Raw genomic sequence first — 144,179 nt, forward strand, 5'->3', positions numbered from 1 at the left:
GCCGGTTCCTGGCCTTGGCCTTGTTCGGCTAAGAGAATGTCATCTCAGCACGACAAACTTTTCAGACGGAGAAAACTGTTGCCATCATGGACTCACTCTGGCTCCAAGCAGATTTTAGCAAGCACGGAAAATTTCACTAGGCCCAAAACCTTTTTCATTAACTATTGTATAAACAAACACAAGAAAATAATTAATGCGAGTAATATAATTTGTTCTGTTGCCACCCTCCATTGCTAATAATTAACCCATTAGTCAAAGTTACCTAGCAGAAGCAAACAAATAAAGCAGCATTTTATATCTACCATTCTTCTTATTATCCAGCAAGGTTCTTTATGCACCTATAGAGAATAGAGTGACACCACATAGACAGGGAAGCAAAATAAGCACATGCCATTTATTCTAAACAGCTGCAGTTAATTTTTGACATGACAAATAAACACGATTAATTTATTATTTTTCACAAACAAGGAAATGCAACATAATGCAAGTTTATGAGCACACATGTTAGTATCCCGCGTTTTTCATGTGTAGATGCAACTTAAACTAGGTTGAATTAATACATACACAGCACAATCTGTTAATCTTATTATTTATTTATAGAAGTGTGACTTTGCGAGTTGAAATGAAAAACATTTCTGAATCTCGCTCCATCAACAGTACCAGACTGCACACAGGCTCTGCACTGGCAGGCCTTAGAAAAATTTAACAAGGCTGCTTCTGTGGGTGGCACAACCAGTGCTGCAAGCCCACCAGCAGCATTTGGATTTACAAGCCGTGGGCGTACTCAGTGCACTGTACTAGTGTCTGACCAGTAAACTAAACACGCCAATCATGGAATCACTAATTCATACATTAATTTACAATAGGGAGAGCATATGCACTTTAGCACTGATCAGCAGTGGTAAAGTGCCCAGAGTCATAAAACCAGCAAAAACAGATCAGACAAAATACAGGAGGAAGGCAAAAAGTTCAGGGATCACCCTGCAAATAGGGCCAAGTCCAACATTCCCAGTCCGGCCATGATCATGATTCTGGCGGTGATCATGATGCTGTTTCCAGTGCTTAATTTGTAAAAAATATAAGTGCCAGGGCTCTTGTCAGGAGGCCACTGCAGCTTGCACCACACATTGCCCCTGTCATGCTGCCAACAACACAGAGCTACTTAATCATCACCCTCAACAAGTGTGACAATTCAGACTTTCCAGGCCCCCATGGCTATAAGAATGGTTTGCGCTTCAAGTAATAGTCATTTTTAATGTATATTAAATTAAAAATTAACTTTTCTTGTGGTCATCTTTAAATTAGCCAGACAGCGCCACTTTGTGGCAGACTTTCACAAGCACCGGTGTTGACAGTTAAGCACAGTTTCCTAGCACCGGAAACTACTGGCTCGAATTAAGAACTTGCTGTTTCCCCCTAATTCAGTTAGGCTCAAAAGTAATGAATATACATTTTGGTACAATGCACAGAATCCAATGTCTTTAGAGACAGTTGATACTGTTTGAACAAATTGCATGAAATTAAATATTCTGATTAACACATGGTACACAGACCAAAGTCGTTCTGTACATCCGTTTGAGTGGGTAATGACCCGAAAGGAATTCCTCCTGATACTTGTGCATTAGTTGATGGCTTAATGGAATTCGAACACATTGCACTGGCTGAAAGGGGACAATTGCTGTACTCCTAGCTAGCAGATCACAGGCCGTACATACAATAGGCCCATATGCCACAAAGGATTGACTCCTACACCATGGACAGATGGGTTATGATCTTCACATGCTGTTGCAGCATCCTCCTCCTAATTCAGTCACGTGACGTTCTCAAGGTGGGCAAAAGGCAAAGGACCAGCTCCTGCCTCCAGCATAACATAGGAGGACACTATAAAGTTAGTTACTCTGAACAAGATTTTGATAGAGGGGGCCAAGCTGTTCTGAACGAGTTTTGGAGACGTATGCCACATTGGAAATCTCACAGAATGCCAGGCAGAGGTACGACAGCAAGTGGGCTGACCTCTTGCATTGTAGAATATAGGTGGAGGGATGATAAAGCTGGTGGCTTTTGGCGTATATGTGTGGACGTTTGCTGGACATTCTCTCCGGGACTAATGTCACCCCAAAGACTTTTAGGAAGTGAATCTACTGTGGTGCTTTGGGGTGGGCCTACTGAACTGATAGCTGGAGGAGTTGGCATTGTGGACTCCTATTGCTGTTGTGAGCATTCTGTCTGTGGAGAAGGGCCCAATGCAGGGAAGCATCCTGCCTGGATACAGATGCATCTGCATAGGAGTTGTGCAGGACTGGAGTAATCATTAACGTTGAGTAGGACCTGGGGCTTAGGGAAAGGAGCAGGTGTTGCCTGTGGCTGTAGTGTGCTCACATGTTCATGACCCAGGGGCTTGTGTACAAGCCCATTGCGCAGCTGGGGCATCACTTTTTTGATGCACAGGCAGAACAGTGTGCCTGCCCATATTTATAAGGCCACATAAAGTCACCCTGCATGACTTTTCATTGCCTTGTTAATATGGGCCCCTTTCATCCATTACTCTACGTGAAATAGGCATTCCATGGGCGTTGCAGTGGGTGTTACCATGCAGTATCCATGGAACCTGACACATTCCCACATTTACAAAGCATCATAAACCTGGGAATACATCAGAATCCTATGCACGAGGAGAAATACTTTTATTTCTCATCATTTTTTGCTCTTTCTTTGTATACTACATTCTGCACCACAAACAGAAGGAGCAAAACGCCATTAATGAATCTTTTTGTGCAGAAAGGTGTTTGTCCCTGCACAAAAATAATCATCCCTGCAATGCAGGCACTCTTACACAGTGTCTGCATTGGTGTACAGCTGCTGTTTATGTGCTGGCGCAGGGGAGAAGGTCTTGTAGATACAGCTCATTCCTGCTCTTTTATTTTGTTGCACAGCAGTGCAGCAGGAAGGCTTGCGGTGCTGCAGTGCATCAAAATATAGTAAATGAGGACCTTAGTGTTCCCTACTGGTAGTTTGAGTGGGGTCCAGTGAGCAACATGCTGCAAACTGTGTATAAATCCATACAGCAGTTGCTGAGATATCTCAAGTTGGAGCTGCCACTTGGGAGTGGCTTTTGTTGTTACATACCGTTATCCTGCAGCATGGGAGAGAGTCAAAGGGCCATATTTACAATAGAAGTGAGGGAACGTGGTGTTAGCCTTCTTGGCTTAACGTTGCGCTCGCCACTTCTGAAACGCTGGGCTGCACCATATTTACAGCAATATGGTGCAGCCCTACGTTGCCCCCTGTGCTAAATTTAATAGCCTAGCGCCAACGCAGTCACCCTTTCACCACAGTGCAAGGGTGTCTGCATTGCAGGGGACAATTGTTTATGTGCAGGAGGGGGTCCCCTTCCTGCACATAAACAATCTTTAAATGGCTTTTTGTAACTTCTATGTGTGCTGCGTAATGCAGCACACATAGAAGTTGCAATGCGTCATTTTTGTCATGATTGTTTATGTGCAGGATGGTACACCTTCCTGCACATGAGCAATCATTAATAGCGCTTTGCTGTTTCCATCTGTCCTGCACAATGCAGCACAGATGGAAACAGCTAAAACGAGGAAAAATGTAACATTTCTCCTCGTTGCGCCAGGGTAGGTCCAGGATTTCCCTGGTCTTAATTTTGGCACTGCCCCATATTTACACCACCCTTGTAAATATGGGGCAGCATCAAAATCAATGGGTGTTGTGGCAGAATGCCCATGGCAACACCCATTGCCCATCCCTTTCACGCTGAGGATTTCGTGTAAGGGTGCATTATTTACAATGCTCCTTAAGTGGCTTAACGCTGCCTTGTAAATAAGGTGAAGCCCCTACCGTCACCACAACATTGTGAAAAGGGACGTTGTGGTGGTGATAGGGCTTTGTAAATATGCCCAAAGTGTGATCAGCTGTGCAGTGGGAAATATTCCTTTGATGTTCCAGCACTAATAGAACAGTAATAACATTCACAGGTTTTATAGATATGACCAGATAAAGTATTGTTCTCAAATTGTCTCAGCGGCTCAGGAGTGTGGTGCACAGGACTTGGAGTGTGATCTTTGTGTTCTCAATCTCCTCCATCCTCATGGATCAGCCAGGGTACGCTCTGCAATGATTTGGATGCCAGGCTGCAGATGGCATCAAAGATGCTCTCCAAGGTGGCACATGGGAAAGCAGAGGAGGCTAGGGAAAGGAACTGGATTCTTGTTTTGTGAACACCACCATCACAGAGCCACCCTGATTTGAGTGCAGCTATTCTGCCTTTCATTGCATATGTGTGACTAGGTCAACTCAGCTCACAGGCTCAAAGAAAAAGAATTAGGGGCCATATTATTAAGAAAGGGCGATACATTGTCGCCGCTTTTATCAACATAAAAGCTTAAAGCCCTTTTCTGTTCCAGCCAATGAAGTCACACCTCCTCTTTCAAGGAGTGAGGAAGAGCAAGGAATGCCGGCAGGGTGATAAAATGCGCAATGTGAAAGAGATTCTTGAATTTAGGCAGGAAGGTTACCTGAGACAGCAGCACCAGTTTATCCAGAATAATTATGGTGTAGGGTCAGTGCCTAAAGTTCACTCATGCAATTTACTGAAGTGATCGCAATGAGGAAGACAGCGTTTAGAGTCAGAGGACAATAGGAGCATTTACTCATCTGCTCCAAGGATGGTACACTTGAGAAAAGTCAAGACCAAGTTACGGTTCCACTGTTGCATCACGAACAGTTTGGGAGGGAACATGTGTGTCAAACATTTAATACACTGCGTCACACTAGTTGATTTAACCAAAGATTGTTGGGACAGGAGAAAGACGGTCTACAGGAGTCCTATCACCCATTCCATACAGAATGCATCCCCTAGCAAATGTCTCAAGCATATAAAACCTACAGCACTGCGCACTCTTAAAGGTGGTGAAAACAAATAGCTAGACTCCCCCACTGTTAGAAGACAAGCTGCACCACCTCCAGATGCGGAATTGCATTGTAATGTGCCAAATGGCACCAGCTAAGCCTGTCTGCCGTGGCTTTTAAGGTTCCTGCCAGGTGGTTTGTGATCAGGGAAATGCTCTGCTACTCCAGCCATCTCCAGAGGCATGGAGCTGTCTGGCACAAGACCCAGGACCCATCTGCCCTGCTTGTTGCAGTACTACATGGCGGTGGTTTTATCCAAAAGAACATGCACCAGCCTCATTTTGCTGGATGGTAGGACAGCCTTCAACACTATATGAAAGGTCTGCAACCCCAACAGATTGATATGGATCAGGACTTCCACTGGAGACCAGAGTCCTCTGATCTCCACCTCCCAAGATAATCTCCCTAGCTTAGTAGTTATGCACCCATCACCACCATCAGCTTTGAGTGGGGAGGGCAGAGGTGTCCAGCTGCTGAACAAATTGCATTCAGCCACCAATGTAGATCATGATCCGTCTCCTCATCCACCAGATTTCCTTGGTGGTAGACAAACTGGAACTTCCAATTCCATTGCACAGCCTGCATGTACCAACTGGTGCAGACGACCAAGGAGATTCATGAGGCTATGAAAACTCAGAATTGTTCTCATCGATATTCAGGACTGATAATGAAACACGAGGGTCATAACGCTAATGCCCTGGACAGGCTAACACAGAGCGAAGGCCTTGAATTTCACTGTGTCCAGGAAAGCAAAGTCAGGTGTGAATTCAAGTTGTTGCTTGTGAACTCTAACAATGTCAAGAGAGTTGTCATTGTCTGAAGGTGGTCTATGACTGTGTTGAGCCCACCTTTAACACACAGTCACCATGGTAAGGGAAAACTAGAATCCCCAACCTTTAAAGATGTACGGCAACCATCACCATCACTGTCGTGGACACCTGGGGGGCACTGGTGAGGTCAAAGGAGAGCACTGCAAACTGAAAATCCTCCTGACCAAATTTAAACACAGGGAATGCCAGGCATATCAAAATACACGTCCAGCAGGACCAAGGACACCATCCAATCTCCAATGTCCTTCCGCAGGAAGGTAGTCAGAAGTCAAAGATCCAATATGGACCGGAGGCCACCATCATTTTTCAGCACAGAGAAATAACGTGTACCAATCCTCTCCTCTTTAATTTTCCAGGAACTCTCTCTATAGCGCCTTTGGAGAGCAACACTCCCACCTCCTCCAGGAGAATGGAGAGGTGCTCCTCTGAAAGTTGATTGGGTGAAAGTTGAAGATGTGACAGAGCAAACAGCAGGGTAGGGCATAACCATGCTGGACAATCTGTATGACCAGTCTGTCAGTCATAATGGATCGCCATCCTGGGAGGAAATCCTGGATCCTGCTCCCACAGAATCGGTGTGTGCCGCTAAGGGCAAAATAAAGCACCTTAAAGGTTTTTGCCACAGGGAAGGTAGAATGGAACAAGTGATGTCCCTGCTGGCATCCATGATTTCTGCCAGACCCCATACTCAAAAGAACTGAGGTGACTTCTGCATTGGTTGGGGTGATTGATGCTATCTGTACACCAGCCTCCTGGATTGATGATGGGAACAGATGATGGAAATGCTTCATGGTGGGGTTAGCCGTCTCAAGGCAAATGCTGTGGCTCTACTATCCTTAAAACGCTTGTGGGCACAATCAGCTATTTTGTCAAAAAAATGTGAGCCATCAAACAGCATATCTATCAGAAAGGCTTGCACATCAAAGGCTCGTGGAATGCATCCTCACATGGCGGCAGAATACAACACTGGTGCTGACTGCCATCTTCAAGTAGCCAGCAGTATCCAGGCCAGCATGAATCACGTACTAGGACACCTCCTGTTCATCATGAATAGTTTGAGCGTTGCTGAAGAAACTTTCCAGATCCAGGGGCAGATTTACAAGCCCCTCGCTACACTTTTTCACTGCCTTTGTGTCACTTTTGTGATGCAGCAGCAGAGTAAAAATTGCAGCCAATTTACAACGTGACGCATCTAGGGAGATGCGTCACGTTATAAAACCCTGCATCACATCATACCTGCGTCAGGTAGAATGTATGCAGGGTGGGCGTTCCCACACAGGAAAGCCTTGTAAAAGTGACACAGTGAAATCTACAAGATATTGTAAATATGGCGTATCCATGGTGGCGCAAGGGTTTCGCAGGCTGGCACAAGGAAACGGATGCATCTCTACAGATCCATCAGTTTCTTGAATATCTGCCCCCCAGTTGGGCGCCTAGGGAGCATTCTAAGGTGCGGACTTTGCAGTTAGACGTATTCATCAGAATTATTTAATTTTTTGTGATTTTAAATAGCACTTAAAAAGCCAGAGAGCCTCAGAAAGCTTTACAGAGAGAAAGAATGTCAAACGTATTTCCATGTTTCACTGCTATGCTTTTAAACTGCAGCCTAGCTAGAGTACTATGGCAGCCATGTACTTTGGTTTATTTATTTAAAAAATTTATAAAGTGCAGCGTCTACCCGTGGGTGTCTTGGCGCTATGACTCAGCTAGCGATCTCTGTTTGAGCATTTGTCTACCTTAAGAAGTGTTGTCCTGAGCAGTTATTGGTCAAATAGCCAGGTTTTTACCAATTTCCTAAAATGAAGTAGCGAGGGTGCAGATTTTATTTCGTTTGGAAGAGTGTTCCAAAGTTTGGCTGCCGAGTTGGTGAAACATCTGTCGCCCCATGTGACCGTCCTGGTACGCGGCACTATCAGTAGATACCTCTGTTCAGATCGTAAAGATCTTTTCGGTAGATAGTGGACAAGTTTCTGTTTGAGAAACGCTGGGCCCTGACCATTAAGAGCTTTGAAGGTGAGGCACAGGGTTTTGAATCTAATGCGATTTCTCACCGTTAACCAGTGGTGGTTCCTGATTGCTAGTTTGGTGGACTGAAATCTAGGAATGCCGGATAGTAGCCTTGCGGCAGCATTTTGAATAAGCTGCAGTTTGGCCACCACCCGTGCCTGTGCATTTACAAATAATCCGTTGCAGTAATCAAGCGATGAGAGTACTAAGGAGCTCACCACAGTTTTCCTTGTACTCTCAGGAAGATAGGGCAGGATTTTTCTGATGATCTTAAGCTTATAAAAGGCAGACGAGGCTACCTGATTGGCATGGCTAGAGAAATTGAGTTTATCATCGAAAATAATTCCTAGGTTCCTGACCTTCTGCACAGGATCTGGAGGAGCTCCAAGTGGAGTCGGCCACCAAGTGGTGGACCACTGTGGCGATAATTTTCCAAAAATCATTACCTCAGTTTTATCTGAGTTGAGACGTAAACAGTTCTCAGCCATCCATTCCTTAATGGCCACCATGCCTTCCTGGAACCTGGCGGCTACTTCCTCGCCATCGTTCTTAATTGCGATCACCAGTTGGGTGTCGTCGGCGTATGAGGTAAGGCTCATCCGGTAGTTCTTAATTACCCTAGCTAAGTCCGACACGTAGATGTTAAAAAGTGTCGGACTTAGGGATGAGCCTTGCGGAACGCCACATGGGAGGGCGAGCTCAGTGGATTGAAAAGCGCCCAGGGTCACTGCTTGCGTTCTGTTAGACAGAAACGACGCCAGAAGCTCCTTGGCTCTTGAGTGTATGCCCATTTCTTCGACACGGTCAATCAGGATGGAATGATTGACCGTGTCGAAGGCTGCCGAGAGATCCAGCAGGACCAGTATAGCTGTTCCTCCTTGGTCTCTGATGATCCTGATGTCATCGGCCGCTTTTATAAGAGCAGTCTCAGTTCCATGTAGTTTCCGAAAGCCAAACTGAGACTCGTCCAGGAGGTTGTTATGTTCGATGTATTCAGCTAGTTGAATACAATTATATTTATAACTGATATAAAAACACACTGCTGCCCACAGATGACATTTATCTTCCATTCCATTGGTGCATTTTCGGTTCCATCTACTGTAGCTTTCCAGGAAAGCTAAAAATTCCAAAAGGGTGAAACCAATTTTAACAATACCATTTTAGGGGAAGAGAGCACAGTGCACTGTTGCACTGACTAGTAGTGCCACAGGGCACAGAGTCCTAATACCAGCAACGGTTCAGAGACTGGCAAGAGTAGAGGTGGCAATGCAGGAAACGGGACTTTGCAACAGCCATCACCAGCAAAAGGTACTATATTACAAGTTCAGTTCCGTGCATCACCTCTTTAATACCAGGTTTATGGTAGTGACCAAATTTTGCAATCCTTAATAATCCACCACGTACCGATACACGAAAAAATGGCAAATGATTTGTCACTGGGTGCTTGAAGGGAAAATATAACTCCCTCATCTGTACTAGGGACAGATGCTAATGCTTTGCATTGTGCTTAAGAACTGTTTGGGGTATCTATCCAGATGGACGCAAGCAGTGGCGTTGCCAAACCCCCGTTTCAGCAGCGAGTGGGGATTGTCACTGGGCCCGTGGCCTGGTGAAACATGGCTCTAAAACGTAAATTAGCTTCATTTTTGGATTCTGCAGGCAAAGCCTCCTATTAACGCTAAGTGAGCCAAGTTCATTTATGGAGACTCAAGAAGAAATTAAGGCAAACGGAGACAGCTGTAAATAGAGTAAAAAGGCGTAAGAAAGGTAAGAAAGAAAAAAATAATCTGATTAAAGAAAGGAAAATTGTAAACCGGAAAAGGGTACAGGGGAACAGGTAGAGAAAAAAAGGTGAAAGTGAGAAAATGCAAAAGGACGCATTGAAACATGGAAAGAAGGAAGGGTGAAAGGTACACAGGAAAAGTAAAAAGAAAGGAACAAAATGTAAAAAGAACAGAGGCAGAAAGGGGATCAGGAGGGATGTATACATTATTGGAAGAATGGCTAGAAGGAACAATGAAACAATATATGAAACAATGGATGGAATGGCCAGCGAATGGATGGAATGGTGAAAGGCTGACTGAAAGAGTGAAGAGATCAAAAGGTGAAAGAGCATGCAAGAAAGGAGGGTGATTTATGGGATGTGGGATCAACTTATAGATGGGTGGACGTAAGGGTGAATGGAACAATTCTAGAATGGGTCGGACTTATCTCTCTACGTCATTAGAGGTCTAGATGTAAGTGGGGCATATTTTCCTTTTCTGGTTACTCCCTTGGACGCAAACAGTGAATGCTGGTTAGACGATTTCTTAAATTGCTTCTTCATGTAGAATGTATTTCTGAAAAAACGTGTTGATTGGTTACTTGACAAGCAGATGCAGTTTATAGAACCCACTAATTTTCAGTTGTACATTTTGCCGTCTGGTTTGGCTCATAAGCGTTTTGAATTTTGTTCTTGTTTGCATCAACTTCGGCCAGAAAGTAAGACGAATTTGAATGTGTATTATCTGGAAACCCTTTCTGGTGTTTCATCATGATCATTTAGGTCTTCAAATCCATTCCCCTTTTTGATAGATAATTATTTGATTTTCACAAGACCAAGAAGGTCCTCCTTTCCACTGTTTGAATTTCTCTGAGTAGGCTGAGATGGTTTTGCATAATCTGGATGGGAGGAGAAGTATTGTAATTTATTTGACCGCTTAACATCTTTCAGTAACTCAGACAAGAGGTGTGTCACCAATTCAGGCAAAGGTGACTTACAACCGTCATGATTCAAAGTTTGTCTCATGTTTTGTAATGCCATTTAATCTCTGGGCTTCATCTACCAAGCTATTCACGCACATGCAGATGATGGAGATGATCTGCAAATAAACCAAAGTCACTAAGGGGCATATTACCAAGCAATAGCGATTATTATCGCTATTGCTTGGTTAGAGACAAAAATTTACCGCTAAGCTGCGGCGATTTTTATCGCAGATAATCCTTGGTATTACCAAGGTTTATCGCAAATGCGATAAAAAACGGCCGCAATGCATGAATATCGCTGAAAAGTCAGCGATATTCATGCATTACCGAGCTAATGCTCTTAGCCATGTTATCCACCTCCCATTGGATAACATGGCTAAGAACTGCTCAGGGCAGGTGTTAGCTTTTGGAGATATTCGCGCTTAGCGCGAATATCTCCAAAAGTTGGTAATAGGAGATAGCGATGTTAGCAACTGTTTCCAGTCGCTAACATCTTGGCACGCCCACTTTGCATGTCATTAGTGATAAATATCACTGGCATGCAAAGTGGGGCCCAAGATGGTCGCTATCTCCTACTAGCTGTCGCTAACTGGTGTTAGCGACAGCTAGGTAATAGGGAGATAATTTTATCTCAGCTTTCTTGGCTTTTAAAGCCAAAAAAGCGGAGATAAACCCCCTTGATAATATGCCCCTATATTCATTGCTGGGCTGAATAGACCGAGGCTGCATTAAGAGTAGTGGGAGGAGATTTCCTTGCACCTGAATAGGCCTGGTCTGCCTTACACAATGCTATCTCCACCCACCGCCAGGAAGCTAGGACTGAGAAGACACAACTGGTTTGGACTATGCACAGACACACTCTGCCACAAGAGAACAAAGGGAAATGTGGTATAAGTATTGGTGCCCAGACCCCAGATCTTTAGAATTCTTTTGGATCAAGCAACCTGCCAAGAAGAAGATGTGGAGAAGCTGTGAGGAGGAATTGCCACATTGTTGTGTGCTTTGCTGTGTTGGCCTGAAGTGGCGGCTGCTTCTGTCTTGGGCAGGGAAAGGACTGGACTGAACTTTCTGCAGCTTCTTTGTTTGAGTTTCTCCAAGGGCTTGAGGTAGAGCTTGCTGCCTGTTCAAGAAGTCTCAGAAATAGCAAGGACTTCACCTTCCACTGGGTACTGCCTCTGGGACAGTGTGTCTCAGTTGCCAAGGGGGGAAACTTCGACCCGACAACGTCACCAAGACCGCCGGCAGTTCCGTGACCTGAAGGCAACGCAGAGGGCACAGCTGCACTAGCCCTGCAACCCTGATCTCACCAATGATGACCACCGCCGCAACCAAGCCGCTGCTTGCACTGCAACCTGTGGGCACCGTACTCCGCACCGTGTCGCTTCACTCCTCCACCCTGGTCTCATCAACAACGCCGTTGTCAGCTGACATTGCCCTCGGGGTTTGCATCGTGGTCTGGGGGCACCACTCATAAGGTACACGAAGCACCGCCCCGTCCTACACCAAAACGGCGGCCCACTGACGCCAACCCCATCGACAGCCGATCTTCGACAGACATCACTGCTGGCACTGTGACCATCAGCAGCACGACGAGCACCGCGACGAGCACCGCTCCGCTTCGCACCGCAGCCCTGGTCTCACCGGCGCCGCTGGACAACCCCTACCGAGCTTGCACCTGCACCTAGATCTGAGGGCATCGCACGCAGCCCCGCTCTGCTTGACAATGCAGCCTCCACGACTGCCGCCACCGGCCTACACTGCCATGATCTGCCGGGATAAAAATTACTGTTTACAAGTCTTCTGACACCGATGCCGGTCCGCACCTATGCGGTCGACTGAAATTGTTGGGTTTGGCTGTCTTCAGCACAGTGGTAGCATCAGACAGAGCTACTGCCTTCAAGGAACTGCGGGGCATGTTATCAACAAATAGTGATAATTATCACTAAATGAGCTTAGCGCATTATTTTTTTATTGCCGCGCATCGCCGTATGTTATTGCTGAGATAATGTGCTATTAGCAACGTTTATCTCTAAAGCGATAAAATATCCGGTAATAGCGGCTCAATTCGTGAATATCTCTGGAAATCCAGCGATATTCAGGCATTATCGCTAATGGGGACTTAACCTGAATATCCACCTCCCATTGGATATACAGGTTAAGTCCTGGTCTGAGCAGGCGTTAGTTTCTAGCGATATTCGCGCTTAGCCTAATTTTTTTTATCACTTTGCCTGCCTAGCTAATAGGCGATAGCTGTGTTAGCGACTGCTTTCAGTCGCTAACAGGTTGAGTACGCCCACTTTGCAAGTCATTAGCGATAAATATCGCTGACATTCAAAGCGGGCCCCAAACCTGTAGCTATCGCCTATAAGCTGTCGCTAACTGCTGTTAGCGACAGCTTGCTAATAGGGCGATAAAAATATCACAGCTTTAGCGGCAAAAAGTCCCGCTAAAGCGGCGATATGGCCCTTGATAATATGCCCCTGCATTTTTAAGGTTATTCTTGCAAAGTACACATTTTGACTATTAAATGTTTGATTTTTATCGTTTTGGTCTTGTTTTACACAGATGAATATTGGATACTGTTATAAACTGGTGTGGTGTCCTTTTGTAGTGTTCTTACTGTGTTACTGTATGTTATGTGCAAATGCTTTACACACTGCCTCTGAGATAAGCCTGACTGCTCATGGCAAGCTACCAAGGGGGTGAGCAGGGGTTATTTCAGTAGTGTAACTCCCTTATTCTGACGAAGAAGGGTCCCACTTGCACAACCTGCCAACTAGTTCTAACAAATGCCTTTTGAAAACACTAAGAACTGTTTATCAGTTTGTGCGAAAATGTCTAGGGCCACATTTACTAAAGTTTTGGGCAGGCACTCGGATGACACAACCCAATTCAGCACTTCATACATGGGCCTTTGCAATTATAAGTAAATTGATGCCTACTTTTTTGCCCTGTTGCATGAGTCAATGTGGGCTTTAGTTTGGCCAGCGGATGATAAAAATGTTCTTTGGTTGACCCCTGTTAAAGGAATTACTATTTGCTGCCTCTCCCCGTCTGTTTGAATGTGCAGCTCGGATAAATCGGAGGTCCTCTTCTTTGGCTGTCCTCCTGATCCTGGCTGGAAGTCCTGGTAGCCGGCAACCATGTTTCCACCTGCCACAGATACTGCAGTTGCTAAGAATCTCGGAGTAAAGATGGACAATGGTCTTACTTCTAAACCGCAGATTCTGAGCCTGGTGGGTCAGTGCTTTGGCCTCTTAATAATGATAAGAAAAATTCCTCCCACTTCTATCTATTGCCCATAGGAGGACGATTGTGCAAGCTTTGATTGGATCCAGGTTGGATTAGGCGAATGTGCTATTTCTCGGCCTCCCTGACTATCTTCTATCTCGCTTGCAGGTGGTGCCGAATTATGCGGCGCGGACAATTTTCGGTCTTAACCGGAGATCCCACGCCGCGGGGCTTCTGAAATCTCTTCACTGGCTGCCCATACAAAAACGCATCGCTTTTAAGACCCTTACAATTGCGTTCAAGGCCTTGCATGGCAAGGGTGCCCGCTATTTAAGACACAGGATCAGTTTTCACCATCCGGCCAGAGCCTTGCGCTCAGCTTCACTGTCGCTGGCTACGATCCCGGCTATCAGGCGTGCTAGCATTGGAGGTCGCTCCTTTAGATACCTTGCGCCCAAGGCTTGGAATGCTTTGCCACTGTCACTAAGGAAGATCGACAACTTGCTGTCTTTTAGAAGAGCTCAAAACCTGGCTGTTTTGTCAATAAAGTCCATCCGGTTCCTGGTTCTGTGCCTTGTTGGGTCTGATAGCGCCGGGACACTCTGCTTGAGTAGCTGAGCGCTTTACAAGACCCCGGTTAACTAACTAACTAACTAACTTAGTTGGTAGGTAGGTGAAAGTAAAAATATTTACCTAGTGCCACTTACACTCTCAAGTCCTGCACCCCTCTTCCACCAGCTTACCCACAGCTCCCTGCTCTATGGCCTAAACATGGCTTTAATTGCACAAATGTAGAGAACAAGAGGTGGCAGTGGGCATGAGTCATAAAAAGGGCAGCCTTTCTAAGCTTTCTTTGCTTGAGCATTGACCTATTTATAATGGGAAGGTACTTTATCTGGGACTTCTTTCCATTCGCCATACTCGCCATAGGGCCAAGGTAGCAGCTGTAGCTTTACAGTTCCACACTTCTCTTAAAGTAATCTCGAAGGCTTCAGCAAGGTCCATTCACAATGTGCAAGGGGCTGCCAAGAGTTTACTTTTATGCGTCCCCAAAAATCCTCCAGTACTTTTAGATGAAAGGTCATCTCATCAGTTAAAAGGTATGGCCGGCGGACTAGGAGTACAGATCCAACCAGGTTTTGTATTGTATTCTTTAAGCCGTTAGGAAAGAGAACTACAGCATCATTGTATACAATTAATGGCAGCTCTAGACATAAAACATTATTGATCAAATAATACGTTGGTTTCCATTACATAAAGCAGAATTTGATATAAAATGTCAGACAGCATTCAGTCTATCCACTTTCTGACCTTCTCGGAACATCTCAGGTGATGCTGCATCTTTGCTCTACTCTCAAGCTTGGTACAATTCTCACTGTTTGCAATTTCTTTATTCATTTATTTCAAACTGGACCCCGAGTCCAGATTTTCTAAGAGCTTGCTTTGCCTTTGCTGCGCACAAGGTGACACAAGCCCTTAAGTAAGAATTACTATGCCACACAGAGCCACCTTGCACGGCTCTACATGGGGGCAGATTTATGTCGGACTTGCGGCACTTTTGTGCCGCTGTTGCGTCACTTCTGTGGCATAGCGGCGGCGTAAACCCTGCTTCACATTGCGACATACTTACATCGTGATGCATCTATGGAGATGCGTCACGATGTAAGGCCCTGCGCCACATGAAACCTGCGTCAGGTTTCATGTGGGCGTTTCCACGCAGGGGGGGGCGTTCCGTCGCAGGAACGCCCCTGAAAAGTGACTCCGTGAAATCTACAAGATTTCACTGAGTCACTTTCCCAACGCAGATGCGTCAAAACCCTGCGCCTGCTTGAAGCAGGCGTAAGGCTTGACGCACCACGTTAGAGATAGGGCAAGTTGGAATAGTGCTGGAGTTGCGTGCCACACGCAACACAACTTCAGCACTGCGCCAAATTCACGCCCTAGATGCGACACGCATCTGTTCATTCCTGCGCCATGGTGCACCGCATTGTAAATGCGGTGCATCATGGGTGGCGCAAGGATGAACTTCCGAGCCGTATCTTTCCTGGCGCATCTCTGCTGATTTGCAGAGATGCGTCAGGCAACATAAATCTGCCCCATGGTTTAGAAAATCTGGAGTAACTCAAGGCAGCAACTTGCCCTGCCTAGCATTACTCTGTGCTGGGAAGGCATTCCATGGGTGGAGGGTGGGTGTTCTCAAGCACCTTCTCACGGTTTTCGGCGCATACCCAGATTTACTAACACCAGTAATCCTGGGAATAAAATGCTACGCCTTCCCAGGTGAAGCGTAACAAAGAGAAATATGTTTATTTTTCCTCGTTTTTTCCTCTTTCTACCTGCAATGGAATGTGCAGCACACATAGAAAGACGAAAAAGCCTTAAGAGGATTGCTGTTTAATAGGAAGGTGCCCCTTCCTGCGCAAAAACAATCCTGGCTGTAACACAGGTACCCTTGCACCATGACGCAAGGGTGCATGCGATGGCGTTAGGCTGCACTCAGTGTGGCAGCACAGGGAGGATCCAGCCGTTTCCCTGTCACTCAACGCAGCGCAGCAAGTTGCATTGCGTTGCGTGACTTGTTAGTAAGTCTGCCCCTTAGTAACATGTACATGCAAATGGTCAGCAGTTTATACATGAAAAGATATATTCTGTAGTTTCTCTTGAGGTCATGCCCTATATTGTCATGTAATGCAGGTCAAGCAGATACCATCAGCTGATATATGATGGATTAGTGCCACACGTGACCTTCAGGAATGGCATTGTACTTCTTCACCCTCTGGTGCTCCACGCAGTTAATTCATTATTTATACACAGTGGATGAAAGGCTGGAAATTCTGGCTCATTGCACATGGACAAATGCCCATTTGGGAGGACAGAATTCTCTCTTGCAAACAAGAACAGAACAAATACCATCACTTTTTGGTAAAAGTAGTGCTCGATTCATAGCACAACAAGATGATAAAATGCACCTGCTGCCCTGTCCTAATTACAACGCAGTGCCAAATGACACAGATCAGGCGAGACAAAATGAATAATGTGATGAAGTATATCGGTTTCATAAGCATTTAATATTACCTTATATAACTCATCACCTAAAAGTACAGTCTGCATTTGCAGCACCTCGGTGTGTGCTGAGGTCATATGTCCCCCGGAAGTGAACTGTCCTCATGTACAAGGCAAAGAGGCAGGTTCATTTGACACGTGAATCATTGACAACACTTTACAAAGTCTTGCATGAACCGGAAACATTGGAAGTCTAACCCTGCCTCTCTCATCAGCAGTTTATTCCTAGCAGGGCACGAGTTCGGTTCCCAGTTTCTTCTTTTGGTTTCCACTGAGGAGAATGTACTCCATGTTCATGAGAGCTTTACCAATGTCGGTGTCCATTCTGCTGCCAATAATTTGGTTTGTCGTGTTGGGAACTTTGTCCGAAAACACTGGGATATACTCTGGTAACTGCTCTTGTTCCTTTTCATTGCCCTGCAAGAAACACATACAAAATATCAAAGTTATTTTTTCTAATAAATATTTGTTTAGTTGAAAAGAAAATATTTAGCATCTTTAATGCAATCTACAGAAAATATTCTTTAGTGGTGTTTTCTTTTAGGTGAAAGCAGTGGCAATGTTATTTCAATACTCTAGGCTCATAATAAGTCTTTCCTTTATTTTTACTCCATATCAACAATGCAAATTCCAGCACGTCAGGGTTACCAGTGAATCAATCAATCAACTAACAATATTGGAACATATCACAGAGAAACCATCTCCTTGATCTCGCAGCTCTGACTGATTACGTGATCCGTTCTATCGTCCAAACAAAATTACAGGTAGTTATCCAGTCATAATAATGCAAAATCCAAAATTCTTGCATTGCAGACTGACGCCCTCATTAAATTCGATATTGAAAAGAGCGTTGTACCCTAGCTGGGATTACAAATAGTGTGAAATTTCCACTTTTTTCCTAACACAACTTTTATTAGGTCAAATGGGAAAAAGCCAGTAGCAGATTTACCAGAAACTGATGCATCTGCACAGATGCATCAGTTTCCCTGCGCCTCCAGTCGAAACCCTTGCACCACCATGGATGCAATGTATTTTCAATATGGCCACCATGCCGCAAGGATCGACAGATACGTCAGAAATTCTGACGCATCTGTTGGCGCAAAAGTCACGCATTGTTGGAGTTGTGTCGCAAGCAGGATGCAACTCCAGCAATGCATGAGGAGGCCTATTCCCAATACACTGTGTCACTCCTTACGCCTGCTCCAAGCAGGCGTAGGGTTTTGAGGCAGTGGCGTCCTAGAAGGGGCACAGTGAAATCTTGTAGATTTCACTGCGTCACTTCTACGAGGCTCTCCTGCGTGGGAACGCCCACCCTGCATACATTATACCTGACGCAAGTATAATGTGGTGCAGGGATTTGCAAGGTGGCACATCTCCCTAGATGATCTGTGGAAGCCTGAATGGGAAGATGATACTACCCTGGTAAATACCACTTCCTCTAATATCCGTTTTTACCAGGTGCAGTCTTACGACCCAAAGTACTGGGCAATAGTAATGAGTGTCTCGCTTTGTAAGGCTTCTCAGGGGGTTGGGGTAAGTATGGGAAGGATGCTTTACAATTTCCTGTAAATGGCCACAAAATAATCTCTGCTTGTTTAGGATTCATAGGGGGATATTCTCAAGAACGGGGGCTATCTAAAATTAATTCAACACAAATTTCAACATCACAGGAATATTACGCCGTGTCAACTAAGTATTCACAACATGGTGGTACCATGCAATAGTCTCACAATAACGCGTCAAATGACCGCGATAAAACCAAAGTGATGCTGCAAAAATGCCAAACACGAACGGCAAAAAGGCTGCAATGAGGCCAATCGCGATACAAAAATCTGCGAAAACCAGCGACGGGCCTGCAATTCACACACGTCAGGCAGGAAAAATCACCATAAAAGTAGAAAAAAACCAGACAAACAAATGCCGAACAACAGCGAAGAACAATGGATGTGGCCGGTGCAAGTACGGAGGACAACCAGGACACCACAAGCCCCCCGGAGGCCCAGCCAGGGACCTCTGGGTCAGGTAAGGCCAAGGAGAAGAAGAGTAGGAAAACAGGATCCTGATAACAGAGGTGGTAGAACATCATTAACAACTGTTCGTCACCTCCACTGTGTCATTGGCAACCAAAAATGGACTATGGCAGTCCATCGTGGACAAGGTGAATGCAGTGGGAGTGCTGAAGAGGACAATGGAAGAGGTCAACAGACGCTGAAATGATGTCAAGTGCAAAACCAATGCTGAAACTCGCCAACAACCGGAAGGCAGTAATGCAGACTGGAGGTGTGAGTCCTGCGCCAAAGGAGGAGCCGGACGATATGGAGAAAATGGTGTCCACAGTCAGTAGGGAGATGGTGGCAGGAGTTAGGGCACCGGACACTGCTCAACATGACCAGACACAACAGCACCAGGGTGAGTAACAACCAGGGACTGGGGGGACGGGGGAGATGGTCAAAATGGCACACATGTACAATTGAGCTGAGCAAAACCATGCCCCAGCCCTCAACTCCCACCAAGAGACCAATGTACCCAAGTATGCAACATCTCAGCACTGCATAAGCACAGAAGTCCAAGACACATTGCATGAAATAGAGAAGTGGCAGCAAAATCAGAGCTGCAGGGGCGACTCCCGCGAAATGCAGCACACACACATAACATGCAGAGCACATCAGCACTGACAACAATGTGGTACAAACCGCAACAGAATACAGGACAAAGCTGGTGCCGCTTGTGTGTAGAAACTGGCCAATCATATTTGGCATTGCAGGGAAATGTGAGTTGACAATGTACAAGTACAAACACACATTTGTTATGTTGTCGAAATGTCCACTGACCCCCATCAAATAGATAGCCCCTCCCAAACAGCCACAATGTACACAGTCATGCAGTTTGTATGAAAACATGTACAATGCGATAACATACATGTGAACACAATGTTAAACTGTATCTCCCCTTCACATTGCAGAGGGAGAATCAACACCTCCTGAAGAGCAGCCCGAACCTCTCTTCTCTGATGATGAAGAGGACCACCACAGCTACGACTGCGATGCCCTCCAACAGCCTGTGGAGAGCCTCCGCACCCCACCTCCAGGAGCAGGGCAGCCCAGCTGCTACGAGGAGACCCCACCCCCTGCACAGTCTCTAACGGACACCCACAGTCCGCTCCATGCTCTCCAACAAACCATGGCTGACATTGTTGGAGCCCTTACTCAGAGAATAGAACAACTGTCCAGTCAGAGTGGTTCTAGCGATGTCACACAGAACCCCGCTTATTTAAACCTCGTCGAATATATACCTCCAAATCAAGATGTAGTGCTTACGTTTCTTTTATTCTTATACTTTTGATCATAAAAAACACATAATCAATCTAAATAAAATTTCATTTCAAACCAACAATACAATGCATCAATAAAATACAGCACTAAAATTCATCAATTGCACATAATCCACATGCTCATGTAGATTACACGAAAATTAAAAACATTGGCGAAACAATACACTAAATTTAAAAAAAGGTACGCAATCAGGCACAGAATATTTTAAAAAAGGAAACCCTCTAAGCACAGTTATACTTAAACTGTTGCACACAATGATCCACCATTTAATGGTAAAAAAAAGAGCTGGTAGTGTTATTACTCCTATCCCAGACCTTCATATGGTTGGGTTCAAACAAGTAGCGTTGACGCGTTTCAGTGGTATGAGTTTCAAATTTCTCAACCACCTTCCACAGGACTCACGATCAGGGATTTACTCCTCCTCTGGGTAAATTTCTTTTCACAGTTAAAATCTTATAGTGATGCTTATGGTAGGGCTCTTGACTAGCCTCTATGTTGATGGTGCCATCTTGTTTGATTGGCGTGAAAAAGTTGTTCGAAATTATATATATATAAAACTATTAATATTAAACACAAGGATCTTCAGGCTGTTACGTCCTTAATGAATATCTCCTCATTATGTTGTCCTAATTCTTATTGTCCACTTGGGAACATTGCCATCTAGTATTCCAAAGACAATGGAAATATGACGTGTCTTCCAAAATTAAATATTGACGTAGAAGGAGTATGTTTAAAAGATTGACAATTCCTTCCCTGTAATTAGGATCTCAACAGTATCGCATTCACCATTCACTGCCCTTCTGGTCAAATGTTAGTGATACCTGGTGACGGGAAAATACGGCGTCTTAACAGCCGTAGAAAGAACTGCTGCCACAAGGCCTGGCACTGATGCATGCTGCTGCTACCACTACATCCACATCTCCGGCCCCTGAAGTGTCAGTGCCACACAGTGCTGGAGAATGGCCAGCACCACCCACACGTGAGGCACATGAAACAGCAGTGGACAAAGATGCAGATGATTTTGCCTTAGTGGTAAGAAGGACGCAGTAGCATTCATCTCTGCCACATGGCCTGTTTCTGCTTGGTTCTGCCCGCTGCATCATCATCTTCCACTGTCCCCTGATGCACTCTGCAACACTCACCTTGGACCTCGACATGGACTGCTTTATTCTGTTTGATCGCCAATGACACAGCAATCAGACTGCGGACTAAACTCTTGCTCTTCCTTTGGACTTGTCATTCCCTGAAGGACTCTGGCTGGCCTTCCACGGGCCACCATTGTAATGTGGGATTTGCATGGCCCTGTACTGCTCTAGATGCAACACTCCACTGACTGTGCATTAAACATTCCTAATCACACAGATGTGTCATGTCTATGGTCTTTCAAGTGTGGAAGTATGGCTGAATGTAGGCTCAGTGAATTCCTCTTACGTCCATGTGGCTCATGTCGTTGAACTTGGGTCACAGGGTGACACATTGCCGAATGCGGTCCGGGTGGTGCAGACACAACAACAGGGACACACGCATTAGTTATTTCCTTGTCCAGCCCAGTATGGAACCACACCCAGAGCCCCGGGGTGATTGTTCAGACCCTTACGCTGGACTGGCATACGCCAGGCCAGCCCACCCCGCTTACCCTCACAGGGGGGGACAACTACGCTACATGTGCCAGGCCTTTCCTGTAGTGATCTGCCGGTCACAGATCTAGTTGTCAGCAATCCACAGCCACTGGCTCAGGGCTGGTGTACACCCACACCACCCCGATCTAGCACACGCGTCACAGGACATGTGACCCTGCCAATAAAAAGGGCTGGGCTCACATGCTCGATGCCATTTCCACTCCCTATCAGGGTGTATTCGTGTGGTGCTCATGTAGACCTGAGGGCCTCGGGCCCTGCAACATCACATTCCCCCAACCCGGAGGTGACATTATGTTGCCGCACCACGATACTCAATCATACAGGGTCCATGACTTGCGGGGCACAGACTTCGTGGCACCGGATACACTGCGGCTGGCACAGGCACACCACCACGGGGCGTCGCCTCCCGGATCACAGAGTTAGTGGCACCTCAAGGGCTGAGCAGATGTGCAGCCTGAGATGATGCCGGGTGCACTGGTATGTCCTCTGCCATGGCGAAATCAAGACTCAGAATCAAATGTGAGAACTGGTGGCCCGCGGAGTGGGGCTGCATGATGTGGAGGGTGTTAGGTCCGCGGGCCCCGGGCTTGGAGCTTGCACCCGCACATGGTGGGCCCTCATTGCGACATGCCGGTGGCGGAAGGTGAGCAGTGAGGCCTGGGTGCGCAGGGGCCGGCATGCACCGCTGGGCGGTGGGAGGGGATGAGGTGCAGCTGACTTGGTGCTCAGGGGCGGACAGGTGATGATGTTGTGTGCAATTGTATGTACTTTGCCATTCTTGTATCTGGACTCTGTTTCAGATGAGGGATCTGTTTCAGATGAGGGACCTGGTGAACTGCACTACATACTGGCACAAGGTTAGAAACACATTGGGGGCAGCAGGTGAGCAGTGAGGCCTGGTTGCTCTGTGTCGGCTCTCTCTCTCCCTGTCCCTCTCTTCTTTTCTCTGTGTCTCTTTTTCCCTCTCTTTCCGTCTTCTTCTCTCTCTCTGTATCTCTCTCTCTCTCCTTCACTGTTTCTCTGTCCTTTGATGGCCGCATGATACACCTTCTCATCTATATTTTTGTCTTTCAGGCTGTGTCCTACAGATTTTCCAGAGGAGAGCCGCCATGAGTCTTCATTGATGTTCTTTTGCCTTATTTTGAATACATTTTTTCTGGTACTTCGAAGGTGAATGTGTAATGTTCCTTTTTGTGAAGACACATGCATGTTACAAGTGATTGTGCGAATTGAGAATTTTTGTACATGTTTTCGTGGAGTTGATGCGACATGTCTTTGCCCGGAGGGGGGAGGTCCGTGCGGGTGGGGGAGGGCGGAGGGGGGTTCCAGGGGGTCGTGGCGGTGGGTGTTGTGGCCCTGTTGGGGCTCCCAGCAGCATGATCAGTGGCTCCATGGCATCTGTTTCCCTTCAGGTGTGGCTCTGGGCTGGGCTCCCTCTTCGTGGTGCAGGCTGTTGTCTGCCTTTACACCAGGTCAGAGCTGGTGTTGATTTCCTGCTGCTAACGCGCCTTATCGCCTATTTTGTGATCTTATTGCTGATATGGTTCGTCATTGAGAATGTTGCGGCTTTTGGCATGGGAATGCCTATTCTGCATCTCATTAGCGATAGTTGCAGGGACATCTGTGGGGATGTGCCTTGCGGCTGCTATCGCAGGCAAACTGGTGATATGGGCTGTTAGCACTAGCTTGTGAATGGGGCGATAAATGTATCGCCACTTTGGCTGCGATAAAGTGGCGTTAACTCTGCGATAAGTCCTTGAGAATATGCCGCATAGAATGTAAAAAGTATTTCTGTACACATTCTTTCTAGATAAGGAGAATGTAAAAAGATTTCTTTACATATTTTGTCTAGATATGAATAATAGATTTTTTATTGATGCCAGTGTTATGGTTTAGAAGCTCATTAATGCTACCTGATAGTTCTGAATCTGTGACTTGTTTTTGATATGATTTAAATTGGGGGCCGTTCCACAGTTGGAATAATAAAGAAAATGATAAACAAAACAAGGTTGCCTTGACAACACTGATGTCAAGTGGCCCAGGGAACCTTGTTCTGTGCAATACCACGAGCACCTTCAGCAACAGGAGATGATTTTACGAGAAACAAATATCCACAAATATGCATTCATTTACTTCCTGAACTCAGAACAGTTTAAAAGCAAGTTAGTTACAAGATGGCTGCTCTTTCCGGCCATGAATAGAATCTAATGAGTCCAAGTCCAGGACATTTATTCTGGCTTCCTAGCGGATGTGTGCTGCATGTAAGAAAGTGTGGATTCAATCTGTCCTTCCCAAAGAGAATTATTGGTTGTGATTATGAGACGCCAAGCTTTTGATGGCCAGTGACTGGGATGAGAGGTTGATGATGGCAGTGTCAGGGCACTTGGTCAGGCAGTTTCCTCTGGCAGCGTTACACATAGAATTATCCTCACTCATCTCCAAGACATTGGTATCCAACGGGTAGCTTTCAAGTGGACTGAGCTATTCTTATAGTCAAGAGCACAGTTCACTTTTACTCTGACTGTCATCACGTAATATGTGCCTCTTCCTTTTAATAAATCACATTTACTTTGTTCCATTGACCAAGGTTATTCAGGGTCTCTTCAAACTGTTTTATAATTATGACACCACCACCCAATTACTAGTACAGACCTTCCAACACATCTTCTAAATCAATGTTCGCTAAAGGCTTCCATCAGATCTACAACCGGATGAGCCTGCACAACCGGAGGATAAACGAACCAAGGGCCTTATTTATAAAGACCTTGCAACACTTTTTTGCCACCATAGCGTCACTTTTTCGTGGCACAGCGGCGGTGTAAATAATGTGCCACGTTGCGCCATATTTACAAAGTGACGCATCTAGGCAGGTGCATCACCTTGTAAAGCCCTACACCACATTATACCTGCGTCAGGTATAATGTATGCAGGGTGGGTGTTCCCATGGAAAAAAAGGTGGAAGTGTTGCAGTGAAATTTATTAGTTTTCACTGCGACACTTCTAGGACTGCACTGCTTCAAAACCTTATGCCTGCCTCATAGGAGGCGTAAGGGTCACGTTGTGCTATGTGACTAGGCCAACCCCTTGCATTGCTGGAGTTGCGTTATGCTTGCGACACAACTCCAGCAATGCGTGACTTTTGCGCCGACAGATACGTCAGGATTCCTTACGTAGCTGTCATTTCTTGCGACATGGAACGCCATACATTAAATATGGCCCATTCATCGTGTCGCAAGGAGAGCGCAGTGAAAACGGTTGCATCGCTGTTTTGTCGCAGCGATGTGTCCGTTTTCATAAATGAGGCCCCACAGGCGGATGATCGGTAATCAGGACGTCTGCTAAGGCTTGGCTTGACACATCTGACGGTGCTTTTTCAAGCTAAACATTTCATGGAAACTCTGCTCATGGTAGTTTTAAGTTAAGATTTTTTTCCATGCAGGGCAGCTAAAACAAGGGGCCTCATTTATGAGGCCCTGCGTCACTTTTACGCTGCTGGTGCGTCACTTTTTGTGACGCACCAGCAGCGTAAAACATGTGCCTTGTTGCACCATATTTACAAAGTGACGCATCTAGGTAGATGCGTCACTTTGTAAACCCCTGCGCTACATTATACCTACGCCAGGTATAATGATGCAGGGGGGGCGTTCTGACGCAGGAAAGGGTCATAGGAGTGACGCAGTGAAATCTATAAGATTTCACTGCGCCACTTCTAGGACACAAATGCGTCAATTTCCTATGCCTGCCTCACCGCAGGCGTAAGACTGATGCAGGTCCTTTCACATGGGACTTGCCACATGTGAAAGGACACATTGCTGGAGTTGCGTCACTTTTGTGACACATTCCAGCAATGCATCATTTTTGTGCCATATAGATACGTCAGAAATACTGACGTATCTGTAACTCCTTGTGCCATGATGCGTCATACTGTAAATATGACGCATCATTGGTGTCGCAAGGAGAGCGCAGTGAAAAGTGACGCATCGCTGTTTTCACGCAGCGATGCGTCACTTTTCATAAATGAGGCCCAAGGTCTTTCCACTGCTGTCATTTCTCCACAATGACCATGAAATAATAGATTATGGGGCATTTTACAAGGAGCTTTTTTCTGATGCAGCAACGGCGCTTCATTGCTCCACAATGCTCCATATTTACAAACTGATGCATTGGGCCCAATGCATCAGTTTGTATAGGCCAGTGTCACATTATAGCTGCACCAGGTATAATGTATGCAGGGTAGGCATTCCCACGTTAAAAACCAAGTAGGACTGATGCAGTGAAATGTACAACATTTCACTACGTCACTCTATGCATCTCTGCATCAAAATTGCTCTGCCTTCTCAAATCAGGCATAAGAATTGACGCAGAGCTTTTAACATGGGAGGGGGTCTGAGTTCTGAAGCATAGCTGGAATTGCGTCAGTCTTAGGACCAACTTAAGCAATGCGTCAATCTAGTGCCAAAAGAATAGTCCGAATTTCTGACGGATCTGTGAATCCTTGCTCCATGGAGCATTGTATTTTAAACACAGAGGGGCAGATTTATGAAGGCCTTGCGCCACGTTTACGCCGCTGTTGCGTCACGCAAGGCGGCGTAAACGTGGCGCATTCCTACGAACGATTTACAACGTGACGCAGCTAGGCAGATGCGTCACGTTGTAAAGCCCTGCACCGCTTGTGGGCGTTCCGGCGCAGGGTGGGCGTTCCGGGGCAGGTGCGCCTCGCAAAAGTGGCTGAGTGAAATCTATAAGATTTCACTCAGTCACTTTCAGGCCAATGCTGCGTCAAAAGCCTGCGCCTGCTTGAAGCAGGCGTAGGTCTTGATGCAGCATTGGTCAGATAGGGCTCCCCCGAGCCTTGCTGGAGCTGCGTCGCGCGCTTGCGACACAACTCCAGCAATGCGCCGCCTTTACGGCACAGATGCGTCACGCATCTGTGCCGTTTTTGCCCCATGGTGCGCCGCATTGTAAATGCGGCGCACCATGGGTGGCGGAGCTGTGGCGCACTGTGGCGCACATTAACTGGCGCATCCCTGGGGATGCGCCAGTTAACATAAATCTGCCCAAGAGCATCCATGATGTTGTTAGAGCATTTGCGGCAGGTGCAAGAAATCTGAGGCATTAATGCTGATGGTCAGTTCTTGTAAATATGCACCTTGGTTTCACGCATGATTTAGGTAAATGGGGTATATCCTGACCTTCCAAACAGCTGCATCATGATATTCACAATCTAAAAATTGTGGCAAGACTTGTGGTTGGACTAGTGTGTTACAGTAATGCAATCTCGACTCTCAGAAAATTGCAAGGCTGCATTTCGCAAATGAGGCAGAGCCTAAGGTGCTCTGTTTTAAATCAGGACAACTACTGGATGTGTCCAGATGATATACATGAGATGATTCAGCGCTACTCTCCTCCATGCTCATCAGCATACTTTACAGCCTGTAAACCTGTGTTCCCTAAAACCAAAAGGAGCATGATATGCAACTGTGCCTTTTAAGCCTATGCAGTTATATAACAACTGGGCCCTTGTGCTGAAAGACTTCGAGGACTGCCTGATGTTACAGAAAAGCTTAACAACTATCCTTTTCCATAGTCTGCTGCAACTTGTTTATTGTATTGTCTTTTCAGGAAGGCCAGCATTAATATACCACAGAAGTGATCAAAGTCTAGATTTAAAAGAATGGAATAACATAATATATAATGATGAGGTAAGATTCGAAACTGGAAAATAAGGATTCTCTAAAAAAAAATGTTAATGTGTAAAATCGAAAGGGTGACAAACATGGCGAGTGAATTAACAATGTCCAGGACATACACAGGGGATCAGTAGCACCATGTCACCTAAGGTAAAGCTGGATACCATGCTTGTTTTTTTTTATCTCTATTAATACTGGCTGCCTAGAGATTTACAACCCCATAATTGTCAGCCTCAAGTTTCGAGGGACACCCTCAATCCTGATATTTCTGCCAAAAATACTTTGCATACAATGATTTTTAGGCTCAAATTAACAATGCTAAAATTGAAGTTAGAAGTTAAAGAATGTTAGATGCTCTTAACTAAAAATTCAGGACTGTGACAATGTGTCTCAAATCACACGGGGGCAGAATGTGAGTATAGTAAATATTAACTCAGGGGAACAATGTCATAGATTGTCTAAATAGTTGTACAATGTAGTTGGATTACGTTTCTTTGTCTTGAAAATCGAGATTACAAATATTGGTTTTCATTTGCTATTACAGACTAACCGGAGAGCACTGACAAATGCACCCTTGGTCTGTTTTTCTATCCAACACCAATTTGCATTAAGGAACTCGCAGTATTCAAGCTGTAATTAGAACATGGACATAAAGGTCCTAGCATACAAACTGTGGTTGACTAAAAGCTCAGACAAGCTGAAAGAGTTCGACAACATGGGGCTATTGTGAACTGTACTGCATTGACCATAATCGATTTTGCACCAGGTTTTGCAGAAGGCAGGCAGATGTGGCTGTTACACAGTGAGTAAAGAAAATGAGGTTAAAGATAATATATACTTCCTTATTGATCATACATGGAGTATCTGATTTTTGGTCTTGACAGACAGGCCCTATTCGTGGCACACTGTGGATCACTCACCAGACTGTGCAGATGCTACAGTAGCCGGAGTGTCTTGATAAGTGGGGCATGATCCTAGGGAGACCGTAGACAAGATTTCCATGTTGGCTGGAGTCCCACACACTTTGACCCTTCCACTCCTTCCTTACAATAAAGCATTTGTGGCAGTTCTCTTCTGCACGCAGTCTGGAGCAGCAGTCGAGAACAAGCCAGTGTGCAAGCCTGATGGGCATTGGCTTTCTCCCTGTTCTCTTGGTCTTGTGATGGAAGAGGTTGCTCAGTCTTGAGTTTCCAGATCCATTGGACTCACAGAATCTGGGGTAATAAAACTGACCTAACAGTGTTTCAAACATGTACTTTGTAAAATGAGTGGGATGGTATTGGGTACTGGAGGTAGTGCGATCGAAAGGTGGGGTTGGATTGACAATAATAGGGCATAGGGAAAGCGCACGTTGGTCTAAGGGCTCTAACTCTTGTTCTCCTCCTAGCCATACCCTGCCTGGTTCAATACTTCTTTATGGCTCTACAGCTTCAAGCCGAGTCCTGGTACATAGAAGAGGAATCAAGGAGACCCTGTGGAAACCCAGTTGAACAAATACAGAAAGACAAAAGGTGGAGACTACCCAATGTTTCCTGTTAATCTTTTATTTGGGACTCCACTGTAGTGTTTGTGTCTCCTGGTTATGAACCATTCACCGACTTACCCCAAGTAGTGTCCCCTTGCTTTTTGTTTACCACCTTTGACTTACTAATGAGTTATATATTCCATTACACACAATGGCCCTTATTACGATGTCGGGCGGAATCACTTCTATGATTTCACCATCATATTGAATTTATACTATTTCCACCTTAAGGTGCCTGCCACAAGGTACAGGGATCATGGTGCCCACTCGGCCTCGAACCGGAGGCCGTGCACCCAAGAGGGCCCAGCTGGGGGCCACCAAAGACGCTTTCCGACATGGTTTCCATGTTGGACAGACCGGCATGGAAACCATGACGGAAACTGTCATTGTAATCTCAAAGGCCAGCCTTTGAGATTACTTGACGCATTCCCACTGGCGGACGGCCTCTACGAGCCTGTTGGATGCCAGCCGGAATGACCGGTTGGATTTCTTTATAACCGTCTCCATCAAAATGAGGCAGGCAGAAAGGAATCCAACCGGCCCATTACGCTGCGGCTCGGAAGGCATCGACCATCGATCGGTTGGAGACTTCCGAGCCCCATCGTAATCGGCCCCAATGTGCTTTATGATCACTTCTGGGTTTTTTATTCTAGGACATTTTGTTGGCTATAAAGATTGTCCACATCTATGATTTCACCATCATGTTGACTTTATACTATTTCCATCTTGTGTATGTAAGGCAGAACAAAAATGGCTTGTTACACTTACTCTGGGAATAATTAAGAAAATGGAAGACAGTACAGAACGTTGACACAACACATGCAAAGAATACACTTTCACAAGGATGAAATCCTCTATGAGCCAACTTTACGCTTCATAATCTTGTCCCCTTGGTTTCCCTTCCCAAAGCATAGTGAAACATATCATTATATAATGCCCTTTTCATTATCCACCCTTTGAGCAGGACCAATGACACCATACTTAATCTTATTTACGTGTGGATTTGAACTTATATGTACTCAATCCCTAATTTGACATCTTCCTGTAAAGGCACAGAGTTGCTCAATGCAAATATCAACCTTGAGGTAATTTCCTTAAGTATCACAGTCTCGTGCTCAGTGAGTTTGCCCTTGATTACCTCTGGTGTAAAATACCACAAAGACATTCTCTAGCATTGCCCAACAGAGTGATCATTACATGCTCTTCTTAGAAGCTTCCCTTACTTCTGTAGTCTGGGGAGAGCTGCTGCATCATAATGCATGGATCAAAGCCCCAACTAATACCAGGTGCTGTTATATCTGAGGCTCTGGAGAAGGGTAATGACTGCTTGGAATTGAGCATGGGGAAACGGTGACAATCTGCTGCATAGTGTGGAACCACAGAAACCATAAGGTCATGAAATGGTACAATAATGTGTCTAGAATGAAAAGGGGGACTGGCTGACTTCAGACTGTATATGAGATTCTACACAGCTTTTGAGTTCATTTAGTTCAACAAGATGTTCTTCCTGGAGCCACTATTTATTTGCCATAATTTATTTTGGAGTTGTATATTGTGCTGCGTGTGACCTCAAAGACTCTCCAGAGAAATGTACATTTAAAAAAAAGTTCAGGATGGTAGAACAGCTGGAGTTTATTAGTCTACAGGACATGACCTCTATCAAATATTAAAAACTGGAATCTCAATTATTTTGTCTACTCAAGTAAAACATTATTCTGAATAGCTTAGGAGGTTCCTGAAACACAGATATGTGGGGCTACTCTGAGGAGAGGACCAGAGAGTTGGGCCTTGATCTCTGATGGATCGTTCTCCATGTTTCTTTCTCTTCAAATTGTATTGATTGAGCTCTTACATCATAGCAGACTGGAGATTCCAGGTTCAGATGGTGTCCAGGGGGAGGAGGGCCATTATGTGCCATAAAGTGTAGTTTAAAGTTAATTTTCTCTTCTCCGGGGAGCTAGTGAAGCGTATTCCATGCCTAATGTTTTAATCCAGAGGTTTATACACAATCTTGTGTCTTGTTTTTTCAAAATTCCTTCTTAAAATCCCTCATATAACTCATAGCAGTGGCCCATCTTGCCAGTTATACATGATGGAGCAAGGGTATAATATTCTGAAGCATGCATAGCTACAGATTTGATTTGGGTGGGAAAAACACTTTGATTTAAACTACAATGACTAGGTTTTTAACATTTGTCATTGTACAGGGAGGACTTCCCAGGTTTGGAGGTCATTTGATAGGGATGGCGATCTGATCTATTCTGTCAAAACTCAATGATTTTAGTCTTTGCTCTATTTAAATATGGAAATTGTTTCTTGAATTCAGTCGTATATGTATATACAGCACGTTGGGACTTTATTCCAGCCTTTCTTGGACTCCTCCAGTCGGTTGTGTATCTAGGTGGGGTTGACATACATTTGAAAGTCTACTTCAAACCATTCTAGGGCCTGGGCTAGGGACGCTAGAATAATTTTGACAGTAATTCTGAGTCTTGAGGAACCTTATGTAACACTTTAAGCAAGTGGTGTTGCAGACTAGATGCATACTTTTTGGCAGCAATCACTGAGGAAAAAGAAGGTGCTTTGTAGGGTCCTCCCGATGATCCATACCCATTGCTGAGGCCTCTTGTTACTATCATATAGTATATTGTATCATATGCGGCAGAGATAAAGAACGATCAGACACCAATGCTATAAGAAATTCCTCTCTAACATTGGCAAGTGTGGTTTCACTGCCTCATAAGTGTTTGAATCCTGACTGGTGATTGTGTAGATGGTAGCTCAGGGGGACCAAATCCAGAAGAATGATGACTAGAAGGAACAGGACCTGAAAGAGGACCAAGACTGAAAAGTACAGGGGCACACAGATCTAGAGGATCAGGAACGAGCTTAGCAGGGAACCAGACCAGGAGGGCTGGTTCAGGGTCAGGACCAGAAGTGGATGTTGAGTAGGAGAAAAAAGACAAGGAGGCTAAGGAATTCAGTAAGGACCATGGGGAGGTTTGAAGTGGTAGTAGGAGACCCAAGAAGCAGACAAGAATGATGAGGCGGGTCAAGACCATGAGTAGGATGATCAAGTGAAAGAGGAAGAATAGGAGAAGTAACAGGACTATTAGGTGATGACCAGGGATAGTTCCGGACCAGGAGGAGGACGACGACCAAGGCCGAGAAGCAGAGGGCAATGAGACAGTCCAGGAGGAGGGGATAACATGAGAAGCAGTTAGGAGGAGGAGGACCAGGAGCCTGAGTAGAAGGACCAAGAGGAGGTGAAATATGAGGAAGAGAAAACAAAGGAACAAGAAAGTAATGGGGAGGAGCTGGTGAAGGACCAGTAGGGGCAGCAGCATCAGAGGCAGTGTGGGATCAGAAAACAGTGAAGGAACAGGATGCTGAGGGGTAGAAACACAACCAGAAGCAGGAGGACTAGGAGAAGGACTTGAAGAAGAGGACCAGGGAAAAGACCAGAAAGATGGGGAACATTACCTAAACCAAGGGCACCAGGATGCCCAGGACCACATAAGCCAGGACAGGAGAGTCAGGACCAGAAGGATCAAGAGACCAGCATAAGCTTGGCCATGGGGACTAAGACCAGGGGTATGATGAACCAGAAGGATCAAGAGCAAGGCAAGAAGGAAAAGAAACCCGCACCGGATCAGGACCTCAAGAAGGACCACGATCAGAAGAGTCAGAACAGGGAAGACTAGGACCAAGAAAGACATGGATATGTTCCAGAACCACAAGGAGGACTAGGGTGAGTGCCAGAAAGAGGAACAGGAACATGAGGATAAGAGGGAGTATCGTGATGAGGAGAAGGATGAGAACTAGGGGAACAGGACCAGGGCCCAGGGTAAGTACCAGAGAAAGTGGAGAACGAGGACCAGGTCCAGGAAAAAGATGGCTATGGTCCCAGGGAATGAATAGGACCAGGAGGAGCTTCAGGAGGACAACTAAGAAGAGAAGAGGGGGCAGACCACAAGTAGGAAGAAGAGGAGGAGGACAGGGTTAGAAAGAGGAGAATGATCAGGTGTCGAAGGACAAGGACGGTGATGATGATGAGGAGAAGGTGAAAGGTCTGGAGGGGGAGAATGACAAGGAGGAGGATGGGGAGGAGAGGAAGAAAAAGAGGTGGAACAGGACACCAACCAGGACAAGGAGGCCGTTGTGATTCAAGTTCACTTTTTTATGGTTAGGCACTTAATTACAGAGACTACATGAAATGAAATGATTATTACTATATAGGGACCGCTATTTTTTCAGCATGTATAAAGCAGTGCTTAACCCCCTAAATGATCGAAAAATGCTGTCAGTATGTGACGACATTAAGTAAAACAGAACAGCCCAATCATCAAATGTTTTTGCCTTCTTGTGTCTGGAGAGCAATGTGTCAAAAACAACATATAGTCTAACTGTCAATAGTTCCATTGCCCACTTCTCATGTATTTGCCCCTCATCACTACATTCACTTCCTGATACACCCAGTTTATTGGATCCCAGGGTAAACATTTTTCCATTTTCAGATCTACCATGAAGGGATATGTAGGTAAGCTGTATGGACAACATATCTGTCCACCTTTGGTGTAGGTGATAAGACTGCTTGGCATCCTGATAAGACATTCATTGGTAAGGAACCCCTACCTCCCTCATTTGGATATTTGCATTTGACGTGTAAGAGTCTAGGAACAAACAATGAATCAATACAAAACAAAATCCCTTGTCCGATATCAACCAAACATGAATGTGATAATGTAAAAAGATCTCTGCAGTTCAGTTGTTCTAAACCATCACCACAGTGCACTGCATTACTTGAACTGCAAGTAGGCTCAAGCTTTGTCTTCAGTTTTATTAGCGATTCTGCTGTTTGTCTTACCAGTGCGTCATAGGCCTTCAGAAAACCCCAATGCTCCTCCCTGAGAAAAGAGAATTCAATGAACAGTTAATCCTTTTTAGGTAATTTAAAAGAAAATTGCTTTACAATCGACAAATGTATGTTATAACTTGATAAGTATTGCATTTTGCAATTTTTTTATTAGATATTATACTTCATTATAGGAATCCCATTTTAAGCAGGAACAATGATTTGAAGCACAGCACAGGTTTCACGTGTCTTTTTAAAGCAACATGAAAGAGGTGAGAAGGCAGAGGAGGAGTTAGTTATTTAGGGGCCTTCATTGGATGTGTGTGTGGGGGGCGGGGGGGCTGGTGGCAACCACTACTACTGCTTTTGTTACAGGGGGCTGATATTGCAGCACTGCAGCAAAACCAGGCACCGGAAAGCAAAAACAGCCCCCAACCGGTCCAAAACTGGCCCTACCCTTCCGGCCCACTTGGAAAAATGTCTGGTGCCTGCTATGGCCATTACGACCCTTTGGTGAAGGAAACATTGGGTGTGTTCCTATTTGTTTAAAAGGACCCTCACTCACTAATGTCATGTGACTTACACATTACACAACAGTGGCATGCTTCATCCTCAGATTCCTCAAGAGACCTTGGGGCACATTTCCAAACAAATGTTGGAGTGCGGTGCTATGCCAAATTTAGCAACGCCGCGCTCTGACATTTTAAAATGCAGGGGTGCACCGTATTGACAAGAATATGGCGCACCGGTGTGTTTCCCCTAGCGCTGGCACAAAAAAAGCTGTCTAGCGCCAGCGCAGGCACCCCGCCGCCATGTTGTAATGGCTGCACTGCAGGGGCGATTCCTGCACATAAACAATCAATAATAGCGATATGCTCTTTCTATGCGTGCTGCAGAATGCAGCACACATAAAAAGAGCAAAAAACTAAGAGAAATAATAATTTCTTCTCGTATCGCCATCTTAAGACCAGGCATTCCATGGTGTTAATTTTTGGCACTGCCCCAGCCTTGTACATCTGGGGCAGTTACAAAAAGCAATGGGTGTTGTGGTGTAACGCCCACTTTAAAACCCAATGCACGCCCCTTTGCCGCAGAGGACTTTGGCAGAAAGGAGCATATTTAAAATGTGGCATTACGCCACGTTAAGTGGCTTAGCGTCACCTTGCAAATATGGGAAATGCCGCAAAGCCAACAAAGCATCACAAAAAGTGACGCTCTGTAGAGATAGGGGCTTGTAAATATGCCCCCTTGTGATTCTGAGTGACCTCTACGCCATATAATAGCAGAGCTCTTTGTTCGTATTGATGAGGGATCTCTGCCTGCAGGTATCTCTTGTATTAAGAATTTTTACTGGGGGAACCTCTGGCAAGATAAATAACATAAATGTTGATGTAAATGGCGTTGAAATGGATTCAGACATCGGAAAGGTCTACATGTTTCAGACATAAATGTTCGCTAGTAAGGTCAAATGGCTTTATTCAGGACCAGTGTATTATGAGGATCCCTAACTGTGTTACGTCTGGGACTGAACATTACTTGTGCAATCAAATTCTGTGTATGTGCATGCTAATCATGTTTTTTATTGTGCATGCCTTAAGATTAAAAGCAATGATAAGGAACTTCCTCAAAGGTGTATCTGCAAAAATAAGAGAGATTCAATTAATAAATACTATTTAATACATTGTGTATTTGTGGTCACTCATGATAAGCACTACAGTCATTTTTGTAAGTGAAAACCACATAGTTATCCATGCAGTGGCTTGTTTGCTAGTACTGTAAGCTTTAACATGAAAAAGGGACCCCCAAAGTGCTTTTGTATTCGGGTGAGAACAACAAACAGCAGTGAACAAATAGGGCCTCCAAAGGGCTTTTGTATTCAGGTGAGAACAACAAACAGCAGTGAACAAAATGTGTTTGCATGCAACTGTCCAACTGTACTTTTATGTTGGGTCTCTAGTTCCTCATAGAGGATTAGAGGTGGGCGGACCCTATTGTCACACTCTGAAAGAGAGAACGCATAAATAATAGAAGCTGTAGGGTTACCAAAATCAATTATGTACCAGTAAGAGCCTTCTTCCTCCTCCAGACTTACTTCTTCAAGAAACCTTGCCAGCTGAGAACCTACATTGTGTACTCTCTGAACTACTTAAGTGTCTTCCGGGTCTCATTGCATGACTGTTAGTCTTAGGAACTAATGTCCAGAGTCATTCTCGCCATTATGTGACAATAGAGCTGAATGTTGGAAATTGTACTTCAAGAGTCCTAATCTCATAGTAATGTGAATGTCATGAACCCATATCCTTCCTGCTTGTTAAGTGTCATTTTTTAAACCATTCAAAACAGCATAATGTTCAATTATTTCAGGGCCAAAAGAATCTTATTGAGGGGTGTTCGTCCCTGTTGCGCAACTCACTGCTATGACGGGCCAATACGATATTACGTGTAGATGCACTAAGGTATAACAAGGAGCCCACATAGAGTTCACTGGTTGCTATAAATGTTGCTCCAAGGGATATGATCATTCAAGCCTTCTTTATGAGTTGATAACCTGTAAATCCATCGTTGTTCGTTTTCTGAATAGCACTCTGAAGGGATTTTTTATATTGCTGTCCAGTTTTTCATTAACTACCCATTTCAATGCATTTATGGTGAGCCTCTTTGCTATTAAATAATCTGGAATTTTTGTGGTTGTCCTTTTACACTTTATATTGCTACAATATTCATGTATCCAGGTCTTTACCATTCTTCCAGTCATTCCAATGTAACGAAGGCCACACGGGCAGGTGATCATGCATACAACCTGCATGAAACTACAATTATTATGTTTTTACTGATAGTCCACGTAGTAGTGAGCTCTAAATCTAGGCCCATATTTATCAAGCTTTCATTCAATGCAACACAACGCAGCAAGCCACCTTGCTGTGCTGTGTGAAAGAGAAAGGCCAGGAATGCACCGTATTTACTATTATACTACGCATTCCTGTCCTTTCCTAGCGCTGGCGCACCTTTGGCTGCCCTTGCGTCAAGTTTCAAGGGTCCTTGCAATGTAAGCAGGATTGTTTTTGTGCAGGAAGGGACACCTGCCTGCACAAATACAATCCTGAGAGGCATCTTCCTCTTCCTACGTGTGCTGCAGAATGCAGCACACGTAGAAAGAGGAAAAAACAAGGAGAAATAAAGATATTCCACCGCATTAAACCTCACCTGGAGAGGTTAGCTTTTTGACGCATTCCCCGGTCTACCACTAAAGTAAATCTGTGACTGAGCCAAAAGACATGGATGGATGCGTGGGGATACCCACGCTCCACCACTAATGTGTTACTCAGATCAAATAACAAGACTACTGCACTTGGGTCTGAGAAACAAAACTTCATACTCTCTAGTCTAGCACCAGTAGAAGGAGCAGGAGTTATGAGAGTCCTTGAGTAGCTAGGCGCTCATGGGGGCTGGAGGTGGCTGTAAAACTATGTTATGATGGTGGTAAGGCACAGGATACTCAAGGTACCGTCTGCTACAGGGGACAGAAGGAGCACAAGACCGTGTATTTGGTGTTTTCTAAGGAAGGGGATAATAAACTGAATCAAGTGGAAATGCAGTGAGGTAAACACTCAGAGGCTGCTGCATGTTTGATTTGTCGGGGAGGAATGGATCTATGGCTTCATTGAGGATCCTTCGCCCCCTACAAAAGTAAAAGCACATTCTTAAAACAGTGCAAATATATGCATTCTGACTATGTGCAGCATCACTGAGAACGGATGCTGCAGAAAGTGCAAGTATCTGTTGTACTGGCCAAGTAGAGATTCTGAAATTACTGCACTGCACCCATTACACGTGGAAGTTATTTCTACCTAATGTAGAACAGCTCTTTTGTCTCCAGGGCTGCGACAGAACAAACTTCCTACTCTAGACTTGAAGTTCTTAAGGGGAAATTAAAGCAGGTACTCAGTTATAGGATGGAGAAGAGTAAGAACAACCAGGTTACCTTCGCCAATGGAAACAACAAACCAGGATACTTCTGCCTGGGAGACAGAAGAAACCAATGGTTAAACTGCTTAGTACATCCTTTAATGATTACCTCACCGTCATAATCAGAGGTGCATATTATTGATTATAGAAACAGAAATATGTTTGTATCTAGCTCTTTAAACATTGGAAGATTAAACATGTACACGGATCTCACAGCACATGGAGCATTGATGACCTATATTTTCTAAAAACAAACTTAATGAAATGTTTTAAACCAAATATGCCACTTAACTTTTTCATCAAGATCCCCAGTAACTGTTGGAAATGGACATCTTTTGTGTGGTGTACCCCCAGATTTTTGCCTTGACTGTTTTGCTGGCTGTAGAACTGTGTGCACTTTAGCCCTGCTAACCAGTGGTATAGTGCCTGTGCACCCGCTTTCAACATGATGAAATTGGCATATCTGTAATTGGTATAAATAGCTTTCCCATAAGTTGGTTGTATAGGATACCAAAGTGTACTCAGGGCCTGTAAGTTAAACGTAACCTTCCAACATGTCAACAGATCAAGAGAGATTTGCTTTAATAATGTGAATTGCGTTTGATATAGGAAGCTTTGTGATGGGGTCTCTTGAATTTTTCTACCCACAGTAACTCCTTCTACGGATTCTACGAACCATGTGAAATTAAGTCCATTGGAGGTTTTTTTAAGTGAGACTTTTGTTCTAATTTTCTTGTTACATAAAACAATAAAGATATTGAAATGAAATAAATTTCACCAGTAGACCTCAGCACCCTTTGTGTCATCCTCCACAGTGACAGTGTAAACATGACTGCAGGCCTGCCATGCGCAGTCTGGCTGTGGCAGGTTTAATAATACTGGATTTTGTAAAGCGCAACAGCTACCTCGCGAGGAGGTGTCCCGGCGCTAGTAGAACACAGATGACCCGGTGCTAATGACGGAAAAGCTAACGGGGTTGGATAAAGAGCCAAGTTTTCAGCAGTGTCTTAAAACAGGGTTCAGAAGGAGCCTGTTGAATTTCTTGTGGCAGAGTATTCCACAGAGCGGAGACGTTAGCCGAGAAGGTCCGACCGCCTAGTCGGGCCTTTTTCGTGCGTGGGACTGCCAATTGAACACGGCAATTGGACCGCAATGCACGGGTTTGGGAGTATCTGGGGAGGCGGTTTTTCAAGTATTCTGGACAGGAGCCATGCAGAGATCTGAACGCCAACGTCAGTGCTTTAAACTTTATTCTGCTGGCAACTGGCAGCCAGTGCAGGGATCGAAGATGTGGAGAGATTGACTGCTTGAGTGGAATTCGCAGTAGCAGTCTCGCAGCCGCATTTTGAACTACCTGAAGCTTTTGTGTCAGGTATTTTGGTAGGCCTAGGTAGAGTCCGTTGGCATAATCCAGCCTTGAGGTAACAGTAGCATGGATAACCGTTTTTCGGCAGCTTTCTGGAAGGAGTCTGAGGATTTTTCGGAGATTTCTCAGTTTACTCATGCAACAGCCGGCAACTTGTTGGATATGGGAGGTAAAGGACATGCTATCATCCCATCTCACTCCAAGATTTTTTGCCGTGTGACTAGGTGAGGGGGCAGGGCCCATCTCCATCGGCCACCAAAGTTCTGACGCAGGAAGGGGGCCCTTGCCAAAAAAGATAACTTCGGTCTTATTGGCATTGAGTCTTAATTTATTTGCATTCATCCAATGTGCTACATCTTGGAGACAGCCTTTGAAGTTTGAAAAGGACTCTTGCGTGATCTCGGAATACGGAAATACCAACTGGGTGTCGTCGGCATACGAAATTGCCTTGACACCCCAGTTGGCAATTAGCGTAAAGAGAGGAGCAAGGTAGACGTTGAACAAAAGGGGGCTTAGGGCCGACCCTTGCGGGACTCCACAGCCAAGGGTCTTGGGTGCCGAAGAGATCGTCCCAAGTGCCACCTTCTGAGTTCTCTGGGATAGATAAGAATGTATCCAACCCAGCGCCTTATCCTGGATCCCTATCTCGGCCAGCCGGCTGAGTAGTCTGGCGTGGTCCACCGTATCGAAGGCGGCCGACAGATCCAGGAGTACCAGCATTGCTGAGTTCCCTGCATCCATCGACCACCTTACTGACTCGGCTACCTCAATAAGCGCTGTTTCAGTGCTAAAGCCGGGGCGGAAGCCAGACTGTGTTTCATGTAGGATTTTATTTACTTCTACAAATTTACTCAGTTGGCGTTGTATGACTTTCTCCAACATTTTTCCCGGGACAGCTAATAGGGATATTGGGCGGAGATTAGTAAGATCTTCTGGATCCCCATTAGGCTTTTTCTTAAAGGGCAGGAGGGTAGCATGTTTCCATACATCCGGAAATATGCCCGAAACAATGGAGGAGTTCCAGATATGTTGGAGTGTAGGGGCTACGGAGTCGGCTATAGAGCTCCATAATTTTGCAGGGCAAGGGTCGTCGGGTGAACCAGATTTGCATCGGACGAGTTCTTGCCTTACTTCACTCAGGGGGATATTCAGGAACTGGGTGAAAGTCTCACCTAGCTCGCCATTACTCGCGAGGTCCTGTTTCACTGTTTTTATTACTGGTCCGAAAGAGTCATAGACCTTTTTAATTTTTTGGTCGAAGAACTCGGAAATTTGCTCACATAGCATAACTGTTGGAGCAACCTCCCTCTCGATGCACTTTGGTTTAAAAAACGACTGTACTACTTTGAAGATCTGTTTACTAGCCTGTTCTGCCTGTAGAATCGAGTCTGCGTAAAAGCGTTTTTTACTTTTTCTAATAGCTTTCCGTAGATTTTTAGAGGCTTCCTTATACCTAGTTCTTTCCTCCAGGCCATAACTTGCTCTCCAGAGTCTCTCCAGCTTTTTACAAGCAGCTTTCTCTTTTCTAAGTTCCTGCGAGAACCAGGGTGCTGAGGGAGAGTCTCTTTTTGATAGTGCTCGGGAGGCTGGCGCAATGGAGGAGACCATCTTTCCAACCCACTCGTTGAGGAGTTGAGCATCAATATTGACATTGTTTGTCAGAGATGGGGTGGTTTGTGCCAAGACAGGGCCCATAGTCTCGGGGGTCAGCTTTTTCCATTGCCTTTTTAAGAAGTAACATTTGCTGGACGCAGAAATGTCATGCACCAAGTTCATTGTAAATGGGACAAGTGAGTGGTCTGACCAAGTCAGGGGGAGAGGTACCTCGGGCAGCACATTTTTGATGTTAGAGAAGATGAGATCAATAGTATGGCCCCCCGTATGTGTAGGGCCCTCATTGATCAGTCTAAGACTGGCCGTGCTTAAGGTAGCTCTGAGTTGCTCTGCCATGGCACAGTCGGGTTTATCCATATGGATGTTGAAGTCACCCACCACAATGAAATGGGGGTGAAGGAGCGAGCTCTGAACAATCGTGTCCAGTAGGGTGATTAGGTTGGGATCTACGCCGCCCGGAGGGCGATATATCACCAATCCTGCTAGTGAAAGCTGAGGGCTCGCCTGAAAGCAGAAGTGAAGGCCTTCAATTCCTTGAATAGTTGTGGGGGCTGAGGAAGTTAGTATTAAGTGCTCTTTAAAAATAAGGGCTACGCCACCGCCTCTTTTTGTCCCAGAGCGGTTGGCGAGGCAAATTTTAAATCCCAAAGGGACTGCCAGTGCAATGGAGGTCAAGTTATCTTCCTTAATCCATGTTTCTGTTAAAAACAGGATATCCCATTCCTGTTCTTCAAGTAAAAGCCAGACATCATCAGCATGTTTGGCTAGGGATCTACAATTCAGTAAGCCAGCTCTAAGGCCTATCTGAGGTGGGGATTTGGGATTAGGAGGCCTCACAGGGTCTTCGTTGCCAAAAACTATCTCACAATTGCTGCATATCTGAGATGGGGCGAAAGTCAGAGGGTCTGTAGAGTGCGGGCAGCATTTGGATGGGGGAGCAAGAGCCTTTAGGTCCTCACCTGACCACACTAGCCTTCCACCTTGTGATCCACAGCCAGCAGCATGTCTGGCCCCGGCCGCGGTCTGGTCGCGGACAGGCGCAGACGGGCTTGCCTTAGGCGCGCCTTCGGCGCGCAAACGGCGCCCCCGCTGCGCCCGTCCGCTGCGCTTCCGGTGGAAACACATGGTAAATAGTGGCGGAGGGAGGGGCGTGGCCTGTCAGGTGGAGGGCGTGGCCTGCGTGTCCCAGGGCAGGGCGTCCACACGAGAAAGTATCCCGTGGCAGAGGGGGATCGAGGTAGGAATGTTGTAAATCACAGTATTATCACACTCGAAATGGTAAAAATAAAGTCTAAAATCACTTCAAATTACACAGTTTTACACAATTTTAAAAATGCTAACTCGACTCTCCCGGCTTTCCGCCTCAGGAGGTCAAAATGTTCTGCCTCGCGCTTGGTTTGGCGCGCTATTTGAACGTTCGTCGAAAAAGGGGCGTGGCCTGTCAGGTGGAGGGCGTGGCCTGCGTGTCCCAGGGCAGGGCGTCCACACGAGAAAGTATCCCGTGGCAGAGGGGGATCGAGGTAGGAATGTTGTAAATCACAGTATTATCACACTCGAAATGGTAAAAATAAAGTCTAAATTCACTTCAAATTACACAGTTTTACACAATTTTAAAAACGCTAACTCGACTCTCCCGGCTTTCCGCCTCAGGAGGTCAAAATGTTCTGCCTCGCGCTTGGTTTGGCGCGCTATTTGAACGTTCGTCGAAAAAGGGGCGTGGCCTGTCAGGTGGAGGGCGTGGCCTGCGTGTCCCAGGGCAGGGCGTCCACACGAGAAAGTATCCCGTGGCAGAGGGGGATCGAGGTAGGAATGTTGTAAATCACAGTATTATCACACTCAAAATGGTAAAAATAAAGTCTAAAATCACTTCAATTTACACAGTTTTACACAATTTTAAAAACGCTAACTCGACTCTCCCGGCTTTCCGCCTCAGGAGGTCAAAATGTTCTGCCTCGCGCTTGGTTTGGCGCGCTATTTGAACGTTCGTCGAAAAAGGGGCGTGGCCTGTCAGGTGGAGGGCGTGGCCTGCGTGTCCCAGGGCAGGGCGTCCACACGAGAAAGTATCCCGTGGCAGAGGGGGATCGAGGTAGGAATGTTGTAAATCACAGTATTATCACACTCGAAATGGTAAAAATAAAGTCTAAAATCACTTCAAATTACACAGTTTTACACAATTTTAAAAACGCTAACTCGACTCTCCCGGCTTTCCGCCTCAGGAGGTAAAAATGTTCTGCCTCGCACTTGGTTTGGCGCGCTATTTGAACGTTCGTCGAAAAAGGGGCGTGGCCTGTCAGGTGGAGGGCGTGGCCTGCGTGTCCCAGGGCAGGGCGTCTACACGAGAAAGTATCCCGTGGCAGAGGGGGATCGAGGTAGGAATGTTGTAAATCACAGTATTATCACACTCGAAATGGTAAAAATAAAGTCTAAAATCACTTCAAATTACACAGTTTTACACAATTTTAAAAACGCTAACTCGACTCTCCCGGCTTTCCGCCTCAGGAGGTCAAAATGTTCTGCCTCGCGCTTGGTTTGGCGCGCTATTTGAACGTTCGTCGAAAAAGGGGCGTGGCCTGTCAGGTGGAGGGCGTGGCCTGCGTGTCCCAGGGCAGGGCGTCCACACGAGAAAGTATCCCGTGGCAGAGGGGGATCGAGGTAGGAATGTTGTAAATCACAGTATTATCACACTCGAAATGGTAAAAATAAAGTCTAAAATCACTTCAAATTACACAGTTTTACACAATTTTAAAAACGCTAACTCGACTCTCCCGGCTTTCCGCCTCAGGAGGTCAAAATGTTTAGACTGCAAATGTTACCTGATAACATAACCCATTTTGACAGCCCTAAATCATATTTTTAAATATTAATAAATCACCCCTAAGTGGGCTTTATTGCCCATAAGGCAGGGTGCATAGTATTTAAAAGTAGAATAAGTAGATGTTTAATGTTAAACATATCCTTATGGTGAGAAGGCCCTAAAAGCTGTTTTCACTGTAAACGGGTTGGCTGTTCTATCGGAAAACATCGGAAAGCAATATTACATTTATTATTGTTTCCTTTGGGTAGGCAACAGCTGCAATTTTCATTTTTTGTACTTTTTGAAATATTTATTACAAGCCCAATTCACTGTTAAAGTTGGATTAGTAATAACTATTTTAGAAAGTGTACTTTTAGAAAGTTACCTGTTCTCAGCCTAAAGCCTCTAGATAATTATTTGCATACACTTCAACTGACATCCAGAAAATGAAGCTGAAGCTGAGACAATGCCTTTTGGTTTGGGAAGGTGTTCTGGTCCACTGGCAGGATAACTATCTCTGCTGTGCACAAGAACTTAATAAACTTCTAAGAAGCCAACCCTGTCACAGGCAGATATAGCTAACACCTGGAACTGCTTTCTGCTTTGTTCCTCTAATCAGCCAGGCACCAATTCCAGTGGGACAGGAGATGCCCCCAGAACCATTTGTGAGTGACCATAGAGAAGGAGTTGTTCATTTCCCTGGTCACATCTCTAGGGTGGGCAGTGGAGCTCTGCACAGGGGAAGAAAGGTTCTGTCATCTTGGTTTTAGGTAGAGCAATGTACTGTGGTAGTGTTTACACTACAGCACCCAGGAAATGTTAAAAACATGGGTACAGTTACCCCTGTGAACTTCTTCCCTGTTGGTTAGGGAGTGGCTAGGAGTTTCCCCCACGCACAGGCTGGTGCCACGGATAAATGCGGCACCCACATTACTCTCCTCATAGCACTTTCTGGACCTGTGAAAGAACAGAAGAAGTCTGGACCTGCTGTCTGTGACATGAGAAGAGCCCTCAAGACTGGATGTGCTCTCCATGTTGTACCCAGGACAAGGAAGTGGACACCAAGGGTCATAAGGCTGACCTCATGTGTAAGCCACAGGAATATAAAAAGCTATAAAGCTATAAATGGCCTTTTCTGCAACTGCCCAGCTGCCCAGTTTCTACTTGACCTGCCCTGGATGTTGCAGCTGGTCTCTGATGGAGTGAGTCTTGACTCTTGACTCTAAATGTTGTCCCCAAGGACCTGGGCCCTTGACTGGTGTCAAAGTATACTCCTCCTAACTTTTCCTGAAACCTGGGACTTAGAAACGTTTTGGCTACAAAATATGGTGCGTTGCGAATGGGCCAAAGATTCAGGTTGCTCCTGCTCTGAGCTTTTTGTTCACAGTAGCAAATCTAATTCAGCTAGATCTTGCGGAGAAGGTATCTAGCCTCGTGGAGCCCTCTTCGGCTACAGCCGAGACCCGCAAGAAGAACCAGAGTTCCAAAAAAGAAAGTATGTCCACAGGTCGAAATCTTTACTGGGCAAAGGCCAGAACAGTATCTGGCAGTACACAATCAAAGCTTTCCCACGAAAAGTCACAGCTTCACCGAGACTTTGTCCAATGGCTATCCAACAATGGTGAGCCCTCTTCAGCCTCAGATTGCTGACTTGCCCCTCTGAGTATGTCTGACTTCCATTTCAGAGACTGTCTGGCAGATGCATCGAGGTAGGCTTTTGCAATTCCTTAATTGCGATTTTTATGGAATCGCAATTAAGGAATTGCAAAAGCCTACGCATGTATAAAAATAGCGATTCCTAAACAATCCTTAATTGCGACTTGCAAATTGAGAGTAACAATTAAGGAATAACCTCCCATTCAGTCCTATGGGCCTATAGTACCAGTAGGTACTCGCAAATTGCTCATGCAATTTTAAGGGTGCCAAAATGACACCCTGTTGCACCCATGAAATTGTGATGTGCTCCCATGTTGCGCACACACATGCCCCGAGGGCATGTGTGTGTGTATCCTAAAACTTTAAAAAATGCATTTTAGTGCATTTTTAAAAGTTTTTGCAAATTACAGACATCTGTCTGTAATTTGCGGTCCCAAATAGCAAAATCGCTATTTGAAAGTGCATCTAGCATTGCATTTAAGGAATCGCAAATTGTGATTCCTTAAATGCAATCGCAATTTAGGAATTTGCAAATAATTGCGAATTCTTAAATTGCGCATAGGAAACACTTTCATGCATCTCCAAAGGCCAATTTGTGATCGCAAACGGACGATGTTTGCGAATCGCACCGTTTGCGATCGCAAAAACCTTTAATGCATGTGCCCCTAAGTCCAAAAGTAAAACTTCTGACCGGGTCAAATTGTTTTTCTAAACCCAACCAGTACTGCATTGTAGTTGGCCTTAACTAGCATCTAGGTAATGGTCAAGCACAACCAGATGACCACAGTTGGCACTTAATACTTATGTGCTATTTTCACATTTAAACTTTAAAAATTGATAACGGTTTCCCTTATTGGATTTTTGTCGTAATTTTATTTATTAAAATCAGGGTCCCTGGAATTATACGATTCCACAGTTTTTTTTAACATTATTAATTTGCCAAATGGATCAAAAGTTATAAAAACCTGGCAACGTGGGTTCATGCGCAGTGGCTGGCCCTCTGCAAAGGGTTAACTGGTCATTTTTCGGTTGCTTTTTTCTGAAATGTTTTTGTGAAAAATGTGCAGAATTATGCCGCATAATTTGCCTTTTCTTGCCACATAATTTAGTCAACCCTACCTCATTATCGCAGTGGTCCTGATTAAAATGTACTCTCTTTTTCTAAATTGGCTTGGGATTTTTGTTATGTTGTGTTTTGACTTAATAAATGTTTTAATACTTTACACATTGCCTCTAAATTAAGGATGGCTGCTCGGTGCCTGAGCTCAGGTTAATTTTGTGAATTTAAGGTTTCATCCTGTCAAAGGGGTTGTGGTAAATTACTTGTGGTGGTTTCTCAAACCCCTCAGTTAATGCCCCAATTTCCTACATTTTCCACGAGCAAAACAAAAATGGGCCTAGTAGGGAAAACAGAGGGGGCAGTTCACAAAACCATTTAGGAGAATGCAAAGTAGTGCTACAGGAGTAACGTTACACACTGCTGCCTGCCTTTGTGAATCAGCCCTGAAACATCCAACTTCCTATTGGTAGAATTGCAAAGAAGGGACATTCCTTGCTATTTGTACAAGAATATGACCCTAATAATCCCATATTAAATATTTGGGCCCAAATAACAAAAGCAAGCCAGAGTACTTAAAAGAGTACTGCAGGAGAACTATTATGTACTCCTACATGAATATTTGAATTAGCCCCAAACGTGGGCATCTACTCTTGAAAGCTCTAATAGTTCTTGACTACCTTTCACATTTTCAACGTAAGGTCTTCCTTGCAAGTTAATACCATGCATGAAGATCTGTCAGAGTGTTGTGTCGTACTTTCAGCCCATAAAAAAGAGGGTGCTGACCATGAACAAAATCCTAGTGTTGAGAGCAGCGTGTGCCGATTGGATTGTATGAATAATTGTGTTTTATATAACTACTTAGGGATCTATTACGATTCGTCTGGAATTCAGGGACAGATTCTGAAGGGGGAAGCAAAATTGTGGGCATGGGGAAGGAAGCAAAGAGAAAAGTGAAGCGGGGCAAAGCAAACGCATGTGTGAATGCGCAACGGGGATCTGGGGGAAAGGTACACAGGTGAGAAAGCAATCAGGGGGAGAAGCACACAAAGGGGAGTCCATCACAGAGGGAGGCAGAGATGCAACACAAGCACAGCGGGGGGAGCAGTGCACAAGGGAGACAGCTGGAAAACACATGCACTCATGGAGTGCTTAAAAAGAAAGAAAAAAGTGGTGACGGTAACATGAGCAGTGGCAGGACGCAAATAATGTGTCAGTGGTCCAGGGGAGGGACAAATGCATAAAGTAGGACGTAAAGTCCACTAATGCCAATAAATAAGCAAGCAAATGAGAGTGAAAATGAAGCCAACCATGGTGAGCAACCTGGGGGCTTTGAGGCCACTGTAAGGTGACAATATCTCTTGTAACAGACAGCACTGTCTAATTAGTGAAACCTAAAAATGATAGGCAAGGAGATGGATTGAGCAGATGTGCATGTCCCCTCACCTTATACCTGTCAATATGCATAGTTTGGGTTGGTGATTTTAATTGCTCATTATGTCAACATAGTATGCATAAAATATGTTGGATTGTAGATACCGCAGATCATCCTTTGTCTCACCTTAAGCATACCCCACAGTGTGAAGCATTAAATACTATTATTGTAGTAAATGATTTATGCATGATTGATACTTTGTTCAGTACTTCTTCTGCCCAGTTTACAACCTATCAGGGTGGTGGTAGAGCTAGCACAATTGATTTTATGCTAACTTCTAATAAGTATGCATGCCTCGTAGATAGCTTTATGGTAGAACCAAACCCTGCTAGCGATCATAATCCCCTTACTGCTTCCATGCATGTCATCGCACAGAAGGGCAGGGGTAATGCTTACCAGTTAAAACACAATCGCAATCAGGGGGTTAGGTTAAAGTGGAGTACAACAAATCCCGCTAAATTTGAGGAGATCATTATAAAAAACAAATTTAAGTAAAATCATGACGTGCTTAGCATATGACTCCCATCCAGATGCTACAATCCAATGTTTTGAATCTATTTGTGAAGACGTGGCTAAAACAATGAGGAGGCGGGATTTACCAGAAACAAGATGGTTCAATGCTGAATGCTCAAAAGCATGTTAAGACCTAAAGAAAGCTTTGCACGCAGTCCCCAGCGATAGGGCTCTGATCAAGACTGTTAAGACAGACCTATAGAAGCACTATTAGGCGTAGAAAGGATGAGCTGAGAAGACAGGCCTGGGAAGACCTAGAGAGAGCTAGCGCTCTCAAGGACTCCAAGAGTTTCTGGGAGGTCAAAAATCGCCCTCTCTTCTACAACAACACCAGGAGTATGGATTCTACTATAACGGGGGAAGCCTGGGAGTCTCACTTTCTGAGTATAATTAACCCAAAAGGTGTCTCTTCACAAAAGCAAAGGGATGAAATAGCCATTAATTTACATACGGCCTGTCAACTAATTTCATCCCTGTCCCTCAATGAGGTTGAGGACGCCCTATTAAAGGGCATCTCCACGAAAGCCCCAGGACCAGATGAGGTGCCCTTGGACTTATTCAAAAGCCATCCTCAACTATGGGGCCCCCTGATGCTAAATGTTATTAAAGCGGTCATAGTGGGCCGTATCCCATTATCATGGAGAAGTGCAGTGGTAGTCCAGATTTTTAAAAAAGGTAACAGGAATGACCCCACATGCTATAGGCCGATCTCTTTAATTGACGCCACGTGCACGGTAATGGGGAGGGTAATCCTTGCACGTTTGGAGTCATGGGCCAATGCCTCTGGACTTATATTGAATACCCAATATGGCTTCAGACAGGGGATGGGAACAAATGAACAGTACCTCAACTTGTCCATGATCATGGGAAAGTACATGAAGGCCAGGAGGGGGTCGATCTACCTGGCCTTCATGGACTTGTCCAGTGCTTTTGACACAGTGAGCTGTGGGAAGCTGTGGACACTGATGGAAAATATGGGTTTTGAAGAACACCTCATTACCCTGTTGCGTCGGCTACATGTGTCTACTACTGTAGCCATTCGCTTTGGCCCTGGAGGAGAGAAGACTAGGCCAATTGCTTCTACCGAGGGGGTACACCAGGGATGAATTCTGGCCCCCTTTTTATTTCTAACACATACCAATGGATCAGAATCATTCCTGTTAGAACAGCAACTGGACTTCCCAAGCATAGTAGGTAAACAGGTTCCATTGCTGTCTTATGCAGACGATACAGTGTTGATGTCCTTAACGGCCAATAGCCTCCAAAAGTGTTTAAACGCATTTACTGAATTTATGATGGAATTGGATTTAAAGGTAAATTTTAGTAAATCATTTATTATGGTATGCGGTCCCAATTCGACAAAAACAAGGACATTTACTGTAAAGGAAAAAACTATTGATAAGGTGCCAAATTTTACCTACTTGGGGAATGTTTTTAATAATAAACTAAATTGGGATAATCTAATTGTGGCTAGGAGTCAATATACTAGCAGAATAATAGAGGGGCTTTTTCGCTTTGCTGGTAAACTCGAACATAAGCCTGTAGCAGAAATGTTAACATTATATAAATCGAAATGTCTGTCAGTAGCCACCTTTGGCGCAGGAGTATGGGGCTACCATAAAAGTTCCCAGATCCAGATTCTAGAGAACACATTTTTAAAAAGGTTACTGATGACTCTTAGCTGTTCTTCAACATTTTTTTGTCATTCTGAAGTGGGTCTGGATTATGTAAAATATAGGATAAACATTCCCCCATTGATTCTATGGAGGAAAATCTGGATCTCAGAGGACTTATTGTTTTCAAGAAGTATTCTAAGAGATTGTAGAAATCTTGATAATGCAATGTCAATCCCTTGGCTGCGTTATATCAAAGATACCTTTTATAAAATTGGCTTGGAAAATTACTATGATAATCCTGAGGGAATCCAACAAAACATGAAACAGATTATAAAAAAGCTTTTCGTACTGTAATATGTATGTCTAACCCGAATCATGGATTACTAGATTGTATGTTTCCAAGCGAGCCGCAATTTTACTTGTCTTTTACTGTGCATGTTCAATCACGTTTCCTAATGACCAGATTCTGTCTCTGGACATTACACTTTCTTGTGGCTGTCCCCAGTCGGGCAGGTTGGTGAGACAGACTAACCCCTGTCCTTGTAATAATTTAGCCCGACAGAGCACAATGCACTTTATGTTGTTTTGCACACTTTACAGGGGCAAGTTTTACCAAGCCCATTTTAAAGGAAATCCGTCCCTGCTCCTATCAGGAGGGTTATAATTGCTTGCGGTCATTATCTACTGCAGTCATCTGCATTGCTGTGCTCAACTTCATTAGAACTGCACTTTTAATCAGGAAACGTTATGAATCGTAAAATGAACTTACATTTTTAGTGATTTTAGGGGTTTTTAATATCTTATATAAATATGTTGTAGAACGGTAGGCGGCTTCCTTCAAACTCTTAGAATCTGTGCTGGGATACGATGATCTGGGAGAAGAAAATAGGTGTACCGCATATTTAATATTTGCACAACATTGTTTTGAAATGCATATTACATCATGTTTATTTAAAATGTTTTTAATGTATGAATATAAACTTCAGTGATTTTAGGGGTTTTTAATATCTTGCATCAATATGTCGTAAAACGTTAGTAGGTTTTTCTTGAAACTTCTAGATTCAGTGCTGGGATAATATGACCTAGAAATAGGAAATAGATGTACTGTATATTTAATTTTTGCCCAAAATGTCCCTATGTATATTTTGTCTTGCTTTTTTTAGTGTATGTATGCAAACTTTTCTGATTCAACTTAATCTAATAGTTATTTGAACCTGAACCTGAATATAGAAAGAAGAAAATGTGTACATTTATGGCTTGGATTGATTTCGGATTGAAGTCCTGAGAGTATGTCAATCCCTGAAATGCATACATCTATAAAATCATGGGTGTAAGTCTAGACTTGAGCACTTATGTTTTTTAAGAATCTAACCCTGTGTGATTAGAAGAAACCAATGTAAATTCTTCTACATTACAAAGTAAGAAAACAACCTTTTTGTATTCTTAATACTTTTCCTGTTTAATTCATCCCAGAAATCATTTGAATGCAAATATGTAAATCAATTATTTACGCATGCTGCTCGTTTAACCAGTGTAAGGCTTGCAGAATGGCTCAAGGAAAGGAATGCTTACTGCTGAAACATGATATGATTTGCATTTCACAAGCTGAACTCCTGGCATGCTAGTGCAGTCCTTCATTCTTCCGACGTCTGTCATTTCTGTACATTATATTGGGTAATAATAACACATGTTGATTATAGTGATTTGAAATGTGTTATGAAGCACTAGCAAAAAGTATCCGGTAACAAAAGCACCTGTTATTTATATTACGTTTAAACGTGTGTTATGAAGCACTATAGAAAAAATAATGTAACACTAACAGTCCAACCAGGGCACAAGTCAGGGTGAATGTAGGTTCACGGCGTCCATCATCTCCTCTGTTTTTAGAAGAACACCGCCACGCTTAGCCTGATGTCGAGGCAGGTCCAGAGATGATTGTGGTGTCACCTTTTGGCCCGCCACCACGTCAGCTCGCCTTTTAAACCGTGTACAGTATCCCAAGCACTTGAAACGTGATCACAGGGTGTTTTCAACTCTCCGTCCTACATGGCAGTGTCCTTTGTCTTAGGGAATGGTCCAGCAGGATGTTATTTTTAGATCTCCTAACAGTGCAGTTAACCGTTATAAAGCTTAATACGGCCTGAATGCAGAATTAAAAGCAGGCGTTTAACACAAAAATAAATAAATATCTAAGGGAGGACACCTTTTATTTACTCTGACAACCAGTACAAAAACGGAATTCCCACGTTCCACATTGTTGTCATTTCCAGCCATTTATAGGGTAATTAACATTGATAGAGGGAAGTCATGCATGCCACTTACAAAAAGTAAAACTTAAAAAAAAATAGATTTTCACAGTTTTGTACAAGTGCATGGATTTGTTGTTTTTGTAAAGTGCACATGCAGTCAGGTGTTCACTTCGCAATAGTAGTAATAATTTATTACGTTAGAATAATGAAAAAACGTACATAAAAGGATGTAAACAGTTATCACTGCCAAAAGGGCATGTTGATTAAGATTTCACTCAACCTAAATTAAGCAAGCCAATAAAATCCATGATTCTGTTCTACAATCTAATATTAACATATTACAATTATTATTTGCAAACCAGTCACCCTAAAATAAAACAATCAGAAAACAAGCCTCGTGCACCATGTCACTTTTTAAATGTATCACAAATAATTGACATTAACTTCATGTATCACCCCCGATATCGACGTCATTATTTTTAAATGTTCATGACATCACTGAGGAACAATACCCTCACACTTATGGCCGTGGGTGGTGGCTGACCTTCTCATGCACACATACAAAAAGCCCTACACAACACAGGACCAGAACACCTGAACAGCTGCATCCACTTTCACCAATGCACCAGACACCTACGCTTTGCCTCACTCTCACTCCCACGTATTCCCCGCACCCGGAAAAGCATACCCAGAGGTTGCTCATTCTAGTATGGCACCCAAGACATTGAATGACATCCCACAACACATCAGAGCCTCCACCTCCCTTCTTGAGTTCCACAAGAAGCTGAAGACATGGCTCTTGTATAAGCACCTTGGGTACCTCACACCTACACACCTGCACAAGCGCCTGAATACCATTTTGGGTGATTAGTGCGCTATACAAATCAATAAATCAATATAACATAACTGTTGGACCTGTCAGCCTTAGGGTGGTCTTCCCCTACCTTTTTGCCCTTTTGCCTCCCATTTTTACCTTACCTTTTGTTGGACTTAGGACTCTGGGCGCCTCACCACTGCTAAACAGTGCTGAGGTGCAGGTGCTCTTCCCTAAAACCTTGTGAGGCTGGCATATCTGCCACAATCCACTGCTACCACAGTAAGGCTTAATCCTCCATAGGCTAACATTGGGAACTTCCCCTTAAGGGATAACTTCTGACAGGGACCTAATAAGTCTGTCATGTTTGGTTTTGTTGGACTCGGGGCGGTGAGCCCTTTCCAATGATATATAGGGTTTGGGCATTACTACGCTAGGGATCCCACTTTTATAAAGGGGACCTTTTCCTGCCTACACTTAGATTAGGCTCTGCAGACTCCCCCCTCTGCATACTGATAGCCTGCCTGGGTTGGGAGGTGGGAGTGGTGATTCACACCTTCTTCCCTTGGATGAGCTGTGATGGGCTGTCCACTGTAGCTTTAACGGCCTGTCTCTCGTCACTTTGACAGCTAGGTCAGAGAAGGCAGGGAACATACCAGAACTCCCTGGACTCTTCCAGAAGCCCCTGCCCCCAGACCGTTCCAGAGACTTCGTAAAAGGTGGGCTCGCACACCGCTCCTTCCACCACTTTCTAGCCCCTGGACTGTAGAATATATAAGGGAGGGTCCTGGCCTCACATTCTTGTTACACTGCTGGACCTGAAAGAATCCCTGCTGGAGTGAGGACTGCTGCGCAAGAGGATTGCCACTGGGAAGGAGGCTGACTGCTCCAAGGAACTGCTGCCCCACAACCTGCTGAGCTGCCCTACTGTCTGCTGATCCTGTCCTGCATGGGAGACTGCAACATCACCACCAGAGTGTCTCCACAACATCCCTAAGGAACTACTTTTCTTTGAACCACATTTTAAAGAGTCTTCAACCTTTTAAAGATTGCCTTTTTGGGACTGCACCCTTTTTAAGCTAAAGGAAACTACCTGTCTTTGGACCACAGCGTTTTAAAGACTGCCCTTTGGAACAGCAACAACACTCTCAAGATTTGACCTGCAACGCTGTGCCTGACCTCAGCACTGCTTGCCCCGTGATCCTCCCGAGGGCTCTGTGATTGCCTGATTGAAACTGGCCCTGAGGTCACCGCCACTGGGATCGGAGCGCGCTGTGTAGCGCTGAGAAGCGAAGCGCTGTGTGGCAGGAGGCTCTGTTGTTGCCCCGGACTTGGAGGCACTGTTAAGCGCTGTGCTAAAGGAGCGCTGTGTGGCCGTGACCCCCACCCGTGCAGCACCTGCTGGGCCCGAGGCCCCAGGGGGAGAGGAGCCTCGCACCCGCGCCCGCAACCACCATCCCAGGTAAGGCCTCAGTGCAACCAGGCTGCTGCGAGGGGGCGGGGTGCGGGTTGGCCGGGTACCTGGAGTGTGAGCTTTGTGCTTGGCTGGGAACCGTCCTTCACTGACCGGCCTACGGGAGCATAATTACTTGGTAATTGACACTGGGGCATTTTTTAGCATTACCAGCAGCGCCTGGGCAGCCGCACTTCCTACGCTGGGAGCATCATTTCTATGAGAGGCACACTTATTACGCTACAAGGGAACTTTGGCCTAAGAACCTTCCCCCAGTGAATTTTGACCATAAGAACCTACCTCAAGTGAACTTTTGCCATCCAAGGACACTGTGAGAAAGACATTACCAGCAGTAGCCCTTGGCACACATGAGCTTTTGGTGATTTGATCAGGCCTGGGAACTGGAGTCATTCTTATTGGTTATTGATCTTGCTTGGAAACTGGAATCCTTTTTATTATTGATCAGGCCTGGGAACTGGATTCATTCTTATTGATTATTGATCTTGCTTGGAAACTGGAATCCTTTTTATTATTGATCTTGCCTGGAGCTGGATTTACCTGCTTTTGGTTCTCGCATAATTTTTAGATAAAGAAATTCTTATTCTTATACAAAACTGGCGTGGTGTTCCTTTTGAGAGTGTTTTTACTGTGTCATCGCCGTTGTGTGTTGCACACATACTTTACACATTGCCTCTGAAGTTACGCCTTTGCTGATCTGCGCCAAGCTACCAGGTTGGAAGCGGTGGTCCCTACTTGGACTAGGGTGCATACCCCTGCCAACTAGAGACCCCGGTTCTAACAATAACAAGCTGTTGACTATGCAGTGCGTGACCTACATTCCAGTTCTGGGTTCCCGTTGTGTGACCCTGGATAAATTCCTATTTGCACCTCATTTCCTTTATCCCATCCATGGCATGGAATAAACTATAAGTGACTGGAGTCCATAAGAGTCTGAGCAATGACTGATTTTCAAGGTGTCGATTTTCAAGGTGTCCTCATGGTGTAAATGTACACACAGTGCACTTAAACAAAATATTTCATAGCGCCTGCGGCTATACCAAAAATCTGTTGTGGTTCGGTTGTTGCATGGGAAATTCCAAGTCTAAGTGCTGGTATTAAGGGCTAGATGAAAAGGGTACATTTAGAGGATCTCTGTGCAAAATTAATTTAATTTATTAAACTTATAAAGGGCTTCCAGCAGGAGTTTAGCAATAAATAAAGTATACAGTATGGAAGTCAAAATTACAGCCAAACAGTGGTCTATTTATGAGGAGGAAAAGAGCTATGAATACAAAGCAAATACATGAGTCTTCAAAGGTACCCTGAATGAAGCCAGATTGTTGTTTTTTGTATAGCGCTAATATTACACTTCGGCCATTTCTAAGTTCTCCGAATAACAGATACTACTGTCACCCACTTTATATTAATCAAACTACCCATCTTGGAAGGGTAAGTCTAAACCTGCCTTGTCCTGATTCTAATTCAACCTCCAGGACACTGCACTTGTCAGCAGCGAGTGGGAGTCCAAAGTTTAGAAGCAAGAACACTCTTAATCAATATCTGAAATCATTAATTTTGTATGGATTTGTACATCACGTTGTTACATTCGGTCATTATTTGAGACTTTTTAAATAATTATATATGTGTAAATACATGGTTTATGCTTTAAATGTCGCTTCCCTTATTGTCTGAAATATTCACTGCTTTGCATCAGACAAGCTTAAGTATATAAATGTTTGATTTAGATGTGAATATGCACATGGTATACACACTTTTAAATATTTATATATGTAGCACAGACTGCACCTCAGCTTTGATAATAAACCTTGCTCTGAGGATTGTCTAGGAAAACTGTGTGGAGGCTCCTTCCTCCTGCTGTGTTTGCCGCCGTTGGATCCGTGGGACGGAGCATTGCACCTACGCCTTGCCGGACCCGCTGTGCGGGTCCCGCTGCGTCTCTTGTCTCTGTGGGGCGTTTAGCGAAGGGAGCCGAACATTGCTGTGCCTCTTGAACCGGCAGGGCTGCGAGCAGCTTAGCAGGGACTCAATTGCCCAGGAGTCCCTGCGTGTCACACCTGCGGCCGCTCTCCCTGCCGGCAACGCCCCCCGCCCTGAATAAAGCTGCCTGGTTGGTGCAGACTGCGGGAAACCTTGCTCTGAGGATTGTCTAGGAGAACTGTGTGGAGGCTCCTTCCTCCTGCTGTGTTTGCCGCCGTTGGATCCGTGGGACGGAGCATTGCACCTACGGCTTGCCGGACCCGCTGCGCGGGTCCCGCTGCGTCTCTTGTCTCTGTGGGGCATTTAGCGAAGGGAGCCGAACATTGCTGTGCCTCTTGAACCGGCAGGGCTGCGAGCAGCTTAGCAGGGACTCAATTGCCCAGGAGTCCCTGCGTGTCACACCTGCGGCCGCTCTCCCTGCCGGCAACGCCCCCCGCCCTAGCCCTATTTCACTGTCTGGCGAAACCGCAGCGCGGTAGCGCGCGGGAGCGCCCGGGGCGAAGACCGGGCAAAGAGCGGGCCGTTTGAGGCCGTTCGAGCCCGGGAGAGACTGGACTGGGCCATACCCTTTGGTCCTAATTTTGCTCCTTAGCTTCACTGGTTGTTGGCCCGCTCTACACAAAGCACTATGTCTACCCGTGAGTATAGGAGTAGGGCAGCGAAGGACACGCTAAAAAATGGAACACTAGACAATATCATTACCAGGACCAATAATGCAATAGATATGGAAATTAATAAAATGCAGCGTAGGGTTTCTAATGAACTAGACACAGCGAGAAGGCTATCTCATGAACTGGCCATGGCTAAAAAAAAATCCTCCCTAGGGCATTTTGCCTTTGTTAAAACACCTGACCGCACAATCGGCTTAACTCCCACATTGATTGCGACACAAGCCGATATTCATCAGCCATTAGCAACTATGCCACATACACCTAAGGTGGAGTCTCTACAAGAAATTCCAGCTATTCTAAGTCGCTCATTGGGCGGGGAGGTTGGGTCGGATATAACATGTGAGGGGGCCCTTATGAATAAGGTACCAACTGTGAAATCTAGGGGAAAGACTGGGGGGATTCTGTGTACCCCACATAAGGGCCCAAATCACAAAAGAAAACGCAATCATACCTCTGCCTATTCAAGGAAAAAGGCAAAGGTAGCAAAGGCCCAATTACTTACTCATGATTTTCCCCAGAAACCCCACAAACCCCCTTTAATGAGAAACACGTGTCCCTCTGATCTAGAAATAGAATCCAGCCCTGCAAAACTGGTGGGTAAAAGCGACCTAGATAACCTTGTAATAGAAAGTGAGAACTGTGGGGTTCCACTTTGTACTATAAAAGGGAAAGATGTGGAATTTCTGACAATTGTGTGGGGAACACTAAAAAAACTTTTAACCCCCCTTGAAGCTAGGTTAATACGAATAGAAACTCAGTTGCTTGAGATTGAAAAAAGTATCCTCAATGTTGCCACCCTTAGTATATCTGATAACAAACTAACTTGCCGATCGGCTATTACTAATAGCCTACCACCACTATCTGTCGCCACAGCATTACCTGTTGCCTCCCTCTCAGAAGCATTGAAAGCTAAACCTATCCCAAAACCCCGGTACAAGGGTGTCACATGCACTTCTGTTAACAGGTTAGCAGTGGATGTAAAACAGCAGGTGGTTCCTGCTGTTCCAGCTCCGACAGTCGCAACTACACAGAGGGTCATTGAGCATAATAACCCCCACCTTACAACACAGAGAGTAAAAACTAACACAAATCACTATAGGGGTTATGTTGATCGTCCCCCTGATGTAGGGCCATATGTAGTTGTGCTAACAGGGGTGCCGGAATTGTTATATCATCACCAGGAAGACTATGGGTCACTAAAAAATAAAGTAACACACTGGCTCAATGTTAACAGGCCAATACCCAACCACCTGAGTAGTAAAATCCTCATGGTGCGTCGGGTACCCTGGATAGGCACTTCGCATAAGTATATTAACGGCGATTGTGTAATTATTTCATTTGAAAATCCGAATACTGCACACTATATTCACACCTGGGATAACAACAATGCAAATTCGCTTATAGCTTCCAGACCCCTAACCTATTTCTACCCTCCACGCTTACATCATAATACAGGAGGGAATTGGAGCAGGATCCCGGAGAGAAAAGGTGTGCAGGGTGGGTGCCACAATCACTGGCCAAATACACATGGCGGGTGGACAGAAGTTCCTGTCTACAATAGGTTTGGGTGCCTTGAGGAAGTAGACTGACTCTTCCATAGGTCTACTAACACACAGCCACTAGTAGACTCAGCCAGTTGCCCTATCTATTCTCTGGGCCGACCTGCTTTTTCTTCCCCATATTCCCAATTTGGAGATTGTAATCAAACTACAGATGAGTTCAGGTACAAAGATGACCTTGCTTCTGATCACTCTGTGGGTATTACAACCACTTCAACTTCTCCAATTATTGGGTTACATAATGCTAAAAACATTTATACAGACAAAGCTAAATTAGACCATAGCATTGAGGACAATCCCCTTGTAGAGGTGACGTCTGTAATAATCTCAACGGTAAAGGAAGGCACGTCTTCCTATATCCAAGGTCAGCCAAGGGCAAGCAGGCCTACTCCGGTAACTAGCGACACTGATAAGATGGTGACCCCAGGTTTACTTTCCATACTCTCTTGGAACATCACAGGGTTGGCCAACAAAATAGACTCCCCCGAGTGGAAGAAATTAATAGAAGGATATGACATATGCCTGTTTCAAGAAACATGGGCCAGGCAAAAACAGTCTCACATAGGATATGCCTCCTTTGAAACACTGGCAAATTGGGGTGGGAAGGGACGACCATCTGGGGGTCTTCTGATCTGGGTGGCTTCTTATCTTGGATGTAGGGTAACATTGCGCGAAACCAATTCAGCGGACTTGCAGTGCGTTGTTTTGGAATGGGCACACGGTGCAAGTATAGCACTGATTAACGTATATTCAAGGCCAGTAGGGATAGCAGGCACCTCGAGAACAATTGAGGACTTAGCATTGTTCCTCGATTCTGCCAGCCTATGCTCCACACTTATAGTGGGGGGAGATTTTAACACCCAATATGAGCCTCTCCCGGATCATCTAGTGGGTGTTACAAGTGAAGAGGACGATCTCTGGGAGATCCCCACCTTGGTGGCCTCCCCCGTAAAGGCTTGGTCACCTATCGCCACACAAATAACCTCTCTAACGCTTTGCCACTCGCTGAGGGCTTGCAATGGCCGCATTGGAGGAGATATTCCATCAAAATACACCTTCAACAGACCGGGTTGCGAGTCACGAATAGACTACATCATGGTCTCAACGAAGGACTGGGATAAAGTGAAGGACTTTAGGATAGTCGCTAGGAATGACAGCGACCACAATGCTCTCTCACTGAGACTTGCGGTCCAGGGAATATCTATGGGTATGGCAGAAGAAAACTCAGTACCCTTAGCTGCCTTGGTCCTAAGTAGTAATAGGCGTAAAATTAAATGGTTGAAACTCTTAGAGAACCCAATTAATATCCAAAGGCTGCATGTACCAGTGGTCCTCACGCTAGAAAAGGTCGAGGCCCTTACCCCACAGCTAGTTATTCCTACTGAATCTTTTGCTCTAGAAGGAGCCGAAGTACTCAATACCATCCAAACCACCCTTGCTGAGTTATCTGTGCTTGGGGATATCCACTCTGAGCTATGCTCCAACCTGGTAGAGGTATTGAACCCGGTGGCTAGGAGGAAGAAATTCAAGAAGAAAAGAGCCTCGTGGTTCAATGCATCTTGCAGGAGAGCAAAGGCTGCTCTATTAGAGTCACTTAAAATAAGGGATAGTCCAAGTATGATCAGGGAAAAACGGCTAGCTTATAAGTCTATTTTACGTATTGCTAAAATAGAGTGGGATGAGGAAAATTGGTCTGAAATGACAGCTGCCCTTACGATCCGAGATAGTCGAAAATTCTGGCAAATTTTTAAGTACGGATCAGCTGAACCCCTAGCTGCAGTTGAAGCGAATATAGCACCCACCATTTGGGAGGATCACTTTAAAAAATTGTATAGAAAACATAACCTGGACCAATTGGTGACTCCACCGGAACTTACAATGGACCAACATACTAAAAGTATAGCTCCTATGGATGGATTCACTCTGGAAGAAGTTACCATGGCGATCTCGGGGCTGGCGCCTGAAAAAGCGCCAGGCCTGGACAGGATTCCAGGTGACCTATACAAACACGAAGCTAAAATTTGGGCCCCGTATCTTAGGGTGCTGTTCAATGCATTTCTGAATGGCAAGACGATCCCCCCCACTTGGCTGGGGGCAGAGATAGTCCCTATTTTCAAAAAGGGTTCTCCTCTGCTCCCGGTCAATTATAGGCCAATAAGCCTGATAGACGTTTCACAAAAGCTATTCGCCAGGCTTTTGCTGGATCGTCTGTTGGAATGGACGATGGAACACGACATACTGAGTCCCCTCCAAGCAGGCTTTAGAGAGAAGGTTTCAACGATAGATCAGGTCTTCCGTCTCGCCCTTATCCATTGGAAAACGGTACCGTTGGGGGGTGGCAGCCTCTACACTGTATTCGTGGACCTGCGGGCAGCTTTCGACCTGGTCCCACGCAAAAAACTTTGGGAAGTGTTGGCCAAAATGGGGGTCCCTAAGGGACTGCTGGAGATGATTATTCATCTCCATACTGCCAACTTTGCACAGGTAAGGGGTGGCAAGGAGGGTGCCCTCTCGAATAGGTTCCCCGTTGACAGGGGGGTAAGGCAGGGCTGTGTGCTTGCACCGACCCTGTTTTGCCTCTATGTCAATGGGGTTATCCCTCATCTGAATGGGGTGGCCAACTCTGACGCTCCCAAGCTGGCGGGAACTAGAGTGCCGGCGATCATGTTCGCCGATGACACTCTATTGTTATCAAAGTCTATGATGGGTATCCAGCGGGTACTCGATGGTTTTGTGGGTTTTTGTGGGGAATATGGTCTAGAAATTAACACCCTAAAGACCAAATTTATGGTATTTAATCCCCCCCCTAAACTCTGTTCTACCCCCAAGATTGAACAAAACAAACTGGAACGGGTGAGAACTTGCGAGTACCTAGGAATTATCCTAAATGAAAGAATGACCTGGTGTACCCACCAAGAGAAAGCGCTTCTTAAACTGATTCAGTATTCGGGTGGTACCATGAAGCTCATGTGCGATAATAAGTCATCTATTCGGCCTGTTGGCCCACCTTTACAGATTTATAGGGCACAGGCAAGGGGGGCTGCCATGTATGGGTGTGAGCTTTGGGGCCATGCAGTCTCTCAGGATTTGTTGAAAGAGGAGAACAAGTTTATTCGGAGGATTGTAGCCCTTCCCCCTAGTACGCCTCTTGTCCCCCTAAGGCTAGATCTTGGAATACGACCCCTCGATGAGGAACTGGCTTTCCGACCGCTGTCATACTGGCGTAGGTTATGGTCAGTCCCGGAACTGATCAGCTATAGACAAGGTCTCCAGGAGGTGCTTGCAATGCCCAATGCGGGGGAAATTAAATGGCTGAAATTTATTAAAACTGAGTTGGAAGGTTTGGGTCTTCTGAAACTGTGGTCTGACCCCCTATCCAATTGTCCACTTTTCCCCAAAAAGACATTGGCAAAGGTATATCAGGATAGCAAACTGACGGCACTGTACCGCCGCCAAAACCATGGGACACTAACAGAGGGATTTCTACGCATTAAGGATATTTATAGCTTCGAGCCAGCGTTAGATAATTTATATCCCTCCTTGCTTAGGAAACTCTACTTACAATGGAGACATGGGTCTCTCCCACTCCGTGCATTTACAAGTAAGTGGAGTGAAAATGCAAATAGTGTATGTCCAGCATGCAAATTGGCCGATGAGTCTGAGCTGCATATAATCTTTTTCTGTCCAGTGTATCATGAGATACGTAAGAAATGGATTGTCCCTTTATGTAGGAACCTGGGATTTGTGGAGTGTTTGGCCGCTTTTAGAGTTCTTAAAACAGACCTGTCGGACCACATTGTATTTACAGTAGCTAAGTACCTAGGTGCTGTGTGGCTTTTGAGGAGAAAATGTATCAAGGCTGTTCAGTGACCACAATATATCGTAATGTGATGAAATTCCATGTAATGGACTGTATGAATTTGTAAAGTACAATTTTATTTTAACTGTTTTAATGAAATTTATAATGTCTTTTATGGTGAAAAATTTCTACCGAAACAAAGAAATAAAGAAAGAAGATAATAAAATGTGCTTGTTCTTTTTTGCTTGAGAACTATCAGGGTGCGTGTGACATCACTTCCCTCCGATGTCTCTACGTGACGTGCTCTATGCTAATTGGTGTCTCTACTGATTTCTTTAGGACTTATGGGGCATAAATCCTAAAGAAATTAGTAGGGACACTAATTATCATAGCGCACGTCACATGTCAAGCTGAGAGATGTTCATACTTCCAATGCCTATGTGGCTCGCGCCAGTGAAGAGATGAGGCAATACCGCTCGCTTTGTGCCCATGTTAACTGCACAGTTGCATCACACAGCAGGAATGTGTTAACTTAATAAAAGTTAGACAGGTGCACAGAAGATGGAGGCGGTACTCACCAGCGCCGGCCGGCCCTCCGCTCGGCCTTCACGAACTCCTTCCAGGTGTGGTCCTGCCGCACCTGGTCCTCCCGGCGCGCGGCCTCGTCCTTCTGCAGCGGGGCCCGGGGCCCTCTCTGCTGGCTCTGGGACGCCCCCTCACGGCCGCGGGTCAGCGAGCTGAAAGAAGCATAAGAGGCTGAGTCCAGCTTGGGCTTCAGGGTCTGGTCGGGCAGGCGGTACCCGGCCGAGGTGGCCCTCCGCGCGCCGTCCGGTCTGCTCATCATGCTGACGGGGGCTCCTATGCGCGCGCTGCACCCCCTCCCCGGCCCTTGCACTCCCCGGACGCGCCAAACGTCCGGGGCCTGTTTGCTTATTCTAACGGATTTTTAAATGACACTTTGCTCAAACTCTCTCAGTGTAAACCATGTGTGCTGCCAATGTCCCCGTGCCCCTCCTTGTGACTGCGCACTTCCCGCCGCCCCCAGCTGCCAGGCATGGCCGGGCCCTCCGAGGAGGGTGCAGAGCTCGCCCGCCAGCGATGAGTTCATGTTCAGATTTGTTTCCACTCCCTGCAGCTGGCCGCGGCGGCACAATGGAGGCAGGGCCCGGGCTCCCCTCGGAGTGTGTTTACAGTCTCCATTGGAGACCGGGCCTGCTGTCGCCGCGCGGCCTCATGAATATTGAGGAGAGAGACACCGGAAGAGAGGCAGAGGGCTGCTATTTACGGATCCCAGGCGGGGGCAGGCCCTGCGCTCCAAGCCAATTTGCCTTCCAGGAACTAAGGTGCAAAAAGCCCTGGGGGCTGTGTCAGAGTCGCAACCTCTCGTGTAGAGGCAGCGTTGAATAGCCTTTAAGCACACATTCGTTTTGCATTTATTCCAAACTCAATGAAAAATAATCACACTGGCCCTTTTGAAAATTGAGATTCTGTTTCAGACCATTCATGCCCATTGGGGTGGGGGGATACAAGGAGGAGCAGCGAGGAAAGGAGGCAAATGTTAGCTCCGAGGGGACAATGTAGACTACCATTTTATTTATGGAAAGCCCATCTAAAGGCAGAAATAAATTATGATGCATTTCTGTCAAGATTTCAGGTCTATTTCGGGCCAGGTTTTCTATTTGCATTATTGTAAATACTTGTATGCACAACTTAAAATATACCCAACGCCATAAGAACTCTTCATACCCGTGGGGGCAGCTTAAGGCATAGGGCTAAACAGCGGCCCAACAACGTCTTCCCACACTCTACCCCTATGTTTGCCTAAAACCGTGGTCAGCCCACCACCCATGTCACGCTGCTCTAAACTCCTGATTTGGAAGGACCACAGGACCCAAAATAACAAAACCCAAACCCAAGATATGAGGGGGGCACTGGGAACAGGCATCTATGAGAATCAGGGACAAGGGATAGCATTTTACCAATGGGGTAGCGGGGTCACAAGACGCTCAGAATATCAACTATTAGCCTAGATATAGTTACTGACCAAACATAAGGTCCTAAGATCTCCAGTCAATTTGACCCTAAGGCATTGCCAGGATTTAGAACCAGCATGGTATAGTCACTTGCTATAGAACAAATAATCTCTAGAAGAATGCCAAACCAGCAATCCACAAGGGGTCTGTAAAAATCAAACTTGTGTCAGGTGGGTGACCGCTGATTTGGGTACGGTTGAGGGGTGCAAGACCTGAACCCATGCTAGGAACCATCAGGCACAGACATCCTACTGCACGCTCACGCAGATTGGGCAGGCAAGTTCAGAAGGACTCACCCCTGCTTATGGCACACTTCTCTGGGATAAACATCACCCACCAAACAATTATCACCAAAAGTTCAGGAAGGAAATCTTCCAAAGCATCAGGACGTTAAGTGATTGGCAAAGTCTGTCCTTTGCAAATGCCCAGTGAGGCAAGATGATTTGATGCCTTGAATGTTTAATGGGACTACTGGACACCAGGTACCAGAATACAAGGAAAACTGGCTATAGCAAAGCAAAGCAAATTGATGCAGCTTACATTTTCAGTTAGTTTTAAGTCACACATATATACTGGCTTTGCCTAATTAACCAGGCTTGTTAAAGTTCAACAGCGGCCGGGTGGCAGGAGTGGGCAAACCCCTGGGACACTGAGTCTCATCAGCAGCTAACAGCTGAACTCGGATAGCTGTGGATGTTTGGTATGCCATAATGCCATTCTTTTAATGGAAACATTAGATCCCTTGGCATCAATAACAATTATTTTGGCGTAAAGTGAACCATTGTGTCTGGCAGTGAAAAACATACAACCAACAGGACTGTGTCTTGTTTGTATATGATGCATGTGTGACAAACATTGTACAACTGAGTGTACGTTCAGAGGTAAAGTAGTCCTTCATGCATGATTCCCAGAAGGCGGAACCATACACCCGAAAGTCAGCAGCATGTGGTGAGAGATGTAAATTCATTTGGGCTGGTTTAAGATGTGATTGAAACTGTGTCAAACAATGGATTAATGGGGCTATGTCAAACAAGCCAATGATTGAACAAGAGAGACCCAAATCTCAAAGTATGCAAACAATAGGCCAGGCAGACTGTATCAGAGGCTAGCCAGAACTAAAAACCAGACCTGGATGTGCTACACAAAAAACTGAAAAAGGTAACAACTCTATAAATTGCTTAAAAAGTTTAAGAGCAGCCTCTAAACAAGTACGACAGGTAGCACATCTAGCAACAGCGGAAGACTAACATTTGTGTTTTAAAAAATAGCAATGTTAAAAAACACAAGTCTTTGTTTTTTCACAATCCAAATTATAACAAGCATTGGCAATGCAAGTAGGCCTGACTAATAACTTAAAGTTTCTCTTCAGTCACTGATGATTTTACAAATTTGCTAAGTCATCATGCATTCCCCTGTCGTTTGTCCGGGTACTCATCCACCCACTGACTCATTCTAACATTTACCTACTTACCTATCCATCATAAAATAGACACACCAACTCCCACAAGCATATGGAAGATACATAAAAAAATATCACTAGAAAAAAGAAAAACATACCTCCACCTAAACGTGGTGGGAATATGTCCATTTATCCACCAACTGATGCATTCTAGCATTTACCTACTTACCCAGGCTCAATAAAATAGGCACACAACCTCCCACAAGAATATAGAAGATAAATAAAAAGAATTAAACTAGAAAAATGAAAAACCTTGTTTTACAGTTCCATTGTAGCTGCACTATGTATGAGCAACATGTTGGTCATTTTGGAGTGATAAAAACAATGATACTTTATGCACAATGCAATTTCAAGGTAGCTACTCTGTAGACATCATATTCGGAAGCTCTCTTCGAACGTTAATGCAAATAGCGCATCACTGTTGTATTAAACCAAGGTGGCTAACATAATGCTTTGGAACATGGTGGCCATCGTAGAACAGCAAAACAATGATACACTATGAACAATACAATTAATTCCAAGATGTTTTCCATTTTAGAAATAGTACTCTCTTAATATGAATAAAATGTACCTATTCTTATTGCCTAAAACAGATGGGTTTTAATTGACAAGGGTTGTCATACAGCAGTTTTAACTCTCTGAAATGACGACTAAAGCAGATTCATTTACAACCCTGTTTACGATGTGAAAGACTGAAACCAAATTGTCTTTTCACAAGATGCGGTGTAATGCAATTCTGCCCGAAAGCTAATATTTGCCCATCTGTCCATAGGTTTTTCATGAAATTTAAAGTCGGACAGATACCTTATGTAGACAATTTGTGGATTAAAAGAGATGGAATTCAATACCATCCCAGTTGTCAATACTGTGGTGCTATGATACAGGGCTTGAATCATGTTTTGTGTTTTTTCTCCTAGTTTGAGGTATTCGCAGATACAATTCATTAGACCTATCTTTTAAAATAACCAGAAGAAACAAACACTTGAAGCACTTTGTCTGCCGTTAAACCTTCCTACGGTGAATATGTTATCCTTGATATATATTTTTGGCTCGTTTCTTAAGCTGTAAGCCTTTATTTGATAATGTAGTTTTTACCATTTTATTAGTTTTTTTGTGATATTGTGGTTATTGACTACTATTTGATGAACGGTATTTTAATGTAAAATATTTTATTGTATTAATATATGTTCTTTCTTTTTTTATCTTGTTGAATTGTGGTTTTGTAATGTTTCAGTGTAACCACTCCTGATATAAAAAATAATGAATAAATACATAAATAGTGACCACACAGGATGCAGAACATTGCAGATGAAATGATGGGCAAGCAACCAGTCCCATAAGATTGTCTAGGGAGCTGCAGGCCACTTAAAAACGAAGAAATGACAAAAACCAATAGTTCACTCCTTCAGGACATTTTGGCTTTGCCAACTGCTTTTGGCAGAGCTTTATAGGATTGGGATTCTGTGCCACCCTGTCAAAATTTAAAAAATGAATTAAAATAGACAATGGTGGTTGCATCATTCCACTGACGTGTACATGAGTCAGAATGATCCTGGTGCAATTTACTTTATTGTTTTATTTACAGATCCAAGATGGTGGATGCCATTTGGATCAGTAAATACAAGCATAAAATTGTTTTTTTTAAGATTAAGTAAAAAAAAAAAGCACCACAGGTGTTGGGTGCGCAAGAGGGAGGTAACAGAGGGTCGGGTGGGTGGATGAAGAGAAAAAGCAGAACACGGAGAGCGGGGAAGCTCTCCTGAGAGAGGACACCACGAGCACAGGGTGGGGGGAGAGAAACACATGTGAGGGAGAGCAGTGCAGGGGGAGAGAAGGACCCAGACGAAAGAGAGTAACACAGAATGGGAGAGGGGAGAGGAGCACACAAAGGATACATCTGGAAATTACATACACTTGTGATGGGATGCTTACGCAAAACAACCAAAAGAGAGCAGCATGGGATGGGGACAAAAGGTACATGGATGAAAGAGAACAGCATGGAGTGGGACAAGGAGGGAGGAGATCCTGAGGGAGACAGCTGGAAAACACAAACGCTCTTGTAGAGTACTTAAGCAAAAAGTAGTTATCTAAAACTAAGCAGTGGGTGGGCACAAGTAACGGGGCTAGGCTCCAAGAGAGAAATAAACACAACATGGACAAGGAAAGACATCAAATAAGAATCAACCAAATGAGAGTGACAATAATGGCAACCAATGGTAAGCAACGGACGGGCATTACATGTAAGATCTGATAAGCTGACAATAGGTCTTTTGCAACCTGACAGCTTACAATGTCAAGCAGGCTCAACTTTAAAAGGAGAACAAAATAAATAAAAACGGCCCCAAAAAGTAAAAAAATGGAAAACTAAAGGACTGACCACCAGCCTAGACAACGAAGCTCACTTATTTTCAGGCGGGTGTGCACATAAGATAGGGGCAAATGCCAGCACCCACAGGGCAATTGAGCCAACGGCTGAAATAGGCAAACCAATTTCCTGCGCATGGAAGCATAATGAGAATGACATTTGAACAGGCAGAAGGAAGCTGTCCCAAAGACCCTATATATATGTATGTAGAGATTTTTTTTGCAAGGTCCTGACAGACACCACCCCACGTAAGACGGTCTAGCAATGATCACCATAGCACTAACCTATCTACCCCCCCAAAGGACTTATCTGACATGGTAACCAACACCAAAACCTTTACTAGCTGAGGTTATCTGTGAAATTCCATGAAACAAAATACCAGCCTACACCCTTCAGCACAATGTAATAACAATCTACCCTTAAAGGCCTGTTGGATTTAATAAATCACTGAGGCCCACCCTGTTCAATGCATATATGGCCACTCTGGCCACCAGAGTCAGAGTCCACTGCATGAACTTAATTTCATATGCTGGCAACACTCAGCTCATACTCTCCCTCTCCGCTGACCCCGCTAACACCAAAAATAATTTCCACAAATGCATGACCAGCGTCGCAATCTGGATGCAGAACAACTGCTTCAAGCTAAACTTTGACAAAAAGGAGGTACTCTTTTTTGGGAAGAATACCAACTCCTGGATCAACACCAGGTGGTCAGCAGACTTGGGCCCCACCCCCACACCAGCAGACCACACCAGGAACCTCAGCATCATACTTGACAGCAGACTCACAATGAAAAACCAAATCAATGCAGTCTCCTTAGCATGTTTTTCTCATGCTCTGGAAAATCTTTAAGTGGATCCCCATCAGCACCGTCATCCAGGCCCTCATTACCAGTTGCCTAGACAACAGCAATGCTCTCTACATTGGAGTCACCACCCAGTTACTAATCAGACTGCAGACCATCCAGAACTAATCAGCCAGGCTCATCCTCGACCTACCTAAGTGAGCCCACAACACCCCCACTCCAAAACCTTCACTGGTTCCCCAAACATAAAAAGTGTCAGTTCAAAATGCTGACCCATGCCCACAAAGCCTTACACAATCAAGGACCAGCCTACCTAAACCACAGAGTGAACCTCCACACAAACGTCAGACATCTGTGCTCCGCCCCCGTCTCACGCACCCACAACCCGTGCTTCCGAAGAAGCAGAAGCAGCGGCTGATCTTTGTCGTAGTTGGCCTGGAACAACGTCCCCCTCCACCTCCGGACCTCTACCACCCTGCAGGAATTGAGACATGGACTAAAGACCTGGCTGTTTGACTAATAGCGACCAGCAGCAACAACCGCCCCAGTGCCTAGATACCCTTGTGGGTGATAAGCAGCTCTTTACAAATCGTGATTGATTGATTGATAAATGTATTTCACAATAAGTAAGTCAGTACAATTGCCTTCATCCTAAATTTTTGTAATAAACAGTTCAGAACTGTTGCATCTGACATAACTTTTCACAATGAACTAAATCAAGCCAAGAGCATTCTTCATTGGTTTATCACCATAAGACACAGAGGCCTCATGAATTGCACATAAGAAAATGAACTTACTACGGGACACATCATTTACAACGCATTTGATACATCGCATGCCATTACAACGTGCAAGTCGTTACAACTACGCATTGTTACATCACACGCCATTACAACGCAAGTCATTACAACGACTTGCTGTATGGGACAGAAGGTGTTGGATTTGTTGGATTTTTCCAACTGGATTTGGAATAGTAAATTATACTACTCCTAAGTCCAGCGCGCCCCCTACAGCAAGTCATTGTAACAACTTGCTCATGCATATATACAAAACCTTGCACAACATCTGCCCCTTCTACCTCAACAATCCCATTATCTTCAACATCCCTACCTGACAACTCAGCTCATCCAGACTCCTTCTCACACATTCCCTGCATACACAGAACCAGGAGGCATATGTAGGTAATTTCTATTTTGCGATTCTCAAATAGCGATTCTTATGGAATCGCTATTTGAGAATAGCAAAATGGAATGTAGGTAATAATTCGCAATTTTTTTTGCAAATCTCTAACATTCCTTATTTGCGATTAGCAAATTGCGAATCGTAATTAAGGAATGAGTGTCCCATACCATTCATTCCTATGGGCCTAAAGGCCCATAGGAATGAACGGGGATACATTTTCAAATTGCGATTTTCTGTGAGAAAATCGCAATTTGAGAATCGCAATTTCAAGGGTGCCAGAGTGTCCAAAGGACACCTGTTGCATCCCTGGAATGTGCCTGTAAGTACATGTGGCACACAGCCATGATGTCTGTGCGCCACATGGCACTTTGAATTTTAAAAAAAATGCATTTTTAAAAAAAAACTCTTTATTATATAAAAAGAAAACAAACAATCAAGGCAAAAAGAGCATTACAATACAGGCGCTTTTTCTGAGCGGGAAGGAAAAGGCAATAGCATCACAGTGCAAATCAATCAACAAAAATCAGAGGGGGGGCATATTCGGGGGAAAAAGACTAAAGATTTTAAAACATATGTATTAGAACAAATCATGGAACGTCAGGATCAGGGAGAATGTAAACATCTGGGACATCAGGAAGGGGTGGCGTGCATATATCTCCTCTGTAGGAGTTCCATTGATTCCAAATTTTATCCCATTTTTGGGGCCTACCTCGTGCCACATACACCGTCTTCTCTCAAAACATACACCGATCCATATTTTCCTTCCACACCGAGACCGTCGGCGGGCGGGGAGCGCCCCACAACTGTGCAACGTCTCGTTTAGCAATCATGTTGGCCAGGGTCGCCCATCGCGTCTGAGCCACGTCATAGTCATTCAGTTCCCACACATTCAGTAGACACCGCCTAGCTTCCGGTTGTATCTCGACTCCCGTGACCTCTTTCATGACCGCATGCACTCTATTCCAAAATGCAGCAACATCCGGACATTCCCAAATGATGTGAAGGAAAGTAGCAAGCCTAACCCCGACAAAACCGAGCTGGTGTTGACGGGAGACTCCTCCAGTCCCTGGTCCTCTTTCTTTTGGCCTTCTTCCCTGGGTCCCCCTCCCACTCCTTCTTTTTCGGTTAAAACCCTAGGGATTTAACTCAATGCGCACCTCTCACTGCACTCTCAGATCAGTTCAGTTGTTTCTTCGTGTTTCCTCACTCTTCGCACTATCCGTAAGGTGTCCCGTTTATTTATTTTTTTCTTTCTGTGCCCTCAAACTTATTCTGTCTGCGATGGTGATCTCCGGCTAGGACTATGGCAACGCCTTGTATAACGGTGTCCCCGCCTACCATCTTCGGAGACTCCAACTAGTGCAGAATCAGGCAGCCCGACTTGTCTACAATCTGTCCAAGTCCTATCATGTGACCCCGCTGCTCAAAGCTCTGCACTGGTTGCCTATCCGGGAGCACGCCTTGTTTAAGATGGGTTGTATCACCTTCCAGGCAAGGGCAGGGACAGCCCCTCACTTTATCTCCTCTGAGATCAAGGCATACTGTCCTAGCAGAGAGTTGCGTTCCTCTTCACAATCTCTTCTGGTTGTCCCTCGTTTCAAGAAGAAGAGGTTAGGTGGCGCAAAATTCTCTACCCTTGCGCCTACCTTCTGGAATGCCCTTCCTCTCTCCCTTAGATTTTCCACCCATTACTTAGAATTCCGCAAATCCTTAAAAACATTTTTGTTCGCCCAAGCTTTCCCAGGTTAGTTGGCCGGTTCTTCTCTTCCCCTTGGTTTTATGTCCCAGCGCCAAGAAACCGCGTGGTGTATGTGCGCTTAATAAATATTTTAATTTCAATTTCAATTTCAAGCCGACCACAAGCACGGATACATAACCCATCAACAGAATAACCCATTCGAATCAGTCGCGGGCCGGTAACACACACGGTGCAAGATCTTAAGTTGGACTAGTCGAAGACGGGCCGGTATCGCGACCTCCTTGGGTGAGGAAATCGCGGATTGCCAGTCCTCATCATCTAATAGTAAACCGTCTCTGGTCCAGACCTCCCTTAAGTGCGTTAACAGGTCAGACCGATCATTAATTAATTTCTTATAAATCAAAGAAATCGTGCTATCGGGCACATATCCGTCAAGTATCCGATCCTCTAACGGGGAAGATTCCGGAATAACGGTCCCAATGGGGAAAACAGAGCCCAACGCGTGACGAACCTGTAAATAGCGAAAAAATTCCCGATCACTCAATTCATATTCCGCCTTCAAGACCTCAAAAGTCTTAATCCTATCTTTAACCCAGAGATCACCCACTTTACTGATGCCAATCATATCCCATTTCCCAAAGCCTTTCGTCCTCCATAAACTACCCAGCTTGCAAGAATCGTACAAGGGGGTCGCCCGGGTCAGTCTCCCGCTCCACCCCATTGCCGCATTCGCACAATTCCACACCTGCACGGCAATCTTGGTAGGACCAGTAAGCGTCCGAATTGCAGATCTAGAGTATAGCGCCCTATTATAGTTCCCTCCCGGTAAAAGCCACCTATCCATCTCAAATGCAGGATCTAAACCCGGACCATACATACCGTGATTGATTGCACTCAATTGAGAGGCCCAATAGAAACGCCTGATATCTGGAAGAGCAATACCGCCGTCATACCAGGGAAGAGTACGTTTAGGGAGGGCGATACGGGCACGCCCATCCCAAATCAGCTGTCTTTGTAGACTCTCCACTTCCCGAAAGTATTTTGTAGGAATTGCGTCAAATGTATTCTGGAGTGCGTATAAAAACCGCGGTAGAGACATCATCTTGAAAAGGGTTGCTCGCCCGAGGGGGACAGAGGAAGGCCGCGACAGCCCACCACATCAGAACGCAACCGTTGCAGCGGAGGGAGTAAGTTACGTTCATATCTAGCTACGGGGTCCAAAGTGATAAAAATTCCTAAATATTTGAAACCCTTCTGTGTAACCTGTATTGGACAACCGCGCGGCAATGCAGGGGCGCCACCCGCGAGTACGTATATACAAGACTTGGACCAATTGATCACAAGGCCAGAATTGCGTCCAAATGAAATCAACACATCAAACAGCACGTTTAACGACTTTTGGGGCGAAGTGAGGTACAACAGAATATCGTCCGCATAGAGCGATATGCGATCTTCAAACTCAGGGGTCCACTGTATACCTCTCATCGATGGTTCCCAGCGCAACCATGCAGCCAGAGGCTCCAGGGCGAGTGCAAAGAGGAGTGGGGACAACGAACAGCCTTGCCGAGTACCCCTTCCCAGAGCGAAGGGACTGGATACTCGACCATTGACCACTACCTGTGCCAACGGAGCCTCATAGAGAAGTTTCACCCAGCTAATAAAGCCAGGACCAAGCCGAATTTCGCCAGAGCTGCCCACAAATACGACCATTCCACAGTGTCGAAAGCCATCGTGGCGTCAAGAGAGACCAAGATGGCCGATTCCAGAAGATATGGGGCTCTCGCTAGAGCGCCGTGTAGGCGTCTCAAATTCAGTGCTGTATTACGGCGCGGGATGAATCCAGATTGGTCCGGATGAATCAAGTCACTAATCACTTTGATAAGACGGTTAGCTAGTACCTTAGCAAGGATCTTTGGCTCCGCATTCAGAAGCGAAATGGGTCTGTAGGACGTACAACAAGCCCTTGGCTTTCCCTCTTTGTGAATCACTACTATCGATGCAAGACGCTGATCGTAAGGGAGGGAGCCAGTATCTCTTGATTCCATGAACATACCGCGGAGATATGGTGCAATCATGTCCGGACGCAACTTGTATAACTCAATAGGGAGACCATTGGGACCCATAGCCTTCCCCTAACGAAGAGAACGTATAGCAGTAGCTATCTCATCCACTGAAAGTGGCGCTTCCAGCAACTCCCTGTCTGAGTCCGATAGGCACGGCAGTGAAATATCTCTCAACAACTGGTGAGAGTCTTCTTCGGGTCTAACAGAAACTGGAGAATAAACCTCACGAAAATGATCAACGGAACATTCAACTATCTCGACAGGGTCAGTCACACGCATTCCATCAGGCCTCTCAATCACCGGAACCACATGACTCTCTCTCTCTTTTTTGTCCAACCAGGCAATCAACTTCCCAGCCTTGTCCCCCACATCATACAGCCGTCCTTGTCGCTCCCTACTCATGAGTTTAGCGGCATCAGTCACCAAGGCCCTATAATCAGACTGTTTGAGACCGAGGACATGAAGTTTGTCTCGGGTGATCCCCGACTCCAACTCTCTTTCCAGTTCAGTAATATCAGCCTCAAGTCGGACCACCGCCTCATTCCTGCTCTTTTTAGTACCAGCAATCAATGATAAGGCATGTCCACGAAGGACCGTCTTAAACGCTTCCCATAATGAGACAGAAGAAGACACCGATCCCTCATTCTCAAGAAAGTAGTGATCAAGGGACTGGACAAGTTCAGCACGGGTCTTAGGGTTCTGAAGATACCAGGGGTTAATCGAAGCCACTCGACCCCCAGTGCCCGGATTAATGTCCATATGGAGCCATACGGGAGAGTGATCCCAAATCCCCCTAGCTAAGTGTTTCATCTCCTTTATCAATGAGGCCTGTGCTGCCGGCATCAAAACATAGTCCAACCTGGACAGGCTACCATGGCACCCGAGTGGAAGGTAAACTGTGTCCGACCAGGGTGCATCACCCTCCAACAATCAATCAAGCCCAGAGTTTCCAGGAATCCACTCAACCATGATTGGGACCTTGCGAGATCTCGGGGGGGATGGCGGTCCTCCACCCCAGAAACAACAGAATTGAAGTCTCCGCCCATGATCAGCATACAGTCAGGAAGTCCCAGCACCACCCTCCCCAAATCAGAAAAGGTCGAGGACTGTAGACCAGGGGGGATGTAGACAGAAAGCAGCTTGATGGTCCTCCCCTCCCACCTACCAGTGAGGGCAGCGTAACGTCCTCTATCATCACACATTACATTGTCAACCTCCAGGGGAAGGGAGTTCCGAACAAGAATACCCACCCCCCTGGAACCGGAGGTGAAACCAGCATGGGCAGCAACGTGGTATCCCGCCTATTCATAGCATGACAAGTGTTCCCAATCAGATGTGTTTCCTGCAATAACACTACATCAGGGGAGAAATGTTTCAAGTATTGCAACACAACACCCCGTTTTATCCTGTCCCGCAATCCATTAACATTCCAACATAGAAGTCTCAACCCTCTACCCCCCATATTCGAAATGGTAGCAGAGCCCTCCCAACCCGCAGCGCAGCACCCAAATCAAATCGTAAATCAATACGTTGCCTTGAAAAAGAACCAAAACACACCCCAAACACTTCCCCCCTCCCCCCCACAAACCCAGGAAGCAAACACCCCCCATCCTGCACACCTGCATTAGACTCAAAAGCCACCCCAACTTGCAGTGTGCCTGTCGCCCTAACATAAAACTAATCTACAAGAAGAAACCCAGAGGAGGAAAGAGTCCCACCCCGCCACCTCAGGGTACACACAGAAGTCTTAGAAATGCGGGAGACGTCTAACCACAGTGACATATCATAAACAGTGTCAGTAACTCTGGAGCTACAGCTCATTCCTGATCAGGTTGGCCACCCTCAGCTCCGCCAGAATGTTCCGTGCGATCTCGTCGCTTAGGCAAGGAATCAAGCCAGTCACTCACTCTGTCAGGGCGATCAAAAAAAAATGTCCGGTCCTCATATTCAATCCGTAGTCGGGTCGGGAAAAGCATCGCATATTTCAGTCCCATGTCCCTCAGTCTCCGCTTCACTCCTTGGAACTCCATCCTCTGTTTCTGAACAGATTGTGTGAAGTCCGGGTAGAAGCTCACGGTGGTATTCTCAAATTTCACCGGGCCACCCGTTCGCGATGCCTGCAGGATAGCGTCTCTGTCCCTGAAATAGAAGATTCTAGCAATAATTGGGCGTGGTGGAGTACCGGTTTTAGGCTGACCACCCGGAACTCTATGCGCACGTTCCACGGCAAAGAATTTGCTGAGGCCTTTAGGAGCAAGATGCGTGAGGATGAGGTCTTCAACAAGGAGATCCGTGGAAGAGGCCGTGGAATTTTCCGACACACCAATGATGCGTTCGTTATTGCGTCGCGCCCGGCTTTCAAAATCCTCAAGTCGACGATTAAAGAGGTCATTAGAGGTCCGGAGATTACGCACCTCCGTTTGGAGGTCAGCAACATCCGTAGTGAGGCTGGAAGTCTTTAAGTCCAAAGATTTTACCTTTTCGTTGGTCTTTGATAAATCCATTCTGATAATATTGACGTCGATGGCCACTGTGTCTAGCTTGAGGGCGATGGCCTCATACTGTTGGTCCATAGAAGTCTTCATACCAGTGATGGCGCCCATGACATCTTGCAATGTAAGATCAGCCAACATGGCGGGGTCCTCGGTCACTTCACCCCGATTCCTATTCGCCCCTCCGGGTGACACCTTAGGCTGGGTGTAGCGGTCCATGACGTTCGTTTGAACGGAACCACGTCGGAGAGGGGTCTTGGTCTTGCGTTTCTCGCTGTCCGGTTTGCCCGCCATGTCGGGCGGCAAGCTCCCAGGAAGCGCCCTGGACCTGGTGAAAATGATTTGTGCGTTTTCCACCAATATTATCGATAGTAAGCTAGCGGGCACACGGCGTAGACCGCAGACACGCCGCCTTGGGCTATTGCGACAGGATAGAGATGCGAGAGGGTGAAGATCCAAAAACGAAACTGAAAGTGAACTCGGGGCAGCAACCAAGACTCCACCGCCGTTGTTGTTGAATTACAGCCTGGGCACTCAGATCACCCGAGGCCCGGAGATGTCCATGGGGCAGGCCTCAAAAGTTCAGAGTATCATAAGTTCGGTTCCCGGAGTCCAAATCGAGTTCTGAAAACAGCTCGTATGTCAGCTGGGCTGCGTCTTCAAAAGCCCGTCGATGTTGGCAGGATAATATTCAGGATAAAGGCTGGAGGTGGCAAGGGTCTCGGGAGCCCTGGGCTCACGCGGCCATCTTAGATGCACGTGTAGCTCCTCCAAAAAATGCATTTTTGAAGGAAATCGCAAAATGCCATCTACTTGAAGTAGGTGGCATTTTGCGATTCCTTATGTCAAAATCGCAATTTTTAAGGCACCCCTACATAGCATTTAAGGAGTCGCAAAATTGCGATTCCTTAAATGCTATAAGCAAAATAAGGAATCACAATTTTTGCGATTCCTTATTTTTCTAAGTGCCACCTACATACCAAAGGGGCGTTTGCGATTCACAAACGCCAAAATTCGGCGAATTTCGGTGTTTGCAATTCGCAAACGCCTACCTACATATGCCCCCAGGTACTGTGGGTGTGCCTTCTCTTTCATCGCTCCCATGATGTTTGTTTCCAGTTCAGGGAAGACCTGGCTTGTCAGTTTGGGCTGGACTGTTCCCATGAGGCACAGGGTCAAGACTGATTTGCATATGGCTGTGCCTGAACTGGGGTGGCGAAGTGAACTAAAGAATGATGATGGATTCAACCCAGATCTGTGACTAGGGATGAGTATCTGAAAAGTTTCAGCGCTCCGTCCATCATCTCCTTGTGTTTGCTATGTTTGCCCTGAGTTGGCAGGTTATGCCCAGACGTGGGTCCCTTGCTCACTTTGCCACTGGATTCAAGCTAGCTTGGCTGTGAGGGCTGTTAGCCCGAAACCGGTCCTAGGATGCTTGTTTCCGGTCCAGGGAAAACATGGCTTGGCAGTTCGGGCTGGACTGTTCCCATGAGGCACAGGGTAAAGACTGATTTGCATATAGTTGTGTCTGAACTGGGGAAGGGAAGTGAGCTAAGGAATGATGATGGATTCAACCCAGATCTGTGACTAGGGGTGAGTGTCTGAAAAGTTTCAGCTCTCCGTTCATCATCTCCTTGTGTTTGCTGTGTTCGCCCTAAGTTAGCAGGGTATGCCCAGACGTGCGTCACTTGCTCACTTTGCCACTAGATTCAAGCTAGAATGGCTGATGAAGGGTGTTACCCAGAAACCGGTCCCAAGATGCTTGTTTCCAGTTCAGGGAAGACCTGGCTTGGCAGTTTGGGCTTCACTATTACCATGAGGCACAGGGTCAAGACTGATTTTAATATAGCTGGGTCTGAACTGAGTTGGCGAAGTGAGCTAAAGAATGATGATGGATTCAACTCAGATCTGTGACAATGAAAGGTTATTTATTATGCCCAACTGATTCAGAGGCATTCTGAGAATTGTTTTAGGTGGTTATATTCATAACTTGGACATTTCTTTCCTGTGCCCAAATCATTTTAACAGTCTTGGATACTTTGGTTTGAAGTACAACATTTTGCGGGTACTATTGCTGGAGTTAGATGTGTTTTGTAAGATGTTATTGCATCTCTCCCTTATATACGGTTCAGTGAGTACACATTTATTGTTTTATGGAATTTATCGTAAGTGATGCGATAAGAGAGCCATTACAATGCTTAAATGGCTTCACTTTCGAAGATTATAGCAGAGTTCTGTGAATAAAAGGCATGTATATTTGTAAATATATATATATTCACTGAAAAAACCATAGGTTATAGACCATATATAGTTAGGAATTAGCATTTACAAAACCTTGAAAATTCACTGAAAAAACCATAGGTTATAGACCATATATAGTTAGGAATTAGCATTTAAAAAACCTTATTTTACTCACACAAAACCATTGAAATTCCATATATAGTTAGTTGCACTAACTATATATCGCGCACCCGCAATCCACTGCTGATGATGTCACATATTACATCATTCATGACATGGTCAGTGACATCACTGATGACATCACTGATGACATCTCAAATGACATCACTGATGACATCACTGATGACATCATCCAGTGACTGTGTGTTTCTGTAAAGTTTAAATATGTTTTACATATTGAAGAATGAGTAGATGTATAAGTGTCTGGACGAAGGATTTAGTAGGTGCATGACTGAATGTATGAGTGAGTGATTAAATGTGTCTCACTGAGTGCATGGGTTAGTGACTAAACTGTCTTAATTTGTGCATCATTATGTCTGTTGTTCTGTAAACTGCTGCATGTGTTGATCAGTAGCTATATGATTAACTATATGGGTTATTGATTGATTGTCCAAGTATTTGTATGGGAGACTGAGTGTGTGTGTGGCTGGCTGGGAGGTGTGTGACTCTGTGCAGATCAATGTGTACTTGTATCAATGATTGTATAAGAAAGTAAGTATGTGTTAGTATATGTTTGAAAATGTAAGGTGCTCTATGTTTAACTGTATAGACAAGAAAATGGAAGTGTGATTGATTCTTTACAGGACTGACTAGGTGTGTGAGTAACTCCATGGATGAGTGGCAGAGTGTGAGTGTCTGTATAGGTGTATGAGTGCATATGATAGTGTTGTAAAGATGAGTGATTGTATGTATGAATGATTGTATGGGTGAATGAGTGAATGTGTGTGTAGACGTAGGAATCAGTGAGTACGTATGTAGTAACTAGTATTGGTGCGTCAATGGTTTCAAAAATTATACTCTGTATTTAACACTGGGTGAAACAGAGGTTATATTAAAATGTGAGGAGATGCATTGTATTGTCACATGAATGATATCATCAGTGATGTGGTCATTGATGTCAAATGAGATGTCATCAGTGATGTCATCAGTGATGTCATTTGAGATGTCATCAGTGATGTCACTGACCATGTCATGAATGATGTAATATGTGACATCATCAGCAGTGGATTGCGGGTGCGCGATATATAGTTAGTGCAACTAACTATATATGGAATTTCAATGGTTTTGTGTGAGTAAAATAAGGTTTTTTAAATGCTAATTCCTAACTATATATGGTCTATAACCTATGTTTTTTTCAGTGAATTTTCAAGGTTTTGTAAATGCTAATTCCTAACTATATATGGTCTATAACCTATGGTTTTTTCAGTGAATTTCAATGGTTTTTTAATAGCAAATATCATAAGCTGTCGAATGTCAAGTACGTGGTAAGTGAAAACATTTTCGTGTTTATGCACACTGATCTGCTTTGAATGGTGCCCCCCCCCCTCATTTCTATTAGGAGTACTCTCTCTTTGCACATAGTGAAGGGTAGTTAACGCAGGCCTTTGCCCCCGTTGTAATACGTCGTGCCTGCTTCTCTCTCCATTTGATTGATTGTTATCCAAGTATTTACTGTTTTAGAATTGGTTCTCTTTGGTTCATTCTCTATTTACAAACAAACACAGAGTCGCAATACTCTGTTTAGTCTTTGCAGATAACGAAAAATCGTGTAAAAAAAAAAGAAAAGGAATCGAGCAAAATCAGTAGGCCACTAATGGGATCTCTTTTTGACCTCGCTAAAATAGAAACATTAGGAACAACCCCTCATGACAAATACAAAACTAGTGAGATGAACTGAACTCCACACAATGATGGCTGCAAAACAGCTCGGCTCCGCCACCCACCCCGCCCAAAATAACGATAAAGAGCGGCTGCCATGATTGGTTGCGGAATGGCCACGACGGAGCTACGAAATGGTGCTGCTCTCATGCTAACCCCAGCTTCAGTCTGAAACATCCAGAAACACTGTAGACTACCAATTCGATCAGTTCCGGTAGCGCCCCAATGTAACCCGGTAGAGAAGAACTAGCCCTCCCCTCTTTGACTGATGGTTCTTGTTGCCTGTCCCTTCTGTTGTCATTTAACAGAACTATTTAGCCTGCTGAAAGGGGTTGTGTTCCGACCGCTGGTTGGTGGAGACATTTTGACTATATTCTGGACCTGCGTTGTCGCGTAATGCGTCATATGACGCGCCGCGTTAGCGCATCCGGAAGTCATCCGGGGCGCGCAGCGCGTAACGTAAGCATAACAAGTCATGTGACTTGTTAATAAAACTTTTCATTGGTTCATTTTACTTTTCTTATTTTAATGATGAAAGGCTTGGTCATATGACCTAAAAATTACGCTTTTTATTACTTCCGAACATTATTTTTTCTTAAATATATGTTATAATGTTCCAGGCTAATGTACTTTCCCGGAAAATTTACAACTGTCCTGCAAGTAAAATATATTCTTTTTTCGAGAAAAAGAGCGTTTCTTCGTCCCATGACGGAGCCGTTGAGCAAAAGAGGGTCGACCTGCTGTCTTAGTCGCCGATACGCCTGAATATGAGATTCTTATCGATCACTTTATGTTGCAGGAGTAGAAAACACAACAGCCCTTGACCATTTATCTTTACTGCGTTCCTTCGTATTATACCTTTTACCCTTCATGTAATTGATCTGCTTTATTTCACTTGCCTTTTAATGATTCTAAAACAGTGACTATTATTAAAAACTTTACCAATGTATATACTACTACCATGTTTTCTTTTAAAAACGTTTATTGTGAAAATTTCATTATACAAATACGAGCCTATAACCACGTGGGCCGGCCACGGAGCAAACTGTAATCGTATATGATGAGTAGACATTTACACTGTAGAGGAACGTAACGGGCGGGCCATTAGGTTGCAAGAACTAAGGTGTCTAACAGTTACGGAATCGGTGGACGTACATTTTATAATTAAAATACGACAGGGTCAGTTACAATAAAATTATCTAGATATACATTTGCGGGCAAGTACCATGGGTGACGTTAATTCGAACTTTCAATAGTACAGTAATCAATAACACATCAGAACTTAATATCAATAGGGATGTCGAAATATTCAATCAATTCTCGTCCCCGCCCGCCATGTGCTTCAAAACTGCATACGTATCTCGTGATTTCAAGGTTCTGCAACCAGTACACAACAAGGAGTTACGAGTCCCATTTATTCCGGCGCCATTTTGGGCGAGGACGGGCAGGTCCAGGATATAGTCAAAATGTCTCTACCAACCATCGACTATGATGATGTTCATATGCTGTATTTATTAGAGTAACACTCATCTGTCCACATGAAATTAATTTGCCACAATCTAAACATGTCATTTTAATCTTTCCAAAGTTCTTCTAAATATTTGGGACCGTTTCCCTTGCCTCTGATGCTGTCAGTGCCACTTCTTTGATGAATGTACTACCAGGTCAGGGGTTCTCCTCCAAATCTCTCTTTTATGCAGCACTATAATTAATTGGTGCCACCTCTCCATATGACGATGCATGGTATAGTTACCATAACTATATTTTTTTTCGGTTCCTCTGGAGAGTTCATCGTGGCAGATGAAGCGTGTAACGTACCGGGCATTTACCTTTTTTTGCATGTACAGGAAAGGAAAAAAAAATCGAGCGTCCGAGTTCTAAGGTGTCCCAGGGCCATTTTAGTGGACCAGGCCCAAATCCAAAGAACAGGCCGCCATTTTGAGAGTCCTGTTGCAGCCGCCTGTCGCTGTAGCATCAAGAGCAGCCGAAACTCAGCTGAATGGCAACTGAAACGGTAAAGGGGCGCCCCACTACAGCAGACGAGCCTCCACCTAGGAAGGCCCGTTCACGCCGCCTCCCCCCCCCCCTTCGGGCACCCCACGCCGTTATTCGGAGCAGTATTGTAGGATGGCCACACCAGTGCAGCAACTTGCTAGACACCACCTCGGTGGTAACCGAATCTCAGCGCCTTGTGGTGTCTTCTATTCAGAAAACATTGTTGTGCTGCCTTCGACCTATTCGCCGCAAGTGCGCAGGCAACTCAGCTGCATAGCTTGCTAGACACCACCTCGGTGCTAACCGAATCTCAGCGCCTTGTGGTGTCTTCTATTCCAAAAATATTCTTGCGCTACCTTTGCCCCATTCACACATCGGTCCGCTACTGACGCCATCTCACAGGCTAATGGGGCGCCCCACGCCGAGTTTCAGCATTGTAGGATGACCACACCAGTACAGCAACTTGCTAGACATCACCTCGGTGCCATCCGGATCTCGGCGCCCCACTGCAGATGAAGTGCCTCTCAACTATGAAACCACCACGGTGACATCCGGATCTTGGCGCCTTGTGCTGGTTCCGGCCTATTCACACATCGGTCCGCTACTGACGCCATCTCACAGGCTAATGGGGCGCCCCACGCCGAGTTTCAGCATTGTAGGATGACCACACCAGTACAGCAACTTGCTAGACATCACCTCGGTGCCATCCGGATCTTGGCATCTCAACGCCTAGTGGTATCTTCCATACAGAAAATATTGTTGCGCTGCCTTTGGCCCCATTCGCACATCGGTCCGCAACTGACACCATCTCACAGGCCAACAGGGCGCCCCACGCCGACTTTTACCATTGTAGGATGGCCACACCAGTACCACAACTTGCTAGACACCACCTCGGTGCCATCCGAATCTTGGCATCTCAGCGCCTTGTGGTGTCTTCTAGTCAGAAAATATTGTTGCGCTGCCTTTGGCCCCATTCGCACATCGGTCCGCTACTGACGCCATCTCACAGGCCAACGGGGCGCCCCACGCCGACTTTCAACATTGTAGGATGGCCTCACCAGTGTGGCAACTTACTAGACACCACCTCGGTGCCATCCGGATCTTGGCGCGTTGTGCTGCCTTCGGCCTATTCGCACATCGGTCCGCTACTGACGCAAACTCACAGGCCAACGGGGCGCCCCACGCCGACTTTCAGCATTGTAGGATGGCCACACCAGTGCTGCAACTTGCTAGACACCACCTCGGTGCCATCCGGATCTTGGCATCTCAGCGCCTTGTGGTGTCTTCTATTCAGAAAACATTGTTGCGCTGCCTTTGGCCCCATTCGCACATCGTTCCGCTACTGACGCCATCTCACAGGCCAACGGGGCACCCCACGCCGACTTTCAACATTGTAGGATGGCCACACCAGTGCACCTTACTAGACACCACCTCGGTGCCATCCGGATCTTGGCGCGTTGTGCTGCCTTCGGCCTATTCGCACATCGGTCCGCTACTGACGCGAACTCACAGGCCAACAGGGCGCCCCACGCCGACTTTCAGCATTGTAGGATGGCCACACCAGTGCTGCAACTTGCTGGACACCACCTCGGTGCCATCCGGATCTTGGCGCGTTGTGTTGCCTTCGGCCTATTCGCACATCGGTCCGCTACTGACGCCGCCTCACGTGCCAACGTATTTTCTCCGCATTTTATACCCTATGCCGCATAACAGGTCATGTGACTTGTTTATAAAACTTTTCATTGGTTCATTTTACTTTTGGTTTCCTAATGATGGAAGGCTTGATCATATGACCTAAAAACAACACTTTTCATTGGATGAAAACTTTTTTTTTTTCCCAAACGATGAAAGCCCCACCTTGTTTCTGGATGTTTCAGACTGAAGCTGGCGTCACCATGAAAGCACCACCATCTCGTGGCTCCGTCGTAGTCATTCCGCGAGCAATCATGGCAGCCGCTCCCCACCAGAAGCCTACAGGAGTCGGGGGCCCCCAAAACTTTTGATGAATCCTCAAGGCGGAGGGGACGCTTTCGAGAATGGGGTCCAAGACCTAGCAGACAAGCGTCCGATTTCCAAGGTGTCCCAGGGCCATTTCAGTGGCCCAGGCCCAAAAAGGAAACAGCCTGCTGCCATTTTGAGAGTCCTGTGACAGCCGCCTATCGCTGCACCGCAAGAGTGGGCGCAACTCAGCTGAATTGCGGCTTTTGACACAGTGGACCAAAAGCGGACGGAATGGCAACTGAAACGGTAAAGGGGCGCCCCACTACAACAGACGAGACTCCACCTGGAGAGGCCCGTTCACGCCGCCTCCCCCGGGGCGCCCCACGCCGTTATTCGGAGCAGCATTGTAGGATACCAAAACCAGTGCGGCAACTTACTGGACATCACCTTGGTGCCATCGTTCTGCTGCCTTGGAACTATTCGCACAACAGTTTGCTACTGATGACCCACCCCCCGCGACGCCCCACGCCAGAAATCTGGACGTTGTGCTGCGTTGGGACTATTCGCACAGCCGACCGCTACTTCGTTGTTTTTCCCTAAAAATGTTTATATGTTATTACTGTTTTTGTTTTCTTGTATATATTTATAAGTTATTAAAGTTTTATAATCTTACTACTTTGTTGGAGTGCTATATATTTTTAATGTGACACATAATTGTAAAAACTTTGATGTACAAAGAGTCATCCCTGGAATCTTCCGCTTCAGGCTCGGTCCCCTCCCCAATCACAATACAGGATGGTTTTCAGATAATAGGAACGCGTCTGCTGTGACGGATCTCATCGAGTGTGGGCCTTGATCTACTATAACTCCTTTGAAGAGGGGTGATTCTTTACAGCTGGGGCCATAAACTACATCTGCAGGGCTAGCTGATACCCTAGGACCGGCCTGGACAATCGGACACAGAGGAAAAGGAGTGTCAGAGGGTGCGGTAGTGAATAGGGCGAAAGGGAGGTGTCGGGCGAGCACAGGGTGTGATTCTCAGGGAAGAGCAGCGCAGATGGGGGGTGGTTTATTACCCATGCATAAGACAGAGAGCGGGGGTGACCACTGCCTGTGGGAGATGCTTGCGAGGGTGGGGAGCCATGCTAAGGATCGACAGCGTGCACAGAGTGGGTCTGGTCAAGGCATCTAAAATGACTGCCGTGCACGACAAAAGTGTGGCATTTGAAAAAAGGCAAGATGGCGCAGACAATGTTTTTCAACACTTCCTGATTTCCTTCGAATCGAACGTTAACAGACGTTGGGGCATATTACCAAAGTTAAGCAATATTTATCCCTAACGATGCTTAGCAACGATTTTTTTACCGCTAAGCATCGTCAGAAATTATCGCAGATAAACCTTGCTATTATCAAGGTTTATCGCAAATACGATAAAAAACGACCGCAATGCATTAATATCGCTGAAAACTCAGCGATATTCATGCATTACTGAGCTAATGCTCTTAGCCATGTTATCCACCTCCCATTGGATAACATGGCTAAGAACTGCTCAGGGCAGGTGTTAGTTTTTGGAGATATTCGCGCTTATCGCGAATATTTCCAAAAGTTGATAATAGGAGATAGCGATGTTAGCAACTGTTTCCAGTCGCTAACATCTTGGCATGCCCACTTTGCATGTCATTAGTGATAAATATCACTCACATGCAAAGTGGAGCCCAAGATGGTCGCTATCTCCTACTAGCCGTCGCTAACTGGTGTTAGCAACAGCTAGGTAATACAGATATAATTTTATCTCCGCGAAGCGGAGCGCTGTTACAGATATATATCTTGTTTTTGAACGTTAATTTCTCAAAATCCACTGAAGCACATATATTGAGACCTAGCAAAGGCACATCGAGCTACCAGTCCCTACAATTTTGCCAAGTTTCGTGCAAATCCATTCAGCCGTTCGATTATTATTATTATTATTTTTTTTGCCCCGCGGGGCCCTTTTAAAACCTCCACATCAAACCTAAGAGGTCAAGGAGGATCTACTATGCCCCCTTATGGTCATTTGCCCCTTCGCTTTGGCCTCCTCTTGTCTCTCGATCCTACCGAGAGACAAGATGGCGGCCGCTACGGACTGCTGGCAATCTTTACAGACGCCGGAGAACCAATCAGCTTCGCAAACCTCCGTTACGCGAAGCGGAGCGCTGTTACAGATATATATCTTTTTTTGAACGTTAATTTCTCAAAATCCACTGGAGCACATATATTAAAACCTAGCAAAGGCACATCGGGCTACCAGTCCCTAATATTTTACCAAGTTTCGTGCAAATCCATTCAGCCGTTCGATTATTATTATTATTTATTTTTTTTTGCCCCGCGGGGCCCTTTTAAAACCTCCACATCAAACCTAGGGGGTCAGCGAGGATCTACTATGCCCCCTTATGGTCATTTGCCCCTTCGCTTTGGCCTCCTCTTGTCTCTCGATCCTACCGAGAGACAAGATGGCGGCCGCTACGGACTGTTTGGAATGTTCACAGACGCCGGAGAACCAATCAGCTTCGCTTCACAAAGCTCCGTACCGCGAAAAGTCCGCGAACCGGAGCGCTGCCCGGTCCGCTGTTACAGATATATATCTTTTTTTGAACGCTAATTTCTCAAAATCCACTGGAGCACATATATTGAGACCTAGCAAAGGCACATCGGGCTACCAGTCCCTACAATTTTGCCAAGTTTCGTGCAAATCCATTCAGCCGTTCGGGCTAAAAGTGAGGCCAACCGCCCTATGGAAAACTCAATGTTAAAAACACGTTTTGGGACCCCCCTTTTTTCTCGGCCCCCCCTTGACGAACCCCTCCCCCAATTTTCAAGGGCTGCTCAGAAACAAAATGTGCCATTTTCCTGAAAATTTCAGCCAATTCCGTCCACAAACGCCAAAGTTATTAGACTTAGAATTTTCAAAAATCCCATAGAGAAAAAATCCTAACTATATATACCTACTGGCGACCGCCAGTAGGTAATATATATATATATATATATATATATATATATATATATATATATATATATATATATATATATATATATATATATATATATATATATATATATATATATATATCCCCTACTTCACCATGGGAAAATGTGTTTACTAACTCATAAAATAACTTCACCAGCAGTTCACCGCTCAGGGTGCAAACATATAAAATGGAAATAAATATATAAAACGATCTTCGATGAATAGCAGGTAATGTTTGCCCAGCTTTTACTGTAATAACTGAAAATCTGAAATCCATTTGCACACTGCTTTGTATAACTGCACCCATCTAATTAAGTATGCAGGTCTCAGATACCATATCTCAGGCTTAGGTCCATAATCTCAATGCTGTAATCTGTGGCACTACTAACAGCATACAGTTATCTCTTAAGTACACTAAACACTTGCGAATATTAAATAATAATAGAAAGCCATTTAATGTTATGTTTGACAGCCTGAATGTGTGAGTAATGTTCTCTCAGTACTTGGAAAGAATTATTGGTATACACAGCTCTGTGCAGCATATTAATAGCTGTTTTTAAACCACGAGAGGGTTCTCTTGTGTGCGATTTTGTACATTTGGAACATTTTTATTGATTCATTTTCTTACAGTTGTACGTACCTAAGTGAGTCAAAATGAACAGGAATTGGCAGATTCCATGAGTGGCCGGCAAGGCTCGCGGGTGGGGGGTAAGGAGGGGTGGCTCGTGGGATGCTTAAAAAATAATAATATTAAAATAAAACTGACCTTGCCGCCGGTGCCGGTTCTTGCGTTTTCTTTCCTGCTGCCTGTGTCTGACTCCAGGTCGGAACAGGAAGCAGAAAGTCAGGTAGTAGGCATGTTCTCCATGCAGGCTGTAATGCAGCCTGAATGGAGATCAGGGGAGTGCGCATGCCAGTTTTGGGCAGCCTGAGAGTGCCGACCTAACAGTCATTGTACACTGGAGTGTCTACCACTCCTCCCCTGCAGCTCTGCCCCACCCCCTCATGCACTGCCGCAGCAGCAGGAAAAAATACAATGATAATAACATTCTGTTATTATCATTTTATCTTTTTCCTTTCTTTGCTGCTCCTGGCAGTGCAGCGACGTACCTCTGCCTTAGCTGAGGAACCACCACTGCTGGATTCTTAAGGATTGCCTTTTGTACCGTGCATGCATGCAGACGCAGAACATACAGAAATGTGTGCACACAAACTTACAAACAGTCAAACAGAGCAGACCAAGAGGTAGGGACAACACACACACGCATGCACGCACGTACACAAACACAAAAGGAAGGGGTCTCTGTCATGACAGACTAAAGTGATTTGTCATAAAATGTCAGTTGACAGACTCCCCCACTTGTGGCACAGTGTGAAAGGCCTGCACCTAACGGTTATTAATTGGCTGCACCAGCCATTAGTCGTGGCCTGGATACTGATACAGTTTTCATCAATGTTAAAAAATGGGCCAGGGGTGATCGCTATTTCCAGGGAAGTCAAGTTCTCTGTTGATGAGAAACCTGGTGATGAAGATTATATACCTCTGGAGACTGAATCAGCCAAACTGAGGGACATATTTACAAATCCCTTGCGCCACAGGAGCATCACTTTTTTGGTGTTCTAGTGGCGCACAGTGCAGGCCCATATCTACAAGGCCACGTAAAGCCACCCTGCGTGGCTTTTCATGGCCCTGTAGATAAGGTACAAAACAATAACTCGTAGTGGAGGGTCCGAGGGAATGTTTAACGACCAAACAGGTGAACACCCCCTGTAGATAAGGTGTCATCAAGCCAGTTTCACATTTATAGACTTATCCACTAAGCCCATATGTCTGAGCTTTGTCTAGAGAAAGGTTTTTGTGTTGGACACAAAGATCTGCAGTGTGTATAGTTTTGAAAGGTGTTGCATCACATGATTGCCGACATTTACTAATAGTCATAGAAGCGAGGACAGGCAGTGAATGGGCCTGGATATTCATCGCTCCACCTACCCAGGTGAGCAGGTATGATGCACCCTGGTGGGTTGTGGGAGAAGCTATCAAAACGTCCTTGCAGGACTGACACCCCTTTTATGAAATCGAACCAGGACAGAGCAGGGCAGCTATATGTTTTATGAGCTAGAGGCAGAACTTTCTTCCTTCTATGGACAATATTTTTGTAAACCATTTTAGGACACTATTGTAAATTTCCCGATTCATGCCCTTATATAGGTATAAATCACTATATCCTTATAGAGGCATAGAAATCATAACCATATTTAGGCATAGCTCATGCAGTCCAAATACGGAAGGGCTACTTCCACTAGTTCCGAAAATCTACAACGATTTCTTGGAAAACTCGGCTTCAGAAGCTAGGGACTTTCCCTTGCTCGAGAACTGACTTGTCCAAGAACTCATAGAGTTTTCAAAGAACTGAGACTCTTTGATGACGTTATTATGTCCACCTTTACGTCAAACTCTGCAACTTCAAGGTATAAATATGCCCACACTTGCCTCAGCAAACACACAGGGGTTTGGAGCAGTTCGACTATCTACTTGCCCGACGCATCCTGCTACAGCAAGTGCCGAAAGAAGCCGACCTTACAGCAGTCGCACTGAGAGAGACGCTGTCTTTTCTCCTGCCGAGAAATCCAGCTCCAGTGTTTCCAAGCTACCCTTGCGGGTTGTTTGGAAATCGAGTCCCGAGACTGACCTTCTCCATTCTAAACTAAGGTACGGAGCTGATTACACCCTAAGAGAAATCTTGGACAGATTCTTGGCAAAAGAATACTACATTTATGCTACACTTCACTTACTTCTTCCCTCGTACTAAGCTTAGGTTAGGTACACCGGGGTAGGCTTATTTTAGAAGCACCAGTTGAGTACTTTTAGCCTCTGTTATTTATGTATGTATTTATCTATGGTTTAGGAACCATACAATGCTCTTACAGTATTATTTTATTCTACTTTTTATACTGTATGCGTTATATTATACAACCAGTTTTACGATTGTAGCAGTTCATTTCTTATGCTTGAGAAAGAAGACTATTCAATAAATCCTTTTATTGAAAACGCCCGTCTATCTATTTATCTGCAACTCTGGTGAAACGAAGCATGCATGATTGACTGAGTGAAATATATATCTATTGTTTCCACGACTCTGAAGATCAGTTTTATCTTGGGGAGACAAAGTTGTCATGTTTATGCGGTTGTCAGAAACTAATCCCTTCTTGTGAATTCGAGAAAGTTTCTAGTGACCTCTGAGCTAGCTGGCACTCACAATTAAGTCTAATACATTCGATAGAGACCTAGTCGACCTCAGTCCTACGTCTAAACTATAGGATATATTATTCCAATGCGCAGAGCCTATTGGGTATATAGGAACTACACTACATGGCGCCCAATGTTTGGTAAGGCACTAATTTAACGCTAGATACTAAGAGTAACTCAGTCGTGCTTTTCACAGAGACACCTTTTTTCCCGTAAAAACTCCAATAGACGTCTATCCTAATCCTATGTATTAGTTTTTTGGTTTTGTTCAACGTTGAAGGATACAGTGTTCCAAAATATTGTGCACCTTATCTTTATTTCCTTGAAACTTGCTCTGCAAAAACTTTCATTAAACAATGTCGAATAACGACAACAACGCAACCGGTGGAGCTGCAGCAGCCCAACCGGGTTTAGACGTTACAGGGTTTAATGAAGACGACGTGGATTCCATAATCATCCCGGAAAACGTAAGAAAAGCCATAGCTATAAAGCTTATAGAAAATGGCTTATAACCGAGAGGTGGTACGGTTAAATTCGTCATAGAGGCACATGAATATCGGCAGACAGAGGTATTCTAATCATGGATTGTCTTTCCACAAGCAAATCCAACAACACATGTGTTCCACTTCTACAAGATGGAGGAACATCCAGTGGAATACATTCCTTTTGAGGATGTTGAAATTCCACTAAATTACCAAGAGCATCAGCTCTGGTTTAAAGGCACCTTACAACATCAAAATCACATTACCAGGCTCGGTCCACTAGGTAGACCAGGAGCAACAAGTCCGGTACTAGCCAGCTATACACCACATCCTAACATTGAAAGAATGTCAGATGTAGAACTATTAGCTCAGCTAAAACAATTAATTAAAATACATAGCCAATATGTCATGCGGACCTTAACGGTCCAACTTGCAATTAGAATTCCACCTCACACCCCTCATCAGGAGAACACAAACAAAATCACACCACCGACTATACAATCAGTCATTGGTAAATTGCTCGCAAAAAGGGAACAAATTCCATTCTGGTTAGCCCAGAAAATTACTCAAATAGTGGCAGTATTTCCCGATAGTACACCTCATGAAAAACACAGGATTCTAACAATCTGTTTACCAATGGGGATTGCACCACACGTGGAGGATTGTGACACGTGGGGTACAGTCTTTGCTTCAATATACACAAAAACACATGGTGTCCCATCTATGGCGGTAATACCAGACGTTCTGAGACAGATTCAAAATGAATACGGTCCAGAACCGGCTTTGAATCTTGGTATGAAATTACTGAAAGACTTCAAACAGGTCTCGGCTATCTTATTAGCTAACATTAAAGGTGAAGCAGCATCAGTGGCAATCCACCAAAAATTAAAAGTACTTGATATTACTGAGCAACTGTATGAACTTGCCAGAATTATTGAAAAATCCTATGAAGAACTAGGTAGAGATAGTTTGGGAGGGAAACCTGTAAAGCCTGAACAAGTTTTTATCAAAAATAATCTAACTACTCCTAAAAAGAAATGGGAAAATAGTAGACAGTCACTTCCTAAAGCGAAGCACTCTCAATCCAGAGGTAGATCTCCTCAAAAGGAGCACTCTGAAAAGAGGTATAACCTTAGAAATAGGAATAATTTAAGAAAACCTGATAGATATCAAGATACTGATACACGATCCTCTCGTACCTTTCTGACTTCCTCGCAGAAATCCGAAAGAAGAGGACGATCAGAACACAAAGAACGCGTGAAGTTCAAAGACGATCAACACGTTCCAAAATATAAGAAAACTCAATTCTCCAAAAAGAAGGTAGCAAGTATTAAAATCAGACATGCAGAGGATCTTGAGGACACAACTCAAGAACGGGGACTGGGCCCAGACAATGCTGGACAGAGCAGCAGAGGTCACCATAGCTCGCAGGATCCTGAAAGATCATCTGGAGACAGTGGATCTGAATGAATGCATTCAGGTTGAAACTGCTGACACCAGGGTTAGTGTACCCCATAAGTTATATGAAGTAGCACTCCGGATAGAGGGGACATAACTAGAAAAATAAAAGCACTCTTTTGGGAAAAATTATCTAAGGGTTATGACATCCTTCTGGCTGAAAAAGATTGGCCACCTGAATTTGTCAGGGAGTGCCCACATGGCGAAGAAATAATTATGCCAGACTTCTCTAATCATATTCCTATTCATAAAAAATATACCTATGCCAGGAAATGGGCTGTGGCCCAGGCTCCAACATTATATAAAAATCATGTGGGATGGGATGAGGACTCTTCTCACCATAAAATTAAGTTAAAAAATCAAACTGCTGCTCAGAGGCAGTATACAGTAAAGCAGGAAGCTAAAAAGCAAGTCAGGGAGATCTTAGATCAACTTGAGTACCAAGAGGTGATTGAAACATGCACCTCGTCAATGAACAATCCTTTGTTTCCTGTCTCCAAACCAGACAATACATATCATCTAGTTTTGGACTACAGACATTTAAACTCGTGTTGCAAAACTTTTGCAGTACAAAATGCACATAGTGCAGCACTAATGAATAACATAGTTCGCAAAAAGTATAAAACTACATTAAATATTTCAAACGGTTTCTTCTGTCAAAACATTGCACCAGAAAGCAGGTATTTGACCGCTTCCTCAATAATGGGGACACAACGTAAATGTTGCCGTCTCCCTCAAGGATTCAAGAATATTCCAGGGTTATTTTCAGCTAGAGTAACAGAGTTATTACAAATGTATGATGATGAGGCACTATCTTAAGTCGATGACATCTATCTTACAGACGATGACTTGGATGTGCACTTGAAAAGAGTGAACACCATAATACTTGGGTTCGCTTCTGAATGGTATAAATTCAACTTTAAAAATCAAGAATTGCCCACTTCAACGTCCTATTTTTGGGATACAAACTTTCAAGTGAAGGCAAAAGCCTAGCAGCAAAGTTTTTAGAAAAATGTGTGCTGCTCCAACCTCCAAAAACGCTGAAAAACTTACAGTCAATTCTAGGATTCCTAATCTTCTTAAGAACTTACATTTTGAATTACGCAGAAAGGGTTAAACCTCTCTACGAACTAATCAAACCTGATTTCAAACCAACTAATTGGACTCAAAAACACACAGAAATTTTGCGTTTAGTACAAACAGACATGTTGGCAACAAAACATATACAAACACACGATAATGTACGCAACCTTGTAATCCGAATCATCGCAGGGAGATGCAGATTCACATACCTAACCTTTAATGAAGGTGAAAAGGTACCAATAGCTTACAAATCACACTGGTACACACAAGCTGAAATGAAAGTCACTTCAACAGAAAAAATTCTGACAGCGGTTCAAACTGCGGTAGCAAAGGAGAGAGCCCTCGCACAGAGTAAACGCATTAAAGTTGTTACACCTGTACCTGCCTTAGAGGCAGTGACAAAGGCTAGCATTCCAAGATGGATACAATGGGTTAATTCTCTTGCTGCAACAGACGTTGAATACGTTTTTGACCCTTACTTGAAGACACAAGAATTTCTCCAATACGAACAAGAATGTCCTTTGCCTACTGAAATTCTACCTCTAGAACATTATGGCTGTGTAATATATACATACGGATCAGCACAGCCCGCGATTAGGGGTAAACAAGCTTATAGTGCAGCGTGCACGATTGTTAAAGGTCACTGGCACGATGGTAAATTCAAACCTATGGTCACAAAAACTCAATCTCTCGGAGACTGTACAGCTCCGCGAGCTGAACTCTAAGCTTTCAAAATGGCGCTTGAAAATACCAATAACGAATTCCCCACACTCATAGTGTGCAATTCGTATTACTGCGTCCAGTCTTACAATGAATGTCTGCAGAACTGGGTTCAAAATGGTTTTAAAGACGCAAAAGGTGGCACAATCAAGCATAAAATGCTTTGGGAACAGGTAGTTCTTTTTCAGAAAGAACTACAAAAGACTCACGTGATCCATACACTGAGTCATCAGCATGATGGCATTCACGTTGAAGGAAATTCATTGGCTGATGAAGCCGCGAAGGCAGCTATGCAAACGGCTTCCATAGTTGCAATCAATCCTTCAAAAACAACAATAGACTGTGAAACCATGCTTGCTGTCAATGCCACGAGCAAAGGCAGCGGAGTTGCTTAGCATGGCTGCTACATTTGTTTATTTTCAGTGAGAAAGTATATAGTACTTATCAGAGGCATGCTTTTATTTAAATGGTTTTAAAGCAATACTTTGCTGCTGGGAAGCCATGCACTTAAAGGGAAAGTGTCAGCTCGTCTTAGCGGGGCTTGTTTTCTTATAGTAACCCAGTATCAGCTATACTCAGGGCCACTGGGATTATTCAGCCGGAGAGGGCCAGATTATGCAGCATGAAAAGGAAAATTATGCGGCATAATGCAGCACATTTTGTAGTAGTCTTACTTTATTATTTCGTAATTTTTAAACTTGGCAACACTGTCTGGGCATTGGTTACACCTCATTAGTACCAGTTTAATACCCAAATATAGAAATAAGTGACAGAAAAGTGACCAGTCCAGCTTTGGAAAGGGCCTTACACTGCGTGGAAACATGTGTTGCTTCATTTTTAGTAAATTATTTTCTTATAATCTGCCAATTATGCAGCAGATGATGTCTTGAGTGGCAAATGCAACAAATCTATAATCATGCAGAAATTGCAGCTGCCACACAATCACATAATTCAAGAGGCCCTGGCCATACTTAGCAAGTCTGCCATTCTTTCATGAAGCAGTATTGGCATGGATTTGATTCCTTGTTATGCCAACTTCAAAACTTCATTATGGAAAAATACAGCACATTTCCTTTATTTTCGACCCATCCATGTTAATTAAACACACACAATTATTAATTTTAAATTCTTACAAACTCGCCACAACAATATTTCAAGAAACAACTCAGCTTGAGCTTCAATGAAAGAGGCTGAAATTCTCTGTGAATGTTTATATAACCCAAATCATAATTTTGTATGTTCTTTAGTATAGTCCCCATATGAAACATTTAGGATTTGGTATGATGGAGTGTCTGGCACAGACATGACTGTGTGCCTGAATTAAAAAAAAAATTAAAGGGAATGTGCAAACTCAGGTTACTTGTATCTGCACTAGAGAGAGTGCAGCAGTGATGGACACAGTGGTGTTTTAAAACACTGGGGTTGACCAAGCCTCCTCTCAAAGGGTGCTTTTCAAAGGGAACACTAGATATGCACTGCTTGGTAGATGGTGCACAGTTGGTGCGCCTCACAAGAGCAGCTTTGTTCATGCGTTCACATTCATTTATTTATTGGTGTGCAAAGGAAAAGTCTTTCTCTCATTAGCATAAGACAACACCCACGCGTAAATGAGGAAAAGTCTGTAATAAGACGGGTGATCTATGTGAGAGTGGTATGATGCTTGCATTTCATATGGTGACCTCCATTACATTAAGGGGCAAATTTAAAAGAAACTGATGGAGCGCAGAGCTGCAGCAAATTTTGCAGCGCCTCGTTCTACCATTTCCAAAACTCAGGGATGAGCCATATTTAGAACAATACGGCACACCCCTGTTTTTTCTATAGCGCTAAAATAGCTTCCTAGCTCCAACGCAAAGGAGTTTGATCCTCGGGACTCCATGTGGACTGAAGGCAGGTTTCCGGCGGGCCGCAAAACTTTGAGAAAATGCTCATATAAAAGGCCCCCCCACGGAATCCTTGGGGTGCAACTTCATTTAGTTACACAGGTTTCTTACACAGAAGGCTGTAAGTACGCCGAAACATAAGTACACGGTCTGGCATCTAGCTGAGTCTGGGACGGGTGCGCCTTAGCGTGCGCATACCTCTCGACTCATCACACGTTGGTCCTGACAACAACCTAATAATTTATCTAAAGGTTGAAACATGTTAACCATATTCACACAACACTGATACTTTCTGGTCGTACTACGCCAGTATAAGTATCCCACTTGTTTTTTCACCGTGTCACATGCCTCTAGAATAAAATTGGCAAGGAGTACATGTTGAACACTTTTTTAAAATCACTTCTTCTCTAAATCACACCTTTCACAACTCATTAAAAAAAATCAGCTCTGCTGCAGTTGCAGGCGTCGGAGCACACCTGAGTGGCACTCGGTCACTCAGGTGGACCCCGATGATGAAGCATGTCACCAACCAGGTTGGTGAGTGAGGGGTTTATATAAAAGAAAGAGTTCTTTCTTTATCTGCATCTTTCTCCTTCCTGGTTTGATCACTAGGACACTGTGTCCTGGGGATACTCCTCTCCAGTGCTTAATTTGTAAAATATGAAGTGCAGGTGCTCAAATTCTTTTTTAGGAGGCCCCACCCACTTCCTATGGCTCCACCCACTTCCTCCATTGGCTCTACCCACTTACTCGATCGCTTGACCCAGATCCTCAACTGGCACTGGTGAAAGCCAGATGTAATAGTGTGAAATAATCTATCCTGCAACCCTAGGTAGGTGGTAGCTGGTGTTCCCCACAGAACTGAAGGTGGGATAGTGATGCGAGTGCGCCACTGCTTTAATAATAGGGTTAATCTTAAGTGGTTTTGATAGGCACCCTAGAACAAACGTGGATAGAGGAACTCCTGCTTTGACTGAGGCGCAGTGTGCTGTGAGGGAGGGAGGGCTGCGTGAGTTGCTTTCAGCGCTGGAAAGGCAGACAGACAATCCAGTTGCTCAGCCCCTCTGTACATGCTCAAACCCTGTGACACATACTAGGGGTAGTCAGATAACACTTGGAACAGCATTACATTTTAGAAAATACATATGCTAACATGGTCTAATAGTGACGTTTAGTGTTATTTCTGTTTTGGTACCTGCTTGTATACGTTTATAGTTGTCTTTTTTAGATTATTGCACTCTGAGGCAGGCCACGAGTAGCATGTGGTGGCGATATCTATAAAACACCACATAACACATTATTGGATAACTGCTTTTAACACTATGCTGAGGCCTCGTGAAGGCAAAGTGAAAATGAACTATGAGGAACTCAAGTTGTAGAGCTGAGATCCCTCGCTTCAGCGGCTGCATTGCTTTGCTGGAAAGCATCCCACCTTGGGTTTGCAGTTTTTTTTTTTACATATTCACAAACTCGACCTGAAGGCATTGGAGCGCTACATGAGCACCAGATACATTACAAGCAGGAGAGGTTATGTTTTTTGTAGGCCCAGGGAAATTAAGAGATTTGCCCAGAATCACAGGGTGTTCACTTCACTTCGGTTTATTTATGCAATGCTTAATACCTGCATTTATCTCTGCCTGTCGCCCTGCCTCATCATCTAGTATGCGTGACGGTGACACGATTCCTTACATCATGAGATATAATCTTATGAAGTTCCAATACATCATGTATTGTTACGAATATAATATCTTTATTTACTTCCTGCTTTTTAATTATTCTGAGGCCTGCTGTACGGCACACTGTTTGCTACGTGTGCCTAATGCTGCAGCTGCACACCATGCTGGGGTGGGCAAAAACAAAGTGGGGACACTGATCACATTGATCGACTCAGGACACTTGACTGTTTAACTCCAGGAGAGACAGGCTACTAATTATTTGCAATCAGCCATTGGTTAGGCACTAGCGCTACAGCTATATCTGAATGCATGTGGGATAATTCTGTATTATAAATACACAGGAACACGTGTATTTTTTTAAAGAAGAATCAAGCTTGGAGGTAATGCAAATTATCCCAGCTACATGAAAAATGAAGAATGCAGCGCAGGAGTGTGAAGCTAGAAGAAAGGATTCCCCGACTGTCACCACTGTGCGGGAACGATTTGTCCCATGCATTTCCCATGCTGTAGATTAGCCTGGCACCGTGACCTCGTCACCCTGTTCCCTAGAGGGAGACCCTCCTCTGCAGAAAGGACGGAAGGAAAGCAATATCTGCCATTGCAGGGGAGGCAATGAGTGTAATGCGAAGAACCCACGAGGGAAGTAAGAGATCTGTGAAAGGTGCACTTGGCCTACCTAAGAATCACAGAGCCTGCTACCCGTCAACAACATGCTTCATGGCCAGTAAACACTATTTTATTTGCCAATAAATATCATCCCTTAGGCACAACTTAAAACACTTAGAACATTGGCATGCCAAATAAATAAGTACAGAACACTAAAAGCACAGGCGGCGCAAATTAACTCTCTTCATAATAAAGTAAAATGAGTCTTGATGTTACTTTCTCCATATGGATATGAGGGTGAAATAATGCACAAAGAGCACTGTAATTACGAAAACTGCAAAGGTCCCAAGATATACTGAACATACCCCTCCCTCATACACAATTGCAATAGGCTGGTAAAGGATCACACCCCTCCCTCCCCCCACCCTCACCCTCCCAAGCAATAGTTGTGCAAGGACGATTTCGGAAGGTGTTTTAACCCCGAGCTTTTTGGTGGACACTTGAGGATTAGCTCCGTCCTGCTGCGCTAGGTGCATAGGGTCACTCACGGCAAAGAATGTAAACTTACCGCACATGTTGTGGCCTCGCTCGAAAAAGATTGTGGTCTTCTAATACACAGGCCCAAACTACGGCAGAATGAGCAGGACCCACTGCCGAAAGAAAGACGTACAGCAGGCAAATTATGTGCTGGTGCACAACGTGCACTCAGCAATATAGCAGAGCAGCCCATGAACAACTGTCAAACTTTCCCTCAGCCAGTCTCAAGCCCATAGTAAAGTATCCTAACATAAACAGCCAATTACGAACAAGCAGTGAGAAGTTCCCGCACGGGAATGCGAGGCATCATCCAACCAATCCACCACGGGGAGCAGAATACTTTAATAAAGCCATGAGCAAACGCGGAGATAACTTATCTTTAGTCAAAAATGTCAAATAGAAATACATAGTGTGGTTACCTTATTAACAAGTGTACGCTGACACCAGCCAAGCAAATACATGGAGGATTAGGGCCGGCCGGCAGCATAGAAAGCAGTTGAACAGAATTCATGAGCTGCTTTTACAGTTCCATCATGCAAAGCCTTATAATTATCTTAAATTATCAAAGCACCGACCGGATCCTGCCTCTCTGCTGCCCGACCTGATCCTGCCTCCCTGCTGCGCCGCCGGTGAGAGCACCGAGGTCAGGAGGAGCAGGAGCTGTGCAAAACTGCCCCTCCCCCCCCCCCCCCCCCCTGTGAGTCAGTGTGTGTGATCAATGCCGCGCGCGCCGAGCCGGCGCCGCAGCCACTATTTGCCACATTATTTCCAACATTATAGAGCTGATCTGTTTAACTATTTAGGAGCTCAGCAAACGCGTCTCTTGGAGCACCAGAGAGCCCTTGCACAGGCGCCGCTGGTGGCGCGCTCTGGCAGGTGGCAAAATGCATGACAATTTGAGCGGGCTTCTTAACATATGATATGTGCAAATACATGAACAATACAAACACATCCATAGTTGTCATAGACCCGGCCCTGAGAAATATGTGCCAGTGCTAAGCACCGGAAAGCACCGGCACAAATTAAGCACTGCTCCTCTCTTTGTTTTTGAAAATATATAACCTCAGGGGATTAGGAGTATCACCCAACAAACAATGCCCTCTCTCCCTTTGTTTATTACAAATGATGGTTTATGTGCAGAAAGTGGTCCCTTCCTGTACATAAACAGTTGATAATGGCGATTTGTTACTTCTATGTGTACCGCATTCTGCAGCACACATAGAAGTAGCAAATCACCATTATTTAATGATTGTTTATGTGCAGGAAGGTGTGCTTTCCTGCACATAAACAATCATTAATGGCATTTTGCTCTATGTGTGCTGCAAAATGCAGCACACATAGAAAATGCACAAATGAGGAGACACAAATATTTCCCCTTGTTGCGTCATTCTAACGCCTTCTATTGCATGGGGTTCATTTTTGGTGTTGCCTCAGATCTATACCTCCATGTAAATGTGGGGCAGTGTCGTAAAGCAATGGGTGTTGCGGTGAAATGCCCAAAGCAATACCCATTGCATGCCCCTTTCACACAGATATGCTACTTTTTAAATATGGTGCAGGGAAAGCCATCAGAATGTCAAAAAAGTGGCATTCTGGTGGCGCAATCTCCTTGAAAATATGCCCCTTAGTCTTCTCTTCCTCGTTACATTCGATCTGACTGATGTATTTCCCCCACTGCGATCTGACTTGCCCTGTTTTTATGATCCCGCCACCGAAATCAATGCTTTTACTGTGTGTCTGCCCTGCTCACTTACTGTAACTATTTTGTGTAATAACTCCTGCACACACCCACCATTGTTGTTAACCTAAGAGATTAATTAATAGTGTTGTAACCCGCTGTAACCCTGGTATTCTGCTTGTTGTAAAGCGCTGTGATGTCTTTGGACCATGTCCGCACGATATAAAATAACAAATAAATACATTCCATATCTCATGAGGCAGCTGTTTCACCAACAGACCAATAAAGCCGTATGCTTCGTGTGGAGAAAGTGTTTTCACTTTTATCTTTTCTCCCCAGCCTGCTCTTCCTTGACCTAGTTCCACCCACTGTTAACCCTTATGTTCCAGAAAGAGGAGTCACACTTCCTGTGCAATACCTTAGAGCACATGGCACAACCGCACGTGCTATGCAGGAATCTAACAAGCATGACAATAGGTGTAATGAAGATTAACATATGCAATCGAGGCATAGGTGCATGCCTCCCCATCTTTGCTCCCGTTCTTTCCATATGAGGATATCTTATGACATCAGCAACATGGTTGAGGCATCTCCCAAAATAAAAAAAACACACAAAAACATAAGCTGCAACACCTGTGATCTTTATTAAATAAGGACGCACACTTATTACTCAGCAGCTGCCAAAACCCCAGCGCAACAGCTACTTTATCCTGACCTGAAGCTGACTAGCACTTGTGGTAGGGATGTAAATAGGGCTCTAAGCAATCCAGGGGCTCCAGATCCCCAAATGATCCAGAACATCTTAACCCACTCCCCATCCCTCGACATGTAGAATGCCTTGATAGCAACCCAGTGAACCATCATGGTAGCCAGAGCTGGTTACCTCATGTAAACCTTCCAACAAAAACTTGAGAATCTCATAAGGTGGACAGAGCAGACAATTGACTCAATGAGATAGACAGCAAGACTGAAACAAAACCCAGTGATAAGAGTAAGCTCGCTCGGTAGATATGCAGGATTTACTGACCTGCCAATGCAACTTTGCCATAAAGCCCCAAGTGTTGAAGCTCTAATCTCTATACATAGAGACTAACAATTTCAGGTGGGACAATTCAAGACTGATCAGAACCAAAACTTGAAGAAGATCTGATCCATTTCCTGGACTCAGACTGCAAGTGCGTCTTCTCTATTTGGAAGTGGATTGAGAGGGGTGGAGCCAGGCCCAAGAAGAGCAAACCAGGGAGTGAAGATGAAAAAAAGCACTTCTGTGTATGAAGCATGAGTCTTTGTGGGTTTGTCAGTGAGGTAATGAGGTCATGATTGGAACAAACTTTAATTGAATGCCTTTGGTGGTGTAAATAGTTGGACCAGCTTATTACATGTAGCTAGATAGACGGCCAACCTTTGGTTTTATGTCAAATATCGAATACAGAAATATTTACTTATGATAATATAGACTGCAAGATATCGATTTGCACAATTTTGTCAGAGTACGCACACATAGGGAAGTGTTGCTTTACTATTTGGCCTACAAGTGCGCTTACTTTGATGATACAGTTGCAATATCCAATAGCAGAACTGATGCAGTTCTCTATTTAAAAGGAGATGTACCAATCCTCACCACCTTATATCAGGAACATTCCTTTTCTTTTGAGTATGGCACTCAGTTACCAGAGTATAAGTATTTATTGACAATAGTGTACAAATGTTGGGCCTTGGAACCCCAAGAATCTGGTATAGGCAGAGTGTGCAAAACAATCTGTGATATGAGTTGGCACCTATGCCTGACCTGCAGGCGTTTCGGATAAACTTTGAGTACACAGGATGTGAAAAGGAAACTACACCCTCTTAAGACTCTATTGTTTTACTTGTTAGAACAAGCCTGACCTTTATGTAGTCCTCACCAAGTCCTACCAATACATGCACCTAACCTCAAGCGACATACAACACACACAATTTCATTTTGTCTGTATTCAGTAAACTGAAAACAACTACAATTCAGTAGCTTTGTGTGAACTAGTAAGTTCGGGGCTCTCTATTCCTTCAGTACCACAGCTGGTCTGGCTGACCCTCTTTAGCAGCACAAAGTTGCTACAGACATAGTAGACCTTTAGTAAGCATGCGCAGCGGGCTCTGCAGCATCTCATGATTATGCACAATCAGGGCCGGCACTAGGTATGGGCAGTGTGGGCAGCTGCCCAGGGCCTCGCACTCTGCCTACCAGGATAGGGCCCCGCACAATAGCAACACCCCCATCAGCCCTTGTGTACCCCTGCCGATCAAAGTTAAAGAAATGCGTCTCTTTACAATTGGGGTTATGGGAGGGGGCCCCCTCCTGGGGCCTCTAAGGGATGGTGTGGGAAGGCCTAGGGGTGGAGGAGCACACCTCTCGGGCTGCCCATTCAGAGACTCCGCAAGGCGCCCACTGTCAGCACTTTAGCCCACACATGTTTAACTCAGCCCCCAAGCAATTCTCACACCTTCAGTCCGAAATGGCTGTACAAGAGGTGCTTGGGGTGGCTGAGAGGAGGAGCTGTGGCCCAGTTGGAGTCTGCACAAAAAATCTTCCCAGAGATCAGAAGGTGTCACGTATGTAAATTTCAGGGGCCTCGCTCATTCCCTTTTGCCCAAGGCCCCGAAAATCCTAGGACCGGCCCTGTGCACAATGATGTCCTCCACACCATTGTTGAAGCACTTCTTTGAACCTCTCACACCTCGCACAACACCTCCCATGTAGGCCAAACTACATCCAACACCTTATAAAGATGTGCTCAGAAAAGGGCACCTAGACCCCAATTAGGGCGAAAAGAACGATGGGCCTCATTTATGAGGCCGCGCGTCACTTTTACGCCGCCGGTGCGTCACGTTTTGTGACACACCAGCAGCTTAAAAATTGTGCCTTGTTGCACCATATTTACAAAGTGACGCATCTAGGTAGATGCGTCACTTTGTAAACCCCTGCACTACATTATACCTGCGCCAGGTATAATGTATGCAGGGGGACGTTCTGACACAAGAAAGGGTCATAGAAGTGATGCAGTGAAATCTATAAGATTTCACTGCGCCACTTCTAGGACGCAAATGCGTCAATTTCCTACGCCTGCCTCACAGCAGTCGTAAGACTGACGCAGGCCCTTTCACATGGGGCTCCCCCCATGTGAAAGGACACATTGCTGGAGTTCCGTCACTTTTGTGACACACTCCAGCAATGCGTCACTTTTGCGCCATACGGATACGTCAGAAATACTGACGTATCTGTAACTCCTTGCGCAATGATGCGTCATACTGTAAATATGACGCATCATTGGTGTCGCAAGGAGGGCGCAATAAAAAGTGACGCATCGCTGTTTTCACGCAGCGATGCGTCACTTTTCATAAATGAGGCCCGATGGATTTAACCCAGATCTCTCGACTGGGGGAGAATGTTTGATTTATTCAACATTCCGTCCATCATTTGTCGCCACAGCACTTTTAACCCAATGTAAACTAAGACGCTACGTAGTTCCTGCGTGGTCTCATCAGACAGAACTCGAACTGTTCTAAAAAAAAAAATGCAATATTTAGCATGAAATTAACTCAAAATACCTATTTTCCGGAAATTAAAAATGGAGTCAGTAAACCGCGAGAAGAATATGGCGCACTATTGCACAGCATTCTAAACAGAGCAGCTTGTTACATTCTTCAAGACAGGTATGTGTGAATGACAGCAGTGGTAGAGCCAAGATAAGCGAGAGAAACCGGAAAAATGGTAGACCTACGCCATGAAGAAAAAAAAAAGTGACTCTCGAAGAAACAGGTGCGTTTGCGTCGGGGACTTTAGAAAGTGAAAGCAGGGCACAGAGCTGGTTTAGAATGCAAGCCTTTTGAATCTTCGGCCGATTTGGAATGAATTAACAACAGTCCATTATTCAAACTAAAAAGTTTCTCAGATCGCCTTTTCAGTCAGCGCCATCAGTCATTTCCGCAAGTAGGACGGTCACGCGTTGTAAGCTATTCATATGCCACTTAAAACGTTTTATATTGTCATTACTTTACGCCAAAAGGTAGTAAGTGCCTAACTAAACAATAGCAACATGTCACGCGATCTTGTTCTGTAAAGTATATAGTCTATGCACGCTCAGGCCGATATCCTTTGGTACAGCACCATTCATACTCACACCTATATGATTGCACCCACCTGTCTTGGTTTAAATTGTTTTTGTCAAAATAGGAGTATGGCCCAGCCATGGCGACCTGGCTTGGACTCTTCCTCGCCGGCGATGGAGTCGTAGGCACTGTGGAGGTGTGCTTGCGTTTAACTGAGGTACCAACAAAACATCATTCCATGGCAACCTCAGTTTTTGTTTATGTTTAAAGTAAACAGCCTCCAGCAGGTTCTGCCTGCGTGGGTGGTAGGCTCTTTGACTATTGTACAGTGATTTGCAGGTTGGTTTGAATGACTGTTGCTTTCAAATGTCCTGAACACTGCCGCTTAATGCTGTGGAACAGCAGTTCTTAACTTGTGGTCCAGGGCCCCCCGGGGCCCGCGACGCCCACTACAGGGCCCGCGAGTGGGTAGAAGACGTGTAGCAGATTAATAGAGTACATATACATAAGAGGCAACATTGAAAATAGAAAGTTTTCAAATGCTCTGTAAATGTGAAGGAATTTGAAGTTGGAAGCAAAAAATGTATTTGGCATCCTTTTCCTGTTCTGTGGGAGGACACGTACTCTAGTATGGATGATTGAAGGGCTTTGAAGGAGTTGTGTGAATGCACTAAAAGAGACCATGCATTAGTCACTAAAAGTCGAAGGGATCAGGGAAATCTTAAGGCTTTTGGGGGTCCTGGGCCAAAGTATTTTGGGGGCCCCGGTTTGGAACAGCTTTGACTTTATGATTCAGTTTCAGCTCTTTCATGCCCTTTTTTTCCAGGTCACTGACAGTGCGCTGGCTCACTTGTCCAAATTCTAGATGGGTTTGCATGATTTTTTAGGGAAAGTGAGGTGTGTTTTCAATATAGTAACACAGCAGCAGCAGCTCAATATTATTGCTGCAAATAATCTCTGTAACATAGGAATATGCGAGGTCTCTGCAAAATGTCTGTAATAGACTCTCACACATCAACCACATTAAAAATAAATTAAAGAAAACCGTATTTAAAACAAACTGAGAATTATTCAAGGTCATCAGGGCAAGACTCTCTGCAGAACAGAGCTGGCTCTATCAGGGGGCCCATGAAAGGCTGGGGGCCCTGGGCCAGAGTCCACATTGCCCATGCCTTAAAACGCCTCCGGAAGTGATGTGCTAGTATCTAGAATATCACTCAATCTGTTATAAATAAAACATCATTTTGAACTTCTCCATTAAAAATTTTAATTTTCACATATTTGTGAACTAAATGTAATATTTCATGACTTGTGTATTTCTTTGATGTATACTTCTTTCGGTATTTGTGTATGGGTTTGAGGGTCAAGTCATAGAAATTGCTTAGGTAGGGGTCCCTGGCTTCCAGTAGTGATTTAGTGGGTGTCCACAGACATCAAAAGGTTAAGAACTGCTGCTGAGGAATATAATCATTTTAACACTTACATGACCTGTCAACCTGTAGACGGGAAACAGTTACCGCTCAAGCCTATGTTCCGTCCACCCCAGCTCTAAAACACACAAATGATCACGCCACACACAAAGCTCTGTAGCACACATCTTTATTCTTCGGCATGCAAACTTTAACCAAACACACTATGTCATAGACTTTATTGAACACACCTAAACACACCCAAATACCTCCCAACTCATTACATAACTTTGTAAGGAGTCACATGACACTACATCTCCCCCTTGTTAAATAAAAAGCACTAGCAACATAAATACATAAGAGTTCCTCAATAAGTCATCGAGGTGCTCACACCAATCTTCCAGAATGAGTCGTAAGAGGTGAGAGAGTTGCACTGTCATTTGGCATCACAGATGTAGACTTATTTTATTTATTTATAAAGTTTTATATAGTGCGAACAAGATCCCAAAGGATGTCAGAGCGCTTTACAAAAGAAAGATGCTTGACTTGGGAACTCAGTTTGACTTATCTCACTCGTAAGGTCTGGATCCGACGAACAATGATGCAGATACTTTAAATGTGATGAGTCTCTCATTATGGACTTCCTGGGCCTTTGAGCGGTCACCATATGCCCTTTACTTGTCATGACTCTCAATGGATCAGCATCAAATGGAGCGTCAGTCTTGCGTTTCTGTTTTTGTTTTACTATGTTTGACTAGGACCCGGTCTTATTCAAAAACTGTATCCAGAGTGCATCAACGTGTATCTGCATAGGCCTTCATCTTGCTTTTGCGAGAAGTGTCCGTGACATGAATCCAGGGCCGGACAGACTACCGGGCGTTTTGGAATGCTGCCGAGCTTGGGGCTGATTTCACTGCGGTGGGGGCTGATTTCGTTGATGGAGACCTGCGTGTGCTTTGAAATAAACAAAGCAAAACGAATTTCGTTCAGCACACGCAGGTCCCCATCAACAAAATCAGCCCCCAGCTGAGCAGCATTACAAAATGCCCGGTAGCCAGTCCGGCCCTGCATGAATCATGTCAGAGTCTATTGCTTGGCTCGTGGTCTATTGTGGTAACTTTGTCCCAATGGCTCTCCCAAACAGCAAGGTGGCAGGGCTTTCACCTGATGTAGAATGGGGAGTTCACCGATAGGCACAAAGGGCTGGACATAAGACTGACATGAGATCAATTCCTTCGAGCGCAGCATGCTGAACCACTTTCTTCAAGGTGCCCATAAATCGTTCAACAACACCGTTGGCCTGTAGCAAAGAGGTGTGCTTTTCTGATGCTTGACATTCAAGCGACTAAGAAAGTACCTAAACTCTCTGCTGTTGACGAGTTGACCATTGTCAGACTTGAGAATGAAGGGAACACCACAAAGTGCGAAAATGTTATCCAGACTCTCAATGACTGTAACATGGGTGGTCGATGATAAATCTTTCACTAAGGGAAAATGGGAGTACTCATCAATAACTACCATGAGATGATGGCCATTGTAAGAAAGTGGCTCTGTATATACTGGACCAAAGTATGGTCAAGTGTGCACAGAGTCCCCAGTCCCCAGAGGTTTGGCAGAGGCTAAAGTTAGATATAACCTTACTCTCTAAAGTGGTAGCTTGGTCGAGCAGTAAGGCAGTATCAGAGGACAGTGTAAAGCATTTATTGTACACACCGAGTTAGCAAATGGTCTCACACACTCAGAACTGAACTCTAGGCCAATTGTTTTGTATCAAAAGATATAGTTGTTTTATTTTAGAACCAACAAGGTATCAAAATATTCTTTCTCAGAATAAGATACTTTAGATAAATACTTTTCAAATAGGCAATAGACTTTTGAATGCAATAGTTACAGTTGTTGCAATGAGCAACACAATTTCAAACACAATATAACATTGAGCTCAATGAGAATGTCCAGTTAAATGCAATTGATTACTTTTCAGATGACTTTGCTAACCACAGGACTGGATCCTGGATTCAGTCCCAGGACATATCCTGTAAACAAGCAAGTAAAAGCGTTTTGGTTACAGTAGTGATTTTTAAGGAATAATATTGTATTTTAAAAGTTGACACTAGAAAACTTTTCCAGGTGAAATTACCAATGTTATCCTATGGAAGGAAATTCAGTTTGCAAGTAAAGTATGTTCACGTTACTTTTGTAATCCAGCGCTGTGCTCCTAGTTTCAGCACTGGGACATCTATCTAAAACAGGCAAGTAATTGCGGCTTTATCGTTGGCACGATTTTTGAAAGAATATTTGTAAGTTTCAAAAATCGACACAGAAACTTCTTCAGCAAAAAGCAGGCAATGATATCCTATGGAAGGAAATTCAAGTTACTGGTAAGTACGGTTAAAATTACATTTCAGGGTCAGCACTGGGCTAAAAGATGCAGCACTGAAGTCTCTCCTGATAACAGGTGAGTAAATCGGAATTTGTTGTTCGACTGATTTTAGATGAAGACGGCTGGGATGCCAGAAACCGGTCCTCGGAAGCTTGTTTCCGGTCCAGGGAAGGCATGGCTTGGCAGTTCGGGCTGGACTGTTCCCATGAGGCACAGGGTCAGACTGATTTGCATATAGCCATGTCTGAACTGGGGTGGCAGAGTGGGCTAAAGAACGGTGATGGATCAAACCCAGATCTTTTGACTGGGTGTGAGTGTTTGATTAGTTCAGATGCTCCGTCCATCACCACCCCCCTTTTGTACCGCTTTGGCCGCCATAAGTGTGGCAGGGTATGCTCAGACGTGAGTCCCTTGCTCACTTTGCCACTGGATTCAAGCAAGCCGGGCCGAAGACGGCTGGAATGCCAGAAACTGGTCCTCGGAAGCTTGTTTCCGGTCCAAGGAAGGCATGTCTTGGCAGTTCGGGCTGGACTGTTCCCATGAGGTACAGGGTCAGACTGATTTGCATATAGCCATGTCTGAACTGGGGTGGCAGAGTGGGCTAAAGAACGGTGATGGATCAAACCCAGATCTTTTGACTGGGTGTGAGTGTTTGATTAGTTCAGATGCTCCGTCCATCACCACCCCCCTTTTGTACCGCTTTGGCCGCCATAAGTGTGGCAGGGTATGCTCAGACGTGAGTCCTTTGCGCATTTTGCCACTGGATTCAAGCAAGCTGGGCTGAAGACAGCTGGAATGCCAGAAACCGGTCCTCGTAAGCTTGTTTCCGGTCCAGGGAAGGCATGGCTTGGCAGTTCGGGCTGGACTGTTCCCATGAGGCACAGTGGCAGACTGATTTGCATATAGCCATGTCTGAACTGGGGTGGCAGAGTGGGCTAAAGAACGGTGATGGATCAAACCCAGATCTTTTGACTGGGTGTGAGTGTTTGATTAGTTCAGATGCTCCGTCCATCACCACCCCCCTTTTGTACCACTTTGGCCGCCATAAGTGTGGCAGGGTAGGCTCAGACGTGAGTCCCTTGCTCACTTTGCCACTGGATTCAAGCAAGCCGGGCTGCAGACGGCTGGAATGCCAGAAACCGGTCCTCGGAAGCTTGTTTCCGGTCCAGGGAAGGCATGGCTAGGCAGTTCGGGCTGGACTGTTCCCATGAGGCACACGGTCAGACTGATTTGCATATAGCCATGTCTGAACTGGGGTGGCAGAGTGGGCTAAAGAACGGTGATGGGTCAAACCCAGATCTTTTGACTGGGTGTGAGTGTTTGATTAGTTCAGATGCTCCGTCCATCATCACCCCACTTTTGTACAGTTTATTGTTCAAGCCATGATCATCTCTCGTTTGGACTATGCCAGCGTACTGCTCCTGGGTGCCTAACAAAGCAGAGGTACTGCGACTCCAACAGGTTCAAAACCTGGCAGCGAGAACTCTGATCGGGCTCCCGCGCAGATGCCCTGTCAGAGCAACGATTGGTAGACTGCATTGGCTCCCGATTGCTTCCCGGATTAAATTTAAATCCCTCGTCATGGCGTTTAAGATCCTTAAAACCGGGAGACCGGCCTTACTGCGCCCATTGTTGACCTGCTACGTTCCCCCTCGTAGCTTGCGCTCGTTGGGACAACATCTGGTGAATGTACCACAAACCAAACTATGCCGCATGGGAGGGCGCTCCTTCCGGGTGTTGGCGGCTACACTATGGAACTCCCTGCCGGCCCACATCCATGGAATAGAGAACCTGTTGGCTTTTCGGAAAGCCATTAAAATTTTCCTCTTCTCATCATCATAGGGTGTTGTCTATATCTAGCTAACCTCGAGTACCTGTCTTTTTGATCTAGCAGCGCCGGGACGCCTCTTTGCTGGGGCAGCTGTTGCGCTTTACCAAACCCCTAACATAACATAACACAACATATGTATATAGGGGCAGATTTATGTTAACTGGCGCATCCCCAGGGATGCGCCAGTTAACATGCGCCACAGTGCGCCACTGCTCCGCCACCCATGGTGCGCCGCATTTATGATGCGGCGCACCATGGGGCAAAAACGGCACAAGATGCGTGACGCATCTGTGCCGTAAAGGTGGCGCATTGCTGGAGTTGCGTCGCAAGCGCGACGCAGCTCCAGCAAGGCTCGGGGTGCCCATCTTAACAATGCTGCGTCAAGACCTACGCCTGCTTCAAGCAGGCGCAGGCTTTTGACGCAGCATTGGCCTGAAAGTGACTGAGTGAAATCTCATAGATTTCACTCAGCCACTTTTGCGAGGCGCACCTGCCCCGGAACGCCCCCCCCTGCGCCGGAACGCCCACAAGCGGCGCAGGGCTTTACAACGTGACGCATCTGCCTAGATGCGTCACGTTGTAAATCGTTCGTAGGGATGCGCCACGTTTACGCCGCCTTGCGTGACGCAACAGCGGCGTAAACGTGGCGCAAGGGCCTCATAAATCTGCCCCATGGTGTTTTCATATAAATTGTGGTTCGTTTTTTGCAAACCGTCAACAGGGCATTGTGGGACATTGAGTATTTTGGTTGTGTGGTAATTGAGGGCGGTACATCATTACTGCTGAAACTCTTGAGGGGTGGAGTATGGGAGCCATGCCTTTTTAATTGAATAGAGGTGGGGTAGGTGGAGTTTAAGTTTGATAGGACCACACACACAGATCGCGTAGATCATGGCGTTCGAGTTTTGGAGCAAGTAAATCGTTCATGAAGCTGCAAGGGACCGTCAGGTAAATAAAGGGGGATTGAATCACTCTATCACGAGTGAGAGGGAAGATTAGGGAAGTTGTTAGTGGGGGGTTGAGCGCTTGGCATACAGGCGGTACAACTATCAAGGGTGCAAGTCTAATTTATCTGTTTTGGGTCGTTTTGAGGTTTTCTGTACATGAAGTCCAGGGTGTGGGTATGATTGGTCATGGGGGAGAGCATGTTGTTTAGATTAAAAAGAGATTTAAAAGAGGTTTCAAAAAATATTTACAATAAGTTTCACCTTTATAGAATGTCAATTGCGGTGGTTTGATGCATATTTTTAAATTATTGTAGATACCCTTGAAGAAGGTCTTTGAGAGACCGAAATGCATTGGGTGATTTTAATATTATGGAGCAATGAAGTTCATTTACGTGCCTGTGAATAGGCCCGGATGGGCAATTCCTGAGCATGTGAAGATGCGTGAAATTATGTAACTTTGTGTCTTTGACGTTATGCACTAAGAAGAAACAAAACTGTCAATAAACTGGATGAATTTGGACAAGCAACTGAGTACATGAATAAGTTTATCACAAATGTGGATCAGGCTGCGCAACCCTTTGTGACGCGCAAAGGGCGAGCCACCACCTAATGATTAATTCGATATGCGCACCTGGAACGGAGCGTTCAAAAAGTGTATGCACGCCAAACTGGATGAGACTAATAACCAATATTTCGAGATAAAAGAAAAGGGTGTGCTTCAGGTTCCTTTTGAATTGAAGCCTCTCAGACAAGACATGAATTGTAGGTTATGTTTCAGGGGGCATCTCTAAGATGCCCTTTATAGTGCATTTTACATTAAATCTCACACTGGCATCAGTGTGGGTTTAATGTGCTGAGAAGTTTGATATCAAACTTGTCAGTCTTCAGTGTAGCCATTAGGTTATGTGGAGTTCGCAATGACAACCTCCCAGCACCATATACTCTTAATGGCATCACTGTACTTACAGTGCCCAGGAATGGCCCTGGGTACTGTAGGGGCACAGGGCTCATGCACCTTTGCCCACACCACTGGCATTGGGAACCCAGCTAGAGAGGTGACTGATGTATGCCAGGGCAGTGGGTTTGTTGGCATGGCGCACAGGGATGTGTGCCATGTCGACTCTTTGTTTAGTTCTGCACCAGGACACTCAGCCTGCAAAGGCAGTGTGTGTGTGTCAGGGTGCAGGGCCCCTAAGGGTGGCACAATATGTGCTGTAGCCTTTAGGGGTCTTCTCTGGTCACAAGGCCCTGGGTACCCATGGTACCATTTACCAGGGGCTGACAGGTGGCTAGAGATGCCAATTGGGTTTTAGCTTCGGGAAGGAACACAGGCCCTGGGCACCTGATTGGCAGGAGCCCAGGGCACACTCAGTCAAAGTACATCAGCAATTCAGCAAAAAGTGGGGGCATACCATGCAAGAAAGATGGCACGTTCTCACAGCCATTGTTTAGAGTCCAAAGAAACAACTGCAGTTGTCTCCCAGGCTTGTTTAAGCAGGTCTAATATATTTAGCAGATGTTGTGTTGTCTTGGGAGAAAAGCAGTTACGTAGGTGACATGCTTTCAGTTCCTTCTCAACTCGCTCATTAAGGCAAGGGCACCACATTCGGTCTATGAGAGCTCTCTTGCTGGCTACAATGCCACAATGTCCTTTGTGTGCCAGTTCAATGACTTGTTGACTCAAGCTCTCAGGCATGACTATTCTCAAACCTCTTAGTGTAATACCTTCCTGTGTGACAAAAAGTTCTTCCTGCACATTTTTGAATTTTTGATGTTTGACGTCATCTGTGGGAGGTCGAGCATGTTTCCTCCATGATTGCGTTGCAATGATATCCTTGAGCATCAGCATGTCTTTGTCCATGTTAGTTGCAGCACTGATTTGCTCAAAGGATAGAGCTGCCGGAGTGCTAGGTCTTACTATGAAGTTGACTTATGCTTCAGCCACCTTAAATGTTGCACTGTGACACTGTAACAGCAATTGCGAAAAGTATCTGCGGGATTTGATCCTTCCCCAACTTATGCACAATTTTGTAGTCAAACTCTTGCAGACTCAACCCCCATGTCTTGATTTGAAGGGGCAACCTAGTTTTCAGATTTCTAAAAATGGTGAGCAATGCCTGGTGGTCAGTGACAAGGGTGAAATTCGTTCCGTATAGAAACGCACAAAAATGTTCACAAGCCCATTGTTAGACCTGGCATCTTTGGCGTGGTTTCCCCTATCTTTTTGCCTCTACCTCCTGTATTTTTGATGCTGTGCTGGATTTCGTTTTTGCTGGTTTAGATGCTTTGGACACTCTGCCACTGCTGATCAGTGCCAGAGTGTAAGTGCTCCCTGTGTAAATTGTTATTCTGATTGAATATACATGTTTGGCATATTTGTATCACCATGAAGTCCCTAGTAAAGTGCACTGAGTGTGCCAGGGCTGGTGATGACAAATGCTACTAGTGGGCCTGCAGCACTGATTGTGCCACCCACAGGAGTAGCTCTAGAATGGTGTCTCAGGCCTGCCACTGCAGTGCCTATGGGCAGTTTAGAACTGCCATGTCCTCCTGGTCAGTGTCCCCACTGATCTGGCCTAACCCTTCCCTTTTCGTGCACATCAGCCACCCCTATGGAAGGCCCAAGGTACCCCCCTGGGCAGGGTGCAGTGTATGTGAAAGGTAGAGCATGTACTGGTGCAGGTCACATGTTCTGGTAGTGAATTACAGCCATTTTCGTTTTTCACTATTGTAAGGCTATCTTGCTCCATAGGTTAACATGAGGGATGCTGGCTACAGTGGTTAACATCATTTCTTCTCATAGGAACAAGATAGGACATAAGTATCTAGTATCCCTGAACTCAGAATTTAATAACACATCTTTTAGGAAAGATTGTTTTTAGATCCTGTGTTTGAGAACAGCACTTTTAGAAAGTTGCTGTTCTCTTGTCTAACCCTTCTGTGTGCCTTGGGCTGTTTGTGTATTGACTGTCTGGTTTGTGAGTGACAGGGGCTGGGGGATTCCCCAGCAGGATGGATGAGTCAGCACTAGGCTGAATGACTGCAGTTGCAACTGGAGTGGTGGGAGGAGTTAGCACCTGGGCTGAAGAGGGCTGTGCCTGCCTTCCACAATGCTGGCTCCACCCCCCTGCTGGGCGGCTGAGGACCCTGCCCCTCACTCTGAAAGGAAAGATGCAGCCAGCAAAACAAAGTGCTCAGGATCCACCCAGAACTGGTTCAGACCGGGCTCAGGGCCCACATGCACCAAGAGAACAAAGACTTTAGGGGTATAAGTACAGGACCCCTGACAACAGAAAATTAGATCATCCTGGAAATCAAGAAGGAACCTCTGCCAAGGAGAAAGCTGAAACTGAAGAAGGAAGATTGTTCTGCTGTTGCTCTGCTGGACTGACCTGCTGCTTTGCTGCCAAGGAGAGGGGAAGGACTTTGCTGTGTGCTGTGTCCCCTGTCTTGAAGGAATCTCCAAGGGCCTGAGAAGAGCTGGCTCCCTGTTTTGAAGTCCCAGGAACAAAAGGACTTCACCCCCAGCTTCCCTGAACTCTGCTGAGAGAGTTCTGTCCCTCCTAGAGTGCTTGATCCAGGTGTGGGGCCTCTGGAGGTTGTACCTGTGCTGGGAAGCTTGAAACTGAGGTTGAGTGACTTTTGAACTTGAAAAGTGTCGCATCGCTAGCTTGCGGAGCGCATCCCCGACAGTGCGAGAAGTTTCCCGCCGCTGCGGAGGTCGAGATCGTCGCAGCGCCTGACGCCGCTGCCAGAGCCGTCGCATCCTTCGTTTGCGGGACGCACCAGACCAGTGCGGGAGAATTGAACATCGCTGCGAGTATCGTCGCAGAGCCTGTCGTCGCTGGGTGAGAACGCCGCACCGCTTGCTTGCGGGTCGCATCACGTCGCTGCGAGTGTCGTCGCAGAATCAACGCATCGAGGAGCTGCGAGAGAGAGGATCCCCGCTGGACCGCGCATCGTCGCCCCCGAGATCGTCGCAGCCCCTACAAGATCGTCGCATCGTGCCTTTGCGAGAACAGACTTCCTACGGAACCTACGCACCGGAATCCATACAAGTGGCCTTCCTCCCCATACAGACCGGATTCGTCGCAACACGCCCGCTGCTGCAGCGGGGCTGTCGCATTGCCTCCCCAGGGTCTCAGGAGCAACGCATCGCTTGTTTTCCACCGCACCAGCTTCTGCTTTTGGAACTTTGTTGCAACTAAAGGTACTGTGAGTAAACGTGGTGCAACTGTGAACTTTTCACGCATCTGTGGTTTATTTTACCGCAACTTGAAGAACTTTAACGCAACCTTAAGAACTCTTTTTGAAACCATCTTCTTGAACTGTGTATGTTGGATTTTTGTCGTTTTGGTCTTGTGTAGTTTAGATTAAAAATACCTTTATTTTTCTAAACTGTTGTGGAGTCAGTTTGTGGTGTTTTCACTGTGTTACAGTGAGTGTTGGTACAAATACTTTACGCATTGCCTCTGGTTAGCCTAGACTGCTCGCGCCAAGCTACCTAGAGGGTGAGCGAAGGTTATCTCAGAGGGTTATCTCCTTGCCCTGACTAGAAGCAAGGGTCCCTATTTGGACAGTGGTACCTACCTCTGCCAACTAGAGACCCCCAGATCTAACACCCATACTACAGCAAGGCTCTCTTTATCTGGCTGAGAATAAGCACGTTCAATTTGAGATAAATATCTTCTGGCATATGCCACAATGTGTTTGTCCAATTGAGCATTTGGATGGCCATTGTGTTGAGCAAAGATCATACCCAACACTTCCGGGCTTGCATTTACTATGACCTTAATATGTAACTTTGGATCAAAATAGGCCATTTCAGTTGCATTTTCAATTGCATGTTTGATTTTCTTGAAACTCTCTCTGGTCGCATTCAGAGGACCACTGGAAAGGAATATTCTTCTTTGTCAAATCTCTTAATGGGGCACTCACCATGGCAAAGTCGCTATTATATCTGGAACAATAGCTGGCCAGGCCTAAGAAGGATCACAGCGTGGTTACATCCTGAGGGTAACAAGTGGATGACAATGTTTGTACCTTTAAAGGGTCAGGAGTCATTCTCCCTTCAGAGAAAATATGCCCAAAGAATTTGAGTGTGGTTTTGTGAAACTCACACTTTTCTGCATTTAAAGTGAGATCTGAATCAGCAAGCAGTCGGCATACTTGTGTAAGAGCTTTGTCATGCACCTTTTGTGTGTCCCCAAATACTAGTATATTATCACTGTAGCTGAAAGCATGTGTGACAGGTTGAATTACTCAGCGAATAACATCCTGAAATATTTCTGCAGTTGGTGACACACTAAAACTGAGTCTTGTGTATCTGAACAAACCAAAATCAGTTGAAAAATCAGTAATGTACCTGCAGTTCTCTTCCATTTCAAGTTGATGGGATCCTTTGTTCAAATAAAAATGGGATAAGACCTTGGCGTCGGTCAGCAGTGTAATCATGTCTGCTCTGTGTGGACCTAGATGTCTTTCTCTCTTGAGTTCTTTATTGGCCTGGCGCATATCTATACAAATGTTCATTTAACCTTCACTGTCCTTTTTTGGCACTACCACTATGGGTGAAACCTACGGCGTTGGACCAGTAGAGCGCTCAATAAGGTCATGCTTCAACAATGCCTCTAGTTCTTTCTTAAGAGCCTCCTATAAATGAAAAGCAACCCTATGGTGTTGCTGAGCAGCAGGACGAACGTCGTTATTAATTTGAATTTGCACTTTTATTGTCTTAAATTTACCTAGTCCATGAAATGACAACGGAAATAGAATTACTATTTCAGATTGCGCATTGAGGTTGTTGTTGATGGATATCAGTCTCATGTCAGCAGCAGTGCTAAAACTGAGTAAACATGCTCTTGACAAAGTACCTTACAGGACATGAATTGTTGCCTGTACTGTTGCTTTCTTGAGCCTCATTGTCACCACAAATGACTCTTGACTTTTTAATGGTGTAGAAGCAGCCCATGTATACACCTTTGTTTTTGATGGTGTTAGACGTAGTAAAAATAGTGAATCTCAGTTCTAAAATAAATGACTTACAATGGACAGCGTTTATCCGTATCAAACACCAGAAACTCACCAAACCTACTGTTGCAGTGGAAGCTTTATTTTGCAATAACTCTTTTGGGCCTATGAATGATTATACAATTTAATAATTGAACTCAGATTCTATACTTTACACACAGAGGCATTGGTACTCAAATGCACCTTTGTCCGTAGCAGTGATGGGTGAGAAATCAAGATGTCCAACTGGTGGCCACCCATTGAGAACCAATAATTGGTAGCCATTTCACAAGTTAGAGATAAGGCTGAAACACACTACCCCCAGAACAATGCTATAAAAGTAGAGTATTATATTTGGAAGACCCAACCTTCTAAAAATGTTCAATCTAACCAGGATCATACAAACCAAGAGCTCTACTGCAGCTACATAGAATTAGACCAAAAGAACCTGATGTTTAGAAAATAATCTATGACTCTCCCTACCATACATTAAGAAATCAATATCTCATCAGCACAGTTTCTAGGGAAAGAACATTTGGACACAATAATAGACTCAGACACATTTAGATAATTGTGTTATTGTATTAAAGATCCAAAATCAATGCATATGAGTAATATTGTAGGTATTTCAATCATGAATCTTGCAGCAGGTAGTATAAAACCACACAGTCAAAATATTCTATTGCTAAATAAAGAATCCATAAAGAGTATGATTAAGGATGAAGGTTAAAGATTCCTACCTCCAACAAAGGCAGGAGGATTGGTCAAACGAGTACTCTAAAAGGGGCAAATGGATCAACTTAAAGTCCACTAAGGGAAAGTCCATGGGCATGGCAAGGAGAATGGAGTAATAATCAGGAATGTTCAGGTCTGGTCTCTCACCAGATGGCTCCAAATAGTCCAGCTGGCAAGTTCATTAGCAAAGACAAAAAGTCATGGGGCATGGAAAGCTAATCAGACAGGCTGTTGTCAATGAAGGATTCCAATCGACCTGCTAAGAACAGCAGCAGCAGCAGTAGAAGTTCCAAAAAGAAGAACAAGGAACCCTCCTCCTTTGGAGAGTCACTGTTTATACTTCAAATAGTCAATTTTTGACATCAGTTGTCACCATACAATGGTCTCACCATCATGTGACCATTCTTCAGTTCACCGGGTACAATTTTGACACTCCAGAATATTTTCACATGTTGCTCATGAGAAACAACTGTCCATTATGTCCTCACAGATTAATTAACCAAGATTTGGTCAAAAGGTTGAGTTCCTACCAATTCAATCACAATGAAGTACTGGAAAAGTGTCTTAGTGATTAAAGAGTGTTACATGAAAAAAACAGATAAAGCAAAATTTAAGGAAACGTAACAAAGTCCATCAAGGCTATGAATCAATGCAGCCTATGGAAAAAGGAAATTAAATGCATTTAAAGTTAGCATTTCCTGTTTAGTAAAAATAAAACTCATAATTAAATTCAAGCATAACAAAAGAAATCAAGTATATCATATTAGAGAAATAATTGTAGCATAGTTGGTGATTATTGCATAGTAATGTCCAGACCTAAATATGGCCTACTACTACAATTTTTCAACGTACACATATGTACATTTTCGTTAAAAATCATTATGATAAAAAAATCGATTTAAGACTAATAATATCAAGCATTGATGTTGAATGTATCTTTCATATAACATATTGCATGAAGAATTTGCACAGCTTTTCGATTGTTATAATGCATTACAAGGAAAGCAATGGAGCTGCGAAGTCTCATCATTATTAATTTTGATAACTTTCATTAAAATAATACAATAATCAGTTAATAAGCATGTCGCACTCATTATATTTAGATTTTTCTATTTCTACAAATCTAAGCACGCTTTTATGGTTCTGGTAAATCAACTTATTTCATTTTTCTTTTTGTTTTTCTAGACGTGTGCAAAGTGCACATTCGAATTTCAGTGTCAAAATCTGGTTTTGTGGAATGTAAAGAACGATCAACTTTTTACACTGTAACACTACATTGAGAAATAAAGTTGGTACCAGTAGAGAACTGGGTACTGATAACAGTGCTTACTCTATGGAGAGAGCTTACTTCAAATCACACTGTTTGCAAACAGTGAACCTTTCATACGAAACATACAACAGTGTATTAAAAGGTAACTACTAAGAACAATACACACTCTATGCAACAGTTGTCAACAAAGACATCATTTGCTAAAATAACCAAGATCTGAAGTTGCTAAACATCCTACTACCTGCACCTTGTATACTGTTGTGAAAGCTTTACAGATAGGCCGTCTTCTCAAGAAAAACAGGTACATATACATACTTAATTACCTTTTGCACACAGTCTTCTAAGTTATGTAGAAATTGTCATGCTGAACAGAAACAATTGCCTATGCCTCCGAGCTACTTAGAGTACACACTGATTTATGTACAAGTAAACCACAGTTTATTAGTTTACCCAAAAACAGTTTATGTTTTCAATTGTTACTCAATTTACAAAAAAGGGGGGATATTCAGAAAAGGCAGAGAAAAGGCCACTATCAACCTCAAGTCTTAGCCATACACAATTTCAGAAAAACAGTTTATGCATATATACAGTGAAAAAACATGTGTTAGACATTATACAACAAGGAAACTATTTACCATGAGAAAATATCACCATACATACATTTATTTTCATAAATGTATGTATGGTGATATTTTCTCATGGTAAAAGTACCCCCTGTTTTTTGTCATAATGTTCGATACATGTTGGTATAATAGTTTCCTTGTTGTATAATGTCTAACACATGTTTTTTCACTGTATATATGCATAAACTGTTTTTCTGAAATTGTGTATGGCTAAGACTTGAGGTTGATAGTGGCCTTTTCTCTGCCTTTTCTGAATATCCCCCCTTTTTTGTAAATTGAGTAACAATTGAAAACATAAACTGTTTTTGGGTAAACTAATAAACTGTGGTTTACTTGTACATAAATCAGTGTGTACTCTAAGTAGCTCGGAGGCATAGGCAATTGTTTCTGTTCATATTAGTGTGGCCCTGCCTACCCTCCTTCCCTTTTGGGCCCAGCCACCCTTGTTTTTTCTGATAAATTGTCATGCTGACACAATTCTGTCAAATAAGTCAAGACTGAGTACAAAAGTCAGTAACTACTAATTAGAATCTTAGTCTGGTAGAAAAGTTTTTCTGCAGTACCAAAAAACTTGCGTGTAACATAATGAAAACAAGTCGTCAACTGTCACCTGCACACAGAGTTACTCTTGAATACAAAGATTTTTAATGTGTTCAATTCCTGTACACACCTATGGTGCATTAGGAGCAGATGTGTTTTGTAAACACCAACACCCATTAGATGAACCGATGTGGACAAATTTAGGTAGACAAGTTATATGGTACATACCCACCACCATGTAAAGATAAAGCAAACTAGCACACTCCTTGGATGATGTCACCAGGGATGTCATTTGAAAAGCCATCAGTGATGTCGTAAATGATGGAATATGGGGGAAGTGAGGCGCATGTCGCCTCAACCAAACGCACTGTCGAATATGCCTCATTGGCAAAACGTGTATATATATTTAGTCCGATGTTTATTATTAATTAATCAAATTTCATGCGGTGTCCATAGTCTTATCGTTTTTACTCCAATATAAATCCCCATCAGGAAGTGAACGGCATTTTTCAAAATCTTCTATTGTTCGAACTGTGCCCCAAATGGCCTCTTGTAGGAACATGTCAGAAGCGTAGTTCATCAGTAGCAGTGTTTATTCGGAAAAAACCCAATGCATTTCAGGCATCACAGTGCCTTTCGTCAGGGGTCACTACAAATTACAATCAAAAAAGAGTACATTAAAATTCATCCATATTATGTGACCCTTAAGTTCATCATAATCATCGTGTGCTAACATGTCATCACTTTTTCTAACATCCCGTGTAGTTACTCTAAAGCATAACCATGCTGTTGGAACCTCGCAAATGTCCTTAATACCACCCTCTCAATGAACACTCGTTTTAAAGTAGTATAACGTGCCTCACTTTCATAAAGTCTATTTTCTAAAGAGTCCATGAAATTGGCTCTGCATTATATTTTAAATAAATTATGTAATTTATTCGAGCGTTCCTACCTGCCACAAGTCTTTAAAAACCTCTTCATCATCACATCATTACCGGAAGTCAAAACCTCGTAAATGATGGAATAGAATATGTTGTGAGTGATGTCATCTGTGAGGTCACAAGTAGTTCATGGAGGAGGCGCATGTTATAGTTAGTGCTGCTAACTATTACTGGTGAATTTCTGTGTCTTTTTAGTACAAAACCTTAATGTTCTCACTGAGGAATGTACCTAACTATAACATTACTTTAACCTTTGTTTTTTCAGCGCATATATATTATTATTATTATTATTATAATTACACTTGATTAAGCGCACAGCTACCCGAAGGTTTCCCGGCGCTAAAGCAAACAGAAGTATACGAGGTGAGGGGAGCATTGGATCAACAGCTTACATATTAAATAACCAAGTCTTGATACCCTTACGGAAAGTCAGAAAACACATTTCAGAGCGTAGCGATAAGGGAAGGGAGTTCCAAAGAGAGGGTGCCAACAGGGAGAATGACCGACCTCCCATTTTAGCTCTCTTGACACGCGGTACTTTAACTTTATTTTGGGTGGAGGACCTAAGTGTGCGAGAGGGGACATAGTGCTGCACTAAAACAGATAAGTAGTGCGGGGCTTTTCCAGTCAGGATTTTGTGCATAAGACACAAAGCCTTGAATTTAACCCTATTCTCAATACGAAGCCAATGCAGTTTACGCATGTGGGACGAGGTCGATGTTCTAGCAGGAAGGTTACAAATAAGGCGAACAGCCATATTTTGTACCACCTGGTACTTCCTAGTTACCTCCTTACAGGCACCCAAGAGTAAGATGTTCCCGTAGTCCAGGCGTGAGATGACAAGAGCCTGGACTACCGTCCTCAGGGTGTCAGCAGGCAGCATCCACGTGATTTTCCTCAGCCACCTGATGATGGTAGTACAGGTGGCGGAGACTTTCACGACGTGCTGCTTGAAGGACAATTGATTGTCAAGGAGGACCCCAAGATTACGAGCAGTCGTAGTCGGGGTAGGGAGAGGACCCATCTCCGGTGGCCAATGTTGTGGGCCCCATAGCGAGATGTCTTGGCCAAACAGAAGCAGTTCTGTTTTGTCCCCATTTAGTTTTAATTTGTGATCAAGCATCCATGCAGATATTTTTCGAAGTCCATTTTGGAGAGAAGAAGAAGGAAAATTTTTATTGGTGGAGAGTGAGTAGATGACTTGAGTGTCATCGGCGTAAGAGTAAATCGTGAGACCTGCCTGTTCCGCCAGAAAAGCCAGGGGTCTCACATACAAATTAAAAAAGAGGGGGCTAAGGATAGACCCTTGAAGAACACCGTGTTTAGAAGGGAAGATTGATGAAACAGATGTGGGAGAGAACACTTGAAACGTGCGATCAGAAAGAAAGTTAGCAATCCAGGCCAGGGCGGAACCACCGACACCCACAGAATTCAAGGTGGACAACAGGATGGAGTGGGAGACGGTGTCAAATGCGGCACTCAAATCAAGTAATATGAGCGCCACTGACTCCCCATTGTCCACCTTTAGTCTAATGGATTCCGATACACCAAGAAGAGTGGTTTCAGTGGAAAAACCCGCCCTGAACCCGGACTGGGAGCCATGAAGAAGATTTAAAGATTCAACGTGAGAGGTAAGTAAAGAATTGACATGTTTCTCCAAGATTTTGGAAAAACAAGAAAGCAAAGAGATAGGGCGGAAGTTCGATGGGATGTTAGGATCTGCGTTGGCCTTTTTTAATAATGGAACCACCATAGCATGTTTCCATTCATTGGGAACAATAGCTTCAGTTAAAGATGCGTTCAGAACCTTCAAAATAATATGAAGTAGAGCTGGATCCAAGGAGCTCAGGACTTGTGGAGGCATTGGGTCAAGAGGGGAGCCGGATTTAATATCTTGAAGATACTTATTTAAAAGCAAAGGAGAAATAGGGTCCTAGACATGCAGAATGGGAGACACGAAAGTGGCACCAAGAGTAGTGTCCGGAACGGGAGTACATAAGGTTGGATCAGGACTAGCTGACACAACAGAGGTAGAATTAAAAGTATCATAAATTTTATCAATTTTCTCAACAAAAAAGTTGGCTAGAGCCTCACATTGGGCAATGTCCAGACAGGGGTCTTTAGGTATAGCAGGTGCACCTGAGAGCTCTTTAACGATTTTAAACAGGGCCTTAGGTCTATTTTGTGCCGTAAGAATGGTAGAATTGGCAAAGTTGGCTCTGGCGGTGTCACAGGACGAATGATAGGCTTTAAGGGCTACCTTATATTTTAGTTTCTGGTCAGAGTTATACTTGGAACGCCAAATGCGTTCCAATTTTTTACAGTTGGATTTTTCCTGACGGAGAGCATCAGTAAACCATGGTGCTGGTGGGTGATGGATTTGAGGTTTATTTTTTTGAATTGGAAGACAAAAATCCAAAGCTGTTGTCAACCATCCTCTGATGGTAGGTAGCTCTTTAGTAGTTATTCTGGAAAGCGTAGGTTTTTCCTTAACAAGAAGGGAGTTAAGTTTATCAATATCTAAACGTTTCCAGTTCCTACTGGCTTTGTGAGGGAGAGCGGGATTCGAGGGTTTAACCATTGCTGTTTTAATTGAGAAATTTACAATAAAGTGGTCCGACCAAATGACTGGTGTTGAGGATTGATAGGAGATGCCAGTGAGATTGGAGATAATGGGGTCTAAAAGATTGCCGGCTTTGTGAGTAGGGTCAGAGTTGTGCAAGTGGAGGTCTAAGGCTGCAAGGTCCTGTAGGAGGCACGTAGAGACAGCACACAACTCAGAATTAAAATGAATATTTAAGTCGCCGACAATAAGAAAATTGGTTGATTGCGCCAGAAATGGGGCAATGAATTCAGGGAATGAGGAAGCCCAATTACTAGCAGAACCCGGCGGACGATAAATCAGCGTGCCAGTTAAGGTGAAATGAGGAGTGAGTAAGAGTTTGAACAAACCTGCCTCACAATTTGGGAGATCAAGATCTTCCCATTTACAAGAGAATTCTCTCTTGAAAATGATAGCTATTCCCCCTCCATCTTTAAGAACCCGGTTTCGCCCAATGTAGGTATAACCATCGGGAAGAGCCATGGCGATGTCAGGGCCAGAGCTATCAGTTAACCAGGTTTCAGTGACAAACATGGCAGCTGGGCTGGCTGTCTCCAAAAGGTCGAAAATATCTCTCTTGTGTTTCGCGAGAGAGCGACAGTTGATACTGATAAACTTCCAAATTGGACAGGATTTAGGCAAAGTAAGGGAGGGATTGTGACTTTGAGATGACATGTTCCAAAAGGTGGAAGACATGTAGTCAAAGCTTGAAGCGGAGGATTCCAATGAGAGACTGCAGTTTGGGCACAAAGTGGGAGCATTGTGACAGTTAAAAATAGCATTCGAGGAACAAAAAGGCCCCCACAGCTGCAGTAAGGCAGCACGGGAGTAGGTGACATGATCATGAGCAGAGGGACCAGGCCCTGGGCCCGTGCAGGCGCGGACGGGCGCAGACGGGTTTGACTCTGGCGCAACTCCGGCGCGCCTACGTCGCGCCCGCTGCGCTGACGCATTAGGGCCGTCTATATAGGCGGTGCCGCCAGTGATGGGAGGAGTCAGGAGGGCGGGATAGGGGAAAGTGATTAAAATATACAAGTTACCGCTCCCCGCTTGTATTCAGCGGGACGGTCCAAACACAAAGCTGCTCGCAGTCAGCAGCAGAGATCTTCAAGATTAAAAAGTAAGCAATTGGCACTCAGCGCGCAGTCACCTCTGCCCTCTGCCACAGGGCTTCGGTTTACTCGCGAGGCAAAAAAGGGCGGAGCCTATATAGGCGGTGCCGCCAGTGATGGGAGGAGTCAGGAGGGCGGGATAGGGGAAAGTGATTAAAATATACAAGTTACCGCTCGCCGCTTGTATTCAGCGGGACGGTCCAAACACAAAGCTGCTCGCAGTCAGCAGCAGAGATCTTCAAGATTAAAAAGTAAGCAATTGGCACTCAGCGCGCAGTCACCTCTGCCCTCTGCCACAGGGCTTCGGTTTACTCGCGAGGCAAAAAAGGGCGGAGCCTATATAGGCGGTGCCGCCAGTGATGGGAGGAGTCAGGAGGGCGGGATAGGGGAAAGTGATTAAAATATACAAGTTACCGCTCGCCGCTTGTATTCAGCGGGACGGTCCAAACACAAAGCTGCTCGCAGTCAGCAGCAGAGATCTTCAAGATTAAAAAGTAAGCAATTGGCACTCAGCGCGCAGTCACCTCTGCCCTCTGCCACAGGGCTTCGGTATATATATATATATATATATATATATATATTACCTACTGGCGGTCGCCAGTAGGTATATATAGTTAGGATTTTTTCTCTATGGGATTTTTGAAAATTCTATGTCTAATAACTTTGGCGTTTGTGGACGGAATTGGCTGAAATTTTCAGGAAAATGGCACATTTTGTTTCTGAGTAGCCCTTGAAAATTTGGGGGGGGTTCGTCAAGGGGGGGCCGAGAAAAAAGGGGGGTCCCAAAACGTGTTTTTAACATTGAGTTTTCCATAGGGCGGTTGGCCTCACTTTTAGCCCGAACGGCTGAATGGATTTGCACGAAACTTGGCAAAATTGTAGGGACTGGTAGCCCGATGTGCCTTTTGTAGGTCTCAATATATGTGCTACAGTGGATTTTGAGAAATTAACGTTTAAAAAAAGATATATATCTGTAACAGCGGACCGGGCAGCGCTCCAGGACGCGTACTTTTCGCGCAACGGAGCTTTGTGAAGCGAAGCTGATTGGTTCTCCGGCGTCTGTAAACATTCCAAACAGTCCGTAGCGGCCGCCATCTTGTCTCTCGGTAGGATCGAGAGACAAGCGGAGGCCAAACCGAAGGGGCAAATGACCATAAGGGGGCATAGTAGATCCTCCCTGACCGTTTAGGTTTGATGTGGAGGTTTTAAAAGGGCCCCGCGGGGCAAAAAAAAAAAAAAATAATAATAATCGAACGGCTGAATGGATTTGCACGAAACTTGGCAAAATTGTAGGGACTGGTAGCCCGATGTGCCTTTGCTAGATCTCAATATATGTGCTCCAGTGGATTTTGAGAAATTAACGTTCAAAAAAAAATATATATCTGTAACAGCGCACTGCTTCGCGTACTTTTCGCGTTACGGAGCTTTGCGAAGCGAAGCTGATTGGCTCTCCGGTGTCTGTAAACATTCCAAACAGTCCGTAGCGGCCGCCATCTTGTCTCTCGGTAGGATCGAACAGCTGAATGGATTTGTACGAAACTTGGCAAAATTGTAGGGACTGGTAGCCCGATGTGCCTTTGCTAGGTCTCAATATATGTGCTTCAGTGCATTTTGAGAAATTAACGTTCAAAAACAAGATATATATCTGTAACAGCGCTCCGCTTCGCGGAGATAAAATTATATGTGTATTACCTAGCTGTTGCTAACACCAGTTAGCGACGGCTAGTAGAAGATAGCGACCATCTTGGGCCCCACTTTGCATGTGAGTGATATTTATCACTAATGACATGCAAAGTGGGCATGCCAAGATGTTAGCGACTGGAAACAGTCGCTAACATCGCTATCTCCTATTATCAACTTTTGGAAATATTCGAGATAAGCGCGAATATCTCCAAAAGCTACCACCTGCCCTGAGCAGTTCTTAGCCATGTTATCCAATGGGAGGTGGATAACATGGCTAAGAGCATTAGCTCGGTAATGCATGAATATCGCTGAGTTTTCAGCGATATTAATGCATTGCGGTCGTTTTTTATCGTATTTGCGATAAACCTTGATAATAGCAAGGTTTATCTGCGATAATTTCTGACGGTAAAAAAATCGTTGCTAAGCATCGTTAGGGATAAATATCGCTTAACTTTGGTAATATGCCCCAACGTCTGTTAACGTTCGATTCGAAGGAAATCAGGAAGTGTTGAAAAACATTGTCTGCGCCATCTTGTCTTTTTTCAAATGCCACACTTTTGTCGTGCACGGCAGCCATTTTAGATGCCTTGACCAGACCCACTCTGTGCACGCTGTCGATCCTTAGCATGGCTCCCCACCCTCGCAAGCATCTGCCCCAGGCAGTGGTCACCCCCGCTCTCTGTCTTATGCATGGGTAATAAACCTCCCCCCATCTGCGCTGCTCTTCCCTGAGAATCACACCCTGTGCCCGCCCGACACCTCCCTTTCGCCCTATTCACTACCGCACCCTCTGACACTCCTTTTCCTCTGTGTCCGATTGTCCAGGCTGGTCCTAGGGTATCAGCTAGCCCTGCAGATGTAGTTTATGGCCACAGCTGTAAAGAATCACCCCTCTTCAAAGGAGTTATAGTAGATCAAGGCCCACACTCGATGAGATCCGTCACAGCAGAAGCGTTGCTATTATCTGAAAACCATCCTGTATTGTGATTGGGGAGGGGACCGAGCCTGAAGCGGAAGATTCCAGGGATGACTCTTTGTACATCAAAGTTTTTACAATTATGTGTCACAATAAAAATATATAGCACTCCGACAAAGTAGTAAGATTATAAAACTTTAATAATTTATAAATATATACAAGAAAACAAAAATAGTAATAACATATAAACATTTTTAGGGAAAAACAACGAAGTAGCGGTCGGCTGTGCGAATAGTCCCAACGCAGCACAACGTCCAGATTTCCGGCGTGGGGCGTCGCGGGGGGTGGGTCATCAGTAGCAAACTGTTGTGCGAATAGTTCCAAGGCAGCAGAACGCGCTGAAATCTAGATGACACGAAAGTGATGTCTAGTAAGTTGCCACCCAGCAAATAACGGTATGGGGCGTCGCGGGGGGTGGGTCATCAGTAGCAAACTGTTGCGCGAATAGTTCCAAGGCAGCAGAACGATGGCACCAAGGTGATGTCCAGTAAGTTGCCGCACTGGTTTTGGTATCCTACAATGCTGCTCCGAATAACGGCGTGGGGCGCCCCGGGGGAGGCGGCGTGAACGGGCCTCTGCAGGTGGAGTGTCATCTGTTGTAGTGGGGCGCCCCTTTACCGTTTCAGTTGCCATTCCGTCCGTTTTTGGTCCACTGTGTCAAAAGCCGCAATTCAGCTGAGTTGCGCCCACTCTTGCGGTGCAGCGATAGGCGGCTGTCACAGGACTCTCAAAATGGCGGCAGGCTGTTTCCTTTTTGGGCCTGGTCCACTGAAATGGCCCTGGGACACCTTGGAAATCGGACGCTTGTCTGCTAGGTCTTGGACCCCATTCTCGAAAGCGTCCCCTCCGCCTTGAGGATTCATCAAAAGTTTTGGGGGCTCCGACTCCTGCAGGCTTCTGGTGGGGAGCGGCTGCCATGATTGCTCGCGGAATGACCACGACTGAGCTATGAGATGGTGGTGCTCTCATGCTGACGCCAGCTTCAGTCTGAAACATCCAGAAACAAGGTGGGGCTTTCATCGTTTGGGAAAAAAAAAAAGTTTTCATCCAATGAAAAGTGTTGTTTTTAGGTCACATGATCAAGCCTTCCATCATTAGGAAACCAAAAGTAAAATGAACCAATGAAAAGTTTTATAAACAAGTCACATGACCTGTTATGCGGCATAGGGTATAAAATGCGGAGAAAATACGTTGGCACGTGAGGCGGCGTCAGTAGCGGACCGATGTGCGAATAGGCCGAAGGCAATACAACGCGCCAAGATCCGGATGGCACCGAGGTGGTGTCATAGTTGAGAGTTCTGAGCAGCGGTTGTAACACTGTCTGAAGCTTATTTGCAGCTGCTGCAGCTTCACTACGCGCCAAGATCCGGATGGCACCGAGGTGATGTCTAGTAAGGTGCACTGGTGTGGCCATCCTACAATGCTGAAAGTCGGCGTGGGGCGCCCCGTTGGCCTGTGAGTTTGCGTCAGTAGCGGACCGATGTGCGAATAGGCCGAAGGCAGCACAACGCGCCAAGATCCGGATGGCACCGAGGTGGTGTCTAGTAAGTTGCCGCACTGGTGTGGCCATCCAACAATGCTGAAAGTCGGCGTGGGGCGCCCCGTTGGCCTGTGAGTTTGCGTCAGTAGCGGACCGATGTGCGAATAGGCCGAAGGCAGCACAACGCGCCAAGATCCGGATGGCACCGAGGTGGTGTCTAGTAAGTTGCCGCACTGGTGTGGCCATCCTACAATGCTGAAAGTCGGCGTGGGGCGCCCCGTTGGCCTGTGAGATGGCGTCAGTAGCGGACCGATGTGTGAATGGGGCCAAAGGCAGCGCAACAATATTTTCGGAATAGAAGACACCACTAGGCGCTGAGATGCCAAGATCCGGATGGCACCGAGGTGGTGTGTAGCAAGTTGCCGCACTGGTGTGGCCATCCTACAATGCTGAAAGTCGGCGTGGCGCGCCCCGTTGGCCTGTGAGTTTGCATCAGTAGCGGACCGATGTGCGAATAGGCCGAAGGCAGCACAACGCGCCAAGATCCGGATGGCACCGAGGTGGTGTCTAGTAAGTTGTCGCACTTCTGTGGCCATCCTACAATGTTGAAAGTCGGCGTGGGGCGCCCCGTTGGCCTGTGAGATGGCGTCAGTAGCGGACCGATGTGCGAATGGGGCCAAAGGCAGCGCAACAATATTTTCTGATTTGAAGACACCACAAGGCGCTGAGATGCCAAGATCCGGATGGCACCGAGGTGGTGTCTAGCAAGTTGTGGCACTGGTGTGGCCATCGTACAATGGTAAAAGTCGGCGTGGGGCGCCCTGTTGGCCTGTGAGATGGTGTCAGTAGCGGACTGATGTGTGAATGGGGCCAAAGGCAGCGCAACAATATTTTCTACAATATTTTCGGAGTAGAAGACACCACAAGGCGCTGAGATGCCAAGATCCGGATGGCACCGAGGTGATGTCTAAGTTGCGGACCGATGTGCGAATGGGGCCAAAGGCAGCGCAACAATATTTTCTGAAGAGAATACACCACAAGGCGCTGAGATGCCAAGATCCGGATGGCACCGAGGTGATGTCTAAGTTGCGGACCGATGTGCGAATGGGGCCAAAGGTAGCGTAACAAGATTTTCTGTATGGAAGATACCACTAGGCGTTGAGATGCCAAGATTCGGATGGCACCGAGGTGATGTCTAGCAAGTTGTGCCACTGGTGTGGCCATCGTACAATGGTAAAAGTCGGCGTGGGGCGCCCTATTGGCCTGTGAGATGGTGTCAGTAGCGGACTGATGTGCGAATGGGGCCAAAAGCAGCGCAACAATATTTTCTGACTGACACCACAAGGCGCTGAGATGCCAAGATCCGGATGGCACCGAGGTGATGTCTAAGTTGCGGACTGATGTGCGAATGGGGCCAAAGGCAGCGTAACAATATTTTCTGTATGGAAGATACCACTAGGCGTTGAGATGCCAAGATTCGGATGGCACCGAGGTGATGTCCAGCAAGTTGCTGTACTGGTGTGGTCATCCTACAATGCTGAAACTCGGCGTGGGTCGCCCCATTAGCCTGTGAGATGGCGTCAGTAGCGGACCGATGTGCGAATAGGCCGAAGGCAGCACAACGCGCCAAGATCCGGATGTCACCGTGGTGGTTTCATAGTTGAGAGGCACTTCATCTGCAGTGGGGCGCCGAGATCCGGATGGCACCGAGGCGATGTCTAGCAAGTTGCTGTACTGGTGTGGTCATCCTACAATGCTGAAATGTAGTGGGGCGCCCCTTTACCGTTTCAGTTGCCATTCAGCTGAGTTTCGGCTGCTCTTGATGCTACAGCGACAGGCGGCTGCAAGAGGACTCTCAAAATGGCGGCCTGTTCTTTGGATTTGGGCCTGGTCCACTAAAATGGCCCTGGGACACCTTAGAACTCGGACGCTCGATTTTTTTTTCCTTTCCTGTACATGCAAAAAAAGGTAAATGCCCGGTACGTTACACGCTTCATCTGCCACGATGAACTCTCCAGAGGAACCGAAAAAAAATATAGTTGTGGTAACTATACCATGCATCGTCATATGGAGAGGTGGCACCAATTAATTTTAGTGCTGCATAAAAGAGAGATTTGGAGGAGAACCCCTGACCTGCTAGTACATTCATCAAAGAAGTGGCACTGAGAGCTTCAGAGGCAAGGGAAACGGTCCCAAATATTTAGAAGAACTTTGGAAAGATTAAAATGACATGTTTAGATTGTGGTAAATTAATTTCATGTGGACAGATGAGTGTTACTCTAATAAATACAGCATATGAACATCATCATAGTCGATGGTTGGTAGAGACATTTTGACTATATCCTGGACCTGCCCGTCCTCGCCCAAAATGGCGCCGGAATAAATGGGACTCGTAACTCCTTGTTGTGTACTGGTTGCAGAACCTTGAAATCACGAGATACGTATGCAGTTTTGAAGCACATGGCGGGCGGGGACGAGAATTGATTGAATATTTCGACATCCCTATTGATATTAAGTTCTGATGTGTTATTGATTACTGTACTGTTGAAAATTCGAATTAACGTCACCCATGGTACTTGCCCGCAAATGTATATCTAGATAATTTTATTGTAACTGGCCCTGTCGTATTTTAATTATAAAATGTACGTCCACCGATTCCGTAACTGTTAGACACCTTAGTTCTTGCAACCTAATGGCCCGCCCGTTACGTTCCTCTACAGTGTAAATGTCTATTCATCATATACGATTACAGTTTGCTCCGTGGCAGGCCCACGTGGTTATAGGCTCGTATTTGTATAATGAAATTTTCACAATAAAGGTTTTTAAAAGAAAACATGGTAGTAGTATATACATTGGTAAAGTTTTTAATAATAGTCACTGTTTTAGAATCATTAAAAGGCAAGTGAAATAAAGCAGACCAATTACATGAAGGGTAAAAGGTATAATACAAAGGAACGTAGTAAAGATAAATGGTCAAGGGCTGTTGTGTTTTCTATTCCTGCAACATAAAGTGATCGATAAGAATCTCATATTCAGGCGTATCGTCGACTAAGACAGCAGGTCGACCCTCTTTTGCTCAACGGCTCCGTCATGGGACGAAGAAACGCTCTTTTTCTCGAAAAAAGAATATATTTTACTTGCAGGACAGTTGTAAAATTTCCGGGAAAGTACATTAGCCTGGAACATTATAACATATATTTAAGAAAAAATAATGTTCGGAAGTAATTAAAAGCGTAATTTTTAGGTGATATGACCAAGCCTTTCATCATTACAATAAGAAAAGTAAAATGAACCAATGAAAAGTTTTATTAACAAGTCACATGACTTGTTATGCTTACGTTACGCGCTGCGCGCCCCGGATGACTTCCGGATGCGCTAACGCGGCGCGTCATATGACGCATTACGCGACAACGCAGGTCCAGAATATAGTCAAAATGTCTCCACCAACCAGCGGTCGAAACACAACCCCTTTCAGCAGGCTAAATAGTTCTGTTAAATGACAACAGAAGGGACAGGCAACAAGAACTATCAGTCAAAGAGGGGAGGGCTAGTTCTTCTCTACCGGGTTACATTGGGGCGCTACCGGAACTGATCGAATTGGTAGTCTACAGTGTTTCTGGATGTTTCAGACTGAAGCTGGGGTTAGCATGAGAGCAGCACCATTTCGTAGCTCCGTTGTGGCCATTCCGCAACCAATCATGGCAGCCGCTCTTTATCGTTATTTTGGGCGGGGTGGGTGGCGGAGCCGAGCTGTTTTGCAGCCATCATTGTGTGGAGTTCAGTTCATCTCACTAGTTTTGTATTTGTCATGAGGGGTTGTTCCTAATGTTTCTATTTTAGCGAGGTCAAAAAGAGATCCCATTAGTGGCCTACTGATTTTACTCGATTCCTTTTCTTTTTTTTACACGATTTTTCGTTATCTGCAAAGACTAAACAGAGTATTGCGACTCTGTGTTTGTTTGTAAATAGAGAATGAACCAAAGAGAACTAATTCTAAAACAGTAAATACTTGGATAACAATCAATCAAATGGAGAGAGAAGCAGGCACGACAGATTACAACGGGGGCAAAGGCCTGCGTTAACTACCTTTCACTATCTGCAAAGAGAGAGTACTCCTAATAGAAATGAGGGGGGGGGGGGCACCATTCAAAGCAGATCAGTGTGCATAAACACGAAAATGTTTTCACTTACCACGTACTTGACATTCGACAGCTTATGATATTTGCTATTAAAAAACCATTGAAATTCACTGAAAAAAACATAGGTTATAGACCATATATAGTTAGGAATTAGCATTTACAAAACCTTGAAAATTCACTGAAAAAACCATAGGTTATAGACCATATATAGTTAGGAATTAGCATTTAAAAAACCTTATTTTACTCACACAAAACCATTGAAATTCCATATATAGTTAGTTGCACTAACTATATATCGCGCACCCGCAATCCACTGCTGATGATGTCACATATTACATCATTCATGACATGGTCAGTGACATCACTGATGACATCACTGATGACATCTCAAATGACATCACTGATGACATCTCATTTCACATCAATGGCCACATCACTGATGATATCATTCATGTGACAATACAATGCATCTCCTCACATTTTAATATAACCTCTGTTTCACCCAGTGTTAAATACAGAGTATAATTTTTGAAACCATTGACACACCAATACTAGTTACTACATACGCACTCACTGATTCGTACGTCTACACACACATTCACTCATTCACCCATACAATCATTCATACATACAATCACTCATCTTTACAACACTATCATATGCACTCATACACCTATACAGACACTCACACTCTGCCACTCATCCATGGAGTTACTCACACACCTAGTCAGTCCTGTAAAGAATCAATCACACTTCCATTTTCTAGTTTATACAGTTAAACATAGAGCACCTTACGTTTTCAACCATATACTAACACATACTTAGTCTCTTATACAATCATTGATAGTAGTACACATTGATCTGCACAGAGTCACACACCTCCCAGCCAGCCACACACACACTCAGTCTCCCATGCAAATACTTGGGCAATCAATCAATAACCCATATAGTTACTCATATAGCTACTGATCAACACATGCAGCAGTTTACAGAACAACAGACATAATGATGCACAAATTAAGACAGTTTAGTCACTAACCCATGCATTCAGTGAGACACATTTAATCACTCACTCATACAGTCAGTCACGCACCTACTAAATCCTTCATCCAGACACTTCTACATCTACTCATTCTTCAATATGTAAAACATATTTAAACTTTACAGAAACACACAGTCACTGGATGATGTCATCAGTGATGTCATTTGAGATGTCGTCAGTGATGTCATCAGTGATGTCATTTGAGATGTCATCAGTGATGTCATCAGTGATGTCACTGACCATGTCATGAATGATGTAATATGTGACATCATCAGCAGTGGATTGCGGGTGCGCGATATATAGTTAGTGCAACTAACTATATATGGAATTTCAATGGTTTTGTGTGAGTAAAATAAGGTTTTTTAAATGCTAATTCCTAACTATATATGGTCTATAACCTATGGTTTTTTCAGTGAATATATATATATATATATATATATACATATAGCGAAGCCCAACTGAGAATTCACACAGGCTTTATTGCATATCATGTGTCTCAGGGTGAACTACTACTCCCAACATGCACCTGCAGAATTGCAAGGACAATGTTGCATTCTTGTGGCAGTACACTAAGAGGCATTGGATACTATATGGCAACTGCGAGATCAAGTGAGTGTGACAACCCAAATGAAATTACGTACCTGGACAGGACTGTGGCTTAAAACGTCATGGGAACAATATAACAACTTTACCACAGTCCTTAACATCATGATGTATATATATTTTGCGTTCTGTGGGCAAGTAAGCTATGAAGCCAAATTCGAATCGGCCACAGCATGCAGGTTTTTCCAGGTGCATTTTGGGAGTAGTAGTTCACACTGGGTCACATGACCAAACTGGACCTTTGAACTGCAAATCTGTGCCTTTAGTAATGTGCTGCACCTGTGATCAAGGCCACACCTCCCGGCCGAAATGCGTCAGGTTTTTTTACTGCCCACCTGATATGCAATAAAGTCTGTGTGAATTCTCAGTTGGGCTTCGCTCTTTGTGGTGTAATTTTGTTACAAGACGGGGTCTCCATACCCGTTATTGCGAAGCCGCCCTGCAGGGATGGGGCTCCCTTCAATTGGAGAACTTTGTGTTGGATTAAATTAGGGAGCATGTCCCGCACGTCGTGATGCCACTAAAAGGATTTTCCGTGGGATTGACATGTTGAGGTGAAAGGGAGTACAGGAGGAGTGACGACTCCTCTTGCAAACCTGTGCTCTCAGAAAGTGGAATTGAAAGGACAATTTTACATTCTTGTGGCAGTACACTGAGAGGCATTGGATACTATATGGCAACTGTGTGACCATGTAATTGTGACAACCCGAATGAAATTATGTACCTGGACAGGACTGTGGGTTAAAACGTCATGGGAACAATATAACAACTTTACCACAGTCCTTAACATCATGATGTATATATATTTTGCGTTCTGTGGGCAAGTAAGCTATGAAGCCAAATTCGAATCGGCCACAGCTTGCAGGTTTTTCCAGGTGCATGTTGGGAATAATAGTTCACACTGGGTCACATGACCAAACTGGACCTTTGAACTGCAAATCTGTGCCTTTAGTAATGTGCCACACCTCTGATCAAGGCCACACCTACTGGCCGAAACGCGTCAGTTTGTTGTACTGCTCATTTAATATGCAAAAAAGCCTGTGTGGAACCTCAGTTGAGCTTCAGTCTTTGTGGTGAAATTTGGTTACAAGACGGGGTCTCCATACCCGCTATCGCGAAGCTGCCCTGCAGGGATGGGGCTCCCTTCAATTGGAGAACTTTGTGTTGGATATATATATGAATAAAGCAAAGGTTAAACCTTTGTTATACTTAGGATAACTTTATTTACTCTTTCTATACAAACCAAACATTAGAAATTCAAAAGTTTTACTTATACCTTAAATGTATAGTTTATGCACCACCTTTAAATTACTATAACTCTATTTATTCTTCCTATAAAAACCAAACTTAAACCACACAAACATTTGAAATTCTATAATTTATGCACCATTATTATAACTTGTGTACCTCCATATACAATGTAGCGAACTCAGTAGCCACACTATATTAACTATAACTTGCCACTCTTTCATGCTCTGTGTTGTGAAAATTATGTGATTTGCAATGTCATAAGTGTTATTAATGCAATAATTTATGATGGTATAAGTGATTTAATATGAAATGGTATAAGCAGTACATGGCAAAGGTGCAAGCTATAATGTAGTGTGGCTAATGAGTGGAGTGGAATAGTGTTGAGTGGAGTGATGTTCAATGGAGTGGCGTACAGTGGAGTGGCTACAGTGTAGTGGCATGCAGTGACGTGTCATCGAGTAAAGTGCCATTGAGTGGGGTAGCGTATACTGGAATAGTGTAGAGTGGAGTGGTGAATAGCAGAGTGACATACAGTGGATCTTAGAAGAGTAGAGTGGCTTAGAGTATAGTGGCTTAGAGTGGAGTGGCATATAGTGGCATAGAGTTGAGTGTGGTACAATGGAATAGCATAGAGTGGAGTGTCATTTTAGTGCAGTGGTATACAGTAGAGTGGCGCAGACTGGAGTGGCGTACAGTGGAGTGGAATTCAGTAGAGTGGAGTGGGGTAGAGTTTAGTGGCATAGAGTGGAATAGCATAACGTGGAATGGCGTAGAGTGGAGTGGCATATAGTACAGTGACATAACATAACTTGTAAAGTCACGTTCACCCAAGGGTATCTTGGTGCTGAATAACAGATGTTTATTCCTACTCAACTCATTGGAACTCATTTTATTGACCTCAGAATGAAAACCTCAATAGATCTGCAGGGATTTGAACCTGTGACCATGAGGTCGAACACAGGCCCTTACATTGGACACTTTAGCCCACTAAGCCTGCAGACCCAGAGTGTGCAGTGGAAAGGCATACAGTGGACTAGCATACTGTGAATTAGTGTACAGTGGCGTGGTGTACAGTGTACTGGGATAGAGTGAAGTGTGGTGGTGTACAGTGATGTCATCAATGATGTCACTGACCATGTCATGAGTGATGTAATATGTGAAGTCATAAGCAGTGCATTGCACGAGTATAAGTTATAGTTATCTCCGGTAACTGCAACTGCTGAACTTCCCTACCTTTCTACAAGGGAAATCTGAGCTTAATTATAACATTTGTTTTTTTCAGTGAATTTCAAAGTTTATTTTTCTATTCCTAACTATAATATCCCTGTAACCTTTGTTTTTTCCAGTGGATTTAAAAAAAATTTTAAATTCTATTTCATAACTATGACATCACTGTAACCTTTTATTTTTTAAATTAATTTGTAAGGTTTTATTAATTTTATTTCCTAGCTTTAGCCACTAACCTTTGACACTGAGTGAGTGAGTGGGTGCATGAGTATCTCAGTGGGTGTATGAGTGTCTGAGTAGGATTGTAAGTGGGTTTGAGAGAGTAAGAGTGGGTCCGTGATTAGGTGTGGGAGTCTCTGATATGGGTGGGCTGTAAACTTCGCTCTGCCGGTGGAGTTTGGAGAGTTTTGCCACTTGGAATACAGGTTTGTCCAAAATGCAGCCAACTGTCGGCAAAGTGGAGTTTACCGGTGCGCTCACCCCTTGATTTCATCCCCCAAGATTAGTGTGCCATGAGGCACATTCGCAAAGTGGTTGAGAAAGGGGGTGGGGCCTCTGATGAGGTCTGAGCAATCTTGCTGTAGGGGACTTATTTGTGCCAACAATCGGGGTTCTTGACCCCCAATACACCTCAGCAGCCAATGGGACTTCATCCACTAACCAGTAGTGCACCAGGAGGTGCATTTGCAGAGTGGTTGAGAAAGGGGGCGGGGCCTTAGACAAGGTCTAAGCAATCCCATTGTGGGGGACTTACTTGTGGCAACAATAGGGGTTCTTGGCCCCCAGCAACCCTCAGCAGCCAAGGGAACTTCATCCCAAAACAAGTAGTGCACCAGGAGGTGCATTTGCAGAGTGGCTGAGAAAGGGGGCGGGGCCTCCAACAAGGTCTGAGTAATCCTGCTGTGTGGCACTTACTTGTGGCAGCAATAGGGGTTCTTGGCCCCCAAAGGACCCTCAGCAGCATAGGTGACTTCATCCCCCAATCAGTAGTTCAACAGGAGGTGCATTTGCAGAGTGGAGGACAAAGGGGGCAGGGCCTCTGATGAGGTGCATCAGGATTCACAGTTCCACCAGAGAAGGGGATCGTGCTGAGTGCTGCAGGGATCCACGAATTCCTGTATGTTCAGAAAGAAATGCTATAAGGCAATTTATTGGCCGTTATGGGTGAGTCTGGCATCCCTCTAACACACCCTTTACAAAGAAATGTAATCCTGACAAACAAAATGGTGGCCGCAACTTCTGTGTTAAGGTGCAGCAAGCCAATCATGACTTTGCTTTTGCGCGTGGATCCGCGGATGCCCCGCGGGTAGATCTGCGGAGGATCCGTGTCCCTATATATACATATTTGGTTTTTGGTTATTATCTCAAAAACTACTGAATGGATTTACATCAAATCACAAAAAGCCCAATCTGCGGACCAAGATTCCTGCCTAATTTGGTGTAATTCCATCCAACAGTTTGGACTGTAGTCGTGTTCAAAACTCCTAAGGGAATTGGCATGGGGAAAATGCTTTTTGGGACCCCCCTTTTTTCTCAGCTCCAGCTTGAGGGGCTCCCACAAAGCTTTCCAAACACAAGCTGCAGTGAGTATTGAATTTGTAATGGAAACTTTCATGAAGACTCGTCAACCGGCGCCAAAGATATAGGAAACTGAACAACACCTTTTTTTAATAGAAATCAAGTCCTAACTGTAACTACCTACTGGCGACTGCCAGTAGGTTTTATATATATAAATATACACACACACACACACACACACATATATATATATATATATATCAAATCATTGCAGGAGAGCCCCACGGAGACAAGCCACAAGAAGTTTGAAATTCACTCGTTTTATTAGAATTCACCGCTTGCCAGCAGACGGTAAGGTGGGTACAGGTCTCAAAAGTTCTAATAGTAGCCAGACGCGTTTCAGGATGTATTCAGTCCTTTCTTCAGTGGCTTTGAGCAAAAGGGATGAGAGCACTCGTACAACTTGCACCTTTTCAATGTTAATTACCGACCTCAGTGGGTGGGGCTTCTGTGCAAAGCCTCATGGTCATTGTAGTGCTGAGTCTTATTCCCCAAGTGGGGGAGGCTTTCAAATCCACTTTGTCTTCTGCTAAAACGTATTATCCAAGTGGAGTAGAGCAAATGTCCCTCCTGCCATCTGCCCCGCTTTGTAGAGGTGAAAATCGAGTAGAAACAGCGCCGCCCTGCCGTGGCGCTATTCGTCTTCTTTCCAAAGTGCGAGCAAGGTTCTTTGCCTGCACGGACCCGCTTGGAGGCGGTGAGCTTGTGCTTCCCGGCTGGGCAACAGCCGTAAACATCAAATCATTGCAGGAGAGCCCCACGGAGACAAGCCACAAGAAGTTTGAAATTCACTCGTTTTATTAGAATTCACCGCTTGCCAGCAGACGGTAAGGTGGGTACAGGTCTCAAAAGTTCTAATAGTAGCCAGACGCGTTTCAGGATGTATTCAGTCCTTTCTTCAGTGGCTTCGAGCAAAAGGGATGAGAGCACTCGTACAACTTGCACCTTTTCAATGTTAATTACCGACCTCAGTGGGTGGGGCTTCTGTGCAAAGCCTCATGGTTATTGTAGTGCTGAGTCTTATTCCCCAAGTGGGGGAGGCTTTCAAATCCACTTTGTCTTCTGCTAAAACGTATTATCCAAGTGGAGTAGAGCAAATGTCCCTCCTGCCATCTGCCCCGCTTTGTGGAGGTGAAAATCGAGTAGAAACAGCGCCGCCCTGCCGTGGCGCTATTCGTCTTCTTTCCAAAGTGCGAGCAAGGTTCTTTGCCTGCACGGACCCGCTTGGAGGCGGTGAGCTTGTGCTTCCCGGCTGGGCAACAGCCGTAAACATCAAATCATTGCAGGAGAGCCCCACGGAGACAAGCCACAAGAAGTTTGAAATTCACTCGCGGGGCCATTGAATACCAAAAGTGCGAGGCAGCATTTCAAACTTTGATGCAGCTTCACAACCATTGAGGAAGGGAACTGGAGTTCCCGAAACGCGTTTGGCAAACTGAAAATTCTGAAGTAATGCTGTCACGATGTTCTTTGCTGGCAAGCAGATTCTCAATAAATGGAGATATTGAAACTGCCTGAGGTTTCCTTTCACCGGGGCTTACCTTTTGTGATGGAATATTGAGCGGCTCGAGTCCAGCCGCGAAGGGAAGCCTACTGCTGCTGAGCGGGCCTGTGCTGACATTAAGAACGTGCCAGCGCGCAAGGGAGGCAGTGCTCCGAGAACCTACTACAAAGCAGGGCAAAGTTCAAAGTGCCAACACTTCAACCCACTTGGACAATAAAAGAAGTTATTTTGCTGTAAAGATTCGAGGCACTCACTGGAGTTTTAATTCCTCACACTACATGTCCCAGAAGGCTGTTAGTGCCACACCCAACAGGGCGGGCCGTTGAATACCAAAAGTGCGAGGCAGCATTTCGAACTTTGATGCAGCTTCACAGCCATTGAGGAAGGGAACTGGAGTTCCCGAAACGCGTTTGGCAAACTGAAAATTCTGAAGTAATGCTGTCACGATGTTCTTTGCTGGCAAGCAGATTCTCAATAAATGGAGATATTGAAACTGCCTGAGGTTTCCTTTCACCGGGGCTTACCTTTTGTGATGGAATATTGAGCGGCTCGAGTCCAGCCGCGAAGGGAAGCCCACTGCTGCTGAGCGGGCCTGTGCTGACATTCAGAACGTGCCAGCGCGCAAGGGAGGCAGTGCTCCGAGAACCTACTACAAAGCAGGGCAAAGTTCAAAGTGCCAACACTTCAACCCACTTGACAATAAAAGAAGTTATTTTGCTGTAAAGATTCAAGGCACTCACTGGAGTTTTAATTCCTCGCACTACATGTCCCAGAAGGCTGTTAGTGCCACACCCAACAGGGCGGGGCCGTTGAATACCAAAAGTGCGAGGCAGCATTTCGAACTTTGATGCAGCTTCACAGCCATTGAGGAAGGGAACTGGAGTTCCCGAAACGCGTTTGGCAAACTGAAAATTCTGAAGTAATGCTGTCACGATGTTCTTTGCTGGCAAGCAGATTCTCAATAAATGGAGATATTGAAACTGCCTGAGGTTTCCTTTCACCGGGGCTTAACTTTTGTGATGGAATATTGAGCGGCTCGAGTCCAGCCGCGAAGGGAAGCCCACTGCTGCTGAGCGGGCCTGTGCTGACATTAAGAACGTGCCAGCGCGCAAGGGAGGCAGTGCTCCGAGAACCTACTACAAAGCAGGGCAAAGTTCAAAGTGCCAACACTTCAACCCACTTGGACAATAAAAGAAGTTATTTTGCTGTAAAGATTCGAGGCACTCACTGGAGTTTTAATTCCTCGCACTACATGTCCCAGAAGGCTGTTAGTGCCACACCCAACAGGGCGGGGCCGTTGAATACCAAAAGTGCGAGGCAGCATTTCGAACTTTAATGCAGCTTCACAGCCATTGAGGAAGGGAACTGGAGTTCCCGAAACGCGTTTGGCAAACTGAAAATTCTGAAGTAATGCTGTCACGATGTTCTTTGCTGGCAAGCAGATTCTCAATAAATGGAGATATTGAAACTGCCTGTGGTTTCCTTTCACCGGGGCTTACCTTTTGTGATGGAATATTGAGCGGCTCGAGTCCAGCCGCGAAGGGAAGCCCACTGCTGCTGAGCGGGCCTGTGCTGACATTAAGAACGTGCCAGCGCGCAAGGGAGGCAGTGCTCCGAGAACCTACTACAAAGCAGGGCAAAGTTCAAAGTGCCAACACTTCAACCCACTTGGACAATAAAAGAAGTTATTTTGCTGTAAAGATTCTAGGCACTCACTGGAGTTTTAATTCCTCGCACTACATGTCCCAGAAGGCTGTTAGTGCCACACCCAACAGGGCGGGGCCGTTGAATACCAAAAGTGCGAGGCAGCATTTCGAACTTTGATGCAGCTTCACAGCCATTGAGGAAGGGAACTGGAGTTCCCGAAACGCGTTTGGCAAACTGAAAATTCTGAAGTAATGCTGTCACGATGTTCTTTGCTGGCAAGCAGATTCTCAATAAATGGAGATATTGAAACTGCCTGAGGTTTCCTTTCACCGGGGCTTACCTTTTGTGATGGAATATTGAGCGGCTCGAGTCCAGCCGCGAAGGGAAGCCCACCGCTGCTGAGCGGGCCTGTGCTGACATTAAGAACGTGCCAGCGCGCAAGGGAGGCAGTGCTCCGAGAACCTACTACAAAGCAGGGCAAAGTTCAAAGTGCCAACACTTCAACCCACTTGGACAATAAAAGAAGTTATTTTGCTGTAAAGATTCGAGGCACTCACTGGAGTTTTAATTCCTCGCACTACATGTCCCAGAAGGCTGTTAGTGCCACACCCAACAGGGCGGGGCCGTTGAATACCAAAAGTGCGAGGCAGCATTTCGAACTTTGATGCAGCTTCACAGCCATTGAGGAAGGGAACTGGAGTTCCCGAAACGCGTTTGGCAAACTGAAAATTCTGTAGTAATGCTGTCACGATGTTCTTTGCTGGCAAGCAGATTCTCAATAAATGGAGATATTGAAACTGCCTGAGGTTTCCTTTCACCGGGGCTTACCTTTTGTGATGGAATATTGAGCGGCTCGAGTCCAGCCGCGAAGGGAGCCCACTGCTGCTGAGCGGGCCTGTGCTGACATTAAGAACGTGCCAGCGCGCAAGGGAGGCAGTGCTCCGAGAACCTACTACAAAGCAGGGCAAAGTTCAAAGTGCCAACACTTCAACCCACTTGGACAATAAAAGAAGTTATTTTGCTGTAAAGATTCGAGGCACTCACGGGAGTTTTAATTCCTCGCACTACATGTCCCAGAAGGCTGTTAGTGCCACACCCAACAGGGCGGGGCCGTTGAATACCAAAAGTGCGAGGCAGCATTTCGAACTTTGATGCAGCTTCACAGGCATTGAGGAAGAGAACTGGAGTTCCCGAAATGCGTTTGGCAAACTGAAAATTCTGAAGTAATGCTGTCACGATGTTCTTTGCTGGCAAGCAGATTCTCAATAAATGGAGATATTGAAACTGCCTGTGGTTTCCTTTCACCGGGGCTTACCTTTTGTGATGGAATATTGAGCGGCTCGAGTCCAGCCGCGAGGTATAAAGCAGGAATATCGACGGGATAATATCGACTAGCATAAATATCGAGGTAAGAATAGCGAATTTAAAAAATATCGTAGAAGTAAATATCGTTGTTGTAAATATCGATTTTGTATAATGACAAAAATATCGTCAAAATAAAATATCGTTGTATAGAATATCGTTTAGAGAAATATCGTTGAATATAATATCGACAAAATAATTGAATGTGTTATATAAGTGTAGAAAAATTTGTTTTATGTTTAAATATTATTAATTAAATGTCTATTTT

At 44.9% G+C, this 144,179-nt stretch overlaps 1 protein-coding gene across 3 annotated transcripts; it reads right to left on the bottom strand.

The window, feature by feature from the left end:
- Nucleotides 1-16,791: 16,791 nt before the first annotated feature.
- On the bottom strand, nucleotides 16,792-105,199 carry CIMIP5 (ciliary microtubule inner protein 5). 3 transcript variants are annotated; one of them, XM_078646781.1, is made up of 4 exons: nucleotides 105,112-105,199; nucleotides 62,986-63,144; nucleotides 33,860-33,899; nucleotides 16,792-17,222 (listed from the first exon to the last, which is right to left on the bottom strand). In XM_078646781.1, exons 1-4 carry the CDS (start codon nucleotides 105,159-105,161, stop codon nucleotides 17,031-17,033), a joined length of 441 nt encoding a protein of 146 aa, XP_078502907.1. In that variant the 5' UTR covers nucleotides 105,162-105,199; the 3' UTR covers nucleotides 16,792-17,030. The 3 variants fall into 3 exon arrangements, with proteins under 3 accessions (XP_078502907.1, XP_078502906.1, XP_078502905.1); XM_078646780.1 differs by lacking the exon at nucleotides 105,112-105,199 and adding an exon at nucleotides 99,676-99,850; XM_078646779.1 differs by lacking the exon at nucleotides 105,112-105,199 and having other exon boundaries at nucleotides 62,986-63,633.
- Nucleotides 105,200-144,179: the final 38,980 nt, after the last annotated feature.

The sequence above is a fragment of the Lissotriton helveticus genome, chromosome 6, assembly GCF_964261635.1.
Source record: "Lissotriton helveticus chromosome 6, aLisHel1.1, whole genome shotgun sequence".
NCBI lineage: Eukaryota > Metazoa > Chordata > Amphibia > Caudata > Salamandridae > Lissotriton > Lissotriton helveticus.

Coding starts and splice junctions, on each gene's coding strand:
- CIMIP5 (XM_078646779.1), bottom strand. CDS start 63,251: ATGATGAGCAGACCGGACGGCGCGCGGAGGGCCACCTCGGCCGGGTAC. Junction 33,900..62,985: donor CGGAGGGCCGGCCGGCGCTG/GTGAGTACCGCC, acceptor CTCTTTTCTCAG/GGAGGAGCATTGGGGTTTTC. Junction 17,223..33,859: donor TGAAGGCCTATGACGCACTG/GTAAGACAAACA, acceptor TGTTTCTTGCAG/GGCAATGAAAAGGAACAAGA.